General features: G+C 40.3%; 1 protein-coding gene across 1 annotated transcript; it reads left to right on the plus strand.

Moving 5' to 3' along the window:
• Window positions 1-6,552: 6,552 nt before the first annotated feature.
• usp54b (ubiquitin specific peptidase 54b) lies at window positions 6,553-76,183 on the plus strand (the record flags this gene model as incomplete). Its single annotated transcript, XM_079261192.1, has 20 exons — window positions 6,553-6,592; window positions 20,212-20,814; window positions 28,829-28,921; window positions 37,671-37,805; window positions 40,247-40,360; window positions 40,477-40,559; window positions 42,126-42,231; window positions 49,060-49,206; window positions 55,517-55,666; window positions 56,246-56,438; window positions 56,665-56,847; window positions 57,207-57,426; window positions 58,619-58,999; window positions 59,255-59,382; window positions 59,465-59,623; window positions 65,747-65,894; window positions 70,139-70,956; window positions 75,591-75,724; window positions 75,820-75,955; window positions 76,170-76,183. Exons 2-20 carry the CDS (start codon window positions 20,659-20,661, stop codon window positions 76,181-76,183), a joined length of 3,498 nt encoding a protein of 1,165 aa, XP_079117318.1. The 5' UTR covers window positions 6,553-6,592; window positions 20,212-20,658.
• Window positions 76,184-125,708: the final 49,525 nt, after the last annotated feature.

Genomic DNA, 125,708 nt, shown 5'->3' on the forward strand with positions numbered 1-125,708 from the left:
AGAGTACCCACCCTTTCTGGGGTCCTTGGAGGGAGTGCTGGAGGGTGCTCCTTCTGGGGACTCCATTGTTCTGCTGGGGGACTTCAATGCTCACGTGGGCAATGACAGTGAGACCTGGAGGGGAGTGATTGGGAGGCATGGTCCCCCCCCTCTGAACCCAAATGGTGTTTTGTTATTGGACTTCTGTGCTCGTCATGGATTGTCTATAACGAACACCATGTTCCAGCATAAGAGTGTCCATATGTACACCTGGCATCAGGATTCCCTGGGCCGCAGTTCAATGATCGACTTTGTAGTCGTATCATCGGACCTGCGGCCACATGTCTTGGACACTCGGGTGAAGAGGGGGGCGGAGCTGTCAACTGATCACCACCTGGTGGTGAGTTGGCTCAGATGGTGGGGGAGGAAGCCGGTCAGAGCTGGCAGGCCCAAACGTGTTGTGAGGTTCTGCTGGGAACGTCTGGCTGAGTCCCCTGTCAGAGCGAGCTTCAACTCCCACCTTCAGCAGAGCTTCGAACATGTCCCGAGTGAGGCGGGGGACATTGAGTCCGAATGGGCTGTCTTCCGTGCCTCTATTGCTGAGGTGGCCAGCCGGAGCTGTGGCTGCAAGGTCGTTGGTGCCTGTCGTGGCGGTAATCCCAGGACTCGTTGGTGGACACCAGCAGTGAGGGATGCCGTCAAGCTGAAGAGTCCTATCGGGCCTTCTTGGCCTGTGGGACTCTGGAGGCAGCTGATGGGTACCGACGGGCTAAGCGGCATGCGGCTTCGGCTGACCTCCTCAATCCTACCAACACGTCTTCCCATGAGGGAGCAGAGCTGGTGGACTCAGGGGTGGACTCTCCTATCTCTGGGACTGAAGTCGCTGAGGTGGTCAAAAAGCTCCTTGGCGGCAAGGCCCCGGGGGTGGATGAGATCCGCCCGGAGTTCCTTAAGGCTCTGGATGCTATGGGGCTGTCCTGGCTGACACGCCTCTGCAGCATCGCGTGGACATCGGGGGCAGTACTGCTGGATTGGCAGACTGGGGTGGTGGTCCCCCTTTTTAAGAAGGAGGACTGGAGGGTGTGTTCCAATTACAGGGGAATCCCACTCCTCAGCCTCCCTGGTAAGGTCTATTCAGGGGTCCTGGAGAGGAGGGTCCGCCGGATAGTCGAATCCCGGATTGAGGAGGAGCAGTGTGGTTTTCGTCCTGGTCGCGGAACAGTGGACCAGCTCTATACCCTCTCTGGGGTCCTGGAGGGGGCATGGGAGTTTGCCCAACCAGTCTACATGTGCTTTGTGGACCTGGAGAAGGCATTCGGCCGTGTCCCCCGGGGGCTCCTGTGGGGGGTACTCCGGGAGTATGGGGTACCGGACCCCCTTGTACGAGCTGTCCGGTCCCTGTACGACAGGTGTCAGAGCTTGGTCCGCATTGCCGGTAGTAAGTCGGATTCGTTTCCGGTGAGGGTTGGACTCCGCCAAGGCTGCCCTTTATCACCGATTCTGTTCTTAACTTATATGGACAGAATTTCTAGGCGCAGCCGAGGGGTTGAGGGGATCCGACTTGGTGGCCTCAGGATTGGGTCCCTGCTTTTTGCGGATGACGTGGTCCTGTTGGCTTCATCTGGTCGTGATCTCCAGCTCTCGCTTGAGCGATTCGCGGCCGAGTGTGAAGCGGCTGGGATGAGAATCAGCACCTCAAAAAAGCCCTCTCCGGGTCGGGAGTCAGGTCCTGCCTCAAGTGGAGGAGTTTAAATATCTCGGGGTCTTGTTCACAAGTGAGGGAAGGATGGAGCGTGAGATCGACAGACGGATCGGTGCAGCGTCTGCAGTAATGCAGGCTCTGCGCCGGTCTGTCGTGGTGAAGAAGGAGCTGAGCCAGAAGGCGAAGCTCTCGATTTATCAGTCAATCTACGTTCCTACCCTCACCTATGGTCATGAGCTGTGGGTCGTGACCGAAAGAACGAGATCTCGTATACAGGCGGCTGAAATGAGTTTCCTCCGCAGGGTGGCCGGGCTCCCCCTTAGAGATAGGGTGAGGAGCCCAGTCATCCGGGAGGGGCTCAGAGTAGAGCCGCTGCTCCTTCGCATCGAGAGAAACCAGTTGAGGTGGCTCGGGCATCTGGTCAGGATGCCTCCTGGACGCCTCCCTGGTGAGGTGTTCCAGGCACGTCCCTCTGGGAGGAGACCCCGGGGAAGACCCAGGACACGCTGGAGGGATTACATCTCTCGGCTGGCCTGGGAACGCCTTGGGATCCCCCCCGCAGAGTTGGCAAATGTGGCTGGGGAGAGGGAAGTCTGGGCTTCCCTGCTTAGGCTGCTGCCCCCGCGACCCGACCCCGGATAAGCGGCAGAAGATGGATGGATGGATGGATGGATTTTTTTTGCCCCGCCATTAGCATCACATTTTGTAATTGCGGTTAATGCAGAGTGGGCGCGTAGCGTTATTTTATGCTTTTCTACTTGCTGAGAATTTGCTTTGGATTTTTTATGCTTTTCTCCGTCACTTTCTTTTCTAAAACTCTGAAATTCGCTGTTGTTTATTCCACACCGTGCCATCTTTACCGGGAATTAACTGGTCACGTGTCCCCCCACGTCATGTCTGGGGACACGTAAACACAAAAAAAGTGTTTCCATTACACTTTTGCAATATATTTCTGTATTGAAAACCACCTCTTGAGATCGTAAAATCTTTTATAGCAGCGGGTTTTTATGGCAATATTTAGTTTTACAAAGTTTTTAGGTGTCATGGAAATGCAGGGTTTTCAGTGTGGGAGGGGGCACTGTGACATGCCACAGGGGTCTGAAGCCAGATGCAGCTGACAGGCTCGTCTTTCTGCCAAAAATGTGTAAATTAAACAAAAAACAAAGAATTTAATAATACAGAAATATAGCTTTAATTAACATTCAGGGATTTTTAAAAAAAATAGTATTTTGTGTCAAATAGGTCAACTTTCTCTAAACACGTTAAGTGTAAAGAAACATTCATTTTTATTACTTCATTGCCAATGTGGGAAATTGTTTTGGTTATTTAATGTCAAAATACTCTAAAAGGAATAACTACCTTTCTTCCAAGAGGAGCCATTTTTATTTATTTATTTATCAATATTTTATTTTAGAATAAAATTACACAAGTGAGGCCTATTCTTAAATGTATGCTCAAGACTTAAAAACTATCTCACAGTGGAAACACACGAAGTACAAACATGTTGTTACTTATATTGTTTATAGTGGCAGCGCCTGCCATCTCTTTTTACAATCTTGTTTAACAGCTTGTTTAGTTGCACTTTAAATTTAGGCAAACTTCTAGGCTGAATGCAATAAAAGCATTTTTGAAAAAGAATTTTTGACATTTGTAATTTTTTTTCTTTTCTTTACAGTAAAGGGGAAAAATGGATTAAAATCGGAATTTGGTTTAAAAAAATCGGAGATTTTATTTTTTGGCCATATCGCCCAGCCCTAATTACAAGGCAGGTGCAGAAGATGTTGGAGAACCTTGTTATTTGAATCATGTGTATTGTAGCAGGGAAACACTAAAACCTGCAGGATGGTAGCTTATGAGAAGTGGACATGGAGACCCCTGGTTGAATGTTTGACCAGAAAGTTTCCATGTGCGTAGTTGAGCTAAAGTTTGACAGGAAATGAGATGAATCTTCTTGTCTCAGTAACTAAAAAAAAGGTAACTGATTCATTTCTGTAAGTGTGACCGTTTCTGCTAAAGTAGGGGGCAACATGCTCCCCTTCAGCTCATCAAGTTAAACAAATTAAACAGCTGTATATATTTCTCGTGTGGCCTTACTCTTATATTAGAGCAGGCACACACCATCTCTTGTTACTGGTAGGCTGAAGTCTGAGATGGGAACTATGGAGGACACGGGGAACCCAATAGCACAATCCGAGCTTCCACAGCATTATCTCAATGTATTTGACTTGAGAATTTTTGATTTAGTAGCCTCTGACATAAGTCTGAGTAACAACATCCACTTTTTATTCCGGCTTAATCAAGATTTACTTTTACCAGTCCATCACGGGGTCAACGCAGAGATATGAGACTAACAACCAACATGTTTAAATCTATTTTTAACAGTCCTGTGTGGTGTTAAAGTCAGTTTTATTATTAGGTTCTTAGTTCCTAGTAAACATTTTAATAAAAAAGGAAAAAATATTGAAACATGTTTGTGTATCAGTCTGCTGTCCTCTCTTGACCTCTCAGATAAATAAGATAAATCTAGAAGCTTCATGTTTATATAAAGTAGTTCAAACCAGCTGAAGCAACTCAAGTTGGTAAAATGTCTGACCACAAACTGATCATTAACACGTTTAACTATTTAATTAGATTCAATGAGATTAACTACAGATGCACAAATTGTTTGTTCTTTATTATTTCCGGTTAAACCAACTATTATCTAATCATTATCTGATCATCAGGTAATTATTCATATTTGATCATAAGTTCATTGCTCTGAAGTGGATTGTTAGGGCCGGGATATTCTTGCTGTGTATGTGCACAGCAACTTGTGCAGGACAGCAGCATAATGTGGCCAAAACGCTCAATACTGGAGGTCCCTGCCGGAGAAACGCTGCACTGAGACTCTGACATAGTGAGTTTATCCACGACATTTCACTAAATAACAAGAGTTTCCCAATCTGTTTTTTTTTTTTTATAATGAGGTTCAATTGCAAAGCTGCAAAATCAATCCTGCCAGAAAATGGACAGCTACAAAACATTCATTCATTCCTTCTCCTAACCGCTTAATCCACTGAAGGGTCGTGGGGAAGCTGGAGCCTATCCCAGCAGTCTTCGGGCAAAAGGCAGGGTACACTCTAGACAGCTCGTCAGTCCATCACGGGGCCACACAGAGACAAACAACCACACACTCACTCCTATGGGGAATTTTAGAGTAGTCAATTAACCTAAAGTAACAGAGTTAATTTGTGATGATTCCACTTGCCATCCTTTGTATTTGTATAATTTAAGCCTATTATGAGTCTGCCATTTTCAGTCAACAGATTTTATTTATTTACATTTATTGTGATGGGTACTTTAAGTTCAGATTTATTATGAAGCAATTGAACGCCACCTGTCGAGCCCCTGCAGGACGGACGCCCCCCTCCGTCTAGCCTCAGTCTGATATCGGGAGGACTAGTGGTAAGTTGGCTTGCACTGATCTCTACAGTAATCTTTTTATCATCGTGTTTTAAATATTTATTTTCCGTCTGCATGTATTCTGTTAAGTTAACAACTGCTGATGTTATGTGGTTGTGCTTTGTAAAAGGCTATGTTACTCAGTAGCAACTTGTTAGCTTTGTGTGGCTAATGCTAGTAACTCGGCTGCATAAAACAAGTGAGTTTTCTTTTTCAGTTGTGTTGATGCCGTGACTGTCGGAGCTGATGAGCCTGTTTGTTTTTTTTTTTTTAATGTTTTGAACCAGAACCAGATGTGGTAATAAAGAAGCCGTGGATTCTGAGACTGGGTATCTTGGTCGTCATTTCACACAACGCAGAAAAGAATAACCTAGCCGCTACACTATTATACATGTCTTTGGATGGTGGGAGAAAGCCGGAGTACCCAGAGAGAACCCACGCACACACGGGGAGAACATGCAAACTCCACACAGAAAGGCCACTGTCCAAACTTCACCCCAGTCGAGGATTGAAACAGCAACCTTCTTGCTGTGAGGCCACTGTGCTAACCACCATGCCACCGTGCAGCCCAGCTGGAAACATAAGCAGCATAAAACTAACAAATAAATTGAACATATTTGATTGAAACAACTTCAAGAATCCATGACAATTACACATCAGTGCTCACATTACTATGTCATGTAGGAAAACAAATTTAAGCATGCTCAGAGTTCATTTTTAAGGGTAGGGGGGGGGGGGGGGGGGGGGGGGGGGGGGGGGCTGCAAATCTGCTGTGCTCACAGTACCCAAATGGCTCGCAGCGGCCCTGCCGACAAGCGTTTTTCTGGAGGGACCAAACTCTTAAGTGTTGCAGTTCCAGCCCTGCAGCTTACTAAACAGCCACCCAGAAGCAAACATACCAACTTTAAATGCAAACACATGTTCTGGAAATAGTTGACTTATTGAAAATTAATCTCTTGCACACCTTCACAGCTAAACTAAACGGTGACACCGCGACCTCTCACCTGCTCTATGAATAGTCTGAGTGGAAAGCGGCGCTGGCGCGTCTCCAGTTACAGAGAAGAAGCAGATGTCCTCTGCGTGTCGCTGCCAGCAGGTCGCATCTGAGAGCAGAGAGGATGCGGAGAAGGAAACAAGAAGGGAAAAAAAAGCAGGACAAGGTGAAGGGGAGAGGTGTGCAAGCAAACAGGTAAAGGCCTCACGTGGATGACATCTTTGCCTACATGGCTCTCTCTCTCTTACCCAGAAGGCGGCGGCATCGGGTCGGATAAAAAAAACAAAACAAAAAAAAAAAAAAACACCTGATAAAACCGCTACGTCACACACTCACACTGAAAGTTGATGGAGAGGTATCGCGAGAGCGCAGCGCTGGTGGGGGCTGGATGTGCCCACGGCTCGCCCTCTCAGCCGTTTAATCACACGGTGGGACGCGCGATCGGACGGAGACTGGCGGCGGCAGCAGCAGCCGGGGTGAGTAAAAAAAAAAAAAATAAAAAACCCACGCGCACCGCGCTGTGTGGGGCTTCATCACGTCTGGAAAAGAGCAGAGAGGACTGTCATGCGTACGCACTGAAACAGAGTTGGCGTGTGTGTCCCTTTATGTGCCTGCGTGTGTCTCTCTCTGTGTGTGTGTGTGTGTGTGTGTGTGTTAGGTTAGGTGAGAGGCAGACCAGATGTGTGATCCTCTCCAGATGTGCTCTCGTGACACGTCTCCTGTGACAGGATGACTGCCTTGTTCTTCTCCATCATCATTCTCACGCGCGGAATTCTCATCTTTAGTTCCTTCACATCGGGTTACTTTGACCATCAGATCAGGTGCCGTGGGGTCAACTAAGCCCCTCGTGCTTCACGCATCTTCACCCTTAACCAGTCCACGTCCAGTTTGCATCACTCTTTCCCAGTTCCAGGTGTGATGGCTCAGGCCGTCCCATTTCAGCCACTCGGGTACTCTTTTTGCGCGTGTTTTTTTTTTTTGGTCAAGACTTGTTGATGGCTGAGAGACCGCAGCCTCTCTCCGAGGCGTATTCACGCGCCGTTGTCATCGCTCCCGTGGGGGGGGGGGGGGGGGGGGGGGGGGGGATTTAATGTTGCGGTTTCGATCCCCGTGATTGATGACTTTGGCCTGCATCACCACCGAGCCTACAGCACCGTCACATTATAGAAATGGTGACACAGCCTTCTGCCTCGCGCGCGCACACACGTGAGTAGCTACTTACAAAAAAAAAAAAAAAAAAGAAAAAAAAAAAAGGGAAACATCGGTGTCGACATCATTACGCAGGAGCACCAGCATTTGTTTAGCCTTTTTTCTGAGGATTTTCTTCATCCAAAACAAGCATTTACATTAAACCAAAAAGAAAGAAAAAAAAGCTGCAGGAACTTGGATTTGATCTTCTTGATGGAACAAATAATTATAAGCAAAAGATGAAGAGTATGCACTCAGCTACAGTAGCATCTTCATCCTTCCCCCCACACCTCCAAACTGAGCTGAAATGTCGCTTTGACATTTAAATTGGACTTCTCATCAGTTTTAGCTTGTGGAAATGAAACAGAAGAAGGCATCACATTAATCTGCAGAGTGAAGGTAAACATCAGTGTGTGTGTCGATGTGTGTGCCTGCTTGTGAACTTCAAGCTTTTGCTTTAGTCTGAAAAGACCTGCTCATGTCCTTATATTCACCGAGATCCTCTGTAGCTTTAATCCAAGCTTTTACATCTTTATGGAGGAAGTTTGTCCTTACAGCACTTGAGTTGAATATGAGGCCGGAGAAGTCTTAGGTTACTGACCAGCTCTTGGATAAATTGACACAACATTAGAGATGAGATTGAGGAAACTCAAGTTTTGGTTCAGTTTTTATTTTTGTTCTGACTTTTTCTTTCATTTTTTTAAACAATCTTTTATTATTTTCAGACCTGTCATGAAGGATGTTAAATTCTACTGGATTCACTAATTGTTTTTAATCTCCAGAGTTTTTCTCTCTAGACGGGTGCTGGTCGTCTGAGACTGTGGGTCATTCTTTGACATTTAAGTTAAGGTGTTTCTGCCTCTGTGGCTGAACTTGGGCCCACATGCATGAGATTATGAGAGGGATGAGGTATAAAGCAGAGAGGATTAGATAGGAAAGGGTGAAGAAGGAGGAGAGGAAAGCAAAGAGACGTTCATGTGGCATGTCTTCTTTGACCTTTGCAACCTGCTTTCCTGGGAAAGAGTTCTTTTTCACTTATCGCCTTTTTTTCTGTCTGATGTTCTTTCTTTCCTTTCTTCTCTTGTCATTATCTTGATCCTTTCCCTAACTTCCCGTGGTTTCCTTTCTTTTCCTTTCATTTCCTTTCCCGTTCTGTTCATTTCCTTTCATTTTGTTTCATGATTTTCCAGATTTTCATTCTGTTCTTTAACTGCTTTCCACTACTGTCCCGTACTTTATTCTACTCACCTTTTTCTTCCCTTTACTATGATTTTTTTTTCCATTAATTTTCTTATTCCTTTCTTTCTCCCTTTCCTTTCATTCTCTTCTTTCCTTATCTATTCTGTAATAACATTCCCCTCCTCGCTTTCTTTTCCATTCAATCCCATCCCTATCCTCCCCCCCCCTCCCTCCCGTCCTCTTCTCCCCCACGTCTTCTCACTCTGCGCTGACCTAAACTGTGAAAAACTCACATGATTCCCAACATGCATTGTAAATAAGGATGGTTATGTAATAGCCTAAATATTAAGTGCATTTTCACGCCTCTTTGTATTTCTTTACTAATAGGATTGGGCGCACACATGCGCCACGATTACAGTGGCTTGCATTTAGTTGCATGTGCGACTGTTTGTGCGCGTGCATGCCCATAAAATATGCACATTATCACATGTGTGCTTTATTGCCACAGAGACTAGGGAAATGACCTTGAAGCTCATCCAAAAAGGGGGAAAAAAAAAAAAAAAAGATCCTTGTCGCTTTAAAATGCTCACACATGTAGCTGCATGTGCTCCTTTCTGTATGTTCACGCTCGTGTATAACTTCTCCGTGGACTGTAAGCAGAAAAGCAGGGGGAGAAAGTAAGGGAACAGAGGGGAGGATGAACTCTGGGCTCTCCCTATTGTCAAGCAGGGCTATTTGAAGTTACACATAACCCAGTTACAGGGAAACCACAGTGTGTGAATCGCTGAGCACATGCATGTCGAGTTTTTCAAAAACGTGAAAGAAAAGAGACAGAGATGAATGGGCGAAAGCTGGGGAGAGTGAATAAGAATGGAAAATAGAGGTCAGTGGAAAAGAGTGAGAGACAGAAGGCAGGAATGGAGTGAATGGGAGGCAGAGGAGAAAGAAAAGGAGCATGCTGTTTCTGCAAGAAAAAGAGCTTCTGCCTTTTTTTACAGGGATGTCTTAATGCACTTCTTGCTGTTATGTTTGCTTTAGAGGGAGGGAGGCAACGTGAGAGACGGGCTATTGTCCTCAGGGACAGTATCAGCTCTTTGTTCAGCTCGCTTGACACCGGTGTCACCGTCGCCACGCCACACTAACCCACAGCACGATAAGAGGGAGACGGTGACAAGTCGCTGCCAAAATGGTGTCAAATGATTTCATTTTTATTTTCGTCCAACTCTGAGGTCAGCTGTTGACTTGTGGAATGTGTTCTTCACAGCTGAGGGAAATAAACAGGATCATAAAATGCGAAACAAATGGGCGAATGAGGCTAATGAGAACTGGGCAAGATGCTGATGCTCTGAATTACCGAAGGAGGCTTTGAACATTCACGCTCTGATTATGAACAAAAAAAAAAGCAAATGTGTGAACTCAGACTGAGGCCACATTTAACATGTCATGTCGAGATGTTTAGTGTATTTTTGTGGCACGCTTTATAGCTGGGATCTTGTTCAGTTTGAGTGGAAACTTTAGAGCTACGCTCATTAGAATATCTTTAACTGAAATGCTCATTTCATTCATGGCTAGATGTCAAAACTACGATTTATTCAGCTTTCATTCTTCTATTTATGCCTGTTTGGTTGGGATTTAGAAAACAATTAGTGATAAAATATACTGTATCTTTTAAACCTCAATGAGAATCATTTTTACAACTCACATGCATTTATTCCAACAACCCCCTGAGATATTTTCACATCCACATACAAGCCATTTCGGCCTGTGAGAACAAGCACCACATAGAGGAGGATGTAGGAGAAGGCACGTGTCTAAAGTTTGTTCTTGACTCTGCAAACAGCTTTTTTACACCACAAAAGCTTCTAACAGCAGCTGTTTCACGCAATCAGGTGAAGAATTATCTACTCTTATAACTTTCAAGGCTTTTCATCTTGTTATATGAAATGCTGGCAAATCCTTTTCATTATCTGCTTTATCTATTGGAATTTTACCAAAAAAAAAAAAAAAAAAAAAGATCCAGCTTACTTAGTATGGCATGAAAAACTGCACACATTTACGTCAGAGCCATTCAGCACTGTTATCCAGGTCTCATCACTCAATGGTGACCAACTTTGTTAATGCACTTCTGGGAGAATTTCTGCAAATCCCCTCAGCCAGGTTGAAAAAAAATCTGGAAGACCTGTTGATCTGTCAGCAGAGCAGCCATGCTTTAGAAATGAATGAACATGGGAGGAATGTGTTGATTTTTCCACAATTTTGACCCAGTTAGCAGCAGTGTTTCCTAATTCTGGGCTCCCAGTCCTGCAGATCGAGTATTTTTTTGTTTAAAACAAAGCTTCTAAATACATACCCCATTGAAACTTCTTCTAAGTTAAACATGTTCTCAAATTTCATCCATGACCGTCAAAACTAAGCAACCAATCCTCTTCTTTCCTGCTTACACTGAATGCACATATGTAACATGCTTGAATGGCCGTTAGGTACTGTATGCATTTTTTATTCAGACCTGCTAGTGTAAATGCAGATCATTTATAAAGTTGCTCCACTGAACTTGGTCGGACAAATTTAGCATCCATCTTGTGTCCTATCTCTTCTCTGAACTCTCTCTAACCAGTAAAAGTCAGCCCAGTGTTGACTCTTGTCTTATATCTTGCTCTGTTTCTTTCTCTATTCCTCTGATAATATCTTCATGTGAATCTTTAATGAGCCATGGTTCAAAACGACAGATGTATTGATATCTAGTTGCTGTAAAGCATTTTTTTAAAAAAACCCAAAACATTGAATTTGATTCAACAAATCAAATCATATCTTAAAATCCCAACATATCTTTAAGTTAAATTTGAATGAAAGAAATTGTTGCTGTAAGCACTTCTGGGTATTGGTGGCTCCATGGGTGCATGTAATAATAAAAAAAAACACATTTTTATCCTAAACACACCAATTTAGAAAATGATCATTCATTTGAAGAAAAAGCTTCAAAACACAAAAACATAATCATGAAATGTTTCCTTTACTGTGATCTTTTAGGTTTTCTGGACTTCTCCTTTTAAGTCAATTTTATGTACAACTTTAGTCATGTGAGATTGTAAATGTGTGACTGATCATCACTGCATCAACAAACAAACTCCGAGAAGTGTTGATTGGAAGAGTTGTTGCTCCTCTGTGAAGATCACGGTGACTTTGTCTCACTCTGGTAACATAACAGATCTCAGATAGAGGAAGTTTGATCCATGCTGCCATACTGTTGAATGTTGATTTGATGGAGTGACAGGATGACAGATGAATGTGTGGGGAATATGTTTTTGCAGAATGTTGACATGAATCACAGCGATGCGGATCAAAGAACAGGAATTGCACTGCACCAAGAAAACAAACAAGCATAGTCACCCTTCAGATTCTGTCCTTAAAAAAAAAACCTGGAAATTACTTGCCAGCCACCTTATGAGCTGAAGAAGAGATGAAAATTTGGAGGGAACATAAGAAAAAGACAAAAGTGATGTGCAGGCTTTGATAATATGAAAAAAAAAAAAGATGAGTCTGGAATTGTTGCAAATAAATGGAAAATTTGAGAAACCATGGCGAAGGAAAGGTAAAACAGCACCAAGGTTAGATAAGAACCATACAATTGTATCACACACAGTATAGTTTTTGCAGTATTAGTGGTTGCCAGAGAAATAATAGTTATGGCAACATCAATAGTGACAGTATAAGAGAACCATAAAAACAGCTGTCTGGCTTCAGTACTCCCAGTTGTGCCCTCACTGGCTTCTATCGATCCGCAAGTAATCATCTGCTGTCGCATGTATACACACATCCATTACAAACTGAAAAAGATCATTTTTACATCCAAACCCACCCCTTTAAAGTTTGACCATACTTTACACTGAACATCGGAATCCAAAAATAAAAATGCTTTCTTAAATAGTTTTATTTGTTTTCGTAAACCAATTAACAACTTAAAGCAACATATAATATTCCTCATTGTGCTGATATCTTACGACTGGCAGTGAAGACAGGATAAAAAACACAGTTGAATAAAAATGACAGACTAATGGCTATACATTCTGCTACTTATATTCTCAGTTTATTATAGGGCAGCATAGTGTGTGGTGATGAGCGCTATCTGTGTGGTGTTTGGATGTTCTTCCTGAATGGGTTTTCTTTGGCTTCTGTCCACATTTGAAAATCATGTTTGTTAGATTGATTATTGATGATGGCTGTGAATATAATTTCCCTCTTTGGTGCTTGAAAACCTATGCAGGGTGTGCCACGTCTTGCTCCGTAAAACCTTAGGGCCCTTTTCCACTTGTAGCATCTCAGCTCTATTTAATCGACTTGACTCTGTTTTTTATGCTTTTCCATTATGGATTTCTTGGCAGAATAGATGCTTTATTTCGCACCTACCCACTGTATATAAAAGACAGACGGAGCCTCCATGATGTCACCTGTAGGGTTCTTAAGAGATGAAGTGAAGCTCATTGGGCGGTTCCTAACATCGCCATCTTGGCAGCATCACTTGTGTCATCTCTCCCGGAAAATACAATAAGTAAAGAGGTAGAGCTGAGAGTGAGGCTGTGAGTGTCGGGGTGGATGATTGACGTCTATAAAACCAAAAGCAAAGAGAGGTAAGTGGGCTAAAGCTAAATTAGCAGTTAACCAGCTAAAAAATTGTTCAAGATTCCTCCTTCTTGGATCAGGATATCGGGTACCTGTCAATCAAAAGGACACGCCCCTAAACAGGCCGAATTTTGAGATTAATTGTAAATTAATTGTACAGAGATTAATTGTACATTAATTGTACATGTTGTTCTGTCTTTCCTGTCGTCTCCACCCCAACCAGTCGAGGCAGATGGCTGCCCTCCCTGAGCCGGGTTCTGCAGGAGGTTTTCTTTCTGTTAAAGGGGAGTTTTTTCCTTCCCACTGTCGCTGCGTGCATGCTCAGGATGGGGGATTGGATCGAAGTCATGACTCGATGCAATCAGTTGGTTTCTATCGTAGTATATGCATGAATTGGCTCGAAATGATGTGTATGTTGATTCATGTATGTAAAGTGCCCTGTGAAAACATTGTTGTGAAGTGACGCTATACAAATAAAGCTGAGTTGAATTAAATTACTTAAATTAGGGAGATGGAAAAAAATTCACTCCTCCTACAGTTGCCATGAAGGTAAACATGACCTATTAAGCCTAAGATGTTTTTTTTGTACCAGGCTGTAAACATGTTTATTTCTCTTGTGAAGTTGGCCTTTTTAACATGGGACTCTATGGGGATTAGGAGGGTCTTGGCTGCAGCCTGGAGAATGAGGTGGGGCTGGATATTGGGAGGCGTTGGACGTTTAACCCTGCTACCCAACATTCTGATTAGATGAACCCTAACCATAACTCTAACCCTCACCCTTACACTAACCCACACCCATTTGACATCCAACCACGCTCATTGGACGTCCAACCTCAGCCAATATCCAGTCCCGCTCCATTCTCCAGGCTGCAGCCAGGGGTTATCCTGGGGATTTGCTCTGTTTTGGAGCCCCTAGTGGATGAGGGGTGGACTGCAATTTTTGGCACTTCTGCATCTGCTTCACTTTAAATCGCCAAATTTGAACCACTTGCACCTACCTGACTGAAGCATCTAGCCAGTTGAGTTGATTTGAGATGTGATGCCAACACATTGCAGGTAAATAACAGCTGTTAAATGAACTTCAGCCTTTTTAAAAACAGTGACCGTGCAATTAGAACCATCAATAAACATTAGAAGAAGAAGAAAAAGAAGAAGAAGGCTGTGTGATTTTATTATTTCTTTTGTCATCAACTAGGGAAATGGCTACATCAGGAATACCTTCACCTCGCTGTCCTCCATTGTTGTGTTTGCGTCACATACAAATGGCATCACAGTACTTCATGGCCACAAACCCAGCGGCATTTAGACGATACTCATTATTTAATTTTAATGGAAAAAAACTGAGTTGAGTCAAATCAAGTAGAAGCCAGTGGATACTAGTGGAAAAGAGGCTTAAGATACTTAAGTCAAAGTATTCTAGTGCCAGTGTGTCTACAATATGCTAAAACCTAATTCTTCAAAACATAATCAGGAGTCTTTACATAAACCAAACAGCACATATTGCACTGCTTCACAACAATACTTTATGATTCATTCTGAACTATTTAAGTTTACACACACGGGCCACTTCACTGGGTCCAGGTTGGATCCCTTTTAACGCTCAGATCTGCCTTAATTCCTCCTGAGAAAGATTCAACAGGGTGTTGGAGACATTCATCATAGATTTTGCTCCATATCGACATCATTCAATTATCGGATTTTTTGTTTCTCCGTGATGTGAATCTCCAATTAACATCCCAAAGGTTCTTGTTATATGATTGGCTGATTAGCTATTTGTGTTCGCAAGTAAACTGAACAGGTGTGGCTAATAGGGTAGTCTGACTTGGTCAATAAAACTAGTAAGAGATATGCTTGTATGTAATAATTGATTTCCGTGGGGCTTAAGTCTGACCTGCTGCAGCCACATTAATGTAAAGACAGAGGTCGGTTAAGGTGACATATGATCAGCTGATCTGAATAATCCAACAGGTTGGGATATTAATTTAATTTTAGAAATAAGTAACAGTGCTGTCCAAACTTTCCATTTCCATGGTTCAACTGATGATCATTTGCCGTAGCACTCAACATTTAAACCAAATAAACAAAGATCAAGAATCTGAACTGTGGCTGAAACTTCTGCTCTGACATGACAAAAAAAAATCTCTTTAGTTGTCACAGTATTTCATTGTCACGGCGGTCAGGATCTTTAAAACCCAGCACATTCTCTCTTTAAGTTTTACTTTCATTTATAAGCTCCTTTTTATTAATGTCTTCTTCTGGGGTACATATTATAAATCTCTTTTGCCACCCCAATCTCTTTTTTCTATTAGTGACATTACCTTTTTTTGTTTTGTGTTTTTTGCACTTTGCATGTGATGTTTTGTTTCTGTCATCAGGGCAACATATTTTCCAACCTGATGATATACGAACTGTGGCATACTGGTGTTTATAAGGGGATGTTTATGGATTTATTGGTCCCAGCTGGAATGCTGCAGAAAATTTAATTTAAATTATTTCTTTCCATCTGATTTGTTTGCATAAGAGCTGGAACAGGTGGCATATTACATCCTGGTTCTTTGTCACTCCTATTGTCAGGATATAGAGATGCATGCAATTTTGCATTGTGTGAAATATGTGTATTGTGCAACATAGTCACTTTTTATTATTCTCCAGGAGCTGAAGCAGGCAGCATGCATTTTTGTTACTCTTATTATCAGAATAAACAGAGATTGCAACTCCAGGAGGGGTCATGGAAACTTCATATCCAACACAAAGCAGAAATGCACTCCACACATAACAGTATTTTCACTTAGTGTGTATGTTAATATTAATTTTCATGAAAAAAATCATTATGACTAAAGTGAAAACCAAGAAGGACTTTTATGCGGTTCTTCAGCCTCTTATCTAACAAACAGTAGTGATTGTTGGTGACGACATTCTCAGATGAACAGCACTTTTTCTCAAACTGAAAACAACTTTATTGAAACGAAATGAAAAATACTGAATGTATCCTAAAGGAAAATGTGAATTATAGTGTATTGAGATCTATAAACGAATAAAACCATGGTATAAATTTATTTCAAGAAGAAAATATATTATATTTTAGATTAGAATAAATAAAAAAATAAAATTCTGTAAATGTATTTTACTTTTTTTAATGAATAGAATTAGTGTAAATGCATTACAGAAGTAATATTTAATTATTAAAAAAAAAAAAAAATGAATATCAAAATCTGATGAAGGGTCACAGGGAAGCTGGAGCCTATCCCAGCAGTTTTTGAGTGAAAGGCAGGGTACACCCTGGACAGCTTGCCAGTCCATTGCAGAGCCACACAGAGACAAACAACAACTCATGTTCACACTCATTCCTATGGGCAATTTAGAGTAACAAATTAACCTAACATGCATGTCTTTGGACGCTGGGAGGAAGCCGGAGTACCTGGAGAGAACCCACACATACACGGGGAGAACATGCAAATTCCACACAGAAAGGTCACTGTCCAAACCTGGCCACAGTGTTAACCACGATGCCACTGTGCATCGTGGTTTGATAAATTTAATAAATAAAGACACAAAATAAAGAGAATAACTGAACAATTAATCTAATAAATGATATTAAGTAGAACTCTAACTAAGAACATACAGACCCACAACCCTGTGATTTATACTATAACACGGTATACACTGTCTCATCTCCTGCATATGTGCCTGAAATTTGTGACCCATGTTTTAGTAGCTGAATGACTTAACTTACAATACCAGTCAAAGGTTTGGACACACTTTCCCCTTAGATTTAATATAAAAGTGTGTCCAAACTTTTGACTGGTACTGTACATCAAGCTGAAGACGTTAATATTACGAATTGAAACAAACAACAGAGGGCTGTAAAGTAACAAATCATTCGTAAGTCCTCTCAGGAAGCTTTGCTGTGACCTCATAACCTTACAGTATTACAGAGAGAAACTCAACCTTTAGAAAGACTCAAAGTCAACCTGGACTGATTTGCACAGGTTACAAGATGCGGTCATGCAGACTACACTCACACACGTATACACACACATATGCAGAGTCTGACTGCACAACCAGTGTCCTCACTTCAACATCACACAGGGAAAATCTCTTCAATTTGTGGACGTCATCTGGGCCGCATCCTCCAGACCTGATCTCCGTATGCCTTCTAGTGTCGGGTCAGGGAATTTGATTGACTTGAGCCTTGACTCACTCTGGCTTCCAGGAAGTCTCCACCATCAATACACATCAACATCATTTGCCAGCTCAGTGTGTGAGAGTATGTGTGTGTGAGTGCGTTTGTGTCCTCTCTCAACCAGTGGCGCACAGTATTTCTCTCTGTGAAATCACATGGTTCGGCTTTTTCCCCGCGTGCCTGCTGCTTGGCCTATTTCCATGGTAACTAGCCGAAGATGTGGGGACACACATAGGAATACACTTGTGAGCCCACACATAAACACATATGCACACACACACACACACACACACACACATACACACACACACACAGGGACACGCGGGGTCCACATGAAAAAAAAAAAAAACGGTCGTGCGAGGGCATGCCACAGCGATTTAGGCTGTGTGTGGCTGTAGGGTGCAGTCAGAGAGAGGATGTGTGAACACACACTCCACACATGCATAGCAGGAGGCGCACGCATACACGCTCACACATATGTGCTCACACTGTATGCTGAGACAGAAGCTCAGGATGGTGTGCTGTGGAGGAGAAACGGCACACAGAGGCATGCCAGCCAAATCCCTCCATAAATCCTTTGGCAATTTGGATTTGTTTGTTAATGGACGATAGATAGATAGATAGATAGATAGATAGATAGATAGATAGAACAGACATAATGACAACATTTATGTCTCCATGTATTTTGTACCCTGCGTACTCATCATCCCATATCCCCCCTACCTAATGTGGCTATCACCATAGTGACAGCCCACGCTTCTCACCTGCTCACTGCAGCATCCCTGCGCCCTCTGGCCTTTTGCCAAGGGGGTGCTGTGGCATTAACGCAGCCCGGCTATCAGAGGAGGGAGCATTGCCAAAAGTGGGGAAGCTATAGGGAAAGGAAGGAAGTAAGGAAGGGAGGGCGGAGGGGGCACTGCGGATCTATTCGCTACTGCCCTGTCGTGTTATGCAACTTCATGTAGACACAGACCCACTCACACAGATCATAGGGTGACCAACACATATAGATTGTTTTTTCTAATCATTACACAGATGCTTAGAAACAACGCATACGACTGGTTGAATCGCCATAAGCTCCTCAAAATGTCCCTGGGTACTGATTATGACATGACATAACAGGGTTCTCTAAAAGGTCCCTGTATCACATCACTCAGGGAGTGTTGCCCTCAGTGATTTGCACAATTCCTGGTGCAAAATCTACAGTATCAAACAAAAGATTTTTAAGGCTGCAGCAGTTGATTTTAGGCCATAGGGTGGCAGTGACAGAAAATAATCCAAACATTTTACAGCTACCACTATAATAAGTCTGTAGAAGACTGGAACAGCAGGAAGGACACACTTATATGATGAGATGTTAAGAGTTTTAAGCTGCTGCTAACACAGTGGTAAATATAACCATATGTCAGAAAGAATAGGTTTGTATCTTCGTGATTAGGATTTAGGATGGAGATAATCCACTAATTTTAGGATGGACAACTTTAAAACAAGGATAAGATCCAGATTTGATATTTCTGTAATAGCTAGCTAGATGGCTAATCAGCTCAGCATATTTAAAAGATGACTAAAACATTCTGGGGATTTTGTTACAGCTTCAAATAACAAATTTTGATGCTTCTTTGATGCTAGTTATTCAACAGGAGAGTTAGCAAGTAGCCAATTAGCAGCTAGCAAGAAAGGTAGCGAGAGACAAAGACTTTCTAAGAATAGGGCAATAAAGGCAAAATGTGTTGTAAAAACACAAGTTATCAAGAATAAAAGGTACAGTTTTATTCTTTATTTTTTTTAGAAGTGACCATATGTATAACATGTATTCACAGATGATCAACATTACAGTAGTTCAGAGCTGGTGCACTTATAACAGGCCAGCTTTAAAGATTAGTCCACAAAATGTTATTTATTGTTTTTATATAGTTTTTGAAAATTAAACAGAAAATATTAGAACAAGAAAAAAAAAAAAAAAACATATAAAAACAATACAGTTCTTACTTTAGGCTACATCCAAGATTTAGCTAGCTAACATTTGGAGCTGGAGCTCAGCCATGTTAGCACTGATAGCTAGCCTAACATTTAAATTTTAAGTCTTAAGTATGTCATCATCAGTACAAAACAGTGTTTTAAAAGACTTAAAAAAAACAATATAATTTATTTGTTCTTTCATTTCTATTCTTGTGGCATCATATATTCATGGAGGGTCTGAAAGCCTGTCCCAGCTACCACTGGGTGTGAGGTAGAATACAGACATAATTTAAGTCGTCCTACCTGGCCAATATAAACAACCAGTCACATTTACATTTAGTATAAGAAAAGAATATTCCAAGTGTGGATTAAAACTGCAAGCTTACTGTTAGTATAACTACTACAGAGAGAAGTGTGCCTGAGAATATACATATCAGAAATATATAATCTTTCAGGTATGAACTATGCAGAACAGTAAATGACTCATAGATAGTTATAATGTTATTACGCAGAGTTCTTCATTGCTTATTGGTTACCAGTCTGCAGACGAGCAAACATTATGTTTGTTGTGTAGTCTGACAGCAGCAGGCAGGAAAGATCTGTGGTATCTCTCCTTCAGACAGCGTGGATGAAGCAGTCGCTCACTGAAGGAGCTCCCCAGCACTGTCAGAGCATCCTGCAGAGGGTGGGATGAGTTGTTTAATATAGATGGAAGCTGGTGCTTTTTGATTGTATGCAGGACAAAAAAAAATATTTCAAATTAGTAAAGTACTCCACTCGAAACTGAATGTTTGTTTCCTTTGTTCCATAAAACACTGACTTGGATTTTAAATTTCAGCCATTTTGATGTGAAATGGGCAGATTGGACATGATTATACGGTTTATTTTGGAAACACACTGTTGGGTTGCTGGTCTGATTTCAGTGCAGATAAACTTGCATTCTAACAACATGGTCTTTCTGTCTTTCAGACAAAGTGAAAGAAAAGAAGAATCCAGCGGAGTTCCCACGTAGGAGCAGCAGTGCAGTCAGATCTACTTTTTTCTGGCCAAATCTGAACAAAGGACGCTTTGCAAACATTCTCAAGTCTTCAAACACAGACTTCTAAATCCACGGAGCTAAAAACAAAAAAACAAAAAAGCCAACCACTGGCCCTGGCTGGAGGACCGATATTTAAATAGCGACACGGCCGGAGAGGGGGAGGGTTGCATGGGTGCCAAATGTCCAACCAAGTCCAACAGCAGCTCCTCAGTCTACGGCCACTTCCTACCTCCTCGTCCTTCCTTCATTTCTTCCTCCTCTTCTTTTCTCTCATTCTCCCTCTTTCTCTCTCATGGGAGTGACATAGAAGCCGTCTCTTGGTCTTCTGCCCCGCCCCTTCCCCGCCTTGCCGTGGAAACGGGAACATCCAGGTAGGGATGTCGTGGAAGAGGAACTACTTTGCGTCGGGTGGCGGAGCGGCCGGCGGGGTGCAGGGTCTTGTGACCCCGAGAACCATGACCTCCATTGCACCCAGCAAAGGCTTGAGCAACGAGCCGGGACAGAACAGCTGCTTCCTCAACAGTGCTTTACAGGTCAGTGGGATGAACTCGAACAAATTCAGGGCAGTCGGAAAGTATTAGGAGATAAACATGTTTTTTTCTCGACCAGCCAAGTCATAGTCATCTGATCTTAATCCAGTGCTTTGGTCAGTTATTTTTAGTTGAATGCGTTTAGCAAAACATAGTTTTGCAAGATGAAAAAAACATTGTTCCTCAATTTGGTTTAAAGAAAATCTGTTCTTTTTATTTACCATCATGTTGCACAGTTCATCTGATATGTGCATAAACTCTTGACTATCAAAGTCTTCGGTAGCGTCACAGTTTTCCTTCCAAGAAATATGCTAAATACAGACTTTAACTGACAGAAAAGTGCAATGAAGTCGTAAAACTGCGCTGCTGTTACATTAACTTTCACCTTTGTTACATAGATGTCTCACATTTTTAATGAACGATTTGTCCAAAAACATCAACCACAGTTAAATATTACATTTTAGTGGCTTGAGATGACATGGACAGGACGTAAAGCCTTGTCCATCCACGGCTCACGTTGCAGTAAATTGTAATCAAGGCACCACAGGGATGAGATTTGCACCATATTAACACGTGCTTGCGTGTTTTCGTGGGTTTTGGCACGAGTGCCGGCCTGACCTCGGTGTGGACTTTTCCAGTGAAGATGCTGACACTGCTCTACTATTGCTGCATCTCCTCTTCTTCTACACACACGCACACACAGACACACACATCAAGACTCCTATCCCTCCTCCCAAGATGTTCAGCTGGCACACACTACACACACACACACACACGCAAAATGCCTCTTGACTACTGGCTTGAGAGAGGGAGAGGGAAGAAAGGGAGAGAGGTTGGAGTTAGCTGAAGGGGGTGGGGGGTGTGGTGTGGTGTGGTGGTGGTGGTGGTGGTGGTGGGGGGGTGTGATTGTGCAGAAGCTTAGGGAGAGCCGAAGAGAACAGCGGGATAGATGCTGAGAGGAAAAGTTGCAGAGGGAGGAGAAGAGAAGAAACAGGGATGAGGAGTATACAGTATGAAAAAGCCGAGGAGAAGACTACAGGGGATACAGCAGGGAGGAAAAGAGGAATTAAAGAGCCCAGCAAGGTAAGCGCGGCAGAGACACAAGTGTGTTTTTTTTTTTTTACGAAAAGCGGAGAGTAAAGATAGGCGGTAGGAGGTGGACGAGGGGAGGAAAAGTAGAGACGGAAAGACAAAGGCACGTGAAGCGGTTAAAGTAGTGGGAGAAGTGGGCCACCTCAAGGACACATGTACACACTCATGCACACACACAGAGGGGGGGACGGGGTGTTTAGCAGGACACAGATGAGCAAGGATAAACTGAGGGAAAGTACTGAGCTGCTTTTTGGCAGGGCATTTCTGTGTGTGCGTGTTCATGTGCGCATGATGTTGTCTATGTGTGTTGGCATTTGGGTTTGGCATCAGCAGCAAAGATGCTCAAGTTTAGACTTGGAATATACTTTTTTAAATTATTCTGTTTTTTTGTTTATTAAGATGATAAAAATGTGAAACACACACATGCTTAATTTGGCATAATGATCTTTGGTTATATTTGTAAAAGTTTTTTTAAAAATTGGATTTATAAGATTTTACATTTTAAAGTGTTTTCATGTCAAAAAAAAAAAAAAAAAAAAAAAAGGAACAAACTGATTAATTTTAAGCAACTCCAAACAGCAAATATTCTGGTATTTGCCTTTCAGGATCATAAGATTGAAAGCACCAGCTTGTGGTTAGCACAAAAGCTCTGCTCTGCCAACATATGCTGCTTTACTACTAATGGATTGATAGTGAGTGAAACACTCTCCTGCCCCTCAGGGCCCTTTGGGCCAGGAAGGTAACCCAGTGCTGCTGCAGTGTAGCAGCAGCATCAGCACCAGCATCAGCAGCAGAGATGTTTGCTCTGTGAGAATTTGTGTAACAAGGGAGACAAGAGGTGCTGTGAGGTAAAGTGCTTCTACACACTCAGCAACTTCTTAAAGCACAGGTAAAAAAAACAAAACAAAAAAAAAAAACAGCTAAAGGACGTATAGAGTAGACTGGCTTTGATGAAGCAGAAAAAATATGAGTTCACACATCAGGCAGCAGCAGGTCTGTGTATTCGTATGTGTGTTTGTCACGCAGCTGTTTGGGGAAACAATATGTCATCCGTTTTTGCTGTATTGGAAGCAAATTTAAGATCAAGATGTTTCCTGCAATGTTCTGCCATTAAAAGTGAACTAAATTAGTTAATTAAAGACTGAACAACCATGCTGATTAACAGGTTGTGTTTTGTGTTTGCTCTTGCGTTCCACTGCTTATATGGATGGAGTCATGTATTTTACATTTGAGACATCTTGTTACTGACTCTGTGTTGGACTGTGTGAAGTAATTTATGCAAAGCTGCAGTGTCCTGCAGAAAGGAAAAATACTAGAGAGCGTAAGTAAATTTATGTGACAAAGCAAAATAGTTGAGTTGTAAGTCCGGTTCTTTGGTTTGCTCCAGGGCTTGTTACTGAGCATCCATTCAATAGCTGTATTGACTGTAATCCTGCAGAGGATTGCAAGGGACTGAAGCTTACACCTGCTAACATTGGAGGAGTGGAGGGTTTTAACCTGATCGGTCCATTACTGTACAAACAGAGACAGACAAACATGGATGCTTACAATCACAGGAAGTTTAAAAAACTACTACTTCACTTAACAGGCTTGGATTGTGGGGAGAAGTTTGTGGGGGAGGATGTAAAGTCCAAATAGCAAGAAGCCAGTCAACTATAGGGTCAAACCCTCTCACTGTGAGATGAGAGCAGTAAACTATGTGATTTTTTAAAAATATTTTGTATGTTTCTAACATTAGTGGTGCTGCAGGGGAATTAACATTTGTTTTTTTGGCAAAACGCCTCATTCAATAAGGGGATGGTCTGCTTTATTGTCTCTGATAAAGACACTTACAGTAGAGCACAGCCTCCCAAACGATGGAGCATTAAAAGGCAGGACTTGCCTGAGAATAATTAGTTTTTTTAAAAATGTTTTTTATATAATAAGGCATTGGATGAGACATCACAGATGTGCCTAAAACAGAAGCCAGCAGCTATTAAGGCAATTTGAATGAGTCAGTGCAAAACAAAAACCTGTAAAATGTATATTTAGTCTGATTTTTATGAAAGAATTCATGTTGATAGGATGGTTTGGAGGCCATGTGATGAGGTTACAGGATATCTCTTAGAACAGGGGTCCTCAACCTGTCGTCCCTGGTTGAGAAGCATGAAGGGGGTCCTCAAGGTTGGGAGCCTTGAACAGGTGTGCCATTTTGATATGACATTAACATGAAACTATAAGTGTGTCATAATAATCCCAATAAGTTCCATTTAGCTGACGTTGTGTGCTTGCTCAGCATTATGGCCTAATGAGACTATTCCAACATTGTGCATTCAATTCTATGCTAGAAAAACTCCTACAACTGAAGAGAAAAAAAAAATTGCAGGAAAAAATAAAGACCAGGCCGTCGCAATGACAACAATATCCTGTGATAAACAAAATGCACAGGAAAAGAGATGACATTACCACGTGGGGTGGTAATAGGAGACCAGGACAGGAGGAACTGGGGGACATGGAGGACAGAGATCAGCTACCGACAGCAGCACGAGGCAGGTGGTGCAGAGCTGATCAGATTATAAAGACCTGCTTAATGACTTCATTAAAGGGCTTGTTTGAATCTGATCAGTAAAAGGTTGGTATGAGCTGATGTGCAGCAGCTGTGTCTCATTTTCTCTTCATGTTTGTCCACTAAAATGATCGCAGATGTCTGGTTTTATTCAAAGTTTTGATGATGCATCTGTAAAATTTAAGATTTGACAACTGAAAGCGGTCATTGCATTTCTATGTATTCATTTGAAAAAACTAAAAACAAAAGAAGGAAAATAACAAACAATGTGCTTTTCACCAGAATTATTCTGTTTATATGTAAATGTTTGCTGCGGCCAGGCGACCTGTCCAGGGGTCGTACCCCACCTCTCGCCTGCTAATTGCTGGGATAGGCTCCAGCTTCCCTGCAATTCCCAGCTGCACTAATCGGACTAGAAAATGGGTGGATGGATGTATATTAAACTCAAAATGACTTATCTAAACTTATGAATACACATGCAGCTGTTGAAAGTTGAAGTACTTACTATGTAACACACTGTTCTCTAACAAGGTGAACAACTACAAAAAACTGGTTCATGACTCAAACAGACATTAGCTTTTTCTTTTGTGGCATAACCACCAAAGTTATTACCTTTAGTTTTAGTAACTTTGGTGTGAAGGAATAACCACTGCATGGTTCAGTTGAACATGTCTGATGTAATATCAGTGTAGTGTGCAGTCTTCAAATTTTCTGTCATTTTTACCCCAAAGCAAAATACCTCTAACATTTTGTGAGAAGTGGATGTTGATGTAGTCATTTTCTATTTATGTATTTAAATATTTCTGGTGCTTTAGCAGAAAAAATGACAACGTTAGATTTTGATTTATTGACATGTGCCTGTGCTGCACAACTATAATCTTCACCTTGTTTGTTTGTGTATTAACATATCTAGAGAGTATCTGAATACGTATCTAAACTGGAGCCTATAACGTTGCAATCTTCCATGTAATCTGTTCAATCTTTTGTTTCTTGTTTTAAACAATTACTGACCGATTTAAATCACTGCTTTAACGGCTTAACTACCCTTGTAAAACTGCAGCATGTCTAAAGAGAAGTGCTGTCTTGAGGAAAAAAAACCTCTTTTTCTTTTACTCAGAGCTTCGCAGCTCACACAAACATAAATATAAATCAAATGCATTAAAAGAGCCAAAGAAAATCTAACTTTAAAAAAATAAATACATAATACATACATATGTAAAACACAAGGTCAGTTTCTTTCCCACATACAGATCACTTTTTATATTTGTTAGTTATACTGTAGGGAGGCTCCTGCAGTCTCTCTTTTGATTCCAAGCCAAGGAGAGAAAAGTAAAAGCAAAAAAAACGAGGGGGAGGGAAACAAATGGCACTAATGATAGACGAGCAGAGAAAGGCAGAGAGAGAGAAATAAAGGGCCGGGATGAGAGGAGGAGAAAAAGAGCTGGATAGATGCTGATAAAGAGAGATGGGTATGGGGAGAGTGTGCCCTCCTTGTGGCTGCTGCAGTGCTGTGCAGGGGAGCCGATTCATCACAACCAAACAAACTCCGGAGAGCAAGAGAAGCAGAGAGAGAGGAGGGAAAGATGGAACGAATACACTGGCGTCAGCATACAGTCTGTCATCCACTGCCTCATCTTTCCCTCACTTCTAGCTCTCTCCTTAACACACTCACAAAGTGCAGACCTGTACTTTTAAGGTCGTCACGCATTCTGGCTTCGCGCACTTGTCGTTTGCTTACATGTATACCTGCAACTGTTTGTCCTCTGAAAGTGTGTGGCGTCCACTGAGTTTGTTCTGCAGATCTCAGTCAAAGCCTGAGTCGCATTGTTGTGTCAATATTATCTTTCACCATGCTGATTTAATGCACTAAGTGCTTTTTTTCCCCCCACTTCTAACTTTGGACAAAAGAGGAGAAAGGCGGAGGACTTTACCTCGCTTCTCCACCGCTTTTCATGTGTTCGCTTTAATATCTTTGAGGTTTGTGCTGCTATTTTCCTGCCTGTCTCTCCTGCAGTACTTCTGCCTCTCATTTATTGCCGAAAATTTACAAAGCAAGAGAGCGCGCTCAGTGGGAGGTGTTGGGAAAAACAATTAGCTGAAAATGGCTGAAAGCCAAACTGAGCTGCAGACTTTAGTGCTGATTCTCAGCAACCATTTTAAATTACAGGAAGTCATTTGATTCTGTGATATATTTTTTTTAAGGTAATACAAAACTTGCATGAGCATCTTGTTTTGCTGCTCTAAGGAGATGAATTATAATCTCTCAGATCTGTAATTCTGTGGAATTAATAACATCAAATCTTTAATTTCTCTGGTTTACTGTAATGCGGGCACCTGGGTCTGCAGTGTATTTTCTCCTATGTGGAAATTAGATTAATCAAGACCAATAAAAAAACAAAAAAGCTCTGCACAAGAGCAGTGGAATGAGGCTGAGGTTGCCATGGCAATACCTGGTACCACGCAGTGTAAGGTAACTGACAGGTTCCTCGCCGCAAGCTGTAACTTGTCTGTTTTAGCTCAGCTGCAAACCAGAAATATTGCAAAGCATCTTCATCACTTTAAGTCCAACAATGGAAGCTTTCTTTGGTCGTTTTTATCTTGTGCTGTGATCTCAGTCCTGCTGTTCCTGCTTTAGATGGCGTTCAAACAGCCTGTTTCCTTTATTTATTCATCTTAACTTTCAAAGAAACACAGCACGTGGCCGTAACTTTCCTTCCAAACTGTGTCATCCTTCTTGCTTTTTTTCTTCTTGCGGTGAACCTGCAAAAAAATAACCTGAATGGATGTGACGTTACCATGGCAACCCTGGGATGTCATGTCATCAAAGCAAAGCCTTTATTCAAGCAAGAGTACTAATCAGCAGCAATTTTTGGAAAATCCTCCAGGCAGTTATTTTAAGTCTCGATAAAGGAGGGAAGGTGCAGTTTTAGTTGATCACATTCAGAGAATCACCTGTCAAACCTTTAAAAGCCAAAAGCCGACTTTAACCCAGAAATAATCTCCATGGATATCGGAGTCATTTACAGTTCAGTGCAGTGCTGTGACTAAAGTGGATGATAAGCAAATCTCACCCTCCCAAAAATAATCAGTGCATCATTCTCACCTTTGAATCGCTTGTTTACTGTCATTTCGAGGTCTTTAATGTGACATCACTCAGTTAAAACTGTTGTGACCTTCATTTGTGTTTTTAAACTAGATCACTTTAATATCACAACTGGATATGTTTCCTGACTTGCCAAATGATCAGTGTTGTCAGAGACATAAAGAATACATTTTAGAAGCTAAAGCCTGACAATGTTTGTCATTCTTTTTCACTATCAAGGACCATGCCGTAGAAATATGCACTGGCTGGTTCAGTAAGAGATGTGAAGAAAGTTATGGGGATTTAAGGCAGCTTAAAACAATTCAAACCTGGAGAAGCAAATAAGGAACAGATGAATGAAACGGAAGAGGGACCAGAAAAAGTTGTGATGGGATAAAGGATGAGAGATGAAGAGGATGATGAGAAGATAGATGGAGGGAGAGGGGAAGATAAATGAAGGAGGAGGGGGAGGACAAGGGGATTGGGAGACATTTTAGAAGGGATAATGGATGAGAAATGAATGATGGTTTAATGTATGTATGTATGGATGGATGGATTTGAAGGAAAATATGGATGAACAGATAAGGGACAGAAGAAGGGATGAATGGATGAGTTAGGGAAGGATAGATAAGTAAGGAAGGATAGATGACGAGGAGGGAAGAAAATGGATGGGGGATGGATAAATGATGGTGGAAAGGTGCAAAGGATAAAAGTTGAAGGGGAAAGGGAAGAGGAAGACAGTGGAAGGATGAATGAATATGAATGTAGGAAGGTGAGAATGGATGGATGGATGGATGGATGAATGGGTGGGTGGATGGATGGATGGATGGATGGAACGGGAAAAAAATAAATGAGAAAGTGTGGATGAGGAGAGTGAGGGTGGGGTCAAGAGAAGAACAGAAATAGAGCTAAATGGGTGAAGCAGGTGATTGGACGAGTAGCTGAAGCATGACCTTGATCCTGAACATAATTTAACAGGTCGGCATCATGTTTAAAATGACTGGATTTAGTTCATTTATAAGCATATGGTTTCTTAATTCTTTCAGCCACTTTGCAAAGGAGATCACTGAGGAAAAAGAAGCATGACTTATCTGTACAAACAACCAAACCAGTCAGAATCCAGCTAAAACAAATGAAGTCTGTGACACACATGTTGAAAAAGTTATACTTGTAAGCCAGTGAAGTATAACTTAAATGCTTGTGGAATGATCAAACAGAATAAGGCAAAAAAAAAAATGTTTAACTGTTAAGTTTAGGTGGACAGTGAACAAGCAATGAACGCACACTTTGTTTTCCAGGTGTTGTGGCATCTTGACATCTTCCGCAGAAGCTTTCGACAGCTGACAACTCACAAGTGCATGGCGGACTCTTGCATCTTCTGCGCTTTAAAGGTAACAAAATCCCTGTTCTTCATTACATTTCAGAGGAAGATCTTCTGTTCTGTCACTTTTATCTGACAAATACAGTCCTCTGATCAGTAAGACCTCATTTTTCCTTCTTTCCTTTGACATGTGTCTCTTTAGTTACTTTCTTAGCACTTTTCTTAGCACAATGTCTTATTATAGAAGAACATTATTAAGTAAAACTTGATAATTAAAATGCAATAGAGATAACGCAAACAAGATAACATGCACACATCAAATGCAGTGTCTTAAAGTAGCTAATTTTGTAGTATAATGTGAAGTATTTAAAGTTATGTTGATGCTCATCATATGATTCAGTCACAAACTCTTGACAACAAGCTGCTGAGCTGATCCATTTCATTTGAATCATGTGTATTGGAGCAGAGAAACATCTAAAAGCTGCAGAATCTCTGCAAGCTGCTGCAAACCAATACAAGCCAAAGCATTTGTGTAGCTGTGCGCAGTGGTGGGAGGGAGCTATGCCTCTCCTCCTAAACGCAGCAGGAGGGAATCCTGCAGCTCGTTACTTGAAATGACTCAATAATTTACTTACTTGCACCGGAATAGGAGAAACAGAAGAGTGTGTCCACACAAAATGAGCAAATAAAGCAGGCTGCATTTGTATATTTCCAACAATAAAGACAGAACTATCACACATTACGACATACGCGTTCACATTGACATCAGATTCAGATAAAGAAGCTTGGATTATGTGAAGTTATCTTGTACTTTAGGGGGGAAAAATGTGTATGTTGACATTCAGATCCAGATTTCTAAATGCAACAAACAACTTGCAGTAATACGGCACAGCTGGTCAGAAACAGGAACTATGCTGGCAGATCAACTGTGTCACTTCAGTGTGAGGTTTCACACTTCAATCCATTCAAAATACCTACAAGTTTTTCCCATTTGTTCTTTTTCAATCGCTTCCCGTCTCCATTATTGCTTACCTTTTTGTGCTGCAGCTTCTTTTGCCAGAGGGGAAGGGTTTTGGGGGTTTTAATGACATATGATATAAAACAGAATGCAATAATTCAAAACTTTTTTTACGCAACCTGTTGACTGAAACGAAGACATTTTAAGGATTTTTTTTTCATGATTCCTCTTGAGTTTCATTAAATCTTACGCTCAAGGGCTGCAGTCCTGGAGTCCTGCAAGTTTTTGTTGTTTCTTTACTCCAACACACCTGATTCAAATCAAGCGTCTCTGACAACCTATCATGTTCGACACAGCGACTCATTAATTTGAGTTAGGAACCAATGATGACCAATGATGATATATGATAGCTGCTGAATAGTGTTTGTTTTTTTTGTTTTTTTTCATAATGCACCAAAGGATTTTGGGGACTGCTTGTTTGGACTTTGAACAGGCCAGTTTTAGAGGAAACATGCAAAACTCTCCCTGAAAACGAACACCAACCTTTATACATTGCTCATCATTATCAGTACTGACAATTATGTGGGACCAAAGCATGCAGAAAAACCTTCCTGTTTTTAATTACATACTGTTTGAGGGTCTCAGCAATGACAGCCATTGTGGACCAGTTTCACCTCAGAATAATTTCTGTCCAAAGCACGAAAACCATATTGGTGTCGTAATGAGTCGGGCAGTATTCACTACCTGATGTCTAAGCCAGTTATGCAAATTTTTATGTTCTAAACCAAAACAGCAAATTCTGTCATTTTCAGTCCCAGTCATGTATTTAAGCTTGAATAGGTATAAAGTATAAAAGTACTTTGGAGAATGTTGATCAGATGACTATATAAAAACATTTGAACTCTTACAACTCTTACATTTACCATCTGGGGAATGGTGACAGGGATTAGGAGTTTTCAGTCCCAGACACAGCCGAATGCTCGTCCATCTTCATTCAGAACATGGTTTGTTTCTGATGGTGAAGGAGGAGTTCAGATTTGTTGGTACTGATGCTTTTAACCAGTGGATGGGACGTGAACTCTGTGTTCATGGACAGTTATGTGACTGAACATGAATTGATGCTACTGACCTCCTTAGAAATATTTTGGTGGATGTTAAAGGTGGGAAACAGGAATGTTGTGTGCTACGTGGTCTGGAGAGGAGATGTTGGTCATTTAGTATTGATTTGCATCCTTGTCCCGAGCATACAGGGTTTTCTTCAGATCATGCTTTTTACAATGAAATCTTTATCTGATCTGTGAAAGTCTGAAGCTGAGTAGTGAGCTTGTCCTACATCTTGGTTTATGAAAAGGATTCAACTTTGTTTGGTTGCGGTTTTGGGTCAAAGTCATGTGACCAGTTTATATATATATATATATATATATATATATATATATATATATATATATATATATATATATATATATATATATATATATATATATATATATATATATATATATGTATACACAAAGATGCTTACTGCGAGCTGTAAAAAACAGAAAGGCGCTGGAATTTACCCTGCAGAGCTTAATACAAGTTGCTATCTAAACCATTAAGGATGTGACAAGACATTTTGCATTTGCATGTAATTAGACATATACAAGCATGATGCAGTGCACTGTGACTTCCTAAAGCGTAGAAGGCTGCGTGCTTCTACCGTTATTACCATAATTAGTCACAGTCAGAAAGGTGTTTCACTTTTCTTTGCATATTCCTTCAAATTCTTTTGTCAGTCTTTCTCATCACTTTCCCCTCCTTGATCAAATGATCAAACCTCCCCAAATATGCTTTACCTAATCTCACATAGCCGCCGTGCAAACTTCAGCAGACCCTGCCGATGAGTGCTCAGAAATGGCGTGCACTTTTTATAGCAGCGTTACAGGTTGGATCACTGTTGTGTTCTAGCTGCAGTGGAAGATGAAAATCTGTTGCATCATGAAACCCTCCTAATGAACGAGCTTTTTGTAGCCCCGCTCCGGCCATTTGTTGCCAATGATGACGAATATACATCTTGGTGTAGGGAGGCGTTGTGCGTCATGTGCCTTGATGTAGTAAAGTGTGTGTGTAGCAGTGTTGATGTGTGTGTTCCACATGCTGCTCTGTCTCCAGCGCTCCTCTGTAATTAATTGGCTGACTGAAAGCGCTGAGACAGCACTACCCACGCTGGGATGCTACACTCACACACACATGAGTGCTCACACAGTGAAAACACACAAATCTTTCTGGCATGTCAGGCAGCTCCATGAGATGTTTCACATGTACACACACACACACACACACACACACACATACATGATTGTAAGTATTTGAGTCATCTGTGGGTGTAGAAATCAAAGGTTCTATCACAACGTTGAGCGTTCAGATTTTCCCGTCGGTTTTCATTAACCGTCCTGCCAATGAACAGATGTAATGTTGTTCTTCCAATCCGCTTGGAGCTGCACTCCCTGCAGCACTGGAGATTAAATGAGCAGGACACACACCAAATGGACTTTAATGGTGTGTTAAATCTCCTAACAACCGTTTTAGAGAACAAACACATAAAGGATTATTATGTTATTATTATTATTATTATTATTGTTATTATTTGGCTGGAATTGGGTCTGAATTAAGACACCTGTCATTGTTGTAAACAGAGGCGGCTCGCGACGATCCCTCTAGAAATCACTGCAACAATTTATCTCTCTCTGCAACAAAACCCTTTTACACATGCACACAACTTAGTTGCAGATACCAGAACACACACACACACACACACACACACACACACACTGCAATGAAACAGGAAAAGAACAAAAGAGGAGAAAATGGGAGAAAAAGGAAGCAGAAAGATGAATGAATGTGGGAGTTGGTGCTGATTGCTCCTGTCATCACACACACAAATACACAAACGCACACACCTCCGTCTCTTACTCACTCCGCCTCGTCCCTTCCTGTTCTCCTCCCCCGCCCTCCTCCTCCTCCTCCTCTTCCTCCTCACCTTCCTCCCTCCCTCTCTCTGTAGGGTATATTCCCCCTCCATTCTCCTTGGCGCATTGCTGCAGTCAGCACAGCCACCATATCACACACACACTCTCACACACTCACACACACCCTATTGCTCACACTTTTTCTTTTTTCCTCTTCTCTCATTCTCTGTTTCTCTTTCACACACACACACATACACACTCCTCTTCGTCAGCACGACTGCATTACCTTGTCCACTGCCAACTCTCAGCTTGGACACGCTCAAGTTTTTCGCACCGTTATGATCACAGATATGACAGTAAACTTCCAACAAAATGCCCCCTCAGTCTGAGAAGTAATTGATAATGAAAGTTAGACGATAATTTGTGATAAATTTCATGAAAATTGTCTCAGTACGTGTTTATCGACGGAGTTGGTCGTGATTTTAGATTCTTCCTCTTTGATAAAGGTTTAAATTTTTTCTGAAATATCTTTAGTTTGGTCAAAGCCAACAACTTAAGATGATTCTTATGATGTGGAAACATATGATATGAGTTACTGGTGAAGAATATGTGAAGATGAAAAATAGTACGGCTGTGAGGATACGCTTTTGTCCCGATTCGATTTGATTCCAATTTTTTGGGTGCCTATGTGATTTAAATTGCAATTCTCACAATTCTTCAATATTGCTGATTTTTGTAGATTAAAAACGAAACAAAAAAAAGTAAAAAAAACTTCTTTCCCGCTATTTTTCTTGATTTCAACTAGGAAAAAACAACACTGTAGCCAGACCATTATACCGCTGCTATATTGCCTAAGAAGAAAAGTAAAGATGACAAAATTTTTATAAGAGATTATATTTATTCATTAATTATTTTTTTTTAACAAAATTCGATTTTTCGATTCGATTTTCCAACCCCTAGCAAATATCATAAATGAAAAAATGATCAGTCTTGTTAAACAAAAAAAGCAATGTTAATACAAGGTTATAGATATTCCTTTGAAATGATGCAGCTGTAGTTTTAAACCTCTATGAAATCATAATACGATATGTGAGGATTTTCTCTCCAAAGGTCAGCTCTGATAAAGTAAAACAGAAAATGATGAGGGAGGTTTTAGTACGGACAGTTCCAACAAAGTCTCCTAAATGGTGACAGTTTGACACCATCTGATCTGGATGTTGCCCAGTTTGGGACTTTAAGTTTTAAAAGGATAAGCATGGGAAATTTACACAAAAGCTCAAGGATAAAATTTGATAGATTTTTTTTTTACATCTTAATGTAAAGAAAGAAAACTAAATAAAAGCATTATACAAATATCTGAACTAGTTTGAGCTCTTGTGTAACTTCCTCTAAACTTTAGTCATAACTTGTACTTAATTAGCATGTTAGTTCCTTTTTTTGTTTACAGTCATCATTAGGAGTATACTGATGGTGTAATTTCCAAAGCATATTAAAACTTTCACCCCCATCTGGGGTTCCTTTAACCAGCTGCTTAACATTCAGTTCTCTTGAGTTCATGATGTGATTGGGAAATGAAAGTTAACTGGAGAAATGGAGGTCATGTTGGGTTCTCTGAGACCAAGAAAACTTTTTATTAAACCTTTTCTTCCAAAGGATCACACAATTCCAAGCACATCAACAAATCTGCAACAAAATGGCTAAAGATGTTGTGATGACCCACTCAACCAGACTGTACTCATACGTAATATAAATATACAGAAGAAAAGTTCACCAATGTGGGTTTACTGGTTTTAAAGGTGTGGATGAAGCTATGGCGAGATTGGAAAGTTTCCTGACTGGTTCATCTGGGGTGTCTCATGCTTTAACACTAGAATTACCAGGATTTCCAGATTCCCCTGCAGTCCTCCCCTTTCTCTATCATAGTTAGAGGTAGGGTTTGTTGAGGAGGGAGGAGGTTACTTTCAGGATGTTGGTGACCCGCACTCAGACGTTATTTCAGTGATCAGAAGAGGGAAAAGATGGGGTCAAGATGGGTTAAAGGGTGAGAGATGAAAAGAATGTGGGAAGTATGGATGAAGGACATGGAAGAAGGGGGAGGAAGGATACATTGATGGAGAGAAAGTTTTGAAGGATGGTGGATGGAGGGAAGGGGAGCGGATGAATGGGTGAGGGAGGGAAAGAGGGAGGTTGGATGGGGTAGAGATGGGAGACAGGATGAATGATTGTAAGAGGGTGAGGATGGATGAATTAACAATGGATACAGGGATGGATAGCATTGGGGGGGGGGGGGGGGGGGGTGTGGTTGGGGTGCGGTTAGACAGCTGTTTGGGAGCAGACAGCTAAGCTAAGCTTTTCCACAAGCTTAGCTTGGAGTGGAGTGAATTCCTCCACAGCAAAGAAATCATACAGAAAAGGAGGTTATGTTCCATCCATCCATTTTCTAAACCGCTTAATCCAATGCAGGGTCGCGGGGAAGCTGGAGCCTATCCCAGCTGGCTTTGGGCGACAGGCAGGGTACACCCTGGACAGCTTGCCAGTCCATCGCAGGGCGGAGGTTATGTTGTTGCTGCTAAAGACGGTTGTACAGGCAACCAGTCGCCGGGTGTCCTCAGCCTTTGCCTTATTTGGTTGTTCACTACATGACAGCAACTTGTAAGACGTCATGTTCTTACCTAGATTTCAGACATTGGGAAATTACGTCCCTGAATCTAAAATTTAAAATAAAAACAGGAAGGTTTTTTTTTTTTTTTTTTTTTTTTTGTTTTGTGGATTTCATTCATCTGAATTAAAAGAAACCGACATGGACACAAGTTGATGACAGGTGCATGTTGATGAACTGCAACTGTGTGGGAATATTTTTCACTTCTAAACTGAAGAAATGAAGCGCCTGCTGCTTTTCAGTCCAACCATCTCATCGGCGACTGAATTAAGGCTGTGACGGAAACCAGCAGCGCACCAACAGCTGCTCTGATACATCAGCCTGACTTAGGTTTAGTTTTGACCTGGGGAGTGTTAGTCTAAAATAGTTGCTTTTTTTTTTTTTTTTTATCCAACTGAGGATCCTTATCAACAAAAAAATTAGGTCGTTTTTATCCGTTGGCAATCTGGAGTAAGTCATCCGAGCTGTTATCGCTCCCTGCTTGGACGCTGCAATAATCTCCGTCAGAAGTTACTTTCACTGCTTCTGTTTGAATTAATCTTGTTCAAACATTTGAGTTTACACTTAATATGCTGTAGTTGTGCCTAAGATTTGCCAAGATTGGTCATTTCAACTCATTTAACACTAAGCTATTACTTATTCATACATAAAAAAGGGCTTCCTAAAAGGAACGAGTGTTGTACAGTACCATTTAAAAGTCTGGACACACTCTCCCATTGGGTTTTGTTGGGAAAAAAGTGTCCAAAAGGTGTGTAATTATCACTAATGACTTAGCAAAAACTAATTTTTAAATAGTATGTTTAGGCCCTTAATTACTCATGTCTTGTTGCAACACACATAATTTGTTCCCATTTCTTAAGTTGACAGTTTGACAGATCTGCTCATACCAGCACACCAGCAAAAAAAAGCACATGGCTGAACAGTAAATGTGATGTGATGTCTTCCAGAAACAGGAAGAAATCCAGCAAAATGCTTAAACAAGACCTGAAAAAAATGCATCTTGACCTGTAAAGTGTCAGGATCTCATCTTAACTGAACCAGTGCGAGGTCATCTTAAAAGAGAAAAAAACAAGAGGCATGCAACCGTGCCAGTGGTAATTTCTAAAGAAACGAGGGGATTGTTCAGGAGATTTGCATCACTTGCCTTTCTTTATTGATTGTGATAAAGTTAGAGCCTTAACAAGCCAATTAAAGCCAAAGGCCTTGGAGAAAGTTATCTGCTCACTCAGATCTCTTGGGGTGAGCTATAATTTTAATGCAGAATTTCTTGTAAAATATGAACACATCAGTCTACACCACAGCTAAAAGTGAAACTTCCTCTTTCAGTCACTTTTTGGTCAAAATTTCACAATCTATTTAAAAGTGACAGCTGAAAAATATTCACTAAATTCTAGTAAAGATATCACAAACCTTTCCTTTCAGCATCCAAATATTTGATGTATCTAATTATTTTAAGGCATAAAATTGTGGCTAATTTGATCAATTTAAAATGAACTTTACAGATGAGAGAGCTTTAGCTTTTCGTCTTATCTTTACACTGCTGACACCAGTCAATACAAACCTGGGAGATCAGGACTCATGTGGGTTACAAAAGCATCGGGGTGGTTGCGAAACAACTGAGCGGAATAACGGGGGACTCCTCCAGACGGAAATAAAACTGAGGAATTAGAGCGAAACATAAACCTTAAAACGGGTGCATATGAGGTCATGGTTAGTCTTGTACGACGAGACCTGAGTGCAAACAGAATAAACTGTCCCGTTCTCCCCCAAAATGTTCGATGCTGCTCTTCAGACTTTGAACACTGCCCTCAAAACACACTTCACTGGCCTAGCTTTCTCTTTTAGCCGCTGCAACAGTTTGCTTTGCTTTCTATTTTACTGCTACAAAGCACTCTCAGAGCCGTTTCTATCAGAGAAAAGTGCACAGCAAACGCCATTTATTATTGATATGCTTTGATATCGAGGCCTCGCCGGTGGCGTTTGTTTTAGTCCGGTCAGAGTTTGTTGTGCAGCACTTTAGCTCCAGACAAGTTGACAACTAGTTTCAGTGGTTGTGTTTTATGGGTCAGCTGATAGAACATGATGTCTATTTAGAGGACTGATGCATTCAGAAGTTTATTTATTTATTTATTTTTTGCTCAGTCTGTTAAATAGAAAGATGCATAAATGCAATCCAGGCCCTGCAGGGAAAGCAATATGCACTTGCAGCAGTGGATTTCTTAATGGATTTCTGTATGTTTGTGTACATTTGCAGAGTATCTTTGCTCAGTTCCAGTTCAGCAGCGAGCGGGTTCTGCCATCCGATGCATTGCGGAGCGCTTTGGCCAAGACTTTCCAAGACGAGCAACGTTTTCAGCTGGGCATCATGGACGACGCTGCTGAGTGCTTTGTGAGTTTGCCAGAGCACGTAGCTGCCCAAACTTTTCCTGAGACACTTTTCAAAGCTTGCAATGACAATATTATTGAACTTAAATGTACAATCAAGACTAAACATTTAAGCATACACAAGTATTGTATGATTGGAGTTCCTGCACTGTCTTAAAACTTTCCCTTCTGATGGTGAAGCTGCGGTGGCCCTTACTGGGTTTACTTTTGAAGATGCAAATAAAAAAGTAAATGTAAACAGTTACAATCGATACTCGATCTGTATTTGCGAGTCCAAGCCAGAAATACATGGTGAACGTCTTCTGAATCTGTCCGGGATGAGTACTTAGTTTCTAGCTATCAAGATATGATCAAAATGCTTGTAAATATTTTTTTTTTCAAATCTGAATGTAATAATGGTACAAATGTAGAATCATTAGCAAAGTTACACTCTTATCAAAGCATTACTATTAAATGAACAGTTTAAAATTCAATGCAATGATTGTTTTTAACGCCTGAATATAAGGAATTTATACATTTATACATCTACTTTTTTTGCCCACTGTTTGTTTTTAATCAGTTAAAATGAGGCTTACTGGCATTTTCATACCTACAAAGCTGTTGGGATATGTTTTACATACGTTTGGGGGTCATTATCCATCTGTAGTACGATTTTCTGTCTTGTCAGTTTTGTGTTATTAGTGTGTTACTGGTGTTACTTGTGAAATCATCCAGCTGCCTCTATCCGCAGTCACATCATCAATAAAATCTAATGACCCAGTTTCATTGGCAGTCACACATTGCCGTGCCTCAAAATGTTTTACAGATAACGTTTTGTGTTTGAGATCATGAGCATCGATATGTGCTTGTTTTTTTCGTGGCTCTCATTAGTTGAAATAATCTGGTTTCAGAGTATGACAGACTTTTCAGGTGTTTTCTTCGGCTAACAGAGGTTTGCATATTACATAAGCAAACCTTTGTTTCTTAACTTTAGACTTTACTGAGGAGTTTTTTTTTTCTGGCTCAAAATTCTTCAATCATTTCCTTATATTTCTTTTCTTCTTTGCAAAGCGTACTCATTCAGTCCTACTTTTAATGAATAAACCACGTTTTTCATTTGCCGAGTTTCTGCTTCTCCCTGATAGGACGTTTTTGTTCTTTAGGACTAATGATGGCTTCGTTCTCTTGCGCTGATACTTCAAACTGAAGCTTCCCTTCATCAAATCTATATTAATCCAGCACTTTTTAAGCATTTATTCTCTAAAATTATCATATTAGCAGGAAACACTCCACACTGTCCATCAAAGTGCTTCTTTATCCGTGAAACTATGTGGAAATATTTCTAATTGCTTCACTAATTTTAAATGACCAAAGTGTGCAGTTGTTCAAATGACTAAACATAAGCTTAGATTATTAGATACTATAGACCTTGGTCATCTTTTTCACGTTGTGTTTGCCTTTACAAGAAGAAATACAGAAGGTGAAGCAGTTTAAGTACTTTGGAAAGTCTGGAAAGGAGGTGGACAGTTATGAGCAGGTTGGAAAGGGTGAAGGAAAGTATTAGCAAAAATGAAAGGAAATGTGAACAATGTGGTGGTGAGATTAGCTTTGTTGTTTGGTTTGGAGGCACTGACTCTGAGGAAAAGACAGGAGGCAGAATTGATGGTATCAGAGGGTAAAATGTCGAGGCTCAATCAGAGAGACCAGATGAAGATGGTTTGGGCATGTGCAAAGGAGGGACGGTGAAGTAAGGATGCTGAGGTGTGAAGCACCAGGCAAGAGGCTCAGAGAAAGACCAATAGAGAGGTTTGTGAGAATAGTGAAAGCGAACATTAAGTTATTTGGTGTAAAAGAAGAGGATAGAGTTACATAGAGGCATAGAATTGGTTGTGGCAAGCCCTGAAGGGAGCGGCTGAAATACTATAAATAAGCTGAAGACTTAAATAGCCAATTGATTAGGTCTGAAAATAATTATAGTTAATGTTATGGGTTCAAAAAGATGCACTTTAACACTTCATCGTGATTTTTTTTATCTGATATTTTCTCAAAATGATAAAAACACACAAGTTTTATTGTGTTAGCGTCCTCAGATTTCCTCTTTACACCTCCAGCCGTTCCTCTTGGTTCCTCGCCGCCACTTTCAGTCTTTTTCTCTGCCTCTATCATTTTGCCTTACATACCCACACAGTGTGCTGCATGTGTGTGTTTTATGTGCGAGCCTTAGGGGCGCTGTCTGATCGATTGGTAGTAAATGTGTTCAGTCAGGGAATCCGTCGGCTTCTTATGAAATATAGATGCTGCTCCCACGGTCAGATTAACAAGAGCACCAACAGAGAGGAGCGATCAAACGCTCACACACACACACACACACACACACACACACACACACACGTACTCATGCTGAACTTATGTACATAAACAACCACACAGCACATACATGTTAACTTTGCCTTGTTTTTTTCTCAGGAGAATCTCCTGATGCGTATCCACTTCCACATCAGTGCAGAGAGCAGAGAGGACATCTGCACGGCCAAACACTGCATACCACACCAGAAGTTTGCCATGACTCTGTTTGAACAGGTAGGAGCTGGTTCCCACGCTCTGACCAGTATGTTTGGTTCTTCTTTAAAGAAATCATCCCAGAACACGAGTTTTCTGACCCGCGTGGAATCTCAGGATGTCTTGTTGTGTTGCAGTGTGTGTGTAACAGCTGTGGAGCCACATCAGACCCCCTGCCTTTCATTCAGATGGTTCATTACATCTCCACGACGTCCCTCTGGTAAGACCAGTCATACACCTATAAACACAAACACACACACACACACACGCATACTGCAGTAAATCTGGCAGCAAGCTGTGGCTGGGTGGCAGTGGAGGAAGGTACAGTGTGTTCTCCCTGCACGGGTCCCGGCTCAACGCTGAGCTGCACATGAACATGTAAGCACATACATCAAACGCACACGCGCACAACAACCATACGTGCACACAGGCATGTTTCATGCATATGCAAGAGCAGGTGAGGTTATGCATAATGTAAAGGTAGATGTCAGCAAATGCAAGTAAATCCAAACTTGGAGCTGGTAAATTGCACACACTGAGTCAATGAAATAAGGAGAAGGGGAAGTAATCAATCAGGTGTTTGATTCAGCGCGCCCAGGGGGCGGCGTAAATCTATAAGTGGAACAGTGGGCCGCAAAGGCCGAAGAAGAGGGAAATAAGGGGATACATGGAATGCAACACAAGAAATCTGGGGATGAAGGGGGGGGCAAAAGTACAAATAAACACCCAATTTCAAGGTAGCTGTGGGGCGCAGAGGTGCCGTCGCTCCGTGTTTGTGCCTGTTAGCATGGCCGAGCTATTTATACCCACACCGAGGCTTGTTGTTTACAGTCTAGACAGTCACAAGCACAAAAGCCAACATGGGTGAGATAATCAGAGGGCAAAGAAAAGAGAGAAGATAAAAAGAACCCCCTCACTCCAAAAAAAAAAACAAACAAAAAAAACCTCTAATCGCCCGGTCCGAGCACTGAAATAAAAGCATGTTCCCAGTTTTCCTGAAAGCGTTTCTGCTTTCTTAAAATTGAGTGAGAGTGCGGGGAGGATGTTCGTGTCAGGCTAATGGAAGAGGAGAGGCGGGGGAGGAGAGGGGGAGAGACTTTTGTTTTTTTTTAAAGATGGGATACTTCACTGGAAAAAGTAACAATGCTGATTGGCTGCGTACGAAACCCCGTCCGCGGTCCTGAGGCTCAGACGGACTCGTTGGTTTGGTGTTCACAGTGAAGGACAACACATGTTTTAGTTTGTCCTTAAAAAGGATAAATGCAGATTGATATTAAAGTGTCGCCGCTTTAAGCTTGTTGAAGGAGATTGTCTTGAAAAATACTTATGCAGACGCTCATCACATGTCCATAATGCTGATTTGTCCGTGTCCCTGTAGCCAAGCTATGTTTTATCTCAGCTAATACTGGCAAGTTAAAATCACTTTATTCCTACCGATTCTTCTTTTCTTTTATTCTCTCTGTAAAAGCAAATGGGAAAAAAGCCTCTGGGACTAACTGGGAAGCAGCGAGTATGTTTATAAAACTCTGCCTGACATTATATGCAAGCAATTGTTTATTCTTTTAATTCTATTGTGTGTTGATAACCACCCGCCCCTGTGGTGCATTTTTGTTTTTCTCTTAGCTAAAGCTTCCAAGTCCAACTCTGCAACGCACTGGACTGTGTTTTTAATCTTTTAATCTTTTACTCTCAGCTTTTCATAATAATAAGCATGTTTATATTGGCTCTGTAAAGTATTTTAAGGTTTGGTTAACTTTGCTCTGTATGTGCATTTCCGATGCTGCAGTAACCAGGCAGTGAGGATGCTGGAGTGCAGAGAGAAACCAACGCCGGACATGTTTGGAGAACTCCTCCGCAACGCCAGCAACATGGGAGACCTGCGCAACTGCCCTGTAAGAGCACAACAAAACACACATGCACACTTTCATAGAGAGCCCCTACTGTAAAATATATAAAGTTCCAGTTGCTTATATTAGGATATTGCCAGTTTGGCCCAGACTACCAGACTCCAGCTTTTATCCAGAGGCGATGGGACAGATAAACTCAGAAAAAGCACGCTAATATTGACTTCCTATTATTTGCATGTGCTAAATAACTTTATATACAATATTTATAAATTGAGGGGGGGGTATTTATTGTGTATTTATTGTAGATTGTAGAATTTATAATTTCTGCTGACATTTGGGACCTGAGGCAGTGTTTCGTTCTTTGTATTTATATGCTGGAATGACAATAAACTTGAACTGAACTGATGACAAGAATAGTATAGTTTATATCTAAATATACATACATGAGATGAATTAGTGTTTTTTTTAAATGAAAATGATCACTGATGATTATAATGATTACTGTAAAGAATTAAACTGTTAGATACAGGTATGAGAAAGACCAGAAGAGCACATCCACTGCCATTTATTTTAACAGGATACGTTCCCATTGAGAGGACTCTGAGGCATTCTTTTTGAAAGAAAAGAAAAAAAAACGACTAAAAATTGTCATATTGATCTGTAAAGCACCAATGTGTCTCAGCTTACTGTTGTTCAACGAGTTAGACAGACCTAACGGAGTCATTGGTCCTTTTCTAGCTGAGCACCAACAATAACAATCCTCCCATTGGTAAAATTCCTCAGTTGTTTATAGGAGAAGGCCAAACTCAGAAGCCAGGTTTGATGCCTTTGTGCTGTCCTTTGGTTTATCGGGAAATGTGCTCCCGATCTTCCTAACACAGCAGCTGGGGATGACAAGTTGTTTTTTCTTTCCATAAAGACCCATGTTGCCAGATTATGAAATGTCTCCACTTCAGGCTGAATAATGGAGCTCCTGATTGTCATACCCAGGCTCCCAGTTGGACCTAATACTGGAATGTCCTCCTGCCAGTGAATCCAGAGAAAGCCCTTTTAGAGGCAGAACTGGGAGAGGTGTGGGAGTAGCCTCACACAATGAACTGGATTGTGGCCACAGGATTTACTCTCCTGATCTGTGGGTATGTCCCTGCAGTTGCCACAGATGCATCACAGTACTCCCTCGCAATCCAGTGGAGGATGGGACCTTGTGGATCATTGGGGCATTAAATAGTGACCCCAGCTTCCTCTAGGGCTGCGTTTTGAATTAGTCTCAGAGGAAATAAAGAGGACAAAGCTCTGTAAAATGCATGAAGTTCCACAGCGCATGCTTTCACTCTAACATAACAGCTCATTGGAAATAGACCTATTAAAAATAACAAAGGCAATGTAAGAGTGCTGTTCTAATAGAAACTTTACTTGTTGCCTCAAAGAATCACAATAGTGATTCATCTTAGCAGACTTACTTCTACTGACTCTACTTTCACTGCAATGACTAACAAGAGATTACGGCGATGCTGTCTGCAGAGTGCAGAGATGCAAAGTAAATCCCAGTATCCTTTACAGGTTCACATCAATAAATACAAACGTGCCATCAACACAAACCTCAATCACTTCTGTGCGTCTCCTTTGGAGGACTTGTGGTCACTCCTCTTCCTTGATGTTCTTCTTCTTCTCTTTGTGTATCTCCTCCAGCATTGGACCCCTCCATCCCTTCCCTTTTTGTGATGTTTACAGGGAAGAATTTGCTCAGAGAGAAATCAATAAATACAAACATAAGCATACCTGCTAATGCTAGCTAAACCGCTATTGATGGTTATTTCATATTTGCATTGAAATCAGGTGAGTAATCTTCGATATAACTTGTTGCCTTATTATGGGACATGCAGAAACAGTAATATTCACTTTCTTGGCTTGGCTACATAAAAATAATCATTCTACTTATTCTCAGTCAGGACCCCAGGCTGCCCATAAATGTGCCTGACTAAAATAAAATCGCTGAACAGTAATAACAATGAGGGAATTTGCAACACAAGTAGAATACCAGAGGACCGTGTTGATTTGGGCCCTTAGGCAGGTTTTTTTTTTTAAAGCCGACATCTCAAACTAGTTCTTAAAGTTGGACAGTGATTTTAAATAGACTTGCCAAATCAGCTGTGTTGTGAAGTCCAGTTTTTTTCCACATTAGACAGCTGGCTAAGGTGAAACCTTTTCTCACACAACGACACACTGAAACAGTAAACCATGCCTTCATTACATCTCGGCTGGATTTCTGTATTGCACTTTATTTTGGGGATGGACAGTCGTCGCTCGCATGACTCCAGTTGATGCCAAACATAGCCGCACGCCTTCTAACTGGAAAAGGTTTAGAGGGAGACCATAACCCCCAGTGCACTTGAGAGTTCATTTTAAGATTTTTTCATTTGTTTTTGAATCTTTAAACGGTCTCTCTGAACGATGGGAGCCCCACGCTCCTGCTGGGTTGCTGTAGGCCAGCTGACCTGCTGCTGCTGCTCTCTGTTAAAATCATTTCCATTTTAAAACTGTTTAAATACAGTTAGTAATTTCATTTTATTATTTATTTCCCTGTTAATTATTTAATTTTACTCTAATTATGTACAGTACTTTGTTCCTTTAAAGGGTTTTTTATAAATAAAGTGGAATTGAGTTAAGTCTGTTGACAGTGTTGAAACATTTCCCTGAAGTGCACTCCTTGCTGGAGGAAAGGTTGCACAGGAAAACCCTTTTCAAAGCGACATCACAGATGAAGAAATGTGCAATAATACGTCATCTTTCATTCCTCTTTGTTCCCTTCTAACTTATTTTCATTCTTGTCTTGTGTCATTAAATATAATTAGCAAAATGGAAAAAAATGGCTGAACATGCAATCTGCACAGAAACGGCTTTACTAGATTCATCACCCCCCCCCCCCCCCCCCCCCCCCCCCCCCCTCTCTCTCTCTCTCTCTCGGTGGGTTGGTGTTACATAATCAGCACCTCATTTGCATTTTCTTCCTCACTTTCTCTCACCGCAAGCATTTGTCCCCATCAACCTCTTTCTCAGTGATCCATAATTATCACCCTCATCTCCTGGCAGCTGGATATCATGCTTAAGTGCCCAGCTTAAGTGAAGAGTAGTTTTATGATATTATGACCAGAGTACAGTATTTTTTGAGGTAGAAGGACAGTAAATGCTGTGTTTTTAAAGCAACTGTGGTACAGTTAGAAAAAACCGACCCAGAGGTGTTTGGATGGCGGAGATCCTGAACTAAGAAGGAATGTGTGTCCTGCCTTTGTTCTTGGGAAAGTGCTGCTGTTGAACAGATCCAGTTTGGCCCCACACACTCGCCCCTCTCTGCCAAAGTGTCCACACAAAGAGCCTCCTCTCAAGCAGCTGCCCATCTCTTAATACACTTCCACCTCCGCTGCTGCTGCTACGGCTACACTAATACACACCATTCACAACCCAAACGTTGACACTGCGCGCAGTCTTGTGGGAGAAACGCAACCTGCTTCTGTTTATCGTCTATCACCTCCAGTGCTGATCTTTTGTTAGTACCACCTTGGGCTTTGCTCAAACAAAGGGGTGGTGTTTGGAGGAAAGTTTGTGCATTGCTAGGTGCTCATGTTGATCAGGCTTTCAGATCTTTTCCAGCTTCCACCCCTTCATTTTAACTCAAATTTAAAAGACACCAAATAAAACAGCTGAATTTATATTGTTTAGACATTTTCTTTTTAATCTTTTCTAACAGTTTGACTCTTTTTACATATGTTAGTTAAAATAATTTTAAGATTTATTGACACTTTCTCCCCTTTTAATCCTCTGTGTGTCATATTTGATACATACAGTGCCTGAGACCTATTGCATTACTTTATGGTAAAAGCTTTGCTCCAAGTCCTGATGCTGGTCTTCTGCCCCCTGCTGGAGGCTTTTTGTACTACAGTAATTCTTACAATACACAGTTATAAACAATACATTTACGCAAACCTTTTTTCATTTATTTACTTTATTTTATTGTAAAATTTTTTATAGGATCTTAAAGGTAGCAAAAAAAAAAATTTTTTTTTAAAAAAAGAAAAAATCTGCCCATTATTTTTCGGATCAGACCTTGAAGAGTTGATGTGAGATACAGGTGATTTGTACCACATGAATCAGCTTTATGATTTGTGTTTAGTCTGCATATATGCATCAGTAGATGGCTTTTCATTTAATTCCATGGTTGTGTATCTGACTATTATCTTTTTTTTCATTAATGTCTGTAATTAAATGTTAATTTTAAAATAAATTCATTATAATAGTCAAAGGTTAATGACTTTTCTTTTGTTCTGCTTTCAGTTCTGAACCACTGACATCTATATATTTCAACAGAATATCAATTGTTTCCATGCATGTAGTTTGGAAAAAGACAAATAAATTTTAAAAAACTAATTAACTCATTAACTCAACACATTTCTGCATTTGTACTGTGGAGTTAAAAATCTAAAGCCATTAAAAAACAGCAACAACAAAACACAGAACTATTGTTAATGACGCATATAAAGGATAATAGATTGAAAAATCAGATTATCAATAAACCACATACAGATAAAAGAAGAGAAAGGAAAAGGAGAAAAAAGACAGTGTTGGAAATATATGGACTAATGGGTGTAGAGTTTCACAGTGTGGACATTTTGTATCTCTGAGACATTTGCAGAACAAAGGTGTGTGTGTGTGTGTATGGGGGGGGGGGGGGGGGGTGTTGACATAGCAATATTATATAATATTTTGTGATGATGAGGATCTTGTTCTGCAAAAGTTCAACTGATTTGTCCTGGAAAACCACTCCTGACTTTACAGTAAGTCAGTGGGGGTGTTCAGACTGGATTTTACATCCATAAACCAGCATTTCTGTTTACGGTTCTTAGCTATGTCCTCTACAAACTCAAATTCAGTTTTAAAATTCCAGTAGTCCAGCTGTAATTTAATGATACTGTTTGAGTTAAACATGTACGACGAGCCTTTCCAACTCAAGCATGTTTTTCCTTTTTATGTTTCATACATGTTGTGTTTTTTTCTACTTGACATAACTTCTTGTCTTTCCACAAAGGAAAGTTATGGATGGTAATGTCAGGTTTAAAATGGTTTTTAAAGTAAAATAAAAATTTGGAAAATGCCAAACAACACTGAGCATATTTAAATCCATTTAATTGTCATTCCTTAGAGAGAAAGAAAACAAACTTAAATTTAGCATCCCATTCGTTGGCCCAGCAGCGAAAGGAGCTCCTGAAATAAAAAGCTTCTGTGCATCAGAGAATCTTTAGCAACAAGCATATGTGAAATGAGACGGATGAGATATATTTGCAACATCCATCTGCAAAACATTTGCTTTTTATTTATTTTTACTGTTCATTTAGGATGCTTTTTCTTTTTTTTTTAGTTATGTTTTCCTTCATATTTATTTTTATTTCATTGTATTTTCTTTTTTCAATTTTTTTAAAAATTTCTATTCCATCCATCTGTTTATTTTGTGCTGCTTATCTGGGATCGGCTCATGGTGGGGAGCAGCCTAAGTAGGGAGGCCAGGCGTCCATCTCCCTTGCCACATTCGCCAGCTCATTTGCCTTTTTTTTGTATTATTTTTCAAATTTACTTTTTAAATTTTTCCATTAAATTTTCCCTTAATCTATTTTCCACTTTGCACACTTTCAGTCATGACTGATAGAAATTCTGATCAAATCAATACTGAGTACAAAAATGAACTCCAACCACATCAGACTGAAACTTCCTGCACACATTTTCACCTTTGTGTGAATATGTGCCATATTTTCGCCCCAGTCCTACATCAACAGTCTCATCAGCTGTCACTACACTGACAAAAGTGGGGATTTCTTAAGTTGTCAGAAAGCATTGCATCAACATTTTCCTCAAGTTGTTTCATGTCTCTTTGAAGAATGCCACAATCAGCATTCTGCAAACGTACCGTATCATTTGACCAGCAGCCATATTATATAACTTCCAGCCTCCTGGAAAGGTCTCCACAGTCATAGCAAAACATAAAAGAGAGGAATAAAAAGAGAATAAAAGCATTTTATTTGCATGTATAATCCAGAGATGACACCTCAGCGATCACTGTTGTACCGTGAAGCAGAGCGACTCTGTTTGTACAGTCTGATGAATGATGTTGTCAGCGGCTGTTGTCAGCTGTGAGACAGCGCAGAGGGCTAACCGAGGCTGTGTGTCCTCAGCAGACAGAAAGTCCCCCCCTGCCACCCCGCTGCGCCGCTTTGGCTGCAGCTCCCCGGCCCGTGTTTGTGCCCCTTTCAGAGAAACTGAGGAGGAAACTCTGGCAAAATACCTTCCTGCCATCTCTGGTGCCAGTGCAAGACGGCGCGCTGCCTGCAAAAGGGAGTTCGGAGTGTGATCGTGCTCAATGTTTGTGTGAGTGTTGCGTTTGGCAAAGCGTCTGGTTGCCGGGGAGTTCTCAGGCTGTTTCCGAACCCGCTTTGCCAGCGCTGCGTGCGTGTGTAGGCTTTTATGTGTGTGTACCAGCTCTGCGGTGGGTCATGACTCAAAGGAAGGATTCAGAACACACGGTTCTGAACTCAACAGAAGGCCCAAGGGACAAATACAACTCAGCACAGCACTTCTTCCTCTGTCGTTCTCTCTTACGATCCTTTCATCATCTCTTTTCCCTTGCCTTTTATCTCTGCCCCCCCACCCCCATTCTCTCACCGTTCACTTTTATTCATGTGTGCATGCTTGTGTTCATGACAAGCAAATAAAGGAAATGTTTTTAAGTGATGTGCACACTCTGTATCTTGTAACACATGATGAATAAAGCCATTTAATCTCATGCACTCTACTTTTTCCCCCACCTCATCCCTCCTCTCTTTGTCACAGAGCAACTGTGGGGAAATGCTGCGTATCCGCCGGGTGCTCATGAACTCACCGGAGATTGTGTCCATCGGGCTGGTGTGGGATTCGGACCACTCTGACCTTGCGGAGGATGTCATACACAGCCTGGGAACCTGCCTGCGTCTGGGAGATGTAAGCGGATCAAACGTTGCACACATTTCATTGTCTTTATAAAATATTTACACGCGTCTTGTAAGCTTGTGTGAGCAGCCAAGCAAGTAAGCCCAAACTGACACAAGCAAAGACAAAATATTCCAGAAATATTGCCGTACAACTTGGGCAGCGTGCACAAAGTGGAATCTGAGGCTGTAGCAGAGTAGAAATGCTGAAGTCACATCATGCCAGAAAATTAAATTCTTTTTTAAGAAGTTTCTTTAGAAAAGTCTGTCAGATTCGTCAATGTGTTCATCGTTCATAAAATTATTTGTAACTTTCCGTCTTAGAGTCTAAATGCCAAACGGTTTGTAAGCTGAAGAGACTTGCCGGCTGGCGCTAATTTGCTGAAAATGTCCATAAAAGGCAATGAGACTGTAGGACTGTGTGCAGGTAGAGACAGAGACGACAAAGAGTAGAGGAAAAATAAACAGAATGATAAAAGGGAAAAGGAATGAATGAAAATAAACACTGTTAATGAAGACGTGCACTGAAACCGGTTTAAAGTGACACATTTGTTTGTAAAGAAATCAGATTTAAACCATGTCGAAGCTTTTTTATTTACAGATGGCTAATTAATAAAGCACAAACTTGGAGCCTGGCTCCATGAACATGTCAGGATGCTCATCCTTGTGGTGATGTGAGTAAAGCAGGACATGGTGCATCGTGGACTAAATTTTTTTCTCCCTTTACACACTGGTACTTCTTTGGCTAAAAGAAATTTCCTCTACAGTTTTTAAACTATTTGCCTTTTGCTGTGTCCAAACTCATTAAGCATCCATGAAGATAGATAAAAAGTTTGTTTGGAGGAATTAAACACAAATCTATTCATATGAACGGTTGGTGAATGAAGCCCATTTACAAGACATCGCTTGGTCCAAACTGAAATATTTACACATAAAAATGGACGGCTGTCTATGATAGCCACAAAATATCACATTACATTTACAAAACAAAACCACGTTAGCCACATAAAAACTAGAAATAAAACTAGAAAAACACTCAGAGAGCACAAAATTATTTATTCTCTTCCTATATAATGAAAATTCGAAAGGCCTCCTATTTTTTCATATTCTGAATCATTGTATCCGGAATGATTCCTTTACCTGGATCCGTCTTCGATATATTTTACAACCTGTTAAAAGCTTGTTCTGTATTTTTTCCCTAAGTGCGACGACCATTTTTGTTGGTGTTATGTGCTCAAATGTAGGAAATGGCCCAGTCTCACAATGTTAAAGACTCCTCTAAAAAGTTCCTGGATCCAAACAGTGATCCAGATCAACCCCAAATTTAAATCAATTCTACCTTTTCACACTTCCAACAACTTCTGAGAATTTAATATACAATACAATACAACTTTATTTATAATGCACTTTAAAAACAACAATGTTGACCAAAGTGCCGCATTGTGGGGGGTTAAAAAAACCCAGAATAAATAACATACACGAGGACAATTTCATGAACATCCGTTTGTAACTTTTTGAGTTATCTTGAACACAAACAGACAAACAAACAAACAGATAAACACTGGTGAAAACATAACCTCCTTGGCGGAGGTAAGTATGTAAACGTATTAGTTTGACCGAAAACATAAAAACTGGAACTAACTGAAATGGCCAGATGACTCAGCCATTCCTGTATGGATACGTTCAGGCCTGGATGCCTCGAACCTGCCATAGTTTCAAGTTTTTACATCTCTTTGTAAAAGCAGTAAACATCTTTTAAAAGAGCTGTTTTCAGACACATTTTCACTTTGCTCTCTAAACAAGCTCAAACTTCTGAGCAAATAAAAGGATGACTAAGCTTGATTCACTGTTTAAAACTGAAAGTTTTAGTTAAAACATCTCTCTTTTGTAGCCTTACATCGATATATGTTTTAGGCACTTTAGACGAAGCTGCGAGGTTTTGCATAAAACTGATTTTGGGTTTTTGGGTATTTATTATTAAAATGAAATATGATATCTGGCGGTGGTGTTTCCCCCTCAGGCTTGAGGTTCGAGAGGTTTATCCACAATGACACTGGTAGCTGTGTGTGCACGGAGTGTTCCCTGTCTGTGCACATGCACAACACAAAGGTCAAGTCAGCATGCGGCTGCAGCTGGCTGACTAATGCATCGCCTCGGTATACTTTCAGTAAAGAAGTAATGATAATATTGGTCCAAATATTATACATCCTCTTTAAAAGCTCAAAAACAGTAAAGGATTTAGTTTTATATGAACCTGATTAGGAAACAAACAGGAAGTAAGGAATAAGTGAATATTATGAGGAGAAATGTCCCTTATAAACACCAGCCGTGTTTTAAAACCTTTAATGTAGAATATTTCAAGAAAATCTGTATTGCTCAGCAAAACAAGACAAAATCCAGTTAAGGTAATCTTGTGAAAAGGAAGAATTCCCCCTTTCATATGTAAGAATTTTGAAATGATACTAAATGAAAGTTGCCTTAAAATGAAGTCATTAGAAGCTGAAATAAACAACACGTACAAACGCTTCACCATGTTGTTATTTATTTCACAAAAAAACCAAACCCAAAAGTTTGATGCTGCTGCACATCCGTCTGGGAAGTCACAAGCCCACTTCCAAAGAAATTATAAGCATTTCTTTGCTGTATCAGTCTAAAGTCTGAGAGAAAGTGGAAAATACTGAAGAAAATCTGCTGATCTTTCCAAGAGGTCATCCCAAAATTCTGAGGAAATTACGAGAGCGTTTCACACTTTGCAGGCCGCAGTCAGCACGTTGAAGGTTAAAATTAAGGATGGTAGAGTTAGAAAAATGCCGACAAACATGACTGCTTTTGCAAAGTTTCATCCGAAAAAATCTGAAGACTTCTGGAATAATGTTGCTGCACTACGTTTGCATGAAACAAACACTTGGATTTGGCTTCGTTGTGGAATGGCATGACCTGGACAGCTCTGCAGTTCATTGATTTGACCCTTTCCTCCTCTGCATACCAACGTTTTATAGAGTCGAATATTCTTACAGATAAATCTTTGCTGAGATTGTGGAACAGGGCAATGATCCCAATGACTGAAGCAAATCTACACCACATCACTTGAAGCACCTTTCAAACACAAGAATAACTCAAAGTGCTTTATAGAAAAATAAAACACAATATTAAAAAATAAAAATGGACATCCTTGGTAAAAATGGAAACTTAACTGAACTCAAAACCAAACAGAAAAGCTAAGAATTTTACAATAAGATAAAAAGGGATTATTGATTAAATAATGGAGGGTTTTATATGGAAATGAATGACTCAAACATAACCAGTTTAAAAAGTGAGTTTCAGCTTTGTTTTAAAAGGGGACATTGTGTCCCACACACAAACTGGGAGCTGATTTGACTGAAAAGGAGTCTGGAAACCTAAGACTGTGCCCTCCAATCTAGTCCTGTGATCAGTAAGTAGACCAGCATACTGAGAGCAAAGTGTTCTGCGGGGTGAAAGAGGACAATAAGATCTTTAAGTAATTTGTCTGTTAAAGTGGGATTTTAAGTTTTCTTCTCAACCACATAGAGGTCGTATCAGGACAGTTGTTATATATCTCACCAGTCAGTACTCTGGCTGCGGCATTTTACATTTGCAGTTTTCAGAGCCAAAATATGGCAATTTGGGCATGCCTGATTTCAAAAGTGGAAAATGACAAGAAATCCAGGCCAAAGTAGTCTTTTAAAGAACTGGCTGAGTCCCAAGACTAGTGGAATAACTAAACCTGTTAAAAAAAAGGTAAAATGGCGTTACATTTTTTAGTCAATGTCACTGAACTTTGGCAGATTTTCATATTTTGATGCCTCCTAACCTGCATCCTGTCTCTTCTCTGAGCTCTCTTCAGGTTTTAAAACTTGTCTGATGTTGACTCATCCCATCTCTTGCTCTCCTTTTCTGCTTTTGTTGTCTGTGCTTCCTCTGTTAATGTCCTCTTGCCTTTCTTTGCCGAGTCAGCCATGGTGCAGTATCAAAGCAAGCGTTGTGTTGATAACCAGTTGCTGGTGTGTGATGCAGTGCTGCAAAGCCAAAGCTGCAGCCATCATATGATGCCCTAGGCTGTTGGGAAAAAAAACAAAAAAAACGGAAACATTTTCTCTGTCCCTCTGAGGCAACGACAACTAAAAGAATATGCATAATTAATGTCACTGTGCATGAACATGACTCAGACGAACAAAGTTTCCGATCAGAGATTCATTAAGTTTTCCCAGAATTTTGCATCGTTTATGCTCTTTACCACCCCCTAAAGTTATAAGAGGAAACTTCAGGGTTTTAAAATCTAGCTGTAGCTCATGAGCAGCCATTCACATTCATTTGTTGACTTGGTGAGAAGGCTGGAAAACACATTGAACAACCACTTTGGTGCAAAAAGATCTGACAGTGTTAGACTAATCTGCAAGAATAAACTACCTTTGTGCAATGATCAAAATACACATAAAAACAAGCAGTAAAAAAACACTAAAATAATTCAAATAAAACCACCTACTTTTTTTTACTTTTCAGAAGCTATTGAATGCGACAAGTGAAATCAAAGGTGTGCAACTTAATTTAAAGTGTACATATGACAGAGCTATGTACTGAAAATGGGAAACAACCTTTGAAAAAGCTGAAAATTTCCAAGATTTTGGTGTAAAATGTGCACAGACTGATTGAAGTTTTTGACATTTGAGGAACCAATGCAGTTGCTTGTTTGTCTGAAGTGAGACTGAGGAGGCTAACTGAGATTTTATTAGTGAGGCTGCCATCATAATGGATATCAGATTACTAATTTGTAACCTATGCAGAGGAGCGTGAGAGTCATGATCCATTCTTTCCATCATAATAAACACAAGAATCGGCATCTTTTCAGCCAAATAAAACAAATGCAGAACAGAACAAGAGACCTAATCCGGTATTATTTAATGTTAGTTAATGCCATCGGTCTTTCCTCTGAGCTCTTCTCAGCAAGTTTTTCATCAGTTTATTTTAACACACTGCTGCTGTATTTCTGTTAGTGTTAGCTAACGAACAATACCCGAATATTTCAGGGGAAAGAAATCATGGGAACTGTCATTCTGGACCAACAACACAATCAAACTTCGTCCCATCGTTCCATAGAAGGGTCCAGAAGTTCTGCCATCTCTTACTGCTACTTTGAACCTTACACACACACACACACACACACACACACTCTCTCCTCCAGACACAAACACACAGATATGTTCGACCTCTGATACTCTGTGTCATGACTGAGTAATGTCGATGCATTTTAATGTCGCCGTATCATCTCCAGCCGCATTCTGAAGTGATACCCATGAATAATGGATTAGTGAATATGAATGTGTTACAGCGAGTAAGTTTTTCTCCTCTGTCTTCTGTCTCCACCTTCTGCTCTGTCTCTGGTTTTCATACTGCTGTTGCCAGACGAAACTAGCTGTTAGACATGATTTTGAGGCATAATCTATTGAATCCCCCTTCTTTTGTTTAGCTGTTAAAAGCGACAGCGCATCTGCTTCTCCTCTGCTGCAGCTCCCACTTTCAGTTTGTCTCCCGCATCTGTTTCCGCTCGCTCGTTTCGCCTCCCCCATTACTCTTTTATGTCCCTTCTCTCCCCAGATTAGATCATTTTAGTGTGAAAACAGTTAGTCTGTTGTAATTATAAATAGATTTGATTATTTGATCGTACTGTAAGGCATTTTATCAAGCGGCATGCAGAGCATGAGCTGCTCTCAGCTTTGAACTATTTGCTGCTTTTCACTGCTGTATTTTACAGTGAATGTCTTTGACTTATGAGGCTTTGGCAGCACAAAAAGGATGATTTGGATGTCACCTTGGGCTGTAAAAACTTCTAATGGACTATTTTCTGACATTTTGAAGACTAATGAGTAATTGTTCGAGGCAGAACTGAAGCACTGAGCCATATGGGTCTCTGCAGCAGCAGGTGAATGCAGGTTACAGTGAAGCACAATGAGGCGGGATTATGATTTAAAATGCACAAAAAAAAACAGGATTATGCCATATGCACAGTTATGCATGAAATGCACAAGTTCTAGTGGTATTTTCTGCAGCGGGTGACCTTTGGAACATCATACGTGCATGAACAGTTTGCGTGCAGTTCACATGGCCAAGAAAGTCGAGAGCTTGTAAGGAACCTTACCGCATTCAGCACTTACACTCGCTGAGCAAAGTGTATTCGCATTAACTCCTCTGTCTCTGTCTCCCCTCCTACTGCACACCTCTTCCCTTCAATACTCCCCTCCTCCCCCCTCCCTTCCTGTCTCCTCCTCCCCTCCCTCTGGCCCTCCCTCTGCTATCTCTCTGTGTAGTTGTTCTACCGTGTGACAGAGGAGAGGGCTCGCCAGGCGGAGCTCTACTTGGTGGGCATGGTGTGCTACTACGGCAAGCACTACTCCACCTTCTTCTTCCAGACCAAGATACGCAAGTGGATGTACTTCGACGACGCGCACGTCAAAGAGGTGAGGCACAGTTTTTGGAGTGTGCACTTTGCAGTGCAAGGAGGGGACGTACTGTGCAGCATCTGCTGCATCCTCTGCTGTGCCTGGGAGAGCAGGAATGGCAGGAACTGTGCTGAATGTTGGTTTAACGGCTGCATGGTCAGGCTTTTTTTGCAGTTGTGGCATCTACTGTGTTTAAGGTGTGATTCCTGGGTTTGTTTAAGTCTTTTTTTGTGTTAAAATGACATCTCAGTGATGTAGCACAAGTTCTGCTTTTTGAGGCAACAGCATAGAGCTGATCAATGTGAATGTACATGTCCTTGACTCCCGTATTAGTCACATTTCACACTGTGGATTATAATTGACCATATTATCACTCTTCGTCATTAGCTCAGTCATGAGTGAGACACACACACACACACACACAGGAGCACAAATTATTTTTGACCTTTTACTTCTGGTGGAAAATAAATGTTGTTTTAACCTTTTACAGACGTATCAGTTTACTTTATTTTCTGATACCTGTGCTGTTATGCTTGATTCTGTTTTGCTTTTTTTGTTTCATGTGTGTCTTTGTGTGCCGCCCTGCTGCACCTCCAGATCGGCCCAAAGTGGAAGGACGTAGTGTCTCGCTGTATCAAAGGCCACTATCAGCCCCTGCTTCTGCTCTACGCTGACCCCCGTGGGACGCCGGTGATACTGCAGGACAGCCCCAACCCTTGTACCAGCTCCAACCCGCAGCTGGAGCTCCAGCACTGCAGCAGTAAAGCTGGTTACGACAGCGAAGACTCGGGTACAGCAAAAGATGAACACTATGCTACACATCAGATGAGATTACTTTGTCCTTATCAGCTGGTTGTTTGAGAGGATCCTGCTTTAAAGCTCTGACCTTCAACCCTCTAATCCAACCTCTACTTCTGCGTACTGCAGAGCCTGAGCTTATTTTCCTGCTTTTTGAATGTAAACAGAATATGAATCTGCAGGATTACCTGAAGGGTCATCTCTCTGTTCTCTCTCAGGTCGAGAGCCATCCATCTCCAGCGACACTCGTACCGACTCTTCCACAGACAGCTCCAGTCACCGCACCTCTCGCAGCCGACCCCTGCACCAGTCCACGGGCAGCCACCTCTCCAGCGAATCCCAGACCACGGTGGTCTGTAATTACGAAATCGGCACTCCGCCGCTCGGTGCCGACGCTGGAGGTAATGCTACAAATCCAAAGGCAGAGTTTAGAGTAATACTTTGAAACGACTGCAGTGTTTTCAGGAAAGAAGCGGGTTTAGAGAGCTGCATTACTTATTGTTGATACAGTTAAGAGCAAACAGAGGTCAGTCTTCAAGTTTCAGCTGAAATGAAAGCAGCTTTTTTTCTTTCTTTTTTTTTTTCCCTTCGCTGAGCGCGATCACTGCAGGCTCTTCAGGTTATGTGCCTCGTTAGTGGTTATTCTCACATTTATTTGCACTGCTGCCTACATAATTGCTCCCTGTGGGATAAATAATAAAAAAAAAAAGTTATTGGATTTACTTGCTCCTCCTCTCCCTCCCTTTTCTCCCACGATCAGAGTCAGCAGTGGAGGGTCCTCCCCGCCCTCCCTCCCCTCCCCTGCAGGAGTACAAGGAGACGGCCGTCTTCCTCCTCTCCTCCCACAGGCCTCTCACTTCTTCCTCTTCCTCCTCTCGTCCCCTGTCCTCCTCGTCTTCGTCGGGAGTCGGGGGCTGCGAGGGCGGGGTTGGAGGGCCCCACTGGGAGGATGAAAGCACGAGCAGCGAGAGCAAGTCCAGGTACCGCACCACCGACTCGCATCAGCTTTAAACTTCCTGCCACTGAATTCACATTCAAGCCATGTGAACATGTTTTATTGATCAGTAATAAAGTTAACCTTCATTTGAGTTGCACTTTTCTGCCTCCACAGATGTTGCTGCATGCACTGAAGTTAACCCCGCAACTGGGATAAAACTCTTTCTTTTTTATAGCAAGGAAAGACACACTTTAAATACTGAAAATCTCATTTTAGTGTAAGTGCTCTGCGTGTAGCTTAAATCATCACTACTGATCATTTTAGCATGCAGCCACTGGACGCTTCCAAGAGGTCGCATCAAAAGAATGGCGGCTCCTGACACATTTATTGGTGTTAAACAACAAGAAAATGCTCCACAGCTCTTAGTTCACAAGATGTTTTTCGGAATTATAATTCAGCCTCGTAAGACCTTGAACATCTATAAAACTGAAAGCACGTTCAGGGGGAAGTGTGTCTGTGGTGTAGATGCATTCGTCTAATGGCTCAACCAGAAAATCGTTTTTTAAGTAGGCGAGTTATAAAGGCTGGGAACTGCTGGTTTAATATTTAATCGTGCAATGCATTTGAAAACATGCTAAATCTTGTTCTTGAAAGTGACGACGTATTGGAACTAACAGATAAGTGCGGTACCATAGGAAGGAGCACATTTACTGAAATGAACTAAATTAGACATTTCAAGTAGCAGAAGTTGCACAGGCCTCAAAATAAAGTTAGCAGCAGGGAAGATGAATGTAAGTAGATCTATTTACAATCCGCCATCCGAATATCCAACACTGGGCTGTCTTCACATAGATAAGAGCCCCCTTTTCTACACTGAGCACTGTAACATTATCACCTCACTGCCAGCTGTTTTTTAGCAACATTTCTCCCTCTTTCTATCAGCCTTTTCTATCAGATTATTGATGTGCTCCTTTATTCTCTTTCCTATCACGTGTTAACGCTCATCAAATCTATTAGATTCTGTAAACCTTTGGTTTTTATAAAATATCAACACAGAAAAGTTGGATATATGCTTATAATTGCACCAGTAAGTCTTTAAAAAAAGCTCTGCATAAACCATTTTTGATCACCTTTTGTAAGCAATTTTTTGACTTTCTTGTCCAACATTTGACTTTTTTGTACAGCGTTTTAGTTTTTAACCATCATCAATAAATTGTTTTGATATTCTTCTGTAGTTCTTCTGGAAGCCGTTATCGGCCAACCTGGAGACCCAGGAGAGAGGCCCTGAACATCGACAGCATCTTTACCCGAACAAGAGACACCTCTTTGGGCTACAGTACTGCACCCGGCCCCCCTCTCCCTCCGGAGCCTCAGGACTCCCTCCCCTCGGAGGGACCTGTTCAGCAGCCAGGACTGAAAGAATTAGAAGGAAGGGAAGTTGGGGTGTTGGACGTGGGCTTTGGGCTGGTCGGGCAGCCCAGGTCTCTGTGCAGTGGGCGGACGATGGGTCCCCCTGCTCCTCCACCTCTGAGAGGTGTGGAGCACCAGCCACGTCTCATCCAGAGGATGGAAAGTGGCTACGAAAGCAGCGAGAGAAACAGCAGCAGCCCCGACAGGTAGAACGCTCACAAATAACAATTACTGTCTCTTGCTCTCAGTTTTCGTTGTTCATCATGTTCCCACGCTAGTTTGTCTTGTTTTCCTGTTCCTCTTTACTTTATCAGCATGAAACACAAATGGGACATTAACAAGGACAAATGGTCCAATAAAAGCGCAACAAATTAAGCAGTGAATTTGCTGTCTGTAGCATCTGATTTGTCAACATTTTCCTCTCTTGCCTGTTTTTCTTGCTCCTTTGGGTTTTTCTGCAGGGAGGTGGGGCAACAAAAACGGGCGCTGATGTCAGGACCGTCATGGCGTTCAGTGCCAAAGTCAAAGAGCAGCAGTGCCATCCTGCAGGAGCTGCCCTCACCCAGCTGGAGTGGTGGTACCACCACAGGTATTTTATCCAGTTTTGTTCTAAAAGACATGCTCGCGTAGAACTGCCGTGACGTTTTCTTTTTAAAACTATTTTCATTCAGGCATGGGACGCAGTGAGCTGGATGAACTGCAGGAGGAGGTGGCCAGGAGAGCCCGCCAGCAGGAGCAGCAGAAACGAAAGGAGGCGGAGAGGGAGGCGGCCATGGGATTCAACCCCAAACCCAGCAAATTCATGGACCTGGACCAGCTCCAACACCAGGGTATGGATGTAATAAGATAAAGAAAGGCAGTAGATAGTTCAGTAGAAGCTAGCTGTGTGGAAAGAGACATTTTTAATAGGAACAGCCAGTTAAAGAGCTAAATACTAGTCTTCTCACTTGCCGATAGTGGTGTATATTTATTTGTTCACCTTTTAAGACGTCTGTTACTGATATTTCAAAGCTTTAAAACTTTTTTTGCATATACAAAGAGACCTTTGAAAAGTGAGGAAAAATCCAACTGGATTTAAAGCTGCACAAACGTTACGCAATTACAAAGAATGACTTTTTTTTTATTAAAAAGTGTTGGAGTTTGATCAGATGGAGTTAAACTCTTGTGTTGGGCAGGTTTAAGGTCACATTATCACCTGTTGTCTAGTTAGCAGTCACAGTGTCTCGTGTGTTCGTTTGACCTCGTCTTTGTCCTCCGCTTCCATCTGTTTGTCCGTCTCTCCGTCTGTTTCTCTTCGTGGGTTGGTTTTTTTGTTTTTTTATTCGTTTGTTAGTTTAGTGTTTTTTATGTCATCTGATCATATTTTTAAAAGCACTGGAACCCCTGTGGGACGTTCACTGACCAGCACAGAGACACTCACTGCACACACAATGATGTGACATCATTGTGTGTGCACATATCCTGTCCATTTAATATCATGTACAAACCAGTGTGTCCACCCGTGTACCTTCATGTGAGAGTGAGAGTGTGTGTTTCCAGGACAGTTTTACATATGATGGAACTTTTACATGTTAAAGTCAATTTATATCAAGTCAGTAAGGATTAATACTCAGTCTTTTACAGTAATTCAGTCATTTTCTCTGTGGTTCTGGAGGTAATGCCCATTCCTGTCAACTGCTAGCATGTGTTTATGCTCTTGTTTCAGATTTGCGGGCCTAATAAGTTGCATACAGTAACAGGGTCATGAAACTAATAATTAATGTCTGAAGGTCTACATCCGATGATGTAGAATGCAATGTTTTCTGTGTGTGACTGTGGCAGCTGAGAAATTATGCAGCTACATTTGTGCTTTCAGTTTGTCTGTCTGTCCAAGTATTTCAAACATATTTCTTGAATAACTAAATAGGATGTCCTGAGATTTGACCCAAACTTACACTTGGACTCCAGCAGGAAGTTGTTAGACTAACCCAAACAAAACACAGCCTTTATGTCTGACAATACAGAAATATAAAAAGAAAAACTTCTTGTTGTTTATCGTCTGACAGGAGGTGATTTGTGTGGTTGCAACAAACAAATACTGCAACTTTGTTTCTGTTTTTGTAAAATGTAGTTAAAAAAAAGTACGTTATACTGTAGGTTAATGTTATGTGTGAGTGGCAAGTCATTGCAGTCAATGTGAGCGCATTTAGTTTGGCTTTTCAGTTGATTTTTACCCTGTGAAGCAGCTTGATTCTTGCAACTTATTAAGGTATCTATTTGTGACTGTAGCACTAGCTGCAGGTTCAGGACAGTGTCCTGTTTGCAGAAAGCCAGTGGGTTTTAGGAGTGACAAACGCAGTTCCTACTCACAGACTGGTTTCATGCTGTACCGCTTGGTTTACCAGATTGGCTGAAATGTGCTCCTAAACGATGCCAGCAGACGGTTGCCGAGACGGTCGTGTGAAAGGAGCCATCTAAAGGGCCCAATGAGGGAGATCCATTCTCAAGACTTTATATTGCCTTTTGAAAAACTGAGCTGGAAATAGGCGGGATTGCACACTTAAAGGTTCATAAATAGAGTCCAAGAACGAGTGGTTGATTTCAAAGTGACAATGCTCGTATTTGATTGTTAATCTACGGCTATTAACACTGTTTGTGAAGTTGGTATCTGAGGAAAGTTTGGGGAAACTTGGCACCAACATTCCCCTGGAATAAAACATGAACTAAAGCAAATTTGATGCCGAAAGATCAAGTTCTCTCAAAAATGGTAAAATGCTTTTTGGCTTTAACTAATTTGGCTAATTATGGTTGTAAGCTGCAACTTGACTGCTTGGTGGACGCCTACGGCCGAGAGGCAGATATTTTGTTGGAGTGGGATACATATCAGGGTCCCCTTTAATACTTAATCTCACAGAATTTAACATTTTGGCCTCGTCATCTCTGAGAAAATATTCCTGTAAATGTGTGTGTGTGTTTTATGTGTATTTGGTTTAAGCATTCACAGATTAAATGTTTTTTGTATGTGATTTCCAGTAATCCTAAAATCAGTATGTGATCTGCATAAACTGCAGGTCTGCAGTTTTATTCCTTCCCCCTCAGCACCACTGAAATCTACATTAGAGGTCACTGCGTTGTGCCCTACCTGTCATGTTGTCTGTGTGCTTCAGCGTGTTCAGCTTCATGCACCTGACACACGTACACACACTTCTTTCAGAGTGCACTCAACCTTGCAGAAGGGAAAGGACGACTTACGAACGAACAGATGGCATCGCTATCAGTGCGATTACGTAACAGAATTTGGGTTCCCACATTCGTATCGATGGATGCAGCCAGACTCCAAACAATCCGCCTCAGTGTTTTTAGAGGACGATACAGTCAACAACAACAGAGCCGCCATCAGTCTTCCTTTATTCTGTCTCAATCAATCAAATGCCCGTAAACACAAGCCAAGATGGGTGATGACTGCTCTTTTGTTGTCCTCTTATACTTCTTTTTTTATACCCAACTAACACCTTTCAGGGTGCTTTCACAAAGAGCGCTTTGCCTCGTGGAAACCTGTTGACTTCTGTAGTTTCTGGTGTTTGTGGCTTCATGAACGCAGCCTCAGTTTTTCTCTCGTCTAATGTTGACATCTGGTTTACCAGCTAGAGTACCATTTCACATACTAACGCTGTCATAACAGAGTTGCAAAGTGGGAAAAGACACTAAAAAGGGTTTTGCTATTATCATAACATATGATATACTGTGCTCACATTTCCAGAATCCTTCATGAGATGATGAGCAGGATTCGGGGGAGTAAAAACAAAACAAAACAAAAAAACCCTAAATAAAAGTCACAACTGGGATTCTGATGTGCATAGAAACACCGTGATATTCTAGATGCTCCCAACATAAATTCAGGAGTTGTATAGTATTGTGGTGCACAAGTCTTTTGCTTTTCACCAAAAGAGTCAGACTTTTTTTTTCATCTGTTTAAGGGATTGGGAAGTATCTACACTTTTTGAAGGTCTTTTAAAAAAAAAAAAAAATCAGTTCAGTTCTTGTAAGTTTCAAACAAGTGTTGTGTTGATAAAAGAACTTAACAGAGAAGCAGTTCAGGCACTTTGCTGCTAGCAGCCTCTCACAAAGGCAAATAAATTGTTCATGTTCCTTCTGAAAAATGTAGAAAATATCATTGTCACATGTAGCTGGTGTGCAGTTTGTGAAGAACTTGGACATGTAGAAGACAGAAGAACAAGACTGAGATTTAAAAAAACACCGACAGCAGATCATAGGTGATGTTTGTAAAGTAACACTACATAAGTTTCCTAAATTAAAACTTGTCACCATCCTTGCCTTGCAGCATCCTGGGGGCTGAGGAAGCCGACATCACCTGAAAGTGTTGCTTTGCTTTAAAGAAACTAGATATCAGCACATTGGCAATTGAGAATTCACTGTGGTTGATTTAATAAAGAAAACCAAAAGGAAAATATCAGAGGAAGTTATGAAAAGAAAGAGGGGATGTGATGAGAAAAGCTAAAAATCAACATCAGACTGACTTTTACTGGCTGTAGAGAGCTCAGAGAAGGGACTAGATGGGAGATGGATGGGGAATTAGCCTTAGTTAGGGACCACCGAAGTGTGAAAAATCTGTTCGTGTTTAGTAATCTTGCTTTAAGAAGTAGGAAACAAATTTAACGAGACCTGAAAGATGCATCTTGTCTAGGAATGGATGACTCCAGTCCTCGAGCACCACTGTGCTGTAGGTTTTAGATTACCATATTTTTGCGACTATAAGGGGGCACTTAAAAGTCTTTTATTTTCTCCAAAATAGACAGAGCACCTTATAAAGCAGTGCGCCTTATGTATGTACCGAGTTCCAAAATCTGTAAATGTTGTTGTGTGACTTTGATGAGCGCTTCACTTGAATAACTAAGAGCGTTTCCGATTCGCTGCTTATATAGATGAAAGGCGGACATAACAGAGGGCAGCATGAGAACGTTAAAGGGGGAAGTGTGGGCGTGAAAGAAGGCGCTAAAGGCATGTCCTCAGTAGGCATATAGTGGGTATGGGTATGTTTTGTATTATGCAAAACAACACTGGTGTGGCTAATGACCTCTTATTAAAATGGCGTCTGCGAAGAGACACGCTTACAAAGCATAGTTCAAACTGCAAGCTATCAGCGACGCAGACAGACATGGGAATCGAGCCGCCGTGAGAGAATTCAAGATCAATGAATCCATGGTTCGCAAGGTGAGGAAGCAGGAAAACGAGCTTCGCCAAGTCAAGAACACAAAGCTGAGTTACCGCGGAAACAAGGCGAGGTTGCCCGAACTGGAAGACCAACTCGAGCCGATTCGGGCTTGACGAAGGAACTTCAACCGCTGGACACTGGTATAAACAGTTCAAAGACAAATGGCGAACAGATGGCGAACACGGTTTTACTAAGAATGAGAGGCAGCGCCAGGCGAGTTACGCCACAATTTGTGAATGGATTGCGGATGCTTGGGCTGATGTGTCTGCTTGCACTGCTGTTCGAGCTTTCGCAAAAGCCGCCATCATTTATGAAGCGTCATTTATGAACCCGGCATGTTTGATGGAGAACTAGCCGAGCTGCTCATTTCGGATACAGACGATGAGGACTTTAAATGGATTTGTGAATGAGGATTGATCAAAAAACAACATGAAAACATTGCTAAATTCTTCAATAAAGTACAACTGAACTCAGTTTTTCTTCCGCTGCCTTTTTTTAAAAACGCACTCAAGCAAGCATGTTGTAAGCTAGAGTACCGGTATGTTTCATCATGCCCGCGCCCTAAAATCCAGTGTGCATTATGTATGTGTTAGATACAGAAATAGCACCTGTAATTGAGACCGCGCCTTTTAATACGGAGTGCCTTATGGTCGTAAAAATCAGGTAAATGGTATAAAAGACCTCGTTGTCAATTTCTGCACAATGACTTATTAATTTTTTAAACAATGAAAGATCTGAGACCTGCAGGACTGTGGCCCATAATGACCAGAGTTGCCCGACTTTGAATTGATCCACAGACCGTTCACCAGGAAGGGTTTTTATGGAACACCCACTGTCAACAAGTCATACTCAAGCAGGAAAAATGGAAGAAAAAGTTGATGTGTGTCAAATGTTGCAAAAACTGGACTGAAAATAATTGGCAACAAGTTTTATGAATCCTCCCCAGCAAACATCCAAAGAAGAGTTGAAGAAACATGGACAAGCATTCCTGAAAACTACTTACAGAAAATATAAGAAAGTCCATGCTGAAGAACGACCACATATTTCCCGGCAAGACTTTTGCACAGTAACTCGCCTTGGAAAAGAAGGTACAAATCAAAGCTGAAGCTAATTTTAAGTTGTTATTTGGAGCAAAAAGCTGCACTGCAGCTGCTAAATTCATTTGATATGAACCAGAATCTGAAGAGCTGCTGAATGTTTCATCAGGTTTTTACAAACCGTACTGAGAAGAGCGAAGTTATGTTAGAGACAGCAGAATTTTAAACTAGATCTTTCTCAGCAAATTTCTTCTTAAACAGTTCATGTTACATTGTCTGAGTGCATGGATGGAAACAGATTTTTGCCTTTCTCTGTGCTCCTGCATATTTTGGACTGATGATTCATTCACTCCGTCGAAGACAAACGAGGCGATGTGTGTGCAGAAAATTTGCCCGATGTGAACTGTCCCACTTTGCAATCCTGTACATGTATAAAATACACACACACACTCATATAGACTCATAATAGAGGAGTTTAATGCATGCCGCCCCCCCCCATGACCACCTCTTTTGCTCTGCTTCTATCTACTCAGTCTCTTCTGTCTGTATGTGTCTCATCCACATGTTTTGTCTCTGTCCTGATCTTTTTCCTGTCATCCCTCTCCTGTTGTGCTCCCTCACACTTTCTCTCGCTGCCACTCTGTCGTTATATCTTTCTGTCTTTTCTCTTTTTTTATCTCCTGCTCCGTTGTTAACATCCTCAGCTGTGCTCAGACCCCTGCATGAGGCTAACGCTCATAGCGGATTGGCTGTAGCCGTGTGCATGAGGAGCACTGGTGGCCCAGTGAAACGCAGACAAGAACAAGAAATGGAACCGGAGGCAGGAAGCGCCCACCCACAGGGGCCTCGCAGGTACCACCACTGTCCCCCCCTTATGTGTCCACAGCGGTGCCTGTATCAGAATCACTACAGAACCCCCCACCACCACCACCTACCTCGTCTCGTGTGTGTCCTCAGCTCACCGTCCTCAAACTCACCTCAGGACTCTTCTGTTTGTGTCCTCTGGGTGCTGGCTGTCTGAAAAATGCCTCTACACTCTTCATGTGTGTGTCTTCAGCTCTGGCTGGCCAAATTCCCACAAATCCTGTTTGCGTGACACCCCCCCCCCCCATCCTGCTGTATGTGTATCTGAATGTGTGTTCTCAAATGCGCACTCTTAACTATACACAGTTACTTCTTCTCCTGTTTGTGTGTTTGTTGCAATGCAGTAAAAATCTGCTTTGCTGAGTTGCCATCGAGAATAAAAAGAGAGAGGAACAGTCGCTCTCTGCTTCTCTGTGCTTCACTGCTTCCCTTCATTGTCGTTGTGCTTCTCTTTGTGGCTATGTGCTGCCAAGGCTTCCCTCTGCTCCTTGTGTGCTGCTGATCTGTCCTCCTGTGAACTGTATAAAGCTGCAGTCCATCACTGTGCTTCTGTCCTGTGTGCTGCTGCAGTCACAGATCTTGTGCCTTGGTCTGTTTTCTTGCTCTCTGCTGTTGTGTTTGTGTCTAGTAGTAAGTCAAGCTGTTTCTAGTGTCTCTTTTGTCTAGATTTTTTTGCATGTTATAGGTTAATCTTGAACATCTGAACAGGTTAAAAAAAAAAGAGTTATCTGAAACTGTTACAGGCACAGATGAGATGAATTACAAACTAACAAGAATGTGGGAAATAGGTGCAAGTAGAACAGAAGATGAGCCATTTGACACATCTGCTGCTGTCTACTCAGCTTCCAGATTGATCCACACACCTTCAAACTCCACCTTTTGACTCCTGCTACACCTATTAAATACTGTCAACAAGTATCATAAAGGGATGACACAGATAGGCATGTACAATGTACAACACCTACTCTGGTTTGTTAAAAAAATATGTGTAAAAATGTATAATCTGCTCTACAAACCACAATATGATCTTCCTCTTCTATATAAAATCAAATCAAACTTTATTTAAAAAGAGCTTTTCCTGCCAAAGTCGACACTAAGTGCTTGACATGATAAAAATAAAAACAGTTTATGCATATTAAAAACCCGCACACCAAAGTGAACAACATAGAAACATACAAACATGCTTGGCTCTCTCACATGCAGTCACAGATACTTCTACATACGTGCACATACAGAGCGCCCCCCTCCCCTAAAATCACAATAATCTTTTCTTTATTAGTTAGTCTTATTGGCCCACTATGTTTCTTTTAAATGTTTTCCAGCTGACATTTGACAACAGAGCTAGAGCCATTTTGTCAAGACTTTTCCCACTTAATTAAAATAAATCATCACTGATTAAGAAATTACAAAAGGAGACAATAAAAAAGACAAGAGTTGTTTTTCAGACCAGATTGGAACAAGTAGAAGAATTCCCAGTATATTGTCATTTTTCATGCTGGTAGCATGAACCCATGACATTAGATATTATTTTCAGGTCTTTTGTGCTAAAGCTAAAAGACACTTGCAGAAATGTAACACAATGCCAAAGATGTCGCCATCTTCTGTGAGCTTTTGTTTCTGAAGATTGTTTTTTGTCAAAAATTAGGTTAATATTTATATTTTGAGTTTAAAGAACATTATGTTAGGGCAGAATAGTGGTACGATGGTTTATTGGAACTCAGTCTCACAGCGAGAAAGTTGCTGGTTTGAGCCTCGGCTGCGCAGGGGTTCAAACAGCAGCCTTTCTATTTGGAGTTTGTATGTTTTCCTCATGCATTCATGGGTTTCTTTAGATACTCTGGCTTCCTCCCACCATCCCATGGGATTTATATTAGGTTAACTGACCACTCTAAATCAGGGGTCACCAACTCCGCCCACTAAAACCATCCTGCTGGTTTTAGTGTTTCCCTGGTACAGCACACATGGCCCAATATCAGTGGCTCAATAACAGGCAGGTGCAAAACATGACAAAAAGTTGTTGGAGAACCGTTTCATTTGAATCAAGTGTAGCAGGGAAACACCAAAACGTGCAGGATGGTACCCCTCCAGGACCTGAGTTGGAGACCCCTGCTCTAAATCTTCTGTGGGAGTGACTGTTTTTTTTTTCTCCCTGTGTTGGCCTTGTGATAGAATAGCTTGTCTAGACCTGTCCAGGGTGTACCATTGCTGGACCTCTAGCCACACTGCAACCCTGAATTGGACTGAGCCAGGGGTGTCCAGCTCCAGTCCTTGAGGGTCACAACCCTGCAAGTTTTACACTGCAAAAACTAAAATCTAAGTAAGATTAAAAATCTTAAATTGACTACACATATGCTTATTTTTTAAGGTAAGATAATTCTTAGTTTTTATGCCAGATTCAACAATTCCACAATTAAAACAATTCCTCTTGTTTTAACAGTATTTTTTTACTTGTTTTGGGAAGTCTTGACAAGCCAAATTTTCTTGTTCTGTTGGCAGATGCTTTATCTTATTTTAAGCAACATTTACCTAATTTTTGTATATTTTTTTCTTGTTTTTTTTTAAGATGAGTTTTTGCAGTGTAGTTGTCTACCCAATCCAACGCACCTGATTAAAATAAAATGTCTCCTCAAGTTCTACTGATTCAAGTTGACTCATCAATCCGATACAGGTGTGCTGCGGCAGGAAGCATCCCAGAGCTGCAGGGCAGTGGTCCTCAAGAACTGACTTTGGACCCCCCTGTATACTCAGCAGCAGAGAAAATGACAGAATATGTGGGTATTACGTTAGCCTATGGTTGCTAGCCTAGCTTTTTGGGTCTTTACTTTCAACATCAAGGATTTTACATTTGCTTACAGCCTAGTTTTCTAATTATTTTCTTTCAACTTGAGAACTTTCTACACATTTAATATTCAAAAGAAATAATAAGCCATTTTCAAGCTTCAGCTAGCTAAAATGGTCAATCGTCTAAATTGTAGGTGTTAGCTGACTAGTTTTATTGGATTAAGGTATTAATAATCTATAGAACATGCACTTCCCCAGTAATTGCAGGGATTTTTTTTCATATGTTAATGTCAACTTTTTAATGAGGGAGTTTTTAACAAATGTGATTTCCTTTGGTATTACTAGGGTTAGCTAAAAGTGGCCCAAATGAAAAGATGGGAGGCATCATTAATATTTAACACATTTGTTTTCTTATTTTGGAGCCATGTCATTTGACAACATAGACTTAATAACAAAGAGCACATAGTGGTTTTAAAGGCGTTTCTTCCACTGCATCAGTCTGCTGTGCTCTGAGCCAAATTAACTTTTTGTAATTACAAAGATGAAGACAACTATTGGAAGTGGTAACTTGCTAATATTGATTTTCTGCATTTCATTAGAACTCCGTTTAAACTGGAGCAGAACTTTAAAAAAAAAAAAAAAAGAAAAGAAAGTTAATCCATCTGTTAACAGAGGAACGGAAAGAGTAGGTGGAAGTAAAGCTCTCCGCTCTCAGCTTCTTTTATTACCTTCCTCCTCTCCTCTATTGATCAACATAAGCCTCTGATTTATAGCTCACTGCTGCAAAGCCTTCTGGGTAATTACTAAGGCTGAAAAGAGACAGGGGAGTTTAAGGTGGGGGGGGGAGTGGTGTTGCGGGGGCTTGCACTCATGTAGTCACACAGTAGACATCACAGAAAAAATAGACACATTTACAGACTTCCAATTCACACAGAGCAGAGAACCTGAACCAAGCGCCGACAGACAATCCACTTCTAGCTTCAGCTCACATCCTACCGTCCACATATCAGTGTGTATACATCCATACAGTGTGACGGTATTACACTGTGTCACAGAAGCCGCTTTTATTGCAGCGTTGATATAATACATACATGTTTGATTCTTCAAAAAGGAGATTCCTGCATAGAAAGCCTGATTGAGATGCTCCGATGTGAAAGTTGAGTTTGTGAACCATCAGTCGATGCAGCTGAGCTTGTGCTTGAACCATAAACAGCATGGCTTCCATAAACAAAGCGATGCTTACACAAGGCTGCATTGTTGTGTGTTAGTACCTGTTCTGTAAGTGTGTGTTTCTGCTTGTTTACCCTGGTATGCCGTTGTGACCTTCCCACAATGCAGTAACTCACCTGACGTCAGAGCAGCTTGGGTTTTTTTTTTCTTTTTTTTTTCTCCCTGCTTCCAGCTGACTGATACTCCCCCCCTCCCACCCCCCTCTCTCTCATGTCCTCCAGTGAACAGCCTGGCTCGGTCCAAGTATTGCTGACACCCAATCAGGAGGAGGAGGAAGAGGACCAGGCAACGCCCAGCCAGGACGCTGCTTTGGACCAGGACCCACCCCCACCCCCTTACCGGCCCGCTCCCCCTCGACCCACGCTCACCCTCAGTATCGCTCACCCATGTGGTCCTTCCAGCCAAGGGGAGGAAAAGGGCTCGCTCATGGGGAGGAGAGGGGAGGAAAACGAGGATGGGAGCGAGGGGATGGGGGTGAGGCTTTGTGAGTTGCTGCAGGCAGGGGGGGTGAGTGTCAGACCTCTTGGGAAGCACCTAGCCATTTCTCTACCCTCGCTTCCTCTGCGTCTCTGGGATTCTCACATCACACAGACCTCACAGTCTACACACCTTGAACCTGCAAACATCCCACCTCCACCCTCGGCCCCTCCCCCGTCCTGCCCCCCGGAAACTTCTGGGCAAAGGAAACCTCTCGCACCGCTCTGGCAGCCGCCCCAGCCCCATTCCCCCAAAGGCGGGGCTCATTATTTGCAGCAGCAGGGAGCCGATGCAGACAGCAGCACACGCCATTGGTCTTCCTGGAGTCTGGACCGCCCCGACGCCGTGGTGACACCGTATGACACACCCCCGGACCGCTGCGTTCCCATCAGGCCGCAGATGTCAAGTCAGAACTACAGCTACAGTTGCCAGTCTTCTCCAGGGCACTACAGCTCCCAGCATGCCCCAGGGCGGCAGAGTGATCCCTGCTGTGACCGTGAAGAGGCCGAGCTGTCTGAGCTTGACTCGCTTTATCAGGCCAGTCTGCAGGCTGGGAAGACAGGTACACACACACACACACACACGCACGCACGCACACACGCACACACAGAGCTGTTTCGCTATTTTAAGAAGTCCTGCCGTCTATAAATACTAAATTTCTCAGCAGTTTCTTTCATTTTTCCCTTTTGGGAAAAGAAAAACACATTTTCAGTGTATTTTGACTTTTTTTTTATTGTATTTTTAATCAAAGACTCGTCTTTTAGAGTTTGGTGAGTTAGAGCCAGCAAACATGGATCCGGTTGAACACAGAATAGTGAAAACATTTTTCCACTTGGTTGATTTTCAGTCCTCATAACGTGAAGAGCCTAATGGCTGTTAATCAACTTTGGTTAGACTATTTTTCATACATGTGATTTCACTCAAGCATCTGGTTAAAACAATTTCTCTTCTTTGAACTGTCAACCTGAGGATCACATGACTTCAGCCTAAAACCTAAAGTCTACATTCATATGTTTTTTTTTTAAAAACATGACTAATAACTTATGCATGTATACCCTGCTCAGGATATTCAGTTTATTTTAAGGGTTTTAGGTTGAATCACCATTAAAAAGCTCCATTCTTTGTATAGATTCTTTTCCTGAAATCATCCTAAATAGAAAAAATAGACTCACTGTCAGATAGGACTCCTGGATGTTTTTGTAATTAGTTTGAAAATACTTTAATGATGTTCAATCATCTGGGTCTCATAATTTTCTGTCATTCTGATGAAAAAAAAAAGAACAAGAAACATAGAAGGCGTTACTAAATATCCTATAGTGATGAGTTTGTTTATATAAAAACTGCAGTAAAGTTTTATTCCTTTTTTGTTAAGTTACTGAAAAATGAAGTTCTATATAGCACCCCTCATTGCTTTATATTTTACTTTCAAGCTGCTAGAACTTTTTTTTAATCTTTTAAAGTATTATTTTATTTTATTTTATTTTATTTTAAGTGTATTATTATTATTATTTAGTTAAACATTTTTTGAGTAGTTCTTCAGGTTTTCCGAAAAACATTTAAGATTTCTTTAGAGACTGGCTGCTTTAAGTCTTTGTAACTGAACGTTTTCAGAGAAATTTGTGTTTTTTGTTATGCATAAATCATTCAAGCAAACAAAAGTTACTTAAATCAAGGGATAAACCAGTGTTGTATGTACATGTATGGAAGTCAACTAAATGAACTGATTTAAAATGTTATCTTTAAGCTCTTTTTTGTTACAAACAGCTTGTCATACATAATTTGTTCCCTTGTCTTTACTTGGCAGCCAAAAAAAATTGCCAATAAAATATGCCGATAAATTTTGCAAACAGTAACTCAGTTAAACAAACAGAAAATAGCATTTTTGCCCCGACAAGGTGATTTACAAAGAGCTGTTAACAGAAGACGTAACATATAACAACATGGTGTGAACTTGAAGAAACTTGAAGAAATACGGCAGCCTAAAGAAGTAGCTACAGCAGATTAACAACATCTGATAGCTGATGTCCGAATGAAGTGGAGATACAAGTTGAGTAAAGACTTGAGACAAGACCAAAGACATCTGGACATGTCGGCAGTTGATTTGTCTGATGTTCACTGAAGCCTGACCAGTTTCCATGGAAGGACTGGCTGTTTAGAAATCATTCTTATGAAGAGAAAAGATGGAGAAAAGACTAAAGTATCGCAAATGTTGCGAGAACTGAAGATCAGTTGCTGCAGTTTTTACTCCTGAACCGAAACTTTATCGAAAAATACCAAACAAACGACATCCAAAGGAGTTCCCTTGAAATATACTTTATAAATGCCTTGGGAACTGGTCCTGTTTACTACTAAAAGAATTTAAAGGAAATCTTCAGATTATGCAGGTCAGCCACGTTTATATAAATGGCCCAGTTGATCTGCAGGCGATCAACAGGGCTCCAGAGACATTGAAACATCTGAGAATAAGATGCATAAATTAAGATAAAAAAAAACAATATAGAAAGCAAAAAAACAACAAAAAAAAAAAAAACACATTAGATTTAAAACAGTATTGAAAACATGATACTTTTTTTTAAATTCAGTTAGTTAGTTAGTTAGTAAGTTTAATTTGTTTTGTTTGTATCAGTCACAATCAGTTTATCCATTTCCAAAAATAACAATCAAGTAAAACACAAAACAAAATAGGCAGAAGCAAAGCTTGTATGCCTAATAATGTACACTTACAAGCAGAGTTACCTTAAATTATACAAATAACAAAAGCAGATGCATTACATACACAATGTGTGACTTTTAGAAAGAAAAATCATTTATAAAGTTGCATATCTCAAAAATAAACTGATAAATAATCTTTTTAAATAGAAATAAAGAATTACAATTTTTTACCTCATTACTGAGTTTATTCCACAGTTGAACCCCCCCCCCCCCCCCCCCCCGAAAGGACAAACATCTCTGTTTCACCCCTGTCCTACATTTTGGAACAATAAATTTACAGCTGTCTCTAAAAGTCTGCTGAAGCTTAACATACTTTTGGACACCTTCTGGAAGAACATTTTGTTTAGCCTTAAACATAACTTGCATCGTCTTATAGTCAACTAAATCATCAAATTTTTATGAGTTTTGATTGAATAAATAATGGATGTGAGTGATCATAATAACTTCAGGCTTAAAAGAAACAATTCAGACTTTTAAGTAAAACCTGTTTGCAGCTGAGAACAGGTGGGCTTTAAGGTTGGAGTGTTTAAGCTTCTCCGAGACTGGTTCTGACTTTCTGATAAAACGCTGGATCCAGACGACCTGAGGGGGTCTGGTAGGTTTATACTGGGTTCAGAGTAGGGCTGCTCGATTATGAAAAAAATTATAATCACGATTATTTTGACTGAAATCAAGATCTCGATTATTGAACCCAATTATCCAGTTTTTTAAACACTGCTGCATGTCGTGGTGTTCTCGACTCCGTGTCGTGCATTATAACCGTCTAATGCACGGTTCCTAGTTGCTTAATCCGCTTTTACCGCTTATATAGGAACTGCTTTGTGTTGGCCTCGATGTACGTTTTATGCCAAACAATCGCTGTCAGGCTACAGTGCATTTTTCTTATTCACCTGTTAAAAGACAGCTGATCTGAACCAACTGGTTAACGCATTGCTATGGTAACGCCCCGTAGCGGAGGGATATTACAGTGATTAACTCGTCGAAGTATGTGTGCGTTTATATGAAAATAGTGCAGCCAGTTGTCACTGACAATGGTATAAACTATGTTTAGGTGAACTTCCACAACCTACTGCAGTTATTCTACATTGACCCGCAGCCGGCGCCGACTGAGACTGGCCGCCTGGGAGGGCTTTAGGACGGGGCTCCCGCTGCTCCTTCCTTACAGTAACTGCAGAACAATATGTGTCTTCAAGTCAGTCGCCAAAACACCAGAAAAGTCTCTAATAACTCCAGTAAAAGCTGCTAGATTTGTCGCTAGTCGCTTTTAACGAAAAGGGCCCAGATTTAGCGAGAACAGTGTCTGAATGAAAGCAAAGCGGCTGTGGGAGGAGTTTACAGCACAGCGCTGCAATGCCAGTGACGCTCGATTAGCAGCTGAAGACAGCAGGAGAGGAAACTGCAAAGAGAAAAATAATCACACCCTTTTATTTTTATCATGGTTGAAAACCCAGATCGTAATTGAGATAAAAATCCGATAAATCGCCAAGTCCGAGTTTAGAGATCACTTATGTATTTTGGTTCTAAAGCATTCAGAGCTTTACAGACCAGCAACAGAACTTTAACTTCTGACGGACAGGCAGGCAGTGCAAAGACCTCAGAACTGCACTGATGTGGTCCACTTTCCTGGTCTTAATGAGGACTTGAGTTCTGAATGAGCCGCACTTGTCTAACTGGTTTTTAGCATAGACCTGTGAGGACACAAAATGAGCAAACAAGCCGACTTAAAAAGAAAGCATGGACTACTTTTCCCAGGTCCTGCTGTGACATCAGAGCTTTTATCCATAATATATTCTTCAGATTAGTCGGTTTTATGATTTCTTTAATGTTATTCAAAATGTACATCTGAGTCCATCGCAACACCCAGACTTCTGGCCCAGTTGGTAGACTTTAGGTGTATAGAATGAAGCTTTGTGGTGACCTTTAGTCATTTCTAATCAGCTCCAAAGACAGTCAGGCATGGCAGTTTTGTTTTTTCATTACCTGAAAATTTTTAGGCAGTCTCTTTAAGTAGATTTACCAAGAGGCTGTACAAGCCCTCAGTCTCCATGTTAAGACCAAATGTTTACTTTCAACTTCATTACTGTTTATATAAACTCTGTCTCTTCCTTATAGACTGCACCTGCTGAATATTATTTCCCACAAGTTTCATTAAATCCCTTCACTTATTCCTTAGTTTTCAGGAAAAATACAAAAACATGAGGAATGATGAAAGTTCCCAGCGCTGTGCTGTACAGAGAGCAGCACGGGATGTTCACAGTTAAACTGAAACGAGTATGAAACTGGGTCACAAGTTTAATAAATTACTTATCATCATTAATGTGTTCTTTTGTTAAAACGATATGAAACAATGTCCTTATTTTATTCTTGTTTTTAATCTTATAAGCAACGTGAATGTTTGTGTATGAAGCAAACACCAAAACCTGGACTTGTTCGATGCTTTGCAGAGCGAAGCGACAGCACGCTCATGTTTGACCATCTGTGCAGTTTCAGGCTGCAGCCCATCAGAGAGGCTCATATCAAGGGTGGGAGGACAAGCTCGCTCCAAGACCCCCAACGCAGACATGGAGAGGAGTGTGTACGGGGCCGACTGCACCAGCACCCCCACCTACCTCAACAAGGCAACACCTTTATTAATAGCTGTAGTAAAATGCCCGTACGTGTCATCAGCCGGGTCCATTTCCAGGCATTTGACAGACATTTTCTCCCTCTGCAGCCAATGATGTTGCAGGATCTGTGTTTCGGGGCGGAGCCTGATGATGAGGAGAACCAGAGGCGAATAGGACGCAGCCTGAGCTCCACGATGTTGACCTCGCGACGCAGCCGCCTGACTGCAACCCGCAGCCTTGTGAGTACGAGTCGCTGCGCTCTGCTGTCACTGTGTGGTCGCGCTGTTAAACTGCATCTGCCTGAAGTCCCATGTTGGCATCTTACGCATTGCTTTTCCCTGTTCTCCCCCCCGCTGTTTGTCTCATTTGCTTTTTCTTGTCCTGCTTTCCTGTTTCCAATCTGTCCTCCTGCTTTTCTGCCTCTTCTTCCGTTTTCTGTCTTCTGTCTCTCTCAAAGGTGAAGCAGGCTGATGTCAGTGCCTCTCCTTGCTTACTTCCTCTCTTCTGAGTCCCTGTTGCTATTCCACCACTATCACTTCCTCCATCCCCATCACCAACACCTTCTCATCAACCACTTCCCTTCACCGCTTCACAGGTAAACACTGTGCCGAGTTAATGTTGCAGTAAGAAATACCACCTTTTTGCATCTGCAGTACGCTCACTGGTCAGTTGTGCCACTTTGTGTACTTTCAGATTTTAATTTTTTTTTTTTTTTAAAGATTAGGTCAGAATAATTATGATTTTTAAAAAAAGGAGTCGTGTGTTGTTTATTTTCAGATGAAGACTCAGTTTCTGGCAAGCTAGTTTCATCTGGCTCAGAAGTGTCACATTGCGCACAGCTGTATCCTGGGATTGCTCACTGATCTTTAATAAATAAAGAGCCAGAGGTGATTTCAGTCCCGTGCAAATCTGCCATGTGTCACATTTTGGAAAATCTGAATTTCTTCTTGGCTAAGAGGATAACCAAATATTACTGATGCAGGGTGTTATGGGGTGGCGGTGAGGGATGGTGAAGGTATGGACCCAAATGCAGAGATCAGGGAAACAGGGATGCAGATTCCAGAAGGTTTATTCCAAACAAGGCACTCAGGGTCTAACAACACGGTACAACAAAGTAGTGCAACAAAATAATCCAGCAACCAAGGAATGAAACTGAGGGGTATAAATACACTGGAGAACCAAACAAGAAACAGGTGTACGGAATGAACTAAAACAAGACCAGGTGAACTCAATGAACAGGAAATCAATAAAGCTAAACAACAAACAAGGGAACCAAACAGGAAAAACTACTAAATAAAACAGGAAGCCTGAACTAAGGAAAAACACAAACCACCACATCATAACACAGGGTAGTTTCATCTAAGTATATGAAAAAACAACAATTCAGCCTCTTAAAGGTTATAACTTTATCCCTTTTAGCAATTCAGTAGCAAACCAAAATCATGCAAGTTATGATGAATAAAAACTAACAAAGAAAAAACTCAATGAACTGCACAACACCTCAGCTAAGCTTAGAACAGACCAGACCAGCGAAACCTTAAATGGGGAACTGGAAAATACACAAAAGACAGGGAGTATAAATAGGCTGGATAATGACAAGTGGAAAACATGAGGAGCAATCAAAGAAACAGGAGGTGGGTATGAAGCAGCACACAGGAAGCAAAGCCAAATGAAATGCACATGATTTGTTTTCTTATGCAACAGAAATGAAGCTAACTAAGGAGTGAGATGACAGAACATCACAACATAAAAACTCTGCACAAAGATAGTCAACACTCATTAAGCACAACAAGTCAGCTGCATAAGCAGCGCAGCGGATTTCCTACTCCTGAGTCTCTCTTTTTTTATCATTTATTTTGAAAAAACAGAAGCCTTTTTGCATAGTTTCAAAGTGTAAAAATCCCATTTTTGGAGCAAGTTCAAATGCACATCCATCAAAAGTGTTTGAGTCTTAAAGGCCAAGCACCTCAAACCGGGTGCATCCACAGGACATGAGCGCATAGAACATTAGCTGTGAGCATAAAAGTGTGTTCACAGGGGAGCATCTCTGCACACAAACGGGGTCTCTCGGGTCTTGCACTTCCAACTGTGACAGTAAATACTCCGTCACTCAAATGGACTTTGGAGGTTTGAGTTAAACAACAGTCAGCCCAAACACTGATGTTTGTCAATCACTGATGAACGCATCGATCAAACTCTCTGATCTCTGATCCTCCGAGTCTGAAGTTCCACAAGTTACAGAACCTGTTATGATGTGGTACTGTTATGATGTGGTGGTTTGCTTTTTCCTTGGTTCTGGGTTCCTGTTTTATTTTGGTAGTATTTCCTGTTTGGTTCCCTTGTTTGTTTGTTTAGCTTTATTGATTTCCTGGTCATTGAGTTCACCTGCGTTCACTTAGTTAATTTGCTTCACCTGTTTCTTGTTTGGTTTTTCTGTGTATTTATACCCCTCGGTTTCAGTTGTGTTGGTTGGTTCATTGTCATTCTGTTAAGTGTCATTTTGTTGTTCTGCCCTGCGAATAAACCTGAGTTCTGTAGACTGGCGCCCCGACTCCTGCATTTGGGTCCACCTCCCTCCAGCCACTGTAACAGAACCGCTCTGCAGAACGTCACGCTTAATTCCCCAGATCTCTTCAGCTAGCTCTCCGTGCGCCTCCTTCACACATGCATCCCGGTTGTCATCAAGGGGGGCCATGTTCATGAGGCTTTATAGTGTGAAAAGTTGCTCTCAGTTCTTTTCCTAGAATGAAAGTGTTTATGTTAAGACCAGATCCTTGAAGAAATAAAAGTTTTTCTCAAAGCGTCGCAGCCCTTAAAGCTCTCAAGGTGAACTACTTTACGAGAAGGAAGGACTCTTTTGAAGAGAGAGTCAGAACACAAAGAGGAAGGAGCGATATTTTTTTTTCAGCGTTAATGAAATGTTGTGGGGATAAAAGATCCTGCAGAGAAAGCTGTTTTCTTTAAAGCAACTTTTTCTTCGTTATCAGCTGAGAGGAAAAGTTCTGGAGCAGGTTAACCATGATAAAAGCAGATGGAGGGAAAGGATAGGATATTTGCAGCGGTTTTTTTGTGATGCTACAACATCAGGGAAAATGCTCCATTAGTTTTGATCCAGAGGGGAGGGTGAAAGTTGTTAAAAAGCTTCCAGCTCAGTGTGTGTTGCATGTTTACAGGTGTGTGTTAAAGTCCAGATGTTCTGTTTCTGTTTGCAGGCTGCTGCCTGTCGCTAAGGCTCATGTCCACATCATGTACCTTTGTGTTGATATCCATGAAAACGTTCATCTATCTCTCCTTCTCTGGCTTCTTTACCAGGAGCTGTCCGGCAGTGCAGGGACTTTCTGGCTGTGTCTGACGGGGGTCAAGGTGTCCTCGGACCAGGGTGCCGCTCTGCTTCACTAACGTCCACCTTTACTGGAGGGCAGCGGCGCCGGGCGTCCTCAACAACCACGCTTTGACAAACCAGGAATTGGCTCGGGAGGATCAATCTGACACCCGCCCTGTTCCTCCTCCTCCACACAGAAACACATGCACGCACACACACATCAGCACACCAGAGCCTCCCTTAACGCCTGCAGCACCTTGCTTAGCCCTTCCTTTGCCCTCCTCCCCCTTTTTGACCCACTATTCTGTCTATGCAGTCGCTCCCCAAACTACGACCTCTACCTTTCTTTCCCCTTACTTCCCCCGGGACTGTTGTTTCTTGTCCCCCTCCTCCCCTGAGTTTTTAGAAGGTTGTCCTGTGTAGTCGGCATGGTCTGACTGAGACCAGCAAACTTGTTCTCCACCCCACAGGACCCTAAGCTCAGGGGGAGACGCTTACCAAGTAGCCACGCCTTTTTCCTCTTTCTTCATGGGCATTTCCAGTCGGACGCACATGTAGCTGAACTGAGTCTATCTCAGACGGACAGCCATATTTTTTTGTCTCCTCCTTTTCTTTGGGGTTTTGTCGTGTTTTTTCTCCTGTGTGTGCACACAGTGAATCCACCCAGACTGAACTCTAATAACTAAAAAGTCCTGTACAGAAAAACTCATGTATGAAAACCTGTATGTTAATTAATAAGACCTTATGGAATGTTGATAATGATAATTAACAAATATTGATAAACTAAAAGTGGTACTTCCTCATGTCTGCATTTCAAATAGGAGTGGAGTGCACTTCACAAGTGTCCAGCTGGATTTCCGTCCGTCCGTCCGTCCCCACCCCTCTCCAAACCGCTCGCCGACCTAATGACAGCTCTCCCGTTTCTACCGGGAGATTAAACAAGAAAAGCACTTCCTTTTTTATTTTGTTTTCTCTGTGGCTTTTCCTCGTTCTTTTCTTTCTACCAGTCTTTTATTCTTGCTTGCTTTCTCTGTTTAGAACGGGAAAACGACGGTAGCGCCACGGACAGGCCGGCAGGGGAGGAAAGTGGAGAAGGAATGCGAGAATGTAGGTTAGGAGAACCCCCGTCTCTTAAGGCTTTTAAACAATGAAAGCAGATGACTCAAGTGCACTTTGTAGGGGCTGCTCGGCTGAAGTGCACTTTCCGAAAAGGCTGTTTGACTGGGAAGCAGGCGGTGAGAAGTCAGCGGTGTTTGTTTTAGTTCAAGGCCTCAGGTGAATGTTACTGAGTTCACGGTTTTATGGTTCCTCTCACTCGCTTAAGCCGGTTTTGAGACCCAGATGTGAACAGAAAAATGTTGATGCTGATCTTCAGCCTGAGACATGTTTAATATAAATATGCTTTATATGATAAATACATATTTTCATATAAGTATATTTTCAGCCAGTGAGCACTCACTGCGGTCGAAGGAGCAGTTATTATACAGTTACGACTTAATTCTCTCCCCCTGCACATGACTGGCGTTCTGACATGGATTATATTTCTTACATGCTTTATTCTATATGAAAACCCTTATAACACAACAGGCCAATGTAAAGTTTTTAAAGAGTTTACTGATGTTGATTGATCGTTGTAACTAAACCAAAGGTTGGCACTTACCTTGTTTTCTTTTTTCTTTTTTTTTTCCATTTAAGTTCATAATGAGTTGATAGTTTGTTATTTGGGTTCTGGATGTGGGAGAATGTAGCCAACTGTAGCGCATGAGTCCGCTATGCAAATCAACCTTCCCTCACAGTCCTGTATCGGAGACAGTCAGGAGGCAGACACACCCACCCGCGGGCGCTCCCATGGGCTCTGTCGGACACACAGAGACAAAGGAGGATGAGGAAGATGAGAAGATCTCATGTTTAATGCTGCTCGTGAACTTTGTTCTGCATCTACTGCTATGTTGCAACCAATGGAATGCAAAAATGAGAGCGACGGGACAGAGGAGAGAAAGAGGGAGAGAAACAGAACGAATGAATGTAAACTCAAAGATGAAAGTGTGTTTTTGAATGACGCCACGGGCAAAGAAGACGGGTAAAATGACAGATGAAGGTGGGACATTTTTCTTTTGTGGGTGTGTGTAGAATTGAGTGTGTGTCAGTTTTTGGGGTGGAGTTGCTCGGGGAAAGAGGGAACCTGTATTTTTGCAATAAAGTTATTACCAATGCACTCCCACAGGGGGCGTAACCACCGTCAGATGTCTGTGTGGTCATTTGTGGAGACATTAAGACAACAGAAGCATCCATCCATGCATTTTCTGAACCAGTTTCTCCAGTTCAGGGTCGCTGGGAAGCTGGAACCTATCCCAGCCCTGGACATGTCGCCAGTCCACAAAGAGAGGCAAACAACCATTCACGCTCACACACACTCAGAGGCACAATTCAGAGCAACCAATAGACCTAACATGCATGTCTTTGGACAGTGGGAGGAAGTTGGAGAACCTGGAGAGAACCCACGCATACACGGGGAGAACATGCAAACTCCACACAGAAAGACCGTTCAAACCTCCCCCAGCTGAGACTCAAACCAGCGACCTTCTTGCTGTGAGGCCAACCACTACACCACTGTACAGCCCAAAACAGAAGCAGGATACTAAAATATCCCACAATCTTAAGCAATGGAGAAATATATATCTTATATATGTTCAGAGAATTCAGAATAAGGTCTAAAACCTACGAAATTTCCCACTAATCAAGAAGGAAAATCTGCACGCACCGTGTTAAGTGATCAAAACACCAAGACTGGCAACAGAACGAAAGAAAGAAAATAAAAGATGACGTCACTACATTCACGCAAAAGATGTCTTTCTGAAATCCAACCCTTCATCCCATTTCCCATCTTTACACATTCTCCCCTCTTAGTCCATCATAACCCAGAGACTCAAATGATGGCGATGACTGGGACATTCAATTCAATTCAACTTTATTTGTATAGCGCCACTTCACAACAATGTTGTCACAGGGCACTTTACATACACGAATCAACATACACATCATTTCAAGCCAATTCATACATATCCTATGATAGAAACCAACTGATTTCATCGAGTCATGACTTTGATCCAATCCCCCATCCTGAGCATGCACACAGCGACAGTGGGAAGGGAAAAACTCCCTTTTAACAGGAAGAAAACCTCTGGCAGAACCAGGGAGGGCAGCCATCTGCCTCGACTGGTTGGGGTGGAGAGGACAGGAAAGACAGAGCAACATGTACAACTGCACTTGTACAGAAAGACCTTCAGCAAAAAGGAGAAATAAGTTAGAGGCGGCAATATTGGCAAGTATTTATACATTAATATATTAGAGAAATAGAGCGAGGTACTTCTCAGTGCATCAGGTAACATCCCCATTGCTACATAAGTAATGGATAGCTAGACTACCCATAAGTATAAGAGCAAAGAGCATAACCTGAACAGTTGGGTCCCTGCAGACTCCAACTCAGGAGATGCTCATATCCAAACTATTTCAAGGAAAGAGGTCGCAGTAACACACTTAAAAAAAAAAAAAAAAGACATCCTTATAACTGAGGTTTTATTTTTAAAAGGATCTCAGATAAATATAAGATAACATTAATACTTTATTCATCACCAGGGGTCAAATCACAAGTTTCCACAGTATCCACTACATTTTACATAAGATGGTATGCAATACACACTCAGAGGTAAACTGTAAGAAAAACAGGACTTTAAAGGTCCAGTGTAAAGTAAAGAATAAGGCACATGGTGAACAGTGTGCAGGACATAACGGAGCAGTTAGCAATGTGGATTGTCTATGACTGACAGGAGTCTGCTCCGCACCAGCAGCTGCACCACAGCTGTCAGGTTGTCCACCTTCACTCCCACAAGAGTCTGCCTTCTCCACCAGTTTGTCCAAATGCGAGATGTAAGGCATGAGACATGAAGTTGCCTTATATTGTTATAAGTTTTTATGACTAATTTCTCACTGTTCTTATTGAATTCACAGCCTGACATCATTTGTAACGCCCCTTTTAATCGTCACATGCGCTGCGAAAAGTTGTACTTATGAGTATCTTCAGCCGTAGCTCCTCCAGTAAAATCATGCATTAGATGTATTCAATATTAGAGCAAACTTTCATCAGGATTTGTTGTTTTTTTTTTTATTATTATTATTTTTTCTTTGTTATTTATGAACATTAAAGGGTTAAGTGAAATATTCACATGTAAAATTTGCACTTTGTCTTATGATGGTCTTTACTGCAGGACTGGAGGTACTTTTCACCACAATGCTTCCTTTTATCCACTTGCATCCTTTAACCCAGTAATAATTTTCTCCCAATGTCACCCCAAAGATTTCCAGTAACCTTTAATCCACATCAAAAAGAAGGAAGCTCAAAGCAAGAATACAGATTCAGGCTTTGTAGAGGTGTTATACTGAAGGCAGGATGTGTGAATCTCATGTATCGACAGGAAACACACCTTTTACTGTCACTTCATGCAAACACCGTTTTTACACAAGAAAACTAAAACAAAAATGCAACGTAAGAAAACGTAGGACAATGAAAATCATCTTACAAGAAACATGTAACAACACTAAAATTAGCTCAAGCTCAAGTACACATGTCTTAATAATGATACAGGATTAAATCTGCAAAACACTTCAGGACCTGTTGAGCAAAGAGAAACATGTTGAACAAGACGAATTATGTGCAGCTTTTCACTTTTTAAAGGGAGCTTCTGCATAATTTTGGTAATTAAGAGCTTATTCCTCAAGTTTGCCCGTGTCTGTGCTGTCATGTTTTGCCATTTGCACTTTGTCGCTTCCATTTTCCCCACGTTGCCATACACATCTTCATTTTAAATCTGCCTGCCTTAAACTCTGGTCCTCTCCTTCCCAAGCACACCAGTCTGATTGCTGTTAAAACAGGTTACTGTCAAGTCATTCCCTCCTCAACATTTCCATCTCTTTCTGATACCAGAGGACCTGGATGAAAAGCACTGGCCACCTCTTATGTCTGCTCAACCAGCGGCATCGAAACGGGATGTAGCCCCATCATTAAACATTAACAATGCCACAGCTACACTAAGATGATGACTTAGAGTCTGATTACCTGACAAAACGGTCATAAAATTCAGCTCTGGTGTGTCCATGAATTTTTATAGCATCTTCTTCTTTTTTTTTTTAAAAAAAAAACTTTATTTAAAGAGATTTTATAACAATACAGCTTGTAACAGGTGAAGCTTTCCATGTACATATAATGCAACTGAGCAGTAACATAAGAAGGAAAAATTTAAAAAAAACATGAAAACAAAACAAACAAGAGGTAGCGCTACTGCAAACTAAAGTTTTCAAATATATGTGGATAAGTATGTATATCTAATATATACATTCCTTATGTATATGTAGGTTTATTCGTCAGAGAGGAAACACAGAAAAAGGACTTTTATGGCATCTTCTTCTCAGCTGATCTGTCCTCACTGAACTGCAGTTGGATTCTCCACCACTAGATGTAAGCAGTGACACACTGGCGTGCCACGTGCATGTAACAGTACAGTACAGGCATCCATTCTCTTCTATTCGCTGAGGCACACTGCTGACGTTCATAAACACCCTCACAAATACATACACGCACGTCGCACCAGCCGAGACGGTCTTTTGTTGTCAAAGTTTTGCCTTGTAAGTTGAGGAGACAATTAAAAGTTTGACAGAGCTTTTGTTGAGGAAACAGGAGATAGAAAGCAGGAATCCCTGCAGAGCAGAGCAAAGAAATAGTGATGGATCAATAGCCATTAACTTTCACATACACCTCTTTCTGGTACAAGGAGAGTGCATTTGATGGCTCTTTTATGTGTGCATATGTGTGACCATGTGTGTGTGTATGTGTGTGTGGTTATGTTTCTCTGCTGTCTGGGTGGCCTGAAATTGTGGTGAGGGCGTTGTTGCTCGGTGCAGTCGTTTCTATTGGTCCAGTCCTCTCAGCTCTTCAAGTGCCAATGAATATTTGTGTAGCTGTAATAATGACACCTGTTAAAAAGCAACGAGGACAACCACCCTTCCAAACTGCACAACAAGGGCATGGCATCAGAAAATTGTCAGTTTCCTGCAGACTGTCGAAGAACATGAAGGGCAGTGCAGAAAAGGATGAACTTGCACTCAGCATGTGTGCAGTGTGGCTGATGGAAAATATAAGCTGCTGCTATAGAAAAAAAAGGACTAAAGGCTTTGAGGAATATGTTTCATGCATGCATGGAGACATGAAGACCTCTTAGGGTATGTGTGAACCTATAACATGCACAGCTGTGCACATTTGAAGAGTCTAATTAAAATCAGAATAGTAAGTAGGATCGTTTCTTATTTAATTCATGAGCGGTTGCTAAGAGAATTGGCTATCTTTCTTACAAATGTCATCTGTGTTAGTTCGGAACTCAGGCGGCGACAGACAAAACATGCATGTGAGAGATTGTGTCATGCATGGGACATTGCATGTATTCTATCCACCTTGTGGAACAGAATAACCATCTAAAGCCGTGGGAAAAAAGGACGAGCTCCGGTAGGTAAGCTGGTAAAATGCTGAATGCTAATAAGACTTAAATGAGAAGTATTTCTGGAGAAACCAGTGGATGTGGCTTGTGGAGGTCAACACAATTGTTGTCTTTTAAAACATTTTAGGAACACATCTTGGGTGGAATTTGATGGGCATTCATATTTTACTCCTTATTTGTAATTGCTTTGGAGATAAACAGAAATACAAATCTGCTCCCAGGGAAGTAGTGCTTTAGGAAAAAATAATCAATTCTTCACCACCAGGGCACCAAAAGGAGTAAATCCCTTAATATTAATTGTCAAACAGCAGTTTCATATGTTTGAAAACAGCATATTTGTTATCAACATTTGTCAGTCATGAAGATCAGATGGAATAAATATAAACCTGTTGATATTTATTTATTAATGGCTTAATAGCTCAAATAACTGGGAATGGTTTACGCAATATTAATAAATGCTTAATGATGTGATGGTTTCTCCCTGATCATGGTATAAATCGATGTTAAAACCTGTTTTGAGTTGAGTTGAGTTTATGTCAGTCAGTCAATCAGTCATAACTTAGACATAAATATAAACATAAAACAATGACTGAAAAGGGTTTTGACAGAAAGTGAAACACTTATTAAAGCAAAGCAGTAAGCTTTTAGCTATTTCAGCAAGAACAAAATACTTTAAAGATATTTTACTAAGTAAATTCTCAATAGACATACATGTATTTCTTTCATTAATTCCACTCAAATGACTTAAATTAAGATGAGACAAAACAAATAAAAATAATAAATTATTTGTTGTTAAATTCTTAAACTGTATATTTGATTATTCTTTTAGATTTAAACATTGTTTTGAACACTTTAACTGATGTGGAGCTTTTTTACGTATCATCCAGGCTGTTCCATACATTTACACCTCTGACTGAGATACATCTGCTTTTAGTGTCTGATTTATATTTCATTTAAATCTGTCATGTCAAAGGTTCTGTGCCTTACATTGGTCTATGTGTCAGACCCCTCAGGTCATCTGGACCAGGTTTTTTTTTATCACTTCTCAGAGTCATAACGAGACATGGAGAAGCTGCTTTCAGCTTCTATGCTCCTCATTTCTGGAATAAACTCCCAGAAAGTTTCAGATCAGCTGAAACACAATCGAAGTGAAAGACCCTCCTGTTCTCTGCCGCATTTCAGTCATTTTTATTCAAAGTTGTCTTAAGTTTATTTAGTGTGTCTTTAAAGCTCGAACTGATCATGATTAAATAGTCTTTGTTTAATATCATTTCCTTTTCCTTGCTTTCTTGTTTTAGTTTTAAATTAGGCTTATTTTCTAATGTTTCATTGTCTCTGTAAAGCACTTTGAATCGCCCTGTTGGTGAATTGGGCTGTAGAAATAAACTTACCTTGTCTTGCCTTACAGCACAAAAACTTTCAACAGTTTCAGAAGACAGGCTCAAAAATAATCAAATCATCAAGTTTTTTTTTTATTATCTGGTCCTAACAGGAATTCAGTTTATGCTTTGCAACATCATTAAGTTGCCTTGAGGTGTTCTACATGATGCTGCCCGTGCTTAATGTCTTCATGTGTGCTACTTTCAACACCAGATGCCGGAAGATGCTACAATCCATGAACCTCATGTATTTCACAGTCCTCCCACTTTAGTACTTTTCTATTTCTCCTGAAAAGCTAGAGTACTTTTAAGAAAAATGCCCACGATGACAGGTGACACATCTGAATCTCTGAAGGGTACCTCAGAACACGGCAGTCTACGCTGACATCCCCTGTGGACTTCAGCGCAAGTAGCAGTAACGTGCTTTTTTGTTATTTTAATCTGAGCTGCATATCAGTAATTTCAGATTGTAGTATCACAAAAGTAGATGAATCATAATTCTCTTCACATGAGGCCAATAACTGACTGGATCCACATGACAGCCTGCAAAGAAATGTCCTAAACTCTATTTCCACATTGGTTCAGATGCTTTGTTTTGAATTAAGATTTGGTTTCTCTTACACAATACGTTTCCTAAGGTTGCATATTACGCCTGTAATCAAATGAGGATTTGTATGGGAATAATAACATCCTTTTTGGAGAGATGGTGCACCGACCAACAGGTTTATCAAAGCCGTACTTCAAGTGTGGATTAAACAAATGAGAAGGAAATATCAGAATAAAAATAAAAAAGTAAACAAGACTAATCATGAACACAAGAGATTTTTCTGTAGAAATTTAGAGAAAAGCAACAGAAAAAGTAGAAATAGTCCCACAAAACCTGCATTGAAAGGAAGCAGGTCAACAAAGATAACAGCAAAGATGATTCACCCACAGAACACAAACTGTCTTTCATGGATTTTTTTTTCCTTTTTTTTTCCTGCAAGAAAACATATCACACTGGAAGAAACTGTAAAACCATTTCACCCCCTTAAACCAAAAACACTCCACAGCAAGAACCTCAAACTGGACGAGAAAATTTGAAATGATATTCAGAAAAAGTTAAGTAAATAAATTCGTCTTGAGCCAGAAAATCCTAAATTTGCAATAAAATAATTGTGGTCAGTTTCCAGCAGTGACGAAAATGCATTTAATTAGCTCTTGACATCACCACCGAAGATAAAAGCTCTCACATGTGCATGTTCACTGCCCCTAGTTGGAAATCACTGAATCATAATGCCATGCTGATGTGTAATGGAACAACAAGCAACAGCAGTTTCAGAACAAATCAGCCTAAACAATGCAGAAACATACACTCCAGCCAAAATGTGATGACATCTTTTTTTTTAATTTTTTTCACAAACAGTCCAGACAAGATAAAGGAAGCCAGAAATATTCAACTCCTGAGGCTAGAAAAACCTAAAAAGTCCAGACAAAAAATTAGGTGATGTGGTGCTCTGAGCAAAACCTTAGCTAAGTGATAAATTTACCAAGCACATAGTCTTTTTTTGCAAGGTTGAAGACTTTTCATGTCGTGGTACACAGGTGCTTTGAGTTAGCTGCAATCAGCTGTTGTTAATTTCCCTGAAAGCTAAAAAAAAAAAATCTGCGTCAGAAGAAAAAGTCAGAGGATCACTAAAGTTAGCAGGATTTGTCCTCTGGAAAACAGAAATCTCTTTAATATTTCATGGCAATCCAGCCAAAAGACTTTGCGATATTTCATACTCTTTTCATGTAATGGACTGAGCAGCACTGACAGAACCTGCATTCTACCCACATGAGCTCCTGGGTAGATATAAATTGCCAGAATTGTGTGGATTTTTTGACACACAAACTCATTCTTCCAGCAGTCCACTTAAATTTACTGTAAAATGTCTTATTCATGATGTGTTGGAAAAACAGCACGGCTCCTCATGGGGAAGTGCAAGAGAACATATTCCAGAGCCACAAAAGCAGACAACGGAAAATACAGCAACATGTCACAGAAATGCTGAAATACTGCTTGTCTTCAGTACAGGTTAAAAAAAAAAAAAATCCTACAGATCTCACATCATACAGTGCAAACTCCAGATGGACAATCCACACAAGAAAAATCCCTCCTGAAATAAGAAAAGACCAGAAGAATCAAATGATAAGTCCGAGAAGTCGAATCAAAACATGTTGGTATTTCAGAAACAAGATCCAGATCTGATCACGCAGTTACATGTGTGGTCCATTCACACACTTAAGACCGGAAAACAGAGCTGTTGGAGGGCTTAGTTGCTTCAGCTATTGGGATCAACTAAAGAATAGCAACAGAATATCTGTTTAATAAAACACAATGTCAATATTTTCCTTTCTGTGTCAATATGTTCCATGCAAAATTCACCACTGGTGGTGGTCCTCTGCAATGGATTTTGGGGCTACTAAAGCCTCCAGTGAAGTATTTTCAGGACCTTTATCTACTTAACTGACAACTTGGAGTTAATGACAATGAATGATTGGAGTACTGGGGAGGGTCAAATATCTAAATTTAAATTTAAATGAGAAATATGCTAAATGGCAAGTTAAAACATTTTTGTACATTTTGCTTTAATTTGTTTAATTTTCAAAACTATTTGAAATAGTTCATGTAACAACAGGAGAGGAGATGGATGCTCGCTGGTGGAAATGGATGTCAGGTGTCACAATCGATGGCTGAGGGGAGGACCAAAATGGCGCATAAAGCAGTTTTGAGGTAGGACAGGTGTTGTAACAAAATCCAAAGCTAGGTGGAAGAAGGATCACTGAGAACTGGGAGAACTGGTTTGATGAATGGATGCAGGCCGGTAGGGGATGAACTGCAGAGAATAGGTGGAACCACAAGGATGTGTAGACCAGATGAAAGTTATTGACTGGTTTAAATGACAGACAACAGAGAAAATACAACTCTGAGACAAATACACGAACCAGTAACTAGAAACTAACCAAAGGAACAACATTTTTCCAACAAAAACTCATTTTCCAAACCACTTATTCCAATTCAGGGTCGCAGGGAAGCTGGAGCCTGTCCCAGCAATCATCAGGTGTTAGGCAAGGTAAGGTTACACCCTGGACAGGTCACCAGTTCATCACAGACTGAAGACCAGTAAAAAATGTTCATATCTTTCTTTCTTTATTTACTTTTGGTTAAAGGGAGACAGAAGAGATGCTTCGAGAGGTGTGCTATGCAACATGGAATTGTGTGTGTGTGTGTGCGAATGATCAGGTGTGTACATATATTTGTATATTTTGTTGTTTTTAATATATGTAAAGCACTTTGTGCTGCTACAGGTGTGAAAGGTGCTGTACAAATAAAATTTGATAAGACTTAACTTCAAATGTATTTTTAACAAAACATAAACATTTGTCAAGTGTGCTTTTTATTGGTGTGTTATTGTTTTTGTCACTTTCTAGTGATTTGTACCTCATGGAAACAACAAAGCCATTGTTGTGGGCTGTCTCTCCAAATTGCAATTTGTTGCTGTATTTTATTTTCTGTTTAATAAACTTTGTAATCTTTTTCACTTCAGAACCAGATTCCTTGTCTTTGACAGACTTTTTCCACAACACTATCCTGTTTGTGATACTAAAATGGAAACTAGCATGTCCATCCAGCGTCCATGGTTCCATCACTGCTAATTGGGAACGGAGCCAATAAATATGTGGAAATACAAAAAAATAATATGACCGAGGGTTCACATGTAATGAGTGGTTCCAAACCAAAGACAAAGGCAACTTTTTTTTTTTTCTTTTTTATTGTTGTTAAGTGTAAACAGTAACAATCGTTTTAGTTTTTTTTTTTTTGGTCATATTTAGCTTGACAGACGACACAAGTTACAATACGCAGAGGTGCATATTGTAACTTGTGTGTGTTTTGCATTAATATTAGAGGATCTGCACCACTGGCACTCCGAACAAAGACAAAAGACACAAAAATGAGCGAACATGATTACATAACATAATAGCAATTATTTTCTTGGCATAATTTATAAAAACAACTTTCATGATCATGTTATTTATCAGGCTTTCCAACAAATTTTTTTTTCATCTAAACACACAAAACCATCTCAGAATAATAGCAGGGTTATATTGTTAAAACATCTACTGAGGTTTGTAAGGCATAAAATTGGAAAAACTAATGTGGAGCAGCTGTGCCTCAGGAGGGGGATGAGCTCTAAACTGCAGGTTTGGTGGTTTTAATGGTCTTGCGGTTTTCTTGTGTTCTTGGTCTAATAAAGATGATCCTGGTTTCCTGTTTATTTACTTTTGCTTCCTGCTCTGTACTCATTTAATTTTCTAAATCTGTTCCCTGGTTTGTTGCACTTTCTCTCATTCTTTTTGGATGATGCACTCACGTACTAACTCGCTTACTTTATAGCGGAAAGAGGACTCAGAGCCCAAATGCATTGGTTCTTACTAAATATGTGCCAGATATTTGTGCAAAAATATACACCAGAGACAAAGCTGCAGTGACGAGTAACAGAAGTTCCCTGTTATGGATTAAGAACATGCGTGAGGCTGCAGCTCAGGAGGAAGATTCGTCGTCTTCCAACTGGAAAGCTGGGAGATCAATTCCAGGCTTCCCCTGACTACATGCTGAAGTGTCTTTGTGCAAAGACAATGAACCCCAAGTGTAGTCTAAAGCACTTTGAGTATGGTGCATTGCTGGTTCCAGCCCATAAAGCACAATCTTAGTTTGACTACACTATTTCTGCAATCCCATTTGGTGAATTTGATACTAAATAGTGAAGAAAGAAGTTAAAACAGTGTTACGAAATGACCGGCTCACTGTAAGTAGCTGATATGACAGATCGAACACAGTCTTACTTTCAGCTCTCACCTGGACTCTTGTTGCCAGTTACCACACATACCTTGTGTGAAGCTATATGTGCTGCAAGAACAGAGAAATTTGTTCTTTCTCCCAAGGCTGAGAGATTAGAATGGTACTATCCCCACAGCCCTTCAGCTTGTTCTTGACATATCATCCAGGCTGAATTTTTTTTTTTCGGTGCTGGTGTTTGACAGCTATTGTCTTATTCGTCATGAAGTAAGCAGGAGGAATCTATGCAACACATGCAAGGGCATATTTCCACTCCATGTTAAACACATGTCCATGAGAACAGAGCCTTCTGTCTGTGCTCTGTGTTTAATTTAATAAATCTTCAAGCTGCAGACGTGGTTTCTTGTAAGGTATAGCCCAGGACTAACTTTGTTCTTGCCACCTGAAGAACACATATTTCTCTTTACACTCTTCACCACCTTCCACCACCACCATGATGGCTTCACAAATGCCCTTCACTTGGTAGGAAAAAAAATAAAAGATATTGAAATTCTTCTATTCCAAGTCTGTTTTCTGTCCAAAACTGACATAAAGTCGAATTGGAAGAAAAATAGGCAGTTCTGTTTTTGTTGGCGTTGTAACCCATTGTATTTATTATTATTTTTACATATAATACTTTAACTTTTTTCCTCCATTGGTGGGGACCTGTGTGTTTGCAGTCTTTGCTCAGGTGTTTATCGAATAAAATGCTACTCAGTCGGCAGTGTCATGACTGGAAGGTGATGCTGACTGTGTTTTAATGCTTTTATGCAACTGAATTGCTCTTTGAATTAAATAAACTTGTCTGAATCTGAATAATTTAAGTCAGATTATCATCCTTGCTCTGTTGCATCTTTACCGCATGCCAGTTTATTATATGCTCCCTTTGGATTTATGTTCACGCCAAGTTTTGTATTTTGCCATGCTTAGGATTTAAGGTCTCTGGATTCCTAAAATGCCTCTTCAGCCCCTTTGTTCTTTTTAATTATTATCTTCCCTCATCCAATGCCAGTGTGACTAATAGGGAGTTTCAGGAGGATTTTTTAGAAGGCCCCTAACAAATTGGACTGCGCCGATTAAAAACAAATTGAAAGAATATGCCCATCTGTATGTGCAGAAGAATTTCCAGACACTGGTATTGCAGTTAAGTCTTGAGCTTTTACAAGTTGCAAGCCTGTTATTGTGCTTTTAAATGCTCTGTTGGTGCTTTTATTGTCTGAGGATATTGATAGACAAATCCACTGTATGCTTACCGTGTAAATATTTCACTTTCCACACGAATGACTGGGTTCTTCCAGACACCTAGGGCAATTATCCGTCCACAAAATGTCAAGAGCAATGGAGACCATAGAGAGAAAAGTAACATTTAATTCTGTAACACGTACCTTTATTAAATGCTTTCATTGCTTCCCAGCAGTGAACAACCCCGCCCCCTGCGGAAAATGACGATGACTGCTAAGCGGACGGATAGGTATCAGGTCAAACAATACTTATGAATGTCATTACTCTGCACAATAAACAAGGAGCTCAGCTGGAATTTACAAGTCTAATAAATCTATATCTTCGGAGCAATGTAAATCCAAGCAACAACAGAAGTCTGTTGTGTGTGCGTGTGCATGAGTGCATTTGAAAGAGAGCAAGGCTATGATCAGGTGATGATTAGGTTTCATTCTTGTTTTTGTATAGTTTTGTGTGGGGTGGCAGTGGCTCAAGTAATAGGTTGTCCTGTGATTCAAAGGTTGGTGGTTTGAATTCTGCACCCCCACGCTGCAGCCCCAAGGGGGTTGCAGGGCCGGTCTCAAGCCTGGATAAATGCACAGGTCTTCATAAAGAGGGGTAAACATGTGCCAAAGTACAACTGTGCACATGAGGCTTCCCTACCAACATGGTAAGATGGAAGCAGGTGATTTGCGGAATGTTTTAAAAATAAAAGATGCTTTAAAAGGAAATAAAATTTGATTTGATTTGACCAGACAACCCAGTCAGTTTCCCTGGATATTACTTTCTTCAATCCATCCATCCATCCATCCATCCATCCATCCATCCATCCATCTTCTGCTGCTTATCCGGTGTCGGGCTGCGGGGGCAGCAGCCTAAGCAGGGAAGCCCAGACTTCACTCTCCCAGCCACATTTGCCAACTCTGCGGGGGGGATCCCAAGGTGTTTCCAGGCCAGCCGAGAGATATAATCCCCTCAGCGTGTCCTGGGTCTTAACAAGGGTCTCCTCCCAGAGGGAAGTGCCTGGAACACCTCACCAGGGAGGCGTCCAGCAGGTATCCTCATCAGATGCCTGAGCCACCTGAACTGGCTCCTCTCAATGTGGAGTAACAGTGGCTCTACTCTGAGCCCCTCCCGGATGACCGAGCTCCTCACTCTATCTCTAAGGGAGAGCCCGGCCACCCTGCGAAGGAAACTCATTTCAGCCGCCTGTTTACGAGATATCGTTCTTTCAACACGATCGACAGCTCATGACCATGGGTGAGGGTAGGAACGTAGATTGACTGGTAAATCAAGAGCTTTGCCTCTGGCTGAGCTCCTTCCTCACCACGACAGACCTGCGCAGAGTCCACATTACTGCAGACACCGCACCGACCCGTCTGTCGATATCACGCTCTATCCTTCCCTAACTCATGAACAAGACAAGATATTTTAACTCCCCCACTTGAGGCAGGACCTGACTCCAGACCCAGAGAGGGAGAAACCACCCTATTCTGGCCAAGGACCATGGTCTCAGATTTGGAGGTGCTGATTCCCATCCCAGCCGCTTCACACTCGGCTGCGAATAGCTCAAGCGAGAGCTGGAGATCATGGCCAGATGAAGCCAACAGGACCACGTCATCTGCAAAAAGCAGAGACCCAGTCCTGAAATCACCAAACCAGATCCCCTCAACACCTCGGCTGCACCTAGAAATTCTGTCTATATAAGGTATGAACAGAATCTGTGATAAAAGGCAGCCTTGGCGGAGTCCATCTTCACTGGAAACGAATCCGACTTACTACCGGCAATGCAGACCCAGCTCTGACACCTGTCGTACAGGGACCGGACAAAAGTTCAGCTTTGTTCATCTCTGGCGCAGAACGCACGTTGAGCTTAAAAAACGTCTTAAATTTTCCGCACGGAATGCGCCCAAAACGCTCAAAACGCAACACGAGAAAGCTCGACGCTCCCTTGCCGCGCCTCTCCATAGACTTTACATGGAAACCTGCCGCTCTCGACGCTCAAAACGCGTTTGGTCTGAACACACTGTTATGATCATGCAGCATTAAATCCTAAAAGGTGATTACACCTGGTGGAGGCATGGGAGTTTGCCCAACCAGTCTACATGTGCTTTGTGGACCTGAAGAAGGCGTTTGACCGTGTCCCCCGGGGGTTCCTGTGGGGGGGCACTCTGGGAGTATGGGTACCGGACTCCCTTGTACGAACTGTCCGGTCCCTGTACGACAGGTGTCAGAGCTTGGTCTGCATTGCCGGTAGTAAGTCGGATTCATTTCCAGTGAAGGTTGGACTCCGCCAAGGCTGCCATTTATCACTGATTCTGTTAATAATTTATATGGACAGAATTTCTAGGTGTTGAGGGGATCCGGTTTGGTGATTTCAGGACTGGGTCTCTGCTTTTTGCAGATGACGTGGTCCTGTTGGCTTCACGTGGCCATGATCTCCAGCTCTCGCTTGAGCTATTCGCAGCCGAGTGTGAAGCGGCTGGGATGGGACACACCGTAAGAACTATTGTGCAATTTATTCAGTTTCATCTGCACCAAAAAGAAATGGCTCCCAGGGTAAAAAGTCGGTGCCGTCCTGACTGTGCTCTCACCGGATCACAACAAAAGACAACACAGTGACAGCGGCAAGATGTCCAACTTCCCAGTTCCATGTGGCAAGACATTCCTGGAAACCTGTACTGATTCTGCTGTGTTCTTCGGTGTGTGAATGTTTTGTATGCATCACAGAGGAGACAAAAAGAACCACACACACCACATAGGCTACCAAAAAGTGTTTTATGTATGAATGGACGAATGCAGCTGGTGTAAAAACTCTTTGAATGGTGAACAAGACTATAAATGCCATATAAATGGAGATTTAAATTAGCATTTAACACCCAGCCTTATGTTTTACTACTTCATTTGACATTTGCTGCTGTGGCTTCTTCGGCAGGAGGAATTCCTTACCAGGGTAATCATGTTTGTACCTCATCAAGTGGAGAGAAAAGCAATACTGATTAGTTCTGAAGCTTGAATCAAATAAAATTGTATTAACATGTTTCCCACCAGGTTAACTGTAATTTATCACTTCCTCTTGGAGAAAAGCTTATGAATGAAGCTGAACTAGTGTGAATCATCATTCAGTCCTGTTTTAGTATCCAAGTGATACCAGTTTTCCCGTTTCAGTTTTATTTAATGAACAGTCCTTGCCTTTGTTCCCCCCTCCCCTCCCTCCTTCCGTTGCTCCCGGTGTTGGCAGCGGCGGCTGCGTTGGTGGTGTTGCAGGTTGTGTCTGATGCCTGCCTGCCTGTTGAGTTGTGGGGAGAGACGCACGTGCCGGGAACTCACGTGCAGCTTGGTGGCAGACAGACGATCACGCTCTCCCGTCGGAGAGTCATCGTGAGCTAAAAATAGCGCCCCGGCGGAGGAGGGAGAGGAGCAGGAGGAGACGACAGCAGAAAGAAATAGAAACTTTGGGGTTATTTTTACCTCCTACACGTTCTTATGCTGCATCCCCGGCGTGACTTCCTCTTCCTCCGCGTAAAACCCTGCTTTTTGTATATTTATTTATTTATGCTGTATCTGCGTGCACTCTTTCTCGCTTCTAAACTTTTCTTTCCTTTCTTTTTTAAGGGGGGAAGTTGACGTGGGGGTTTCTTTCTAGAAAGGACCTTTACTTCATGACTTATATTTATGATACAAAAGAAGGATATGATCCATCCCACCCACCCACCAACACCCCCCCCCCCCAAAACACACACACACACACAAAACCATGCAGAGATTGCATTTCTGAATGAAAGTCTGCATAGAGCAAAATATGTTGAATCTATGTCCATCCCTGACAGCACTGTTCCCATAGCAACCCTGTCTTGTACCCATAAGCCTCTTACACGTGCCCATACTTGGACCATTCAGTCTTTCCCTCATTCATTCATACGTTCATTCCTCAAAACAGCAATTCACTTATTTATTTATCTATTTATCTAAAGCAGTCTCTGTTCATAACATTTATAGTTTAGTAGCTACTGCCATGACTTACAAAGTATGGCAAGAAAAGAACTCCAGAAAAAGACCGCTATTTGAAAGAATCCTGTTAAATTATTCTGGCAAAATAGTGCAGCTTTGTGGAGCAGAGTTGGAGAGTTCTTGGTTTAAACCCTGTGGTTATTTTGCTGCTGCTGTTAGGGCTGCAGAGGCATTGGAAGCACTGCACCACAGCAGACTGTTCGGACATTTCAGCTTGACAACAAGTCTCATTAATTAGAATAAATAAAGCAACAGACCTACAGAAGTGCATGATTGCTGCTTCATTTGTTTGCATCTGCGTGTGTTCATTAATGTATTTGCCAATTACATCGGCTGCTCCATAATTATTAACATTTGTATTGAATAAGTCCATATGCAGGAACAAAAGGTCCATTCTTCCCCTTGAATACAGGCATCGCGATGTCATCGCGTGTGTCTGCAAAGTGCATCATAAGCTAAGAGCAAGTTAAAGTCAGGGTCACTTTATTCAGCACCTCCTTCTCCTTTCCTCCCGGCTTGCTTATTTCACATCTGCATTATGTCTCTTTACTGTTTTCTCAAAGCGACTGCCTCCATGCAAGGAGCAGTCCGCATGACACAACATGTAGCTGTCATGACTGTCATAATGGGGTGTAAAAATGCTTTATAGAAACTAACGATGGAACTGCTGGTTATAATATTAATAACTGTCTGGTATCATTTAAAAACCACTAGGTTTGCCAAGTGGAGTTCTTTCGCACGTTAGGATATCACAAGCAACATGTGAAATCGAAGCACATATCCATAACAACAGGGAGGGGCATATTCATGTGAAACAACGCGAAGAGCAACAGAAGAAGATTAAAGTTGAACTGAAACACATGTTTTAAACCCATCCTCATGGGACAGAAACAGTGTGTGTCTCTACAGGCTGTTTGGACAAAATGGAACAGCATTCAAAGGCAAATTGAAATGGGAAATATCTCCAGTATGGAAGAGGTTAAAACTTCAGTTTTATACCATTGTGTTTCATTTCTTGGTTTTCCATATGTTTAGTCCTCTTGTTGCACATCATGAAGGTCCCCAGGGTTAAATTTTGTGGAGGTGGGCATGAAAATCGACCCGCAGATGATTGTGCTTGTTGAGGTTGAGGACATCACTTACAAAGATGCACATCAATAACTTTGGCGGGCACATTTAAAACATTATATTTTGTCCAACAGTGTTTGTGCATTTTTTTTTTTATATCCAGTTTATTAATTTATTCACATGCAGGATTTGAGAAAAATGTAATCATTGTATTAGTTGGACTAGAACTGAAAATCTAATTATTTTAAAACTTAGTGATCAGAATTGCCCTGTTCAGATATTGCGACTTAAGAGTGACTTTATTCCTGTAAATAACAACATGATCTCATGAAAATGCAAATAAGCAACTCAAAAAGAGTAAAAAAAACAAAACAAAAAAAAAAACTGGCATGGTATTTGTAGCATCCTGCTACAAATTTGCACAGTCAACACAGTCATAAAGCCTTTTAAAAAGCTCCCTACATCGACACAGTTGTTGCCTTTTTCTTTTTTCTGTTTCTTCTTTGTTGGTTTGCTTCATTCGCTGATTGTAAGTCAGCTATATTGCTCAACACTGCCCCCAGTGGTATTGCTCTGTTTGTTATGTCAGACGACAGTTGCAAAAGCGTCCAGAAAACAGACCAAAGTATACATCTAAACACTGCAAATCGGCCAGATAGTGCACTCTCAAAAATAGAGGTATCAGCTTGTACCTAAAAAGGTACAAATGCTTGTCGCTGGGGGTGTACTCTTTTGAGAGACATTTCTGCACCCTTCAGTTCTGGTCCATTTTTGTACCTTATCAAGTATTGTTTTTTATGTTTTTCCCAGCATTAGGCCTGGTCCATGCCACTTAGCAATATTATCTTATCTTTAATCTGGAAATAATCTTCAAAAATTCAAAATACTGATGTTGTGGGCTAAACGTAGGCTAAAAGTGTTGTGCGTCTAACCCGGTCTTAACAATACATTTCTTTTGAGGCGACTTTTTAAAAAATTTTTTAAAATAAAATCATCAAATAGCAGTTGTAATATGTGGTGAAGTCGTAGGGGGGTATACTGATTGCTGAAGAAAAGCTGGTAAAAGTCCCAGTATGCACTATATGCTGTATAAAATAGTCCCGGTACGCAAAAGGATTGAATTTAAAAGTGTCGGTACTGCGTACCGCTGCGTACCCGCCCACTTAAAGCACTGCTGCTAACAATAGTTTTTGTCACGACAAACATTTTTCAACGCTGCAGGTACCCTTATGGTTAAAATGGTACAAATTTGTACTTTATGTCACTTTGAACCCTTTTTCATACTCTGAAGGTGTGCTTCTGGTCTCTTAGACCAGTATTGTACTTTTGAAAGAACATTTCTTTAAAATGTACCTATAGGTACAGAAATGTCCCTATCTTGGACCTCTATTTTTGAGTGTGTAAGAAGAAACTGAGCCTTTTGTGCAGCATTTCTTCCAGAGCTCTTTCATCACATCTTAGAGGACTTTCAGGCTTTCTATTCAGACACTTCACTCGTCTTAAATCAAGTTCTATTCCAGTTGGTGCAAAAGAAACAAAATTGTTGTCTTCACTTCAAAGGGCATTGGTGATTTTCTCAATGTAGTTAAACATACTTACACATATGCACACACACATTAGTATGGAACAAAGTACTCCCAAGCTCCTTTACCATTATCTCAATTTAAGCCTGAAACCTAAAACCTGGTCGTAAAGCAACACAAGAGAATAACCTGACAGTTATGTAGTTGTTACTCATTTGAAGGACATTCATTATTCACATTCCTGGACCTGAACTTGCCCTAGAGAACCCAGAGGCTGTAAAACAACATTACTTTCATGCCTTGCTTTACACTGTTTTGCATTAGGGAACGAGAAAACTGAATGATCAGACACTTTACCATAGCATGTATGTTAAAAGTTAAAAATCAAAACACTTTGACTATAATAAAGCTCCTGTAAAGAATTCAGAGAAAGAAAAAAAAAAAAGAGGATGGCAGACAGATGCACCTTGAACCTTGTTTTTGTTGTTGGTAAATAACAAATGAGTAACTTTTGTTTTGTCCAGTTGACTGACAGTATAACAGCTGGAAGCAGATTTATAAATATTTCTTATATTTTATGGGTAATTTCCTCCATTGTTATACCTAAGCTATAAATGAGAGGTTAAGGATGTGCTTTATTCCCTTTATAGAAATAAAATATGTTTATATTCCACACTGCTCAACATCAGGGTTCAATGTGAAATATTTAACAGATATTATGACCCTGTTTATGTGACTATGTTACAGTGCCCCAGATTTTCTATTTGCTTATATAAGAAATTTGTATTTACAAGCAGCAGCAAAAAAAAGAAAAAAAGAAAACACAAATAGGACTGTAAATGATGTAGTGTACATGCCAGGTGTGTAGTAGGCAGTGAAACTTTTCAGTGACATATCCATGTTTTCAGTACATATACATTGAGCCACTGACTTGTTCTCCTAGGTCCTATCAGAGATGTCTTTTGGTTATACACCACATCTTTAGACTTGTATTGATTATCTAGCACGTCTTCTGGTGGTTTAAACATTGCATAAAAAGCAGGTTTTGCTCAGAAGTTGCACTGTTTGACTTTTCAACCTTTAAAATCTCTGTTTCTGACTCAGTTTGATGGCACAGTAACATTTACGGTTTACATGCCTGGAACCCTTGTTGCCCAGCAGCAACCAGATGCTGAGAAACTGCACTTAACACAAAAATCCTGGAAGCAAAAGTTGTGAAGTTACAGCCTACTTTTGCTTTACACACACCAGTCACTGGATTATCAACACACTGGACATTTTAAGCGCCATGGCTGATTCATTACAGAAACACACAAGGATATTATTGTAGGAAGAGAGTAAAGGAAAGTAAGATACAAAGCAAGCAATAAGACAAAAGTCATCTTTGGACTGACTTTTACGAGCTGGGAAAAGCTCAGAATAAAGGCAGGATACAAGATGGATGCCAAACTGGTTTATATGGTTGTCACCTATGTTAGATTACATGGAACTATAATACAATATCATGTTGTATCGTACATTGATGATTTAATACACATCACATTAAAACAACATAAAAATGTCAATCAAGAAATTCAAACCTTGTCACAGACATACAGTAAGGTCATGATAAATTATTATTGTTAATCTTTTATTGATTGTGTCATTTTACCTCATATAAAATCATGCAATATTATTTTACTTAGGTTTATGGCATGGCTGTGCATGTGCAGGAACCAGATGATAAATGACGGTGGTGTTACATCCTATAACTGTAGGGAAAGCACAAGAGACAAGGTCTGCTCCACTCTACTGTCACTTTAACCCTTCAAAGAGCCGATTGAAGGGAAAGCAAAACATATGCACAGCCATAGTCCAAACGTGTTGTCACTGATACTGAAGATAGCCAAGAAAAGACACGTGCACATGAACACTTTCACAAAATGAAAGCCGATTGAGGATTTCTGAAGCAGATGCACTGGCGACCATGAAAAACCAAACAAACAAAACAGAAAAATCATGGAAATAATGAACGGGTGATGAACCAGTTTTAGTGACTGCAATTATTATCAGAATGGTTGTTTTTTTTTTTTAATTTTAATTTTATTTTTTTTCACTCCTCTGCATCACGCTCATCCCCCTCTGGATGTCTCTTCTATTAGAAGCCTCCCTCCATGTTGGATGTTCGTCTTTTAATTTATCACAAGTTCTTGATGCAAACATCCCTCATTTATAACAAGATTACAAGATGTCGTGCTTCGCAGTCTGTTTGTCTTGCCTCTCCTCTTTACCTTTCATTCAGCTCACTGCTCCTGCTCCATCAAGCCTCACCTCAACATCTTTCTGCCAGGATCATCCTCCCACCCACTCTTCTGACATTTGTTTTGATGGGAAAGACGAGCATCGCAGGTAACAGTGAGAATAGAGTGGCAGCTAATCAATATCACACAACTGTAAAGGATTTTGTTATCCTTAATTCCAGCAATCTGTCTCTGTTCTCACTTCTCATTTGTTAAACACTCTCCTGCCTCAGCAATCATTCTAGCTGCAATCTCTCATATCTTCGGCTCTTTTCAGTCAATTTACAATCCTCACAATTTGTCTGCATGGTTGAGCTCCTGTTCAACACCCTCTTTGTCATGTTCCTTCAACTTTTCATATCTCTCCTCTTCATCCCACTAGATCAGGTGGCTTAACTGTTCCCTGCCACTCATGTTGCAGCCTCAGCCAGATGACACTTTATTAATGATACATCCGAGCCATGGATTGAGATGTTATCTTAAGGGAAAAAAAAGGAGCTATTTAATGTCAGACAGTGTGAGCCAACAGGTCAGGTGACGCCCAAAAGATTCGCCAGCCGTGATCTTCAGCAGCAAAACTTTTAAGAATGGGTATTATTTCTGCAATAATCAAACTGTGAATGGCAGCTACGCCACAGCTGTAATTATGCAGCCTGAAAATGTCCCTGTGAAATTGTTCAGTCTTTCATACGGCAGGAGAATTTCAGAAAATGTCATGTCATGCTCGGAGCTCCATATCCGTTCAGGCTTTGTTCAGCTTTGACCTGCAAAATCACATTAAAATAAACAGCTGTTATGTTTGGTTACCCCGCTTTTAACAGCTATGATTTACATATCTCTGTTTCTCCTGGACTGCAAACTCGTCCTCTGATGAAGTTACCCAAATGGTTACGCAAAAATGAAAGGGGTCCTATTTTGGTACTTCGAGTTTTCTGAGCTTTCTACAGTGTTACAGTGTTGAATCCTCATCAGACATGTGAACGGCACTGTTTTTTATCATCTAAACGCATGTTTGAGTTTGAGTTTGAATTAAACTGTATGCTATGTGTTGACATTGTATTTTGTTTTTTTTATTGAGTTCATATGAGCCTAATCCTTCTGTTTATGAGATGTTACAATGACGGCGAAAACAGTTGCGGTGCGCGCTCCCGATGAAGTGCAATGGCAGGAGAGCAATCAGTGGCAACTTATATCTGGCGGGAGGCGGGGCTTAATGCGTAAGAGTCTCAATCCACTCGTTTTGCCCACAGGCTGATCTGACAGCCTACGGAGAGGGTCGGTCAGAAGTACATAAAGGGATTTGTGGCAATAACTCTATCAATCCCAGCGCTTCTGGGCTCCGAAATAAAAATAAATTAGCCTGAAATGCACATAATAGTTCCAATTTAAAGAAGGCAGTATATATTGCATAATAGTCAAGTGTATCCACATAATTTAGCTGGTAGCTGGTAGACTTTGCAACATGGTGCACATGAGGTATTGCATCCTGTTGCCAGCTATAGGTGAATGATGTGCACGATAAAAAAGACAAGTTTCCCTGCAGAGCATTGTGCAGAGATCTGCTGGGAAACCTTGTGTCATGGCATTCATGTGAACATTACTGTGACCTTCTTTTGATTTTACTTGCTACTGGAGTGGGAAACATCTCTCTTTTTATTAACAAGAACACACATTTGTCCCTGATGTCAAAAAAAGAAGCTCTGAAACTGACAGCAACAACAACTGGACAAAATGGGATGTGATTGACTGTTGGGCTTCTCTGCGAGACAGCTGGCAGCTCATGTCTTCTCAATTCTTGGCCTGACTTCTGCAATCCTGTCAAAAACAAAACACTAGTCTGGTTATCTCAAGTAAGTGGCGTACATCTTAAATGGTTGTTGAACCAAATGCACCATGTAGAGGTACACCACCCCATCATGTGGATGTTGTCACAGGCTTTGCTGCTCGGTGGCGTTGGGCTGCATGTGAATGCATCACACCCCCCAGAAGACTGAGGTAATCTTGTCATCTTATTTTAGCAAGTTTATCTGCATTTAAAGATTATTACAAGATGTGTTTTTGGATGCAGACAGAACGCTTCTCTCCCCTTTTCTCTCTCATTTAGGGTTCTCTTCAGTGCACTGAGGTGATTTTTTTTTTTTTTTTTTTTCATTTGGCTTTATGAATGCAGTGATGATAAATTACACTGAAGTGTATTGAATTGGACTTAATTTAGTGGATCCTGTGAACAGTCTGTGATGCATGCTGTTGTGAACTGGAGATGTAAAAATAAACTGCATTGAACTGACAGACTTTCTGTAAAAGTCATTTCTGTCACTCGCCTCTGCATGTTGTGCTGACTTTGAACATCACATTGACATATCATAAAGCATAATTATTTACCACATGGGCAGTTTTCTTTCCCTCAAGTTGATCTGTTTGGACTTTGCACCCTTGAAGCTTGCTTGTCACCCTCTTTACATGGCATTTACTTCTTCCAAGAGAAAATAAATTAGAATCCCTTGAAGCTTGCCACATTCAGTCTCTGTCCCAAATTTATTCATAAAGAAAAGAAATAGACAAGTTAGGGTAGTTGACAGGTGGGAAATGTGTACAGCAGACATATCAAACATTTCTACAGATGTGACCGCTTGGCTTTATGGCATTGTTAAACCTGTCAGGCACCTTTGTCCAGGTTTCGTTAAGAGGTGATAGTAAATTGGAAATGTGGTTGCTATTGGCAATTTGATGCTCTATGACAGTACTATCTGTATGTGAGAGACTGATGCCGTGGGCCCTTTCAGCTAAGCAGTCAGTTCCTCTTTCTTTTTCCACAAGTGAGATTTCTCTCCTCAGTGCTTCCATCTTCCACTCATCTTTGCTGACCAGCTGAAGTGCCCTCATCTCTAGCCCCCATGGCACTGTATTAATTGGATGAACAGCAGGGCACAATCTAGATTGTGCATGTGTGCGTGAGAAGCGTGCTGGCCACACATAGAGGACAGATTTGATGTGGACTTAGCTGGCTCACAAGTTGTTTGTTTACATGAAGATGCTGGTGTGGTAGCTTAAACCAGATTTAACTGGCTCAGTGTGATATATTCTCCTTGAAGAATGATCGCTCTCTCTGTTATCTTCCACTTCCTCCTTTTCAACCTGTTAACATAAGTCTATGTGATATTTGAAGTTTTTAGCTGACTTCATAGTCTAACTTTTTGAGTTTAGTGGTCTAATCAGCCCACAGGGAGATTCTGAGAGCCGCTCTACTTGGCATGGCTTTCCTACATATTTTTCTAACTTATTAATGCATAAGCAAATTTACATGCCACATTTAAACACATGTTTGAGTCCCGACACATTTTCAGGTGGTAAGACGAAAGGTACGTCTTCTGGGAAGGTGCCAGTATTTTCGCTGATGTAGTCTGTGAAAATAATGCCACAAAATGTCAATACCTGGGAGAAAAAAAAGAGAATTTTTCGTTTGATGTGAAGCAAAACAAGATGCAAACTGCATGAAGTACCCCTGGTAGAAACAGAACCAATCTGAAGGAACATTTGCATCCTGAACGTCCTAAAATCTATGCAAATTGAATGGAGCAACTATCTCTGGTATAAAAACACAACCATTCTGATGTGACATTTGCATCCTGAACAGGTGAGCATGCTAAAGTTAACGTAATATTATGACCTGATTGTGCTTTTACAAGACTGCAAACTTATAGATCCACATCTGTCAGGATTGGTACATTTTAGGTTATGTAGTGTTCGAAGGAAGAAAAAGAACAGAACAAATAAACCTTGATTTACTATTATTATTATTATTATTATTATTATTATTATTATTGTTGTTGTTGTTGATTTAAACTGCTGAGTGGAGTAAGTAAAAAGTCTAAATTTGGGTTCAGAAATGAAGGAGTAACCTAATAATGCATTCAGACTTCACAGTAGTTGTCAACTCTTTCATTATGTTATTTAATTGAATAAAAATAGACTTAAGTCCCGGTTGAGATTCAGACTAAATAGTTAAAAATAAATGACAGTTCAGTTTTAAGACTTTGGTCACAAGTGAATCAAAGTTTGCTGCCAAAGTGAGCCCTGAAACACCCTAACGGAACAGAAAACCAAATGAATTTGTTAACACAATTAATCTAAAAGACATTGCCAAGTTTTATCAAATGTCATTGTATCTTTGAGTGTATTGTTTATCAACTGCTTTAGTTTGCACCCCAGCCACCCAAGTAACCATAATTCAAACAACAAATAAAAACTACAACATCAAATTCTCACAATACAGAATATTTCCTCATTTTGCCAGAAGCTTCTCCTTACTATACCGTTTGTAGGCTTTAGAAATTCAACATTACAAATGTAACCCATTGCATGTATCGAAGATATGTTTTTTTTTTTTACTGGGGTCCTTGTGCAATGAAATATATTCCTTTTAAGGGTCCAAACCACACATCCAGGTGGGATTGGAAGTGAGAGAAGGCCTGTGACTCAACCGATGAAGCGATTTTGAAACAATCAGTAAATTAAAGAAATGATTGGAATGCATGTTGTCTACTTCCTTTAAATTAGATAATTAAATTCATATGAAATTACATGAAATGCAAAATATTTCAGAGGAAAATAGATTTATGGTAGGCTTTTATTGTATGTCTGCAAAACAAGACGCAAAACAGGGAGTACACTAATTAACAAGTAAAATGCCACAAAATTAACTGAAAGTCTGTTTCCGTCATTAGAAAGTCATTGCATTGACCAAAAAATATCTCTAATTATTCAGTCTGAAAATATTTGGAGCTGTCCATCTTCTTAAGGACTAAAAACGTTTATCCAAGAATCCTGCAGTTTAAGGGAACAGAGGAGCTTATATGGCATGACAATTTGGCTAAATCTACTTAAAACCTAATGATTTTTATTCCATCTCATTTGGTCTTTCCCCTAAACTTTTCTTGTCATGCAAACATGTCCATGCACAGAAAGAGTTCAGCTGTTTGTCGGTTTAGACCTATCTCTATTCATCTCATTTGCCAGCCGCATGCAATCACTTCACTCACTACGCCATTTTAATCTGTTTTATGCCATTCTAATCCAAACTGCTTGCCTTTTACATGCAGAATAAAAAAGGATGGCAGATGATTCTTATTTTTAATTTTTCATTTTTTTGAGGTAATTCTATCAAAGCAAGGACACAGCAGCTATCATGTTGGGATCAAGCGATGTCTGTTTCAGCCATGGTCATCCTTTAAGTGGAATGTTTCCACAAAAGATGTGTACATAAACACACAACCAACATAATTGTGTGCAATCTTCTACTCATTAAAATGTCTCAAAATGAGAGGATAATGACTTAATGAGAAGGCAAACATCAATGATTCAATTTTCTGACCATACACTGTTTGGAAAACATGTAATTTCCTATTCATTGCCCCAAAAATCTCTGTCAGATATGAATGAAGCAAATTAATGAAGTTAGCTTTCAGAAAAAGAGGATAATATTTTGGTTGTTTTAAATAAAATTGTTAAAACTCATACATGAGGCTGAGCTTCCCTCTAATGTGGAGAAGAGTACAGATAACCTACGCAGAAATGGTTTAATTGCATCCCTATTAAATAAGTAAAAACAAATATAAAATATGTTCAATTTAAATTATAGAACAATTCTCCATCTGATTTTTTTTTTGCTCTTTAAACATTTATTTAATAAATTCAATCAAAATAAATAATTCTCTCTTTTTTTTTTAAAATCAATTCAACAAATTTATAATGTAGTTTTGCACAGCAAAATGCATTTCTAAAACAAATAAATGCACAAGACCAAATATGCAGAAAACAACCATTTAATTTAGTTAAGAGCTTTTTGTCCTGGCCGATTCACAGGAACTGACAACATGTCCAACAACAACAATTATTAATTAAAATAGTAAGAAGGAGGTGGGAATAGGTGTACATATATGTATTGCTTAGACCTTGCAAAAACATACTAACACCAAATGTTCTACACACATTTATTGTCACTGCCAACTGCATGAACTCTCCCCTGCCAAACCAAATAAAAAAATTGATTTATAAAAAATAGTAAGAAGGATAAAAAAAAAAACCCTCTAGTTATGTAACACAAAATATTGCTATTGATGGTTATTTCCAATCAGTTTTAAAGCTGTGTAAAATGGGAAGGCTGTGAAAGAAAAATGTCTGTCTAGACCGGTAGAAAGTGTCAGGACAAGTCGTACTTGATAATGAAATAAAAAAAATGTGAAAAAAGCAAATGGGGGAGATTTGAATGAATGTTTGTGACCAAACTGTAAAAAATCAGCATATGTAAATAAGAGTTAAAACACAGAATAGAGAAACATAAATCATCATCTACTCTAAAGACTAAAACCGAAGAACGGTTTGCATGTTATAGGTAAGGTTGTAAAGTTGTAAAACTTTATTTCTCTGCTATATGTACGGGTGTGTATTGATTTTTTAAATAGTTAAATCAGTAAGTAGTAGATTTGGTGTTGATTAACTCATGTTTTAGTGTTAGAAGTATTTCCCAATGAAAAACAAACAAAGTTGAGATGACGTCCATGCCTCACCCATTTTCAATTAGTCCATTGCAACAGACCCCTGCTCAATTTAGCTCTGTGTTTTTATGTATATGCGTTCCACATCAGGCAATACACAGCCTAAGCCAAACACTTGTAACAGTAAACTGCTTGAGTAGCCTCCACACATCCTCTCATCTCCAACCTGGAGGTGTTTCCAGACATTCCCCAGCTCGCTCAAGACTGTTCCACATTCTTGACCACATAAAAGTACAGTAGCTAACATCGCATGCTTCAGTTCATTCCTCAGTGCCATTTTCTTTAGATCTTGAGTTAATTAGTTCATGATGTAAAGAAAACAAAGCACATTTTCCAGAAGAAGAAGCTAATTTCCGTTCGGATGGTTTTACTTTAATCTCTTTCATAAAGTCTTATGTAGAATTAAAGCAATTAAAATTAAATATTTATATTATATGTGGTCACATGATGCCATAATAATAACTAGAGTTCTGTGGCGCTTACAAGCTACTACTAGTTTTCCTGTTTGCATCTTTCATCTGGTTTGTAGTTTGACTTGAATAATCTTTGAATAACTCATGCAGCTCTTCTCAAAATCAAACAAACTATCAGCTTGTAATAAAATATAGCAGAGCCAGATATTTCCCACAGGACATATGGCGTCTCATGAATGAGAGAAATGGTTCTGTTACTTTCTGTGAGTGAAATACCAGTTTCTTTTCCACCACAAAGTTTGAACCAGTGTGTTCTGCCTGCCTAAAAGTGATCAGAGAAGCCTGTGACTGATCGAGTTTAAACTTAGTTGATCTATAAGCGTAGCTGCACTAAACAAATATGTTTAGTTTGAACTGTCAAGATATCGCTTCCAGAAAGTGTGGAATGAATACCAGTCACTGGGAAATGACTTTGTTGCAGCCAGCAAGACATGCTGGGCTTTATCTTTCCACAGAGCATCTTTCCTTCTGAATTTGTTATCAAGCTGGTCTTATATGACTTGGAAAAAAATGCTTACTGAGAATTTCAATAATTCATTCATATAATCATCCATTATTTTTACTCTTTTTTTATTTATATTTATTGAAATTATTTGCTCGTTTAACTTTCAGATTGGCATCTTAAATCTCCTGAGACAATGTCAAAGTCACATTTAATAATGTGTTGCATCATTTAAAAGAAATTTCTGTACTTCTCTAAATATTTATAACTGTGACTGCTTTTGTATTTGTATTGTCACAGACTTGTAATAGTAGATCAGTCGGCTGCTTTACATTCCTTAAATTTTATTCTCGTTTTCCTAACCAGCTCATATTTGTGTTTGTTTCAGTTTGAAGGTAACTTTGCAGTATTTTGGTGATATGAGAAACTGGGATGTGTGTCCAAGGAAAAGAAACAAGAGAACACATGTAAATAACATCTTTTGAATGTTTTTCTTTCATAGCTTAATCATATTAATTCTAACCACAAATTAATGTGAGCAATGCTTCTCCTCCAAGTATAAGCAATCCAGTGAATTAAAAAAATAGCCTGAGGCCTATTTTGAGCGTTTTAATTCTAATTCTGAACAATATGTATATGATATTTTAATGGAGATCCATATTATTTAGTGTTTGGCTAAATTTAAAGCAGCAGCTTTAAACAACTTCAAGGCAAGGCGAGTTTATTTGTATGGCACTTTTCATGTATAAGAGAATTCAAAGTGCTTTATATGAAACATTAAAAGCATTACAGAAAAAGGCATAAAAAACACAAATAGTAAAATTACAATAAAATCATAAATTGTATTAAAATAATTAAAAGCAGAATTAATTAAAAGTTACTGTGCAAATGTCATGCATAGGTGCACGAAAAAAAAATGTTTTTAATCTGAATTTAGAAGTTTCTACATTTGGTGAAAGTTTAATCTCCACTGGCAGTTTGTTCCACTTGTTTGCAGCATAACAGCTAAATGCTGCTTCTCCATGTTTAGTCTGGACTCTGGTATAGACCAGTTGACCCGAATATTTGGTGGTTTTGAGAGCTCGAGTCTCCAGTTGTTTACCAACGCTGACCCTCTTCTCTTTGCTACCAAACAGAATAGTCTCAGTTTTGTCTTCATTTAAATGAAGAAAGTTCTCTCTCATCTAGGTGTTTACTTGGTCCAAACATGAGCACTTTAAGTCTATTGGACTGTGGTCATCTGGTGACAAAGACACATAAAGCTGCGTGTCATCTGTATAGCTGTGATAATTGATGTAAAAGTTCTGTATTATTTGACCCAAAGGAAGCATATACAAGTTGAACAGAAGAGGTCCAAGGACTGACCCCTGAGGTACTCCACAAGTCACGGCCACTCGCTCAGATTCATAGCTGTCAATTGTAACAAAATAACTCTGGCCTTTCAAATAGGACCTGAACCAGTTAAGGACCACTCCAGAAAATCCAATCCAGTTTTCCAGCCTGTCCAGCAGAATTCTGTGATCTACAGTATCAAATGCAGCACTGAGATTCAGCAGAACCAGAACTGACACTTCAGAATCCGTATTCAACCTAATATCATTTAAGACTTTGACCAGAGCTGTTTCGGTGCTGTGATGAGGTCAAAAGCCGGACTGGAATTTATCAAGATTTTTACTTTCATTTAAGAAATCATTAAGCTGATTGAACACAAGTTTCTCAATTATCTTGGATATAAAAGAGAGGTTAGAGACAGGTCTATAGTTGTTCATTACAGAGGCATCTAGAATCATTTTCTTTAGGAGTGGCTTAATAGCAGCTATCTTTAGAGTGTACCTGATGCCAGTGAGCTGTTGACAATAAGCAGGAGATCACTTTCTCAATCGGTAAAAACTACTTTTAAGAAGTCGGATGGTATCATGTCCAAAGACCATGTTGTTGATTTCAGATGTGAAACTGTTTCTTGTAGAATTTTTAAAACAATCATATTAAATTCTGACATAACATCAGAGTTATTTCTAAATTTTGGACAGACTAGTTTTCTTGTTTGAATATGTGTCGAACTGTTTTCATTTTTTCACTAAAAAAGTGAGCAAATTCATTGCATTTCTCAGTGGAAAGGAGGTCTGGGCTGAACTGTTTAGGAGGATTTGTAAGTTTTTCTATCATTGCAAACAGAGTGGGGGAATTGTTGACATTCTTGTTAATCATATGAGCTAGATACCGCTCTCTGGCCCTGCACAGCTCACTGTTATAATCTCGCAGGCTTTGTTTGTACAGCTCATAATGGATCTGAAGTTTTGTTTTCCTCCCCTTACGTTCTGCTTTTCTGCATTCTCTTTTTAGGTTTACAACCATACTGGTATTTTGCCATGGTGTTTTCTGTTTGCTTAAATTACTCTTTATTCTTATCGGTGCAACAGTATCCATAACGTGTGGAGTTTGCATCAAGATTTTCAGATTGAAATCATCCAGGAGTCCATCAACTGACTCTGCAGTGGTTGTTGGCAACAGAGCTACGACCTTGATAAACTCTGCACATGCTCTTTCATTAATTAACCTCTTCCTAACAGAGAAGCTGGTTGTTTGGACATTCTGGGTGATCAGTAAGATAAACAAGATACAGAAATGGTCTGACAAGGCCAAATCAGAAACTGCAATAGAGGAAATATCAACACCTTTAGAAATAACCAGGTCCAGAATGTGACCTCGAATGTGGGTTGTTTCTTTTACATGTTACCTTAAACCAAACATGTCCAATACAGACGACATTTCTTTGGCAATACCCTCTGTTAAATTATCTATGTGAATATTAAAATCACCTGACAAGATAGAGTGATTAAAATCAGTAGAGATAACAGACAGTAATTCTGAAAATTCTTCAATAAATCTTGCACAGTGTCCCGGAGCTCTTAAGATGATAAAAAAATGAGATTTTAGGAAAGCCTTTTAAAATAAAACTAAAATATTCAAAAGAAGTAAAATCACCAAATGAAATCTTTTTACACTGGAAAAAAAAAATCTTTAAATAAAGCAGCTTTTCCTCATCCTTTTTCTCCTGTTTTGACATTTATTTATAAAATTAAACTGAGGAGGTGCTATTTTATTAAGAACAGTACTTGTACCTACTGTCAGCCATGTTTCTGTTAGAAAAAGAAACTCTAAACTGTGAGAAATGATGAAGTCATTTACTAACAGTGACTTATTGCACAGAGATCCAGTATTTAGTAAAGCTAGCTTTATGGTATGCTGTTGTATGCTGACTTGTACATGGCACAGTTAACAGATTTGAAAGATTCATCCTACAAGTTAACAACTTTCCATTCCTTCTTTTTCTAGCTAATACAGGAATCCAACTGGGTCCTGGCTTGTTCTGAGAATAGCTGTCAGTAATAGGTATACTACAGCAGGGACCTTGAACACATCATGGCACGCTATCTTTGTTTTGAACTCTGCTACTGCTTTGTGAACATCCTGCACATCGTCCTGTGCTCTGCTCTGGATATTGAAGATCTGAATCTTCAAGGTTGAAAATTTATATCCAATCAGATTTAAGTATAATATGTTCTCATTTATTCAACATAAAGTGTGCTGATGAATGATTAGCAGTACATGTGATGCTCCAGGCTGGAACACAAAGTTGTGAAAAGGGGTTTCTGAAGGGGAAAAACAACTCCAGCAATGTACATAATGAATGTCATTGTGCCATTAAGACAGCTCAGAAGCACAATGTTCACAGATCAGAAAGTTATGCAGTGCTGCTTTAAGAAATAAAGATGGCTTGAGGGATAACAGTTAATTTGATATCTTTATGGAGAACCACAACTTTTCCCCAAGTCTAAAGATAAACGTTCCGTTTATCAGATAAGGAATATTGTTTCTGTATCAGTGTTTTTTTTTTTTTTTTAAAGTTCAGAAGTAATCTGTAAAGCTTGGAACTATTTGGTCATTCTATGGTAATTTATGTTTCCCTCTGATTTCATATTGTCATTAAGTGTCCACTTGAATGCTTCAACAAAGCAGAAATGCTGTCTAGTATACTTGAAAAGTCCCATTCTGTAGATGAAGAACCACAGCAAAGAAAGAGGAGTATTCCCAAACCTGATTCTGGCAAAGATTACTGCATAAATACATGTATGTCATTAAAGATGACAACTTCTTCTGTTCAGGAGTGAAAAGGGGGCTCTAGATTTCCTTTTATACACATAGATTAATTTTATTCTCAACTGATGCAACCCATAGCAAATCCATATCTGTGTCCTGATCTTTGCATTAATGCTAAACGCATAAAGATTAATGGCTCGTCTTCCTGCAGCATTTTTGTATGAATCACACAGTAAGTAGGAGATAAAGATCGATTTTAGTTATCAAAACGTGCTTGGACACTTCAATTTAATAAAGTCACATGCTTAGCATCGCCTTTCACAGCCAGCTGTCACTCATGCAACCATGCTTTTTTATACAAAACTGCTCCACATCAGCTAAAAATTGAAACTACAATGAATTTTCTGTTTTGGTGAGGATAATAAAAATGACTGTATATATATATTTCCACTTAGCCAAAAACACTAAACAGGACAATCTGCAAAACTGAAAGCAGAACAGTCAAATTTAACCAGAGTAGAAGAAAGAACCACACCATGGATTGGAAGAAGCCTGAGCCATCCGCTCAGAAAGATATCATCCTGCCACAGGACACCAGACGGCAGGGTCCTCTGTTGTCTGAGAAACTTAAGAGGGAAACAACAAGACACATGATTTGACTCAATCTCCTTTAGACATCCTCAAACCAATCCAGATGACATATGACAATATTTATTGCCTGCCAACATTCAGAAAAGGCTCCAGGTTTGGCAAACACAATGTCATGATGAGGATGCTGAGTTGTGGAAGCAAATGCAAAGTAGAGATGGGGATGCAGAGCAAGCGGCAACCTCCGGCGGTTAGAAGTGAAGCCTATGCGGAAGTGCATAAAACTGCAGTTCCCCCCTCATCCACTAGAGGCTGACTCCAAAACAGAGCAAACCCCCACAGACTCCCATGTTAAAAAGACCAACTTCACGGCAGAAATAAACATGTTTACAGCCTGGTTCAAAAATCCATTTTCGGTTTACAGGTCAGGTTTACCTTCATGACAACTGTGGGGGGAGTGAATTTTTTTCTAACTCGCCCGTTTTAAAGTAATTTAATCTTGAAGTTTGGCAAATTTAGGGGCGTGTCTTTTTGATTGACAGGTACCAATCTCCAGCTACAAGTCAGAAGAACTAGAACCGCGGTTTTTAGCCAGTTAACAATGTGACTTAGTTTTAGCCCGCTTACCTCTGTTAGCTGGTTAGCTCCCCTTATCTCGGGGTTAGCTCAGTTAGCTTTTAGCCACAGAAAGCTTGGAGTTCGCTTGATGTCAATCCTCCACCATGACGCTCACAGCCCCCCTCTCAGCTCCACCTCTTTGCCCATATTTGTATTTTCCGGGCGAGATGACACGCATGCCCCAGCCAAGATGGCAATGGTAGGAACCGCCCACCGAGCTTCAATTCAGCTCTTCAGAAACCTACGGGTGACGTCATTGAGGCTCCTTCCATCTCTTTATATACAGTCTATGATGCAGAGTCAAGCAGGCCTTCATGACAAGAACCACAGGGTAATCTAAACACAATGAACAAGTAAAAACAACAGATGAGGGAATAAATACACTGAACCAAAACCAGACACAGATGACACAGATTAACTAACTGAACACAGGTGAAACTAATGAACAGGAACAAGGCTAACCGAGACAAGAAACAGGAAACCAAAACACACATCATGACACACAGGAACTGATATATTTAACAAACCGGCTGTAAGACCTGATGCTTTGTACCAAACTATTACAAACTTGGCATCTTTGTGGGATTATCATTAATGTTTGCTGATTTTTTGACAGATATGTCACAATGGTTTTCATAAGCCACACAAACTACATTTTCCCCAAATGTTGGTGTTTAACAAGAGAAAAAAATGGATTAAAACCAAGCTGCCTCATTTAATCTGAATGCTGTTCTTGGAAATCTTAAATATGGCAGCTAAACTCTAAAGATACAAGGATAAGTATGTTGAACGTTACATAGTTATTGTTTGTTGTAAACTCAGGCTTCCCTGCCTATTATAACAACTCTTATATTTGTAAGCCCAACCTAATCTTTAAATAGAAATCTTTTTAAAGACAACGTATATTTACCTAAAAATACATTGAATGATTTGTTATGCTGCTTATCTCTTGTTCTGACATGTTCTCTTTTTCTTGCGTCCTCTGATAATATCCCTGTTCTGGAAATCTATCCTTGATAATTTCATATTCATCCATTTTCATATTGATGCAATAATTTAAGAAACTTTATCTGAGATTGTATGATGCTTATGTACCAAATAGACAGAAAGGTCATGCTTTGTTAAGACTCTGCAGATCTCAGCCTCATAGTAGGTGAGTTTAGGCTGCAGCCAGCTTCAGGTGAAAGTTAGTTTAGACTATGTCAAACTGTGTGTGTGTCATGTGCCCACAACAACTGGCTGAGAGGTGTGGGCATGGCTCTGATGACCTACAGCCAGTTAACGTCCTTTTAAATTGTATTATTGACAGAAAGTCATGGATGGCAAAGAATTTTCTGTAGCTTGACAAGAACAAGACTGATTATCAGTCCTGAAGACTAGAGAGAGAACATTTTACCTCCCAAAAATCACTTAAATTTAATCCTTCTTAGTGTGTGAGTGTCTGGGTGTTCGTTGTGAGTCTGAGCTGGATTTTGTTCCTCATATTAGAAATGTCTCAAAGACAGGATTTTATCATCTGAGAAAGATCACCAGAGTCTCCCCATTTTGCTCTCTTGCAAGCACTGAGGTGCTGATGCAAGCTTTTATATCTAGTAGAATATTTTATAGGAATGTCCTGCTCTCTGGTCCTCCCAGAAAGAATAGCCTACATGTAACCTATATACATCAGAACTCAGCAGCACATGTGCTGATGAGGACCAGAGGGTGAGAACACAAAATAACATTGGCTCAGGATTGATTCGAAATGTTCTTTCAGTCGCATACCGATGTCTGGAGTCTTATTTATCTGACCTGCTTTTAAATGTTGTTTCCTCACAGCAGCATCAAACCAAACAGATGTTTATTTCTATTTTCATTCCCACATTTAGTTAGAAGAGAGTAACCTAGGCACTGGAGGTCATGTTTGTGCAGAATGGGATAAAAGTGTCGGTGTGTAAGTGTGTGCAGTTGTGTGTGAAAGAGACTTGTGTGTTTTTATTTTGCTGTTTTATAAACTTCGAAAGCTTTTTTTTTCAAATGCATAAATTTTTTTATTATGTAAAACATTCTGTGCTGCTTTATGCATGAAAAGCGCTCTATAAATAAACTGGAATCGATCCGATGGGAGGGTTTAGGATGTATTGAAACGCTTGTGGGGGAAGAGAGAAAAATAAAACAACTTCTGCAGACTCTTACTCTCTGATGAACTTTTTTTTTTTTTTTTTTTTTTTTGCTGGCAGCATAATAAATGACATCAAAGACAACTGGAGTTTTATGGATTTGTCTGCTGATGGTTTGATAAAGAATGCGTTGAACTGTAAAGATCCAAAATGTAGTGATTTACTTTTCCCATATTGCTCTTCCTGAAAACTTGCCTGTTCTTATGGATGCACATAACAGGCAGGAGATAAATATGATTTGTTGTGAGGTATAAGCAAAGCTTACTTCACAGTGTTATCAGACTAATGTCACTTTCCAGGAGTTTTTCCGTTTATATATACGACTGCCTGCCTCTTTGTAAGATGCAGAAGGTTTTTAGCTCTGGATTAATAGTCATAATGATAAAACACAGAGATCCCATCTTGCCATTCTGCTGGTAATCCCTGGTCTTCCTAATCCCCCCTGCTACTCCTGTTGATGAGCTCAGAGACCTCAGCAGGATTCAAATGCATTCCAAACTCATCACTTTCCTTCGACTCCTCCTCCCTAAATGTCACCTATTCCTGACCTACTGTTCTTTTCTCTCATCCTACACTTTTTCCGTTATGCAATGCCTATAACCCTTTCAAATGAGGCTGAAAGTCATCATTTATAGTAATCTTGTTTAGTATATGTGCAGACAAGCATTATGTTCATAGTGCTTCCTGCCATTTGGAATTTCTTTTTGACTCTGAACCTGTTTGATTCCATTTGAATCGATATTAAACCCATCCCTAATAGATTTTGACTGCTGTCAAAACTGCCTGTTTGACTGTTGATTTATCAGTGATGACAAAATGCATCACACCAAAAGTACCTTTTATTATCAAGGATATCATATTGCGGTACGCTTTCAAATGCCAACATACAATGAAATCCATCTACTGGTCGCACATTGTCAACAAAATGATCTTAATAGCAGTAAACCTCTTAGAGACCAACAATTTAATCATTTGGTAACCATGGAAACCTATCCATGCACCAACATCTGATCTGATCGTTCAGTAAGCACAAGTTTGGTGTGCTAAGCTTTTGTCTATAGGTATTTTGGAGCTGCTCATTAAAAACATAAAAGGAAACATACCCCTCCCCCCTCCATAAGATAAAAAAAAGAAAAGGGTTAGATGATATTAGATGAAATCACATTAAAACAGTATTTACAAGATCAACACATTCCACGTTGTCTTAGAATCTGATTGATGATACATTTTATTGTCAAAAGTATTCACTCACCCGCCCATATAAAAAAAATCAGGCGTTCTGGGGGTGCTAAGGTGGATAGTGCGCAGAGGTCACCAATTTTCCTTCGCTACAGACCATCAAACTTCAGATTGTCTTCAGATTAGCTCCACAACAGTGCCTAGGCAAATTCGTGGTTGGGTTTCTGTGGCTGAGCTGCTGCATCCGAGCTAAACATCACCAACGCAAAGTGTCAGATGCAGTGGTGTGAAACCCACCACCACTGCACTCTAGAACAGTGGATGCATGTTCTCTGGAGGGACAATCACACTTCTCCATCTGGTAATCTAACAGACAAGTCTGGGTTTGGCAGTTGCCAGGACTACTTGTTTGACTGCATTGTACCAAGTGTGAAGTTTGATTGAGGGGCATCATGGTGTGGAGTTGTTCTTTAGGAGCTGGGCTTGGCCCCGTAGTTCCAGTGAAAGGAACCCTGAATGCTTCAGAATACACACACAGATTTTGGACAGTTCCATGTTCTTTATGGGAAATGTTTGGGGATGTACCAATATGAATGCACATCAGGACACAAAGCAGTGTCCTTAAAGACATGGATGGGTGTGTTTGGTGTGGAAGAACTTGGCTGACCTACACAGGGTCCTGACCTCAACAAGATAGAAGATCTTTATAGCAAATTAGAGTCAGGTCAAGTCAGGTCCTCTTGTTCTACATCACAAATGTTCTTCTGGAAGATTGGTAAAAAAATCCCATAAACACACTCCTAAACCTTGTGGAAAGTCTTCCCAGAAAACCTGAAGCTGTTACAGTATAACTTAAAAGGGTGGGCCGACATCATATCAAACCCTATGGATTAAGAATGGAATGTCACTTAAGATCATATGCATGTTCAGGCAAATAATTTTGGTAACACAGTGTTTCTATAAATAACTCAGTCGAAACGCTTCTCAATTTAGAAATGAGTTAAAAGTTGGTACACACATTTTAAGTTTTAGTTTTACTGTTCCATGTTTTCATGGAGCATGGAAACTTATTGCCCAAAGAGGATTAGTAGTAACAACTTAGATGAACTCCCGATCATATTTCAACTGTGTTGGTTCCACTGAGCTGCTAACCTCTCCTCAAAAACATCAGAAAGCTGCTGCTTCTCAAGTCATTTCTCTCCATCTCCTTTCTTTTTTTCCTTTTCTTGGCGAAAGACATGACTTTTTTCTGCCTCGCGTGGATATCCTGACCACTAGCTGTAAGCTACCAGCAGGATACTGGTCAGCTGAAATAAACAGTGAAGGTGTGAACTCCATCATCTATGGGTAGGAGGGGCTTCTGAAACATCCATACTTACTGTAAGCAGAGAACTTAAAGCCAACTGAAGCTGTTTTATAAATTCACAGATTAGAGTAAGATAATCATCTTTTCCCTCATTGCTGGGTGGTTATCTCAGCAGATTTTGCAGGGCGCATATGAGGCAACAACTATGACTGAAACATTAATCATAAATATGTTTTTCTTGTTCGTCAGAGATACACCAGATCATTGTTATAGATTGCTGCTATACATTCTCATAATGAATGAAAACAATATCTGTACTTTATGTACTGCTTCATTTAAATCTTTTAGTATTCACAGGAATGTTGACATTTCCAGCTGTGATCAATCAAAATATGTGTTTTTGCAGCAGACAAACTCCTGAAGGTGGTTTAATTATTCACCTTTCAAGTGTGTTTTTTAGTCCGCTATGTGACATTTGTCAGGATCCAGCCACTGCAAATCAATACTAAGGACTTTTTCTGCATCTAACTTGGATATCCATGAATATGTGGTATGCTTCTTATATGAAAACATCAGGATTGCCTCCCAAAGCTGGAGTCCTGAGTTAAACGTTTTACGGCTCCATCCCTCTGGATCAACCACTGCAGCACAGCATTCACCAGTGTATAAAAGAGTTTTAAAAAATTTGCCTTAATGGATTCCTAAGCTCAATGCTTAGAAAGTGTAATTAAGTGTAATTAGATAGCTGCGTAGCTACCTTCCTGCATCATCTTACAGGACAGGAAAATAATTTTCCACACAGATTCACATAGAGCCAGTTGGTTGAAAATGTGTTGGTTGAAAGACACGCTATATTTATTTTGTTATTGTAGTTGTGTATATTTTGGTTGAAAAAGTATGGTGAGTCAATTTTCCTGAACTTTTCCCCCTCCTGCTTCCCCAGTGGTGATATTGGATTTTGTGGTGGAAAATACTTAATACAAACCAAACTCATAACAATTTTCCCCAACAATTTCTTGTAACCTGGACTGCACAGCTTGTGAAAGAAGTTGCAAGTAAGTTTTGCCGCCTGGAGGCCTACTCGATTCTAGCGTTTGATAGCTAGCAGTCTTCGATTCTATCAATCCGTCACTGTGTCATTGAGAGAAACAAGGCAAGTCAGGAAAGGAAAAACTTTTACCAGCAAAGAAAGTATGAATCTGCTCCACCTGCTCTGCAGCAGTCACATCCATGCTCTTCCATCTTCCAGTAGGCCTTCCACTTGTCCTCATGATTAAAATGTCTGTTCACTGTAACTATTCTTCTCCAGATCAAAAATTTAATTTAGTCATGTCTGTCATTCAAAAGATTAAGTAAATTCAAGACACTACATTATCTGATAAACTTCTATACCTTAAATAAGCATGCAAGACACTACAACACAGATGATAACATCAGCAATAAAAGACAACTGTAATACAATAAAACTGTAAATGATGTTTGTCTTTTTTTGTCTTTTTCCTTTGGGATACATCAAATACGAATTTTTCATTTCATTCATTTCTTATCTGCATTATTAGAATTAAATCAGAGTGTTAAAGCTGTATTATTTTGTTCACTATTTCCATCAAGGCAAGTTTGTTGGAAAGGCCACTCTTTATTATTATTATTTTGTTTTAATCTGGTCATATGTAGTTTTGAAAAAATACATTTTTGTGTTTCTATTTTGGAATAAAACAATAACAGCTGTATAGTGTAATGCATTTTAGGCAAAAATTGAATCAATATTGCATAAATAAAAACTGTGAAAATGTACATTTAACATCTGTTGCCAATGATTTGTCTGTGTTGACTCAGACATTCCTCTCTTTCTGGGTGATTATTAATGCTGCATCTGATGATGTCTACAGGGTAACTATTGATTAAATCTCTGGTAAATCAGTGTCAACCAAGCCGCAGGTCCAGATGGCATCTGCTTTCCTATTTAAGAAATGTGCTGTTAAGCAAACACTTGCCACTCGACCCGTTTTCCTGGCATCTTCACTTGCACTCTTTTCCATCACGATGGAAAAAGAAAGGTCACAATAAATGACCCTGTAAAATTCTGCTCTAATTTTATGTCTCTTGTTTTCACCCCCGCTAAGAAACAGTGAATGGAGAAGCTAATGGTGAGTAAACTACTGAAGCTATTGGACACTACTTATAGCTCCAAACAACAGAGAGCTGGTGAAGAAGTGGTTTCAGAAAATAAACAGTTATTTTATCTCTGTGTTAAATCAGGGACGGTGCAGGTACCAGATCTGCTCCAGGTCCTGCGCCTGCCGAAGACGTTAAAGTATATGATTGGCTTGATGTTAAGTACATGTTACATGTTAGCGATTCCTGTTTAGTTTATATTTTCTGTGAATGCCCAATGGGCAATTGAGATCCGGTTCTTCATTTATTCTTTTTTAATCTTATTATTCTTATTGAACATCTTTCACATCTTCACTGAAGTTTAGTTCAACCTTGCACATGTTTTTACAATCCCACTAATTACACCCTGCTGGAAGTAAAAAAAAGGCATTCCAATCCCAATTGGGAAAAATTTCAACGCTTTTTCTAAAGGGCAACTAAGAGTACTAGTGGTGTAGTGAGTAAGTCAGTGTGCTTCTATACAGAAGTTCATGGGTTTAATCCCCATGTGGGGCATTTATGCCAGTTGTGCTTTTTTTTTTTTTTTTTCTCAATTTCTTATACTTATGCAATTTCATTCAATCATTCATCGTAGTTCAATAAATGGGCATTCACAGTTGCTATTATTTCAGTAATAGCTGTTTCTAGTTGCAATAGTTATTCACAATTTAACCAGTTATTCTACAAAAATGACAAATTGTTTTTTTTTTTCATGTTGCATTAGATAAACACGTGCATTACTACCAGGACATGCTTCACTTGGCAATAGTTTAAACATGTTTGAAATACAGTTGCCATGATAATAAAATCTTGTCATTTTCAGATTCAAATGGACTTTGTTAGTCTGGGGAATATATTCTTAGTTTGCCAAATGAAAAGTCAAATAAAAGCGAAAATATTGATAAATTGGAGACCACAAGCGTTTCATTGGACTCTTATGGAGCGCAATATAATGTGATGTCATCAACAGGTACAGCCCAAGCAGATCTAGTAAGGTCTGTCTTTCAGCCAGATACCAGCCATGTTAACATCAATCTTCCTCATGTTTTGTTCATCGATGCCCTTCAGAGTGGCGGAAAGTGGGCCACCTGCATGTGACCGGATGATGCATAAAGTATAATATAAAAACAAGAATATCTCTCATTCTGTACATGTAGGCTTTTTTTTTTGAGGTGCTGTAATCTTGGAAGAACAGAAATCCGAGTAAAATAATGCCACATTTTCAAATGGAGAGCATGATCCTCTGGACTTTTTGTTGCAAAATGACACATAAAAGCACCAGGATGCTCATTTAGACATGGCTCAAACACATTGGTCTGATATCATGATACTTCAAACAATGATATGTTAATAACATCATGGAAAAAGGCTCCAATATTATAGCTTTAAATGACTCAAATGCAACTTTTGGATATATTTTGGCAGGTTTCATCATTCTTCTCTCCTAATTATTCACATTTCATTAGTTACAATCTTTTTTCATTAAACATGCTGCATTATGATTTAACGTGGTGCCATTACAGAGGATTAAACCGTATACCGAAGCCTGCTTTCAGAACACATTCCCGTCATTATGGAGCACATGCATAAATACAGTTCTCAGAGGCATAAAGCCTACTGGGCACATTTAGAAATTAAATGACACTAAATGAACACCACTTTGGTTATTTTTTTTGCCAAATTTCTTTTAGACAAATCTTTTGCCTATAAATCCTACAAATTATCGTTCTCAGCTCAACAACCTAAACCTGCTTGTCTCCATAAGATGCACCACTACTTAGAGAAGGGAGTACATGCCAGACAACCCTGCCATTGCAAACTCTTCACATCATCACTGTACAGTAGTGACTTAGGGTTGGTCAGGCCAGGAACAAGTGATTAGAAACAAAAAGAGGAAGACAAGTTGCAGCTATTTAAACTTCTCGAGGGTTATTAGCACTGTGAGAGTCACTGCAGCTCAACAAGTCCAGTTGGTTCTCTTCAGACACTTAGAACGTATTACTGTGAATCTACAAACACCAACTATTTTAGACCAGTCACGCCCAGTGGGGGAGTTCCCACCCAGTATGATGAATTCAGATTCAGATTCTTGATTTTTTAGAAGAGGTCAGTCCTGGAAAAAGCCATTCAGTAACATGGAACATAGAACATGTTACTGAATGGCTGCAATGCGCTGTATATTGTAGACCCATAGAAGCACTGTGACTGAACAGCCAATTACTCTTGGATATTTCAAGATCCAGCTTAAAAAACAAATGCGATCGATCTTTAGCAGCAACTTCAAATATGACTAATAGTTCACTTTTCTAAATGCTTTTCATTTGCTTTCGTTCTCCCCTCCTGGCAGCGGGATCGGTGTTCTGAAAAAGAAGTGTTGTTTCTGATGATCATACACTGCTGCCCAGTTTTCCAGGGACACGTGTGTTCCTTTCATGTCAACAAGTTTTAGACAAAACAAAAACAAAGTGTACAGCCTTGTCCTAAATGTATTGATGTGAAGGAATATATGCTTTCCATTTTTTATCTACCTTTATGAATTTATTTAAAAATATTTTACCTTAATGCTTAAATGTTTTTGTACAATTTGTCTTTTAAACTTTGTTCCAAACTATTCTGTATGTTAGATTTTAGTTCATTAACACTGCTTTTCATTTTTCTGCAGAAGTTGCTGTGTTGTTTCTCCCGTGTGTTTAGATCACTGATAACTGTTTCAGACAGGTTTAATCATTAGTGTCCCAGTTTGCTTAAAGTGAAATGACATAAGGTGTTTGTTCCATGTCATCAAGCAAGTCAGAGTTTCCATGAAGTATGAGGAAAAGAAGGATCTTACTGCACATGTATAGTCTGAGCAATGTATTGGGAAAGAAACAAAAACATTCGAACAGTTCATAAAAACTAAAGCAAGATTGTTGTACTATTGAGATATTTGCATCATATTAGGAGAAGAGCTCTTAAAAAGCCACTGATGAGCAGTAATCAGTTATTAGAAGCTGCTGGTATGCTGGTATGATATTTTCTTTTCTTGCTTTTCCCACATACATACGTACCGTAACAGGGAACAAAAAAATCCATTCTGAGGATTCTTGAGGTCAACAATTTATATATATATATATATATATATATATATATATATATATATATATATATATATATATATATATATATATATATATGTACTACTTGTCAAAAGTTTGGGCACACTTTTCCATTCAATCCAATGGGAAAGTGTGTCCAAACTTTTGACTGGTAGTGTTGTGTGTTTGTGTGTGTATATAAATATATATAAATTTGTGATGGTTTGATTGCTGCCTGTGTTCTATCTTGGACTGGATTTTTCTTGGTGAATAAAAGGTTGAAAAAAAGAGTAATAATTGCATTGAGCTTAGAAATCCATTAAGGCAAATTTTTTAAAACTCTTTTATACACTGGTGAATGCTGTGCTGCAGTGGTTGATCCAGAGGGATGGAGCCGTAAAAAGTTTAACTCAGGACTCCAGCTTTGGGAGGCAATCCTGATGTTTTCATATAAGAAGCATACCACATATTTATGGATATCCAAGTTAGATGCAGAAAAAGTCCTTAGTATTGATTTGCAGTGGCTGGATCCTGACAAATGTCACATAGCGGACTAAAAACACACTTGAAAGGTGAATAATTAAACCACCTTCAGGAGTTTGTCTGCTGCAAAAACACATATTTTGATTGATCACAGCTGGAAAGTGTGTGTTACTATCAGTCAAAGCCTCCAGACTTGTGCCACCAAGTGTGTTTTAAAGTCCTTAACCATCAGATATTAGTCTATTTATGATGAAATGAGGAAAGACAGCGACTCATATGAGATAACGTGAAGCAACGCATGCTGTGGAAGACAGTGTAAAAGTCAGACTGTAGATCACAGAGCTTGTTTCTGCCAGGACAACACTGTTATGGGTGGAAATGTCAAGAATCTTAGACATCCTTTTAAATCACTTCGGAAACTTGCTTTTATCACCCTGCTTTCATCTGTGGAATGTAGTGTTGACAATTTTTACACCCTTGTTTTTTATTTTTTATTTTTCATATCAAGGAAATTTGTATATAAATGAACTTAATCAGCCCTGCAGTGGGCTGGCAACATGTCCAGGGTGTACCCCGCCTCTCACCCAAAGACTGCTACGATAGAAAATCATTTCCAGTCAAATTAAATAATTTTTTTTATTTGTTCAAATGATTTCATATTC

The sequence above is a fragment of the Telmatherina bonti genome (genome assembly GCF_933228915.1).
Source record: "Telmatherina bonti genome assembly, chromosome: 21".
Classification (NCBI taxonomy): domain Eukaryota; kingdom Metazoa; phylum Chordata; class Actinopteri; order Atheriniformes; family Telmatherinidae; genus Telmatherina; species Telmatherina bonti.